Source organism: Solanum verrucosum, unplaced genomic scaffold (assembly GCF_900185275.1).
Source record: "Solanum verrucosum unplaced genomic scaffold, falcon-dt-bn FXZP01000094.1, whole genome shotgun sequence".
In the NCBI taxonomy this organism is placed as follows: domain Eukaryota; kingdom Viridiplantae; phylum Streptophyta; class Magnoliopsida; order Solanales; family Solanaceae; genus Solanum; species Solanum verrucosum.
Genome location: NW_026019970.1, coordinates 965,200 through 1,084,138, shown reverse-complemented (window position 1 = coordinate 1,084,138; position 118,939 = coordinate 965,200). Strand labels below are relative to the sequence as shown.

The 118,939-nt window shown below is 34.2% G+C and overlaps 3 protein-coding genes and 2 pseudogenes across 3 annotated transcripts; 1 reads left to right on the top strand and 4 right to left on the bottom strand.

The window, feature by feature from the left end:
- Window positions 1-8,300: 8,300 nt before the first annotated feature.
- LOC125817073 (probable L-gulonolactone oxidase 6) lies at window positions 8,301-25,096 on the top strand. Its single transcript, XM_049496652.1, has 7 exons — window positions 8,301-8,372; window positions 8,679-8,741; window positions 8,895-9,188; window positions 17,980-18,726; window positions 23,276-23,531; window positions 23,636-23,737; window positions 24,381-25,096. The coding sequence occupies exons 1-7, from the start codon at window positions 8,301-8,303 to the stop codon at window positions 25,094-25,096; spliced, it is 2,250 nt and encodes a 749-aa protein (XP_049352609.1).
- A 1,033-nt stretch (window positions 25,097-26,129) lies between these two features.
- Window positions 26,130-64,094, bottom strand: LOC125817072 (wall-associated receptor kinase 2-like; annotated as a pseudogene).
- Window positions 64,095-75,676: 11,582 nt separating this feature from the next.
- On the bottom strand, window positions 75,677-83,148 carry LOC125817071 (wall-associated receptor kinase 2-like; annotated as a pseudogene).
- Window positions 83,149-88,148: 5,000 nt separating this feature from the next.
- On the bottom strand, window positions 88,149-90,322 carry LOC125817070 (uncharacterized). Its single transcript, XM_049496651.1, has 5 exons — window positions 90,144-90,322; window positions 89,499-89,591; window positions 89,312-89,419; window positions 88,944-89,217; window positions 88,149-88,195 (listed from the first exon to the last, which is right to left on the bottom strand). The coding sequence occupies exons 2-5, from the start codon at window positions 89,550-89,552 to the stop codon at window positions 88,149-88,151; spliced, it is 483 nt and encodes a 160-aa protein (XP_049352608.1). The 5' UTR covers window positions 89,553-89,591; window positions 90,144-90,322.
- Window positions 90,323-98,446: 8,124 nt separating this feature from the next.
- LOC125817151 (wall-associated receptor kinase 2-like) lies at window positions 98,447-103,074 on the bottom strand. Its single transcript, XM_049496712.1, has 3 exons — window positions 102,162-103,074; window positions 99,773-99,937; window positions 98,447-99,690 (listed from the first exon to the last, which is right to left on the bottom strand). The coding sequence occupies exons 1-3, from the start codon at window positions 103,072-103,074 to the stop codon at window positions 98,447-98,449; spliced, it is 2,322 nt and encodes a 773-aa protein (XP_049352669.1).
- Between the last annotated feature and the right edge of the window lie 15,865 nt (window positions 103,075-118,939).

The window sequence follows — 118,939 nt, the reverse complement described above, 5'->3', positions numbered from 1 at the left end:
TGGAGCTACGGAAGGGATTGACGGACCGTAGGTCGATCTACGGTCCGTGCTGCTGGTTCATCGTTTGCTTCAGAGAAGCTGATTGTTGGATGCTAAAATATTTTCTAAGTCCCGAGTGACGGAAGGGACTTACGGACCGTAGATCCATCGACGGTCCGTAAGTCAGTCTCGTGGATCGAAGACGCGTACCTGAACAAAACTTTCCTTAATTTGTTTCCTTTTTTATTTAGGATTTGTTTTCTATAAATAGGGCATGTAAACCTCATTTTTGGGGGTTAGACACTATTATTCTATTTTTGCTTTGTAACTTTGGAGATTAATTTGCAACCCTAGCAATTATTGATTTCCCAAGTTCGTTTTGAAGATTTTGGCTTTGCAATTCAAGTTAATTTTCTGGGTTTATTATTCTCTTTACGTAAGTTCATGATTTCTCCATCTACAATTATGAATTGTATTCTTGCTAATATGAGTAACTAAATCCACAACTAGGGTTGTGGGAACCATGATCGATTAACAAAGTATGAATAGTAAAAAAGCAATTCTTGACTAGTATTTTGCATGCATTGATAATTCTTTCGTTTAGAAGTCTTTTTAACGGTGGCCAACGTTAGAACTCGCCTTGTTACTACTTGCCGGACCAAGGAGGTAATTAACAAGAAAAGAATTATCAACATAGATTTAGTGTGATACTATCTAATAGGCTAGTGTCGATTGGTGCGAAGTAATAACTAAGCCAAACATCGATTATGATGTATAATATGAGGTAAAGGTAAGGGTTAGTAAATTATACACACGTAGCCGGACCAAGGTGCGGGGTGAAATTCTCTAGATGCCGGACCAAGGATTTAGAGATACCTAACTTATCACTTTGCATGTAATACACTAAAAAAAAGGATTGTTATTACTAGGATTACTGCGTTATGATATTATGGGGAACACGTGTACCCTAGTTATTTCTCTTATCTTGATAACAACCAAAGTTGAATTTAATTATTGATTACAATATTAAGTCTTACTATTTGTTTCACACAAGCACAACCCCCCTTTTTATTACTTGTTTCTGGAAATAATTTGACTAATCGAATATAGTTGTTGGTTAAAAGTAAAGTCTAAACCATTTTCCTTGTGGGATTGATCCTAACCTACAAGTTGGGTTCTTTACTTGATAACGATCGCTTATGCTTCTGAAAGGAGGTGTAATTTGAGCGTATCAATAAGGAGATTGGTATTAAATATATTAAATTTTACATTTACGATTGAAGTAATAAAAACTGATAAGAATGTTATTGCAAATTATCTATCACGACAAAGCTACTCAGACTGAGACTGAGGAAGAAGATACAATTGAAAAGAATCTCAAAGCCATTACTACACTTTGTACAAAAGTGGATAATATGGATAATGAGATACAAATGCTAAAGACTAATGAAGATAATCTGAAGTCTAAAACTAGTATAAGTCAGCAGCATGACTATAAAAATGCGAAGCTATGTCGATCGGAAGACAGAAAAAATCCAGAACTAAAAGGTGACGTTGGGAAACACCTAAAAACTCATAACATTTGTTTAAATACAGCTGCAGGTACAAGCCAACTAGTTAGTGAAAAACATAAGAATTCAAACTTAAACCAGTTATTCGAAAAACCATTTACCTCGAGGCTAACACCAAAAAACACATTAACTATAGAACTACAAACTTCTACATATGCAGATAGCCTACACCATGACAAAAGAACATATAATCATATTACGTGAACCTATATAGAAAATATATACAAAATCTAAATATTTTTAAACCTTAAACCCAGATCTACTACAATCCGAGAACCCAACCACGATTGTTTAACCCAAAAATTACAAGGTTATAATAAATTGATTGCACAATCAAAAACTAACTCCAACTTAGTAAGGACATGTTATAATTATGGACTATTAAATACAATATATACATATGGCAGAGAGGAACTAAGTGGAATACCGGAACTACATAAAACATTTATCAAATATAAGAGAGTTACTAAGGGAAATTTATTCTATGTAAAATTTTATACGGCAACAGCAGAGATATTATACGAGGAAATAAAACCTCTGATACAAGTGGTAAAGATAGGACTAACAAAAGATATGATAATACCGGAAGATATCGAACAACAACCAGAGATACAAAAAAGTGAGATACCCAGTTTTTATGTCAATAAGAGAATAATTGGTATATCAACCATTATACAAGAGCTAGCAAATAATTATTTAAACGGAAACGCTATATGGAGCTACTATGCAAGAGATCAGTTAATGATTTATTTCAATTCAAGGGAGCTAAGGAAAGCAGATATGGATGAAGTCCAAAGATGGATTTTATCATTACTTAAGCCAGAAGAACGACCTACAACACGAGCACTAAAATCAGGATTTATTTCGGCAGAGTTATTAACCAGATATTGCAAGTTAATTGGACACAAATATCCAGATCACATATGTTCAAAATGCAATGGAGAAGATAATGTGATACCAGATGTCCATCTAGAATAATCCATATGGCAAAAGGAGATAAGCATGGAAAAACATAAAAGAAAAAGAAGTCAAGAAAGCTAAAATCATCTACGTATTATTGCAAAAATGTAAAAGTCATAAAGTTATTTAACTTATTAGAAATAGTAGTAGACATGTGTAAAGTAGGAATAGTAAAAAGATGTAAAGTAGTCATAAAGTAGGTATGGTGTGTCATAAGTAGATGTGTCATAATGTAGATATACTATATTATATTATATATTAGGCACATTATTAAGTAGTAGGTGTACGTGTAGTATTAGGAAGGATTGTAAAGTAAGAACTTCCTTTCTATATAAAGGAATGTATATGTAAATGAAAAGGCAGGCAATGCCTAATATATAAAACTCTCCTTTCAAAAATCTCTCTACAAAAGTTAGTATTTAGATAAATGGAGCAACAATCTAAAATCCAATCAGATATTTCAGATAGCATGAATAAGCAAGAAACAAAGGTATATTGTTCAAAAAATATGCGGAACTAATTTCATATATTCCTGAATATCATATATATGATTGAATAAATTTATGTTAGTTTTTATGTATTAGAATTATTTGAATCATGATTTCTAGTTTATTAGCACACTGGAAACAGGGAGAAAACTTCTATACTATGTCATCTTGATGTTGAAACCGGTAGGCGAGGAAAGTCGTTTAGGGGAGTAAACAAAGTTGAGGCGCTGATAAGAAGGAAGTATCCGCTAAAGTACGATGCTAGTAGTGACAGGAGAACATGATAAACAGATAATCTAGTTCATAATGATCTAATATGAATTTAATCAATTATGGATATGATAAGAAGGAATAATTGAAAATAAAAAATCTGCATAACAACGAACATGACCACATACATGCATGATGAAATGATAAAAAACTACGAAACTTTAATCCTATATATACTTTAAAATATAGAAATAATTGAATTAAGAAGAATAATATGAGAAAAAATATTTGAAGATAACGAATCAGAAGATATATTGAACCAAGAATGGTATGAAATAGACCTACATGATTTAGACCTCGAAAGAATAGAATGATATGATTTAGAAATAAATTCAGATTAAAATGAACTACAAATATTTACAATATTTGATAGAATCTATGGAAGATATAAAACTATTAGAACAATTAATGGAGGAAAATTTATATATGTACCAAAGAACCCAAGATATGTTATATCTATAATATATCATAAATAATATTAATGAAATATTCAGATTAAAACAACTATCGGAAGAATATTACAATAAATATTATTATATTTTACCATGAATTTCGCACCTAATATTAAAGAAATATCAAGATTAAGACACTTAGCAAAATAATATTATAATAAAATCTTTAAAATAAATTACTCACCTACCACACTACCACCTACCACACTACCACTTCCATGAATTCCTCAACTTCCAGTTTCGCACCGAAAAATGGTGTAGTTGAGGAATTCATGGAAGTGGTAGTGTGGTAGGTGAGTAATTTATTTTAAAGATTTTATTATAATACTCTTTTGCTAAGTGTCTTAATCTTGATATTTCTTTAATATTAGGTGCGGAATTCATGGTAAAATGTAATAATATTTATTGTAATATTCTTCTGATAGTCGTTTTAATCTGAATATTTCATTAATATTATTTATGATATATTTTAGATATAACATATCTTGGGTTCTTTGGTACATAGATTATGAATTAGAAAGCAATGATAGCATATATGAATTAAAAAATAAATTTATTTTCCATTTTTATAAAATTAAGTAAACTTATAACGTTGTTTTCATAATTAAAATTAAAAATACATTCTCTCATACTCATTTTAAGTCAAACGTTTAATTTATATTTGATTAAGGAATAATATAATTATAAGTAAGATTAAATAAATAAGAGTAATCATTTAAAATTTATAAATAAATGCAATTGGCCCGATATTTTTCAATCTTGATAATTATTTTCTCGACGCGAATTTTATTGCTACAATATGATTGGATTTAGAAGTATTCCTTAGTTAGTTTCAGAAATTAAATAACGTTTATATACAACAATGGCAAAGACAAGATCCATATAGTTTTAAAAAATACATTCTCTCATACTTATTTTAATGTTATGTCAAACATATACTTACTCGATTTTATTGTTTGTGTTGAGGTAGAGTTGAATTTTTTTTAGTTGCTTATATCTGATCTGATCCATTTATATTTGACCCGCCCCGCCCACCCCGCTTATATGAATACTAATAGTGTGCTTACTTATCTTTTTGAACCCCTCGATGGAAATCCTGCATCCGCCACTGGGTAGTAGTAGGTGAGATGATGTCCAATGAATGAATGATAGTTGTGTATAACTTCACAGTTTCAAATCCCACTCAACTATGCATTGATATATATAATATATGCTTAAGTCATCTACGACCACTTAAAGTTGTCCACATATTTCACTTGGACATCTCAACTTGGGCTTTTAACTATTGAACACCTTATTTATTCAAAAATCATTCTTATTAGACACAAAATGCTGATATGACAAAAAAAGCGTGTTTCACACTCCTTGAGTGTATATAGCAATTAAAAATCATATTTATTTATTTATTTTTCAACTTAATTTTTAAAAAAAATATAAAAAATAAAATGAAAAATCTCTGTCTCACCACCCTCTAAACGTCTGCCTCTCTTTCTCTAACCCATTTTTATTCTTCTTTTGCATTTTTTTTAAAGTTCCATTTTTTTGATAAAATTAATATAAATTTTGATTATTTTTTTCAGCAAAAGTCATTATTCTTTATTAGATAATTATGGTAGTAAGTGATTATAAATCCAAAATGGTGAAAAGCTTTGAAATGGCAGCAAATTTGAAGAAGAAGAGGACCCGGGGGGGGGGGGGGGTTGGGGGCGTGGATTGATTGGAAATAATTTGTTGTTTTTTTTAAATTCTTTTTTTATCTAATTGCCACGTGTCATCATTTTATTGGTCTATTTGCTATGTATTTGTGTTTGAGACACACACACTTCTGTCTTTCACCAGATTTTCATTTTGTGTTTAATAGATATAAATTTGTTAAGATTAAAGTGTTCAATAGGTACTGACCTAAGTTAAGGTGTCTAACTGAAATATGCAGATAACTTTAAGGGCCCGTATATGACTTAAGCCTATAATATACCTACCAAGGTAGTTTGCACATGATTTTAAACTATCATTTAAAATAACGTTGGTTTAAAGTTGATTTTTTTTTATTTACTATTTGAATATTTAAGCAGTATATTTTTTGCTCATAAATATGAAAATTCTGTAATTTGTGAAAAATTATCAAAGTTTTCTCAACTCTTATACAATCTTATCAAATAAGCAAATCATAGTTTATAAGCAAGGTATCTAAATATCTTAACGCGAAGCATTAATAAATCACACATTTCTATGTTTCTATTATAAACAAAAATAATAAATGTTAGTAATTAAATGTTATAAATTTGTATGCACGTAATTTTACAAGTTTCACTGCTTCAAATAATCAACTAAAGTACTAGTAACTAGTTATATCTTTGTAAACTATTTTCACAAAGTACATACAATATTCTATTCACGTCAAGCGTGCATTTTCATTTTTTATAATTTTACAAAATATAAATTCATGAGTTAAGTTTTACATTTAAAATTTGAAATTAGAATTAAAATTTTGTACAAATTTCATAAAATATTGATTTCAAATAAAAAATATCAAATTGAAATTCCAAATCATATGGCCAAATGCCTACTAATTGCTCTGACATTTGCTAAACTAAAAAAATCCCTACATAATTATTGGACATGTAAGCATTCAAGAAATGAATAATTGTAGGTGGATATAAGAATACATAAATGAAATGCCGAACAATGAAAAAATAATTTAATTTGCTCCTAAATTTTATTTTGGCATAACAATTGGATTTTTTTTTCCATTTTAATTCTTTAATTTGTACTATTTAAATATTAAAAACGTTATCCAGTATAAATATTCAGCAAGTATTAGAAAAAAATTATAAAGGTAAATCCATTGTAATTATATCCCCAAACCAACCAAAAAGATACTCACATAATTATTTCTCCAAAACAACCATAAGTTCCTAACCTATTCTTTAACCCAACAATCCCATCACCCTTAAGAGATGAAACCCTCACTTATTTGTTCAATAATAGGTACATGAAATTCTAAATAATCTTACACTTAAACCTAGCTACCTTATTTCACAAATGAAATGTCACCTATATAAACTTGAATTACATCACCAAACACCAAACACAAGGAACTAGCAATGGATGTTCTGTTCCAGTGTTTTAAAAGGCGGAGGTGTGAGACATGACATTTTACTTAGCATAGAGTGAGACGTAAACCTCGAGACATGGGGCGTAAGCCCAATGAATTTTAAAATTTTTAATTTACAATATAGTATAATAAATAATAACATAAAATTATAAAAATAAATCAATAGTTTTAAATAATTACAAGCATGATTAAGGAAACTCATAGTAAATAAAACTTCTAAAATGATTATAGAAGTATAAATAATCTATTATCTTAAATTTTTAATAATAAAAAAATTATTATTTCTAAAAATATATTATTATCATACTATACAATCTATCAATCAATAACACTTACTAGTATTATAATAAAACCATTACTCCATCATGAATAAAAATAAAATTACTTTTAAATAGCTAAATAAAATATTATAATCTTGAGACATATGAAAAAAACATGAAGACTACGGGTAAGTGAAAAAAAGTAAAATTTCGCTATGAAATTTTAAAAGAAATGTTAGGTAATAAATATATAATCACCCTCACAGTGTTACCAAATAGTAAAGATGCAATACTACAACTTGTTATTTGAGTTACTCTCAATCTTCTTATTTCTATAGATTAAAAAACTATTAAATATCATTCATTTATTCAAGAATTATGAGGGTCAACAATGATAACTAAAAAATTTAACACATAAATTGTGTAAGATCTGTTAGGGGAGCGTCAGGCGTGTTTATGACGTACAGCCGGATGCTTAGGGCGTACAGTCAGGTGCTTAGGGCGTAAGTCTTACAGAACTAAGCCTCACACTTGAGTCTCGGGGCATTAATTTGCTAGAGCCCCGCCCCGAGACGAGTCCTAATAGAGTCTTTTAAAAACACTACTGCATTCTTTTGAACTCTAATTCAGTACTTTGATTTGTTAATAATGTGTATTGAATATGTATCAAACTAATTTAATTTGATTCAATTTTTTATTTTGGTTAAATCAATTTTTTTGATATATATGTCTACCCCTACAAGTAAGACCTAGCCAATTCCATAGCATAATCGGAATAAGAAATAAAACAAACTTCTTCCACCTAGCCAATTTTTACATCTTTTTCTGGACCCTGTTTCTCAACTTATAGACAACCGATTTGAAAATCATGCTTTGTTGAGAATATGTCTCAGGATATTGCAGAAATAAAATAGTTAGCTACTTTTAAGGTTTTAAAATTATTTTATTAGAGTCCTATGTGACTTGAATTTAGGAGTTAGTTCTTTGATTTGTTATTTGAATTTCATTGGCATATTTTTCTATTTTTTGTTAGGGATTATATCTATAAATGTATGTCTCTGAATTATTAATAAAATAATTTCCTTTGACAATTCTGCAGTATTTTTTTTCTCAAAGTCTTTCTCTGTTATTTTCTTAATTTCTTTATCAAAAAACCAACAATTGGTATCTAGAGCCTTCTTCTTGAGAGACCTGTGAGTAGAAAAATGGATTCCGAAAATAGTTTTTCACGAATGGATCCTCCTATTTTTGATGGTGAGAATTATCAACTATGGGCTGTAAGAATAGAGACCTACTTGGAGGCTCTTAATCTTTGGGAGGCCATGGAAGAGGATTATGAAATTAATCTGCTGCCAAATAATCCCACCGTGGCCCAAATCAAGAATCACAAGGAAAAAAAACCATTAAGTCGAAAGCAAAAGCAACTTTGTTAATTTGCTGCTGTTTCGACAACTATTTTCATGAAAATCATGACTCTCACATCACCAAAAGAAATTTGAAATTATCTGAAGAAAGAATATGATGGAGATTAAAGAATACGAGGAATGAAGGTATTAAATTTAATGAGGGAATTTGAATTGCAGAGAATAAAAGAGTTAGAAACAGTCAAGGAATACTCTGACAGATTGCTTGGAATTGTCAACAAAGTAAGATTACTAGGCACTGAATTTAAAGATACAAGAATTGTTGAAAAAGTTCTTGTTACAATGCCCGAAAGATATGAAGCATGTATTAAAACCTTGGAAAACACACAAGATCTGTCCAAAATTACCTTGGTAGAATTGTTAAATTCTTTGCAGGCACAGGAGCAAAGGAGGCTTATGAGGCAAGATGGCATGGTTGAAGGAGCATTAATAGCCAGCCACAAAACTCAAAGCAAGGGTAAATTCTTGAAGAATTACCCACCTTGTCAGCATTGTGGCAAAAATGGACATCCTCCATATAAATGTTGGAAGAGACCAGATGCACAATGCAAGATCTGCAAACAACTTGGTCATGAAGTTGTGATTTGCAAAAGCAAATTTCAAAAGGATGAAACAGTTGTCCAAGTCACTACTGAAGAAGAAGAAGAAGAAGAAGACCATTTATTTGTGGCAACTTGTTTTTCAACCAAAAAATCTGATTTTTGGATGATTGATAGTGGTTGTACAAATCACATGACATATGAAGAAATCCTTTTAAAGAGTTTATTCCTATGAAAAATAAGAAAGTCAGAATTGAGAATGATGATTGTATTCCTGCAAAAGGAAAATAGTCTGTTGCAATTAAAACAAATTCAGGTACAAAAATAATGTCAGATGTTCTTTATGTGCCTGATATTGATAAAAGTTTGTTTAGTGTTGGCCAGTTATTAGAAAAAAGATTTAAGTTATTATTTGGAGACAAATATTGTCGAATATTTGATTCTACTAAGCAAGAGATTTTATAAGTTGAAATGAGAGGTAAGAGCTTCTCATTTAATCAAACAGAAGATGCACACAAGCCTTGTAAGACAAAAGATGAATTGATAGATTTGTTCACAAAATCAATTTTAGATGAGACTACAATCTACAATTCCTGATCCAAGTAGGAGTGTTGAGAATATGTCTTTGGATATTGCAGAAATAAAATAGTTAGCTACTTTTAAGGTTTTTAAATTATTTTATTAAAATCCTATGTGACTTGAATTTAAGAGTTAGTTCTTTGATTTGTTATTTGAATTTTATTGGCATATTTTTCTATTTTTTGTTAGAGATAATATCTATAAATGTATGTCTCTGAATTATTAATAAAATAATTTCCTTTGACCATTCTGCAGTATTTTTTTTTCTCAAAGTCTTTCTCTGTTATTTTCTTAATTGCTTTATCAAAAAACCAACTGTCACGACCCGAGTCTACACCTTGGACGTGGCCGGCACTTAAGAACCATTGATGGTCCCCAAGCGAACCCTCATCTGGGTTGACTACAAGCGGAAGACTAACTTAAGCATGCAAAAGCTTAAAACTGAATAAAATTCAATAAAATCAAATACAAAGCTTTAACTCAAAAGAAAACTGAATAAAATATATTATTCAACTCGCCATAAAATAGGCAACTTAAGTCATTAAAACATTTAATAAAATAAATAAATAATACAGACTTCTCAACTATACTGACTATCTATGAAGCCTCTAATTGATAAAGATGAAAGTAGGGACAAGACCCACGGCATTCTGACTAAACTGAAAGGTAAATGAAATTCTGCGGAAACAAGAAGGCTCACTATAGCTAACTCAAACTCCCGGATGTATCAACAAAGCTCTTGTTGATGATCCTGGGCTGGGCCACCTCGAATGGCGTGAGCCGCATGCGGGGAGACCCGCACGTATGGTTTTTAGGGGGATCTGGTCGAAAAACCGGCCGGCCGATGCTCTAGAGGAAGGCAATGAAATTGTTTAGGCGAAAGAAAGGAGAGAACGAGTGGAGTTTCGAGAATGAGAAACATATATTTTCTCATTTCTTTTTCGTAGTAAGAAGACACTAAGACGCACCCACTACACACCACACACTCAGACGACTAGCGTGGGCAGATTCCAGTATCCGACCCATCTCTTTCTGCCGATTCCCCGGGTTGTCGGAATCTCTGGTTCGATCAGGACCAGGAGCCCCATTCATTCGTTTATGGGAGCGACTCTCTGTTCCCATTCTCCACCGGGTCATCAAGTGATTAGCCAGCCTACTAGTCCGGGTTACCTCAGAGATAGAGCCATTAGTTTAGATAAAGCACCCCTTATCGCCCCACGGCATCTGGTTAGGACACAAAGCTTATTCTATTCCAAAAATAGCGGATTCTATAACAGCATTCTGCTCTACAATAAGCCTACGAGATGAATTGGACCTCAGCCCGAAGAGCGCTTCCCTGGCGCGCCAACTATTTGGCAAAGCAAAGGGAGATATGGATCCAGCGCACTTTGATGAAGATTTATAGCATCATTCAAGTAAATACAGATTAAGATCGTAGAAACATGAGCTTGTGATATAGCTACACCTAATTCCAGACCGGGTCTCCAAATAAGTTTTTTTAATAGTCAAAAGGCTTTTTTCGCGGTAAGAGCAGTGTTGTAGCATCAACTAATTGGCGCTGAGGAGTCTTCATCTTGGCATCGCCTTTGAAAAAAAATAAAAAAGGAACTCGCTAGGCCTTCAGAACAAAGGCGATTCTGTTCATGCTTCATAGCCGTATACTATACAAAGGGAAAGGCGTCGGTACGGAGTCACGGTCAAAAGAAAGGGGCACGAACAACCTTAAAGTACTGTTCCATGTCCCAGAGGTCTTCGAGCCTTGGCACCTATGTCTGCATCATGAAAAGATGCGGGTCAAATGGCTCAGTATGTGGAATGTACGAGCATGTAAGGGGAATTCTAAAACATAAACATAAGCTTGAAACTTGATAAAAAAGAAACATAATTACCTCTTCTCAAACTTACTCAACTCAAGGAATACTCAATGATACTCAAAACTACTCAAACTTACTCAACTCAGAAGTACTCAAGGATAAGATACTCAACTCAGAGATTAGATACTCAACTCAAAGATTAGATACTCAACTCAAAGATTAGATACTCAACTTGTCACGCCCCGAGCCTACACCCTGGGCGGGACCGGCACCTGGAGACCATTGCTGGCCCCAGGCGAACCCTTGGCCTGACTTTCTTAACTCAGCGGAAACCTAACTCAACAGAACGACTCAACGTCATGCAAAGATATAAACAACTTAACTAATAAAAATATGGCCCAAAGGGTAATTCGAGTCTCAAAATAGAATATTTACACATATATATACATGTACATGGATGAGAGACTCAAAACTAACTGACTGACTGTCTGACTGTCTATTGAAGCCTCTAATATACTGAGATGGATGTGGGGACAGACCCCGCAACATCCTAATAGAACAAAACTAAGTACACAAAATAATTGAGTCCTCCGGAATGCAAGGAGGCTCACCACAGACTCTGGAGTGCTCAGCTGGATCAACGACGCGCAGGATGCTGATCCGGGGTACCTGTATCTGCATCATAAGACGATGCAGGCCAACTGGCATCAGTACATGGAATGTACGAATATGTGAGCTGGAAAAGCTGAACCACAACTTAAGCTTGAAAGAAGAACAAGAGATCACTTACCTTGACTCTGAACAACTCATATAAATAACTGAACTCAAAGTAAAGCAATAAGACACAAGCCATACATAATAAGCTTGTAAAAGAATGTAAACAACTTAGATCGTTAAGGATAAAATGATAACAAACTCAACTTTTCTTTTATAACATAATACAGCTTTTGTGGGAGGTTCTTTAACCGACAACCACCACTACGAGCCTTAGTGATGATACAACGTTTTACCTCACGTTGCCAAAGGACCATCCTATACCTTGCCATCGATATAGGACCTTACTTTTGCTTAGTGGATCCACTAGCCTAATCTTACGTGATCATCTAAAAAGAATGATACGACAAGTCCATGTTGGCGCATGGTTCTTATGGAGAGTTGAGTTAATATGAACTCGTGTCCCCAATTCGGTGCTCAATACTACTCCCAAAAATACTTTGGCTCATGCTTTTAAAATAACTTCTTTCTTTGATTGAGATAATTACTCAAAACTTTATCCCAAAGGCTCCTTTGGGGAAAGAAAACATGATTCCCTTCTTATTCAAATATAATAGCATTTACAACCTCCTTTGGGAATACTTAGTTCCCTAATAGCTTTCTCTTTTCTTTTTTTTTAAGAAGAGAATTCAACTTTAAACTCATGACTTAGCTTGAAACTAAGACTCTTACTCGACTTGAAACTTCACTTGACTTGGAACTATCTTTCCTTGAATCGGAATTTATGAATTCAAGGTGTTCGATCACATGTTATGGAAGGATTCTTGAACGCTTAGACGCACTTTGGAACGTCGAAAACAACTATAAAAACATAGGTGAATTACTTTGGAACATGCATGAGAAAGTGAGAAAAGAAGAGGGGAAACTTGGCTGAGACTTCAGATTTCTGGTGACACAGATGGGACTTACGGACGCCATCGACGGACCGTAGATGGACTTACGGTCCGTAGATTGCGTCAGAGATTTTCCCCAGAATTCATTTAAGAAAAAGACTAAGTGTTGACCTACGGTCCTGACTTACGGTCCGTAGGTCAGGCCATGGACCGTAGGTCGTGACCGTAGATCGATGCCCCAAAAACCAACTTCTGTTTCGATTGACGGTTGACCAGTACGGACCGTTGATCGATCTACGGTCCGTAGGCCAGTCCCGTAGATGGGGATCGACAGCCCAGAAATTTCTGCAAATCGATGGTGGATCGACCTTTAAAGGGTCATAGCTCTTAGAATCATAATCCCCTCAACATAAAATAGGTTTCAACTTAATGCACAACCCAATCAAGCCTCACAACGAACAATAACTTCAACAACCTCAACAACAATATCAACAACAACTAACAACTTCGACACTTCAACAACAATTTCCAATCTTTTCTCAAAGCATAGAATAAACTTGGTGTGTGTGAGGGAAAGGATCAACCCACACGGAAAACTCACATACCTTGATAGGGATCACCCCCGACGAAAATCCACAATGGTCTTGACAAATCTCCTCTTTCTTCTCTTCTTCTTCTTCTCCTTCTTCTCTTCTTCAATCTCAAGAACCCTAACTCTTTCTCTTTCAAAAAAAAATGGGACAAAAATGATCCAAAGATCATCCTAATACAACAATATGAGCTCAAAAGAATTGGCTAGGGAAAAGACTAAAATGCCCTTAATGATTCCCGGACGGATTTCCTTGTCAACTGCCCAGCTTTCAAAGGTCATAACTCCCTCATACGAACTCGGAATCAAGCAAACTCGGTGGCGTTGGAAAGGTCGTTCCACGAACTTTGCAACCATAACTGGAATTCCACCTAACTCATCCTGAGCTAGAATTTATGGCTGTTCAAAGTTGGCCAAAATTTCACATTTTCCATACTTAGCCAAAATTTCCAAAACTTTAAATTCTTTCCAAAAATGAAAATTTCCAATTCTAAGCCTCTTCAATTATTTCATATTGCCGGATGTTACACAACTCAAAGATATGATATTCGACTCTGGGTACTCAACTCAATATAAAGCAACAATACACATGCAATATATGGAAAACTTTATAAAACAGTAAAAACAACTTAGTTCGTTAAAGAAAATGCAATAACAAACTCAACTTTACTTATATAATAAAGTAATATAGTTTCTGTGAGAGTTTCTCTAACCGACAACCATCACTATGAGCCTAAGTGGTGATACATCGTCTTGCCCACGTTGTTAGAATTGTCCTATACTTTGCCGTCATATAGAACGCTTAACTTAGTGGATCCACTAGCTTAACTTACGTAATCATCTAAAAAGTATGACCCATTAATACCAATGATCGCTACATGGATTATGGAGACTTGAGTTAATATGAACTCGTATCCCCATATCGGTGCTCAATACTACTCCCAAAAATATACTTAGCTCATATATTTTTAAAACAAACTTCATTCTTTGATTTGAGATAATTACTCAAAAACTTAGCTTAAAAGCTCTCTTGGAATCGATGTTCCCTTTCTTGCTCAAAACTCTTTTGGAAATCTCAGTTTCCTCTCATCTTAAATGTGAAAACATTCACTCTTGGGAATACTTAGTTCCCATATATCATTTTAAAGAAAATGAATTTTACTCTTACTCTTTACTCAACTTCAAAGCTTAAGTCTTAAAACAAAGTTTAAACATTTGTAAAAGACTTCATAAAAAAATGGTTCACGCCGAATTATGGACTTGAACGACTCAATGCAAGGTTTTTAATAACCATAGATAGAACTCAAATACTTGGAACTCAAGAACCTCAAGATACTACTGATTTCAAGAATGCTCAACTCAGAAGGTTCATGCAGAATTATGAGCATGAACTACTCAACTCAAGGACTCAAAGATACTTCTCGTTTTAAGACTGCTCAACTTATAATGTTCATGCGGAATTATGGGCATGAACAACTCAACTCATGGACTTCATGGGTAATAGCTAATAGTCCCATGATTAGGATTATAATCTCAAAAGGGTTAGGAACTCGATACTCAAGACTTGGGACTTGAAGATACTATTCCTTTCAAAGATACTAAACTGATGGAGTTCATGCGGAAGTTATGGACATGAAACAACTCGACTCGATGATCTACATAACAATATGAAACTCATTTATACGACTCTTCTCATTCTCTGAATTACTTCCTCAAAATATCCGAGAGAACTCTCAAGACATAACTTTTAACTCTACCTTGAATTTGAATTATGGATTCAAGGTTGTGATTTGTGATAGGAAAGGTCTTATGATGTTTAGGAATGATTGTTGATAGCTAATTAAACATGAGAAAAGTCACGAAATCACCGTCTTGGAACAAGTCCGCGACGCAGAGATGGTTTAAAATAATACTCACGAAATTAAATTTTAAGACAGAGGAGTCTGCGTCCTAACCCGACGTGAAGCAAATTTTTTGTCACTGGGGAAGCAAGTCCGCGACGCGGACTTGAGTGCCAAAATCTGCTCGACTTTTCCTTCTTCGTTTTCTAACCCCAATTCGCCTAAATTCAATTCTCTTTCTCAATCCCTCTTTAGATTTAGATACCCAGCACATGAACACAAAAACCTACTCATAAACAACTCTAAAATTGACATGATTTCATCAAGAACTCAATAATCTCATCAAAACTCAAGAACTAAAGCCAATTTCAAGAACATAATTCAAGAACCTCATATTTTCAACTTTCTAGAACGAACTTAACGCTGAAATTAACATGACTGGCGTGTGGGTGAACAAACCCAACACTATGGAAGCTTACATACCTGAAAGAACATCTTCTTGAAGAACTTGAAGGAAAAATCTGGAAAGAAGAACCCTAGCCTTAGCTTTTCTTGATTTTCTTGAGCGTAGAATCTTTGGAGTGAATGAGAGGGTTTGATTTGAAACCTTAATTTCTATTCGTTTAGGGCAATTTAGATGACCTTCTAAGGGTTTTTAGGACTAAAATACCCTTAAATAAATAAACAAAATTAGCTGGGAGTCGGAATGATTTTTCACCAAGCAGTGAGGTCCGTATTGGCTCCGCGTCGCGGAGCTGCTGCCAGGTTTGCGCGACGTTAGTAAATCAGTCATAACTTCTTCCTCAGAACTCGGAATTGAGAAAACTCAGTGGCGTTGGAAAGAGGACTCGAAGGGATTTAATTTTCTATCTTGTAGCTCACCTAGCTCATCTTTTACTAGGAGTTATGGTCGTTTGAAGTTGACCCAAAACTTAAGGAAAACTTAGGAATGACTTGAATGCTTTTCTCATAGGTTCTTCTTGGAACTCAAGGAGCAACATCTAGTGACCTTAACACTCAAGAAATTTTAAATTCCTTGCAAAAATCTCACTCACTATGAAGAACGGTTCGAGTCTTAGCTCAAAAAATTTCTGGGGTGTTACACCAACATGCTTCAACCCATTTAATTTAAATATATATCCACACTGCAAAAAAATAAGAAAATTAAAAAGATGAATTTTATTTTGGGAAGATATATACTTAGTCTAGAGAGAGTTAAAATAGAAAATGAGAGGTAGATGAAGAAAATAAATGAATAAGTAAAGTAGAAGAAGGAAAAACGAAATAGAGGAGGACGTTGTTAACGATATAAAATGTTGAATATTAAGTGTCTATTTTGATTAACTTATTCTTAGGTGCTTCTGACTTTTTAAGTATATTTTTAATTTTGAAGGTGTTTGAAATGGTTAAAAAATGTGTTAAGCATTCATTTTTAGGTTAAAAAAGTTTTTTAAAAAAGTCAAAAGTAGGGTATACTCTACTTGTGACTTTTAGCTTTTAACTTATAAGTTACTTTTCATAAGTTCATTCAAATAACCCTTAACTTTAAAAAGAATATCTCACGCACCTTAAAAGATGAATAATATCTCAACAATATGTCCAGTTAGCATTTTGTGTTTAAATGATACATAAAAAAATAAAGTCAAAAACATTAAAATGAAATAAAATTAAATTGGAGTATCAAAATAAAATTTAAGAACAAATTAAAAGGATTGTACATGATGTTGGCCTAAATAAAATTAAAGAAAATATGCTATGTCTAATGTCACTTTACACCTATATGACAGTTGTTTAATATAGTATAGCCCTATCTTTTAGTTATTATTATAATATATATCTTGGCTTCAAAGGTTACTAATGTTTTCAACTTAGTACAGCAACTAATTTTTGCACTTGCAACATGAATAAAAAAAACAAAATGATGGAATGGCATGTCACTATTGCAATACAAGATGGAGTAAGTCTTCTTTTATTTTGACATGTCACAGTATTCATCAATATTAAGAGATTGGGGTAAAAAAATAATAATTTTATTTTGCCTTATTTCTTTTTACTTGTCTGACGTGCAAGACTATTCCCCTACAAGATTGTAGAGAGGTTGGCATGTCATAATCCATGTCTTAAATAGCAAGATGCATGTTTTTGTGGTCCCCCTCATTCTTTTGCCTCCAAAATATAATTTCAAAGTGGGGTTATTAGTATGTCTCCTCCACATCCTCCTATCTAAGGTCATGCCATCGCCTCAACCTGAAGTTACGCCTAAGGTCATGATGCCACATTAGCCTAAAGTTACGCCATGTCAAGTCTCTAATCACCTCTCTCCAATACTTCTTCGACCTACCTCTACCTCTCCTCATACCCACTATAATCAACCTCTTGCACCTTCTCAATGGGGCTTCTACGCATATAGCTAGTATCAATTAAATATAAAAAGTTTTATTTTATATTATGTCCCACACAATTAATACTTGTGTGACCTTTTTCTAATCAGTACATTATTTCTATTTATTTCAGCAACCCTCTATCTATACAAGTTGTACATCTCTCTGATTTACCAGTCATGGTTAACACCAAAATCATAAAACTAACTTTAATCTTCTTTATGATCTACTCAGTTAAATCTAGCCCACCTGAAGATCCCATAAAATGTTCATACAACACAAATTTCAACTGCACCATTACAAACTCCTACGGGGCCTTCCCAGATCGCGCGATTTGCAAGGCATCTCAAGCTATTTATCCATCCACAGAAGAAGAAGTCATTTCTATAGTAGCAAATGCAACAAGAGAAAAGAGAAAAATGAAAATCGCCACTCGATTTTCTCATAGCATACCCAAATTGGTATGTCTAGACAATGATGATCAAGACCGCGGGTTACTTATAAGTACAAAATACCTAAACAAGATCTTGAGAATCGATCAAGAAGACATGAGTATAACTGTTGAAAGTGGGGTGACATTGAAACAACTTATTAGTGAGGCGGGTAAAGCAGGATTAGTCCTGCCTTACGCGCCTTATTGGTGGGGTTTAACTATTGGTGGCTTAATTGGGACCGGAGCTCATGGAAGTTCTCTTTGGGGTATGGGAAGTTCGGTACATGATTATATTATGCGACTTCGAATCGTTACACCAGCTGATGCGTCGTATAATTATGCTAAAGTTCGTATATTGGAAAATGGTAGCTCTGAGCTGAATGCAGTTAGAGTGTCACTAGGTGTTCTTGGAGTTGTTTCACAGGTATGTTCTCGGAGTCGTTTGGTAGAATGTATTCATGTTTTAGTTATATTATATATAATAGTATATGGCATAAAATTAATACAGAGCAAATCATCGTATATATAAGATATTTGAATAAGCATGATTAAAGATAAAAATTATTTTTAATACATCAAACTAAGGGGGTTCGTGATTCAATTAAAAAATAATTGAAACAGAAAATCAAACAAAATTGATTAAAAATAAAGAGATTTTTATTTTTGGTTTGGATTTATATATATATATATATATTACTATTAAAAATTTAAGAAAATTATATATATATATATATATATATATATATATATATATATATATATATATATATATATTACTATTAAAAATTTAAGAAAATTATGTTCGTCACAATAAAAATGTTAATAATGGATTCTAAATTGGAAAAGAATAATAACCTAATGGTAGGAAAAAAAAAAAAGAAATACAATAAGATTTCGTAAAAGTCGAATAAAAAAGAAGAATCAAACAAAAGAAAATCAACAATAACCAAATAGATGAACGTGACCCACATTTGGTATGTTTTGATTTTAATAATTTAAAAATTGATTAAACTGATTTGATTTTTATTTTTATCATAATTGACTCAAATCAAACCATGAATACCCCTACACAAAATTAAATAATGAATCAAAATAATTTCAGAATTACTAATCACAATATTATTAATATACTTTATTTAATATTATCGTTCTTATACACTCAATTAAACTAACAGTATATTTAACGTTTAAATTGTACCACAATAAAGTGTTGATAGTATCATTAAAATATTTATCAAATTTTAGACTGACTTTTTAAAAAAAAAAAAAAAAAAAGATGTATCAATGACATAGTAATTATTTTGACATTTTAGTGGAAGAAAGTCCCCAACCCGCGTAATTATTGGACCTTTAAATTCTCAATAACGAGTGAAAAATCATTTATATATCTTTAACTTTATTTTGAAAGACTCAAATTTTCTTCTCAATTTTGAATAATGAACATTCTTCTCTTACACAAAATTAACATTTTTAAATGCCTAGATTTCATATCATATAATACAACCATTATCTTTAATTTTACTTCCTTAAAATTATTACTATATTTTTTTAATTTTCTAATCTATCTAACAAAATAACTTATAAAAGATAAATATTATTTCATAGACGTAAGAAGAAAAGTGAAAAGTACTAATTGGATATATAAATTAATGAAATTATAATATTCTATAATAATAAAAATAAATGAGTAGAATAAGAAAATTTAGTTTTATTAATAATAATCTAACCCTCTAATATTTATTTATACAAGTAAAAGTAACAAAAAGTGATAACTTTATAAATATATCAATACATGCAACACCAAAATAGTTTACAAAAAAGTATATATATTATAACATATTTCTAAAAGAATAATCTGTTTATATTACAAATAAATTTTAAATTGTAATTTAAACGCTATTTATTTGATTGCAATTACTAAAACTCATTTATTTATACAGACAAACGAAAATAAGAAATAAGTGAAATTAAACATACATACGACGTGCATGCATAACATACGTATATTTAATGCATGTATATTAAAATATTTATCACAAATATAGTGTTAGATTATGTTAATAATTCATAGAAGAATTATTCTACCTATATAATATTATTGAATATAAATAAAAATACATAAATACCAGGTCAAAATATATATATACATATATTATACATTATAAAAAGTATTACATAGATGGAAGATTGAAATCATCAAAGATAAAATATTGTATATCATAACAAGGGGTCTATGTCTATTATTAAAAATTAAAAGTGAATTTTAATTATTAAAGTCAAATTAATGAAAATAAATTATTTTTTCATTAATAATTCAAAGAAAAGACAAAGATAGAAGATAATATTGATTTTTTTTTTATTTAAGCTGAATCTTGTCTATTCCAACCGACAATTAAATTAAAACTAAATGCCAAAATGTTAAGTACAATTAAATGTATCTATTACACTCAAAATGAATTTGCCTAAGAGTTACTTGGGTTAAAATGAATTAAATTGATTCAAACGCATATCATAACTCAACGTGTTTAGCTTTTACTAAATTTTGATTCTTTATTAGTTCTTTTATAACATTTTAATACCTTATAAAATTATATTTTTTTTTATCATTACTTACTACATATAACATTTTAATAACAATTTATTTTTAAAAATATTTTAATAAAAAATTTCTCATAGATAAATTTGTGCTACATATCAGTTCACAATTTGATGGACTAAAATAAAGTAAACTAAAATGAATTTAGCTAATCAATGGGTCATTCAATGATCAATCTAAATGTATATGAATTAAATAAATTATAATTTTATGAGCTAATTTTATCTCTAATCATGATCAATAATGACGGTGGATGAGAAGTTTCCTAAGAGGAAGAAACATTGATTTGATCGTGCTTGTTATATAGTGTAGGTATATATTTATTGCTTAACACTACTATAACGGTGATAGTGATTGGTGTTTATTAATGAAAAAAAAAAGATTGAGGTGGAAGGATTGCACATTTTGTTATGCGCGTATTAATTAGTTATGTGGATATTAGTAATTTATCTTCTATCACGTATAAGATAATATACTAATTCCCTCATAATTTATACATGTATTAATTATGTGAGTTTCTGAATTACAAATCACACGTCACATTTATTATATATATGAATAATTTATTTTCTAACTAACTATCAAAATTCTACAACTTATACAAAAATTAATACATAAATAAGTTGCTACTTTACTGTCTATCAAACAACCCCTTAATGTATAATATATAATCATTATATATTCAATGTAATTAGGGGGTATATAATAATTAAGGATCCATTTGGACATGTGATATGAAACCATAATTTAAAATTAGATTGATTTGAAATTGAAGTTTTGTTTGGACATGTAATTTAAATTTCTTAATTAAGTTGTATTTTTTTTTCCATAAACATGTAACTCCACAAGTTGTGTGAATTTATCAAAAATTCCTCAATTCTTATACAATCTCACCAAAATGAGCAAACCATATATAATTTATAAACAAGATATCGAAATCCTAACATGTCAAATTAATAAATCACATATCTCCATTCTTTTATAAGTAAATGATCGTTGTGATTACAAATTTTCAAATAAACATATTTTTATAAAGATTCACTAGTGAATAATAATAGTAACTAATTATTTTTAATAGAATATTTTTGCATCGAATGTATATATAATCTCTTCACGTCAAATATAAGTTTTAATTACAAAATTTAAAATGATATATTTCTCTTTTGACAAAATACTAACTTATGAGTCAAATTTACATTTAAAATGTTTTGAAATCATGATTAAAATCTCAAATAATGCTTTTTGAAATATTAGAGATTTGAAATAGATCCCAAATCACATATCTAAATGCTGATTTAAAAACATGACTCAACTCATTTTAATTCATTTTAATTCGAACAACTATTGAGCTGATTTTACCCTAATCAATATATTAGCTCAATTCATTTTAACTTATTGATCAATTTCAACTCAACCATCCTATTTGACATTCTTTATCTCAACATATCAATCAAAGGGTTGTGGACTATTGCCATATCTATTAAGAGAAACCAAAAGATATATATATATATATATATATATATATATATATATATATATATATATATATATGGCTTTTTTCCCCATGTCTTGATATTAAAAAAAAGTGGTTATGATGTTTTTCACTCTGCACGGATATGTGCTGTAAATTGGTGTTTCGCTTTCATGGGAGAATGTTATCAATATTTTATAGTTCCACTCATTTGAAAAAAATAAATCATTTTCTAATAATTAACTGACTACATTTTTTCATAATAAAAAATTAAAGAATCGAATTGAAGTTTGATAAAATCAAATTGAAGAATCAAACGTTCACTCCTAGTTCTTTTCTCTTTTTGACGTTCAAATTAAATCCATAATATATAGATAAGTGTTATGAACCAAGTTCGGCCCAATGTGGATACCAAAGTCACACAAGTAGTTATTGGGCTAACAACAACTATTGGGCCGAGAACGAGCAATAGGGCTAGGTTAATTTGGAATCCGGGTTGAGTAGTGGCCATGAGAACGGTTCCGTAAAAAAATATAGTGATATTTGATTCAGGGATTATACAAATACAAATTGTTGAGTAAAAAGTCTGATTCTCTCATCTCCATTATTCTTAGTCGAGCTTCTCTTTCCTTTTATCTATATTTGTATTTTCTGGTCTCAGTTTTGCTTTAAGGATTGTTAGTTATTATTAGCTTGTTTCCATTTCTCAATTTTATTTTTTGTGTTTTCAGTAATGATAATACATATCATTATTGTGTTGGTAACTTGAGTTGTTACCTAAGTCTCAATTAATATAAATTACCTAGATAAGTATGTTTAATTCTCTTTTCAACAATAGTATAAAAATTAAACATAACTTTTGAATGACAAATTCAGTCCTAATATATGTGTGTGAATTAAATTTAGGTGACACTAAAATTAGAACGAGTGTTCAAATGTTCAATTACACTTTCAGAAAGGGATGATTCAAACTTAGGGGAAGATGCATCTACCTTTGGGAGACAACATGAATTTGCTGATTTTACATGGTATCCGAGCCAACGCAAGGTTATTTATAGGATTGATGATCGAGTTTCTGCCAACACTCCTGGCAATGCCTTTAATGACTTTTTTGGATTTCGCGCTACACCTTCGCTCGTTCTCGCCATTTTAAGAACTACGGGTAATTAATTGTTCATAAATTGCTTCAAATGTACTTTCTTTCGACTTTATGATAATATTTTTGAGACTAGGCCATGACTTTAGTCTACTTTCTTGGTTCACTAGAGGAGTATCAAGAATCAACAAATGATGCTGGTGGAAAATGCTCAAGTGCCAAACTAATTACTTCCACATTGAAGATTGGTGCTTATGGGTTGACAAATAATGGTTAGTTAATTCTTTCATCACGTGATCGTACAAGTAATATAGGATGTTAAGTTCAGATATCGTACCTATAGAGACTCATTGGATTGATTATCTAATTTGAATTATTATTTTAACTAATCGATAAGAAACACACACCTATGGAAATTATGTTTTACTATGCTAAATTTAATTGTTATACAATATAGGTTGAAAAAGTTTAACCAAACAAGATACTAATAATATATAAAGCTAGAACATGCATTTTTTCCCTAATGCACTCTACTAAGCGACCCCTAATTAAATATGAAAACTTTACGGTGCTTTGCATATTCTCTATCCAAGTAGCATTTAACATGTAAAGGATTGTTATTTTATATTTTCATTACATTACATTATAAGTAATTAATTAGTTCAAGTTTTTATTTAATAGTAACATTATCTTCTTAATTGTATTTTGAAAGGAAGAGATCTTTAAATATTTGTCCTTCTCAATATTGAAGACTTTAATAATCTAAGTTGCATCGACTCTTCACTTTTGATGCTACACCTGTATCAGATTCATCAAAAATACACTAGTTCTGAAGAGTCAGGCATGTACCTGTTGATGTTTTTTAAAGAGTCAAAGCAACATAGTTACGTTAATAATTCGGTTGCATTCTCTCAGGTTTTACCTTTACTGGCTACCCAGTGGTTGGCTTACACAATCGAGTTCAAGCATCAGGAACATGCCTAGACAGTCTAGAAGATGCAACAATCACAACATGCCCTTGGGACCATAGAGTTAAAGGTCTATTTTTTCACCAAACAACATTTAGCATTAGCTTATCCAAAGTCAAAGGCTTTATTGAAGATGTTCAAAAACTTGTTGTTTTAGAGCCTAAATCACTATGTGTCCTTGACTTATACAATGGAATCCTCATGAGGTATGTTACAACTTCAAATGCTTACTTAGGTAAACAAGAAGATGGTTTGGATTTTGACATCACATATTATAGAAGCAAAGACCCAATGTCCCCTAGACTTTTTGAAGATATTATTGAAGAGGTAGAACAACTTGCATATTTCAAATATGGGGCATTGCCACATTGGGGTAAAAATAGGAATGTAGCATTTATTGGTGCAATCAACAAGTACAAAAATGTTGATAAATTCTTGAAAGTGAAACAAAGTTATGATCAATTAGGATTATTTTCAAGTGAGTGGACAAATCAAGTTTTAGGGTTAAAAGATGGGTTGACCATAGTCAAAGAAGGGTGTGCACTAGAAGGACTATGCATTTGCTCTGAAGATATTCATTGTGCCCCAAAGAAGGGTTACTTTTGTCGACCAGGCAGAATTTACAAAGATGCCAGGGTGTGTACTCGTTTATCGTCACGATAAAATATTTATTCTAATAAGTTATATCAATGGTGTGTGCAGAATTTTATGTAAGCAGTGTCGAATTTAAAGAAAGAAAAAAATAAATAAACACATCAATGTAACAAATAAATCCAATTTAATACACTTAAATATATTAATACAATTATGTTCTCAATGAGTGTTTTTTATTACTTCTTTAAATACTAAATATGATCTATGGTTTTTCACTTCAATTGATTAATGTACAATTTTCTTATTGCATCATGGTCATTTAGATTAACTTGTTCATTGAGTTTCAAGTGGATCTGTGTGTGCTGATTGATAGGCTTTCAATTCCATTCCATGTTAAGTGATGTTTTAGAGGTTAAATATGAATTTGAAAGCCTGTATATACACACACAAAAATTTGAGGGGAATATCTTCTTCTTTTTTTGAATATTAACTAGATTACAAATTAATATTTTGATCTTACGTTCACATTCATTCAAAGCAAAGTAGTAAACTACTTTTGTGCATTGCGAAGTAATAGCGTACTTGATAGTTGGTTAAAGATATACATTAATTTGAATTTTGAATTATCAAGATTTGGTATACAGTTCGTATCATATAGGACTCTTCTAGGTATAGAGTTTGTGTTCTCGTAGTAGTTAACTACATCGGTTGTTGGATACTCTGTTTTATCACTTTTATCACGAAGTTTATAATCATAGACGATAAACAGTAATCTTAACTGTGAATATTCAATTTTATTTTGGAAAATATCGCTAAAGTATGGACCAAGAATAAACATTGGGATCATTAAGCAATATAGGTTAAAGTTTTGAGACATAGTTCATTTCATTGTAATACATGGAAGATACTACTCACTCCTAGAGATCATCACATTTTTTGTTTTGGTTTGAACATTACATATGCAGAAAGTGTGATGGCTTCAACTTGTAAACGAAGGAGTAATCTTATAGGAATGAGCAATAAATTGATGATTAAATTCAAAAGAAAATATAGTACATAAGAACATCCAATATGAAATTAATTAAAGATAGCCAGAAATGAAACTTACAATACACAGAAAAATATATCCCCACTAATTATCATATTGACATTTTATTTTGGATCACCGCGGGATATTTGTATTGGGTACTAATGAAGATTAATCCAAACTTAAACTTCATTCTGATCTTCATGTCCGTGTGCATTAGTCCAAGGGCTAGTGAACTTTCTTAAACTCTCAAGTTCCATAGCCACTTCCTTCATCGTAGGCCTATCTTCCCCGTGCAAGTGAAGGCAACTCTTGATGAGCTCACCGATCTCTTGAAGTTGCTCAATACCTCCTTCTCTTACAACTCTATCATCAAGAATTTGAAATAAGCTATTATTTTTCATCGACGATACAAAATATTCCACCAAACATTTATCCTCGTCACTTGTTCCCCTCAAAATAGGTTTCATCCCTGTTAAAAGTTCCGCAAGAACTACTCCAAAACTATAAACGTCACTTCTGTCTGTCAATTGACCTGTGTGGAGATATTCAGGATCTAAGTACCCTAACGTTCCTTGAACCAATGTAGCAACATGTGTTTGTTCAAGAGGGACTAATCTTGAAGCTCCGAAATCTGCAACTTTTGCTGTGTAAACATCATCCAATAATATATTGGTAGATTTGACGTCTCTATGAATTATTGGCATGGATGCAGATGAATGAAGGTAAGCAAGTGAACTTGCAGTCTCTGAAGCAATTCTCAACCGATTTTGCAAAGATAACCAAGGCGCTCCATTTTGGTTGTGGATATGCTCAAAAAGAGTTCTATGAGAAACATATTCGTAAACCAGTAAAGGAACTTCAGCTTCCAAACAACATCCAAAGAGTCTAACGACGTTTCTATGGTTTACTTGAGTAAGAATAATTACCTCATTGATGAATTGTTCAACTTGATTCTCATCCACATACTTAGATTTCTTAATAGCAACTATGCTTTTATCAGGTAGTATACCTTTGTATACGATTCCATTTCCGCCATGACCAAGAATTCTATCACTGGCATAGTTATTCGTAGCCTTCTTCAACTCGTCAACTGTAAATATTTTGGTCGCTTCCACACCACCCTTGATAGAGGAGATTTGTTGTTTCAAGAGTAAACCACCATTTTGTTGGAAGAACTTCTCCCTACTTTTAATGAGTTTTCGTTTCTTGATACAGAAATAGAGCAAAATTGCCCCAACCACTAGGGATATAAAGCCAACTCCCATACCTGTGTTTACAACAACAAAATATATACCCTCAGTTATCACTATTGTGTATACATATAGATATAAGTAAAAAAAATTTCAATAAGAAGTACATGATAGGTCAATTTATTGTAATAATCGACAGAGTGCTATTCTTCTAAACATACTATATATCCGATAGACTTATCGTGTATGACTTGATACGAGCTTAGGGCTGTTCATGGTTATGGTTAAAAAACTAAATCGAACTACAATCTGAACCAAACCGATTAAAAAAACCAATACTATTTGGTTTGATTTTGGTTTTACTAAAAAACAACTGCAAAAATAACAAAATCGAACTGATAAATTAGATATATAAATTTTATAATTATTTAAATATTATTCGTAAAAAATATAAATATTTTGTTAAATATTAATTAACTTAAGTCTTTAACTTTACCATTTTCTCAAGTCCAATAGTTAAATTTTAGCCTAACTATTACAATCCTAAGTCCAAGTCCATCAAAATTCATTACTTTAATCTTACCTACCCTACCTCACATACGATAGTCACACTTTCTTTTAATTGAATCACTTTGTTCATGTAATAATAATGTAACATCCGACAATTTGAAATAGCTTGGAAGAGGCTTAGAATCGGAAATAGTCAATTTTGGAAAGAATTTGAAAATTTGGAAAATTTGGCTGTGGAAAAAATGAATTTTTGGCCAACTTTGAGCAGTCATAACTTCCAGCTCAGGATGAGTTAGGAGTAATTCCAGTTATGGTTGTGAAGCTTGTGAAATGATCTTCCCAACGCCGCCGAGTTTGTATGAGAGAGTTATGCCTTTTAGAAGTTGGGCAGTTGGCAGGGAAATCTGTCCGGAAAATTAAGGGCATTTTGGTCTTTTCCCTAGCTATTTCTTTTGAGGTTATAATGTTGAGTTAGGCTGATACTTGGATCATTTTGTTCCATTTTAAAAGAGAGAAAGCTAGGGCTTGAGTGAAGAGAAGAAGAGAAGAAGGAGAATAAGAGAAGAAGAGAAGAAGAGGAGATTAACAAGATTCATCGAGATCATCGTGGATTTTCGTCGGGGGTGATCCCTATCAAGGTATGTGACTTCTTTGTGTGGGTTGATCCTTTCCCCCACACACCAAGCTCATTTTATGATTTGAGAAAAGATTGGAATTGTTGTTGAAGTTGTTAGTTGTTGTTGATGTTGTTAGTTGTGTTGTTGAAGTTATTGTTGGTTGTGGGACATGATTTGGTTGTGTGTTTGAAGTTAAATCTCTTGTATGTTGAGGGAATTTATGATCCTTAGTGGTTGGGATTGGAACCCTTGAAGTTGGGGTGGTTTAGAGTTGAAGAAAAAGGGAGAAAATTCGAGTTTTCTGGGCAAGGGTTCGGCGCGTTGCGCTTGCCAGCGCGCCCCAAAAGGGGCTCTGAGGTTTTCCCCTTGGGGCGGTGCGCCTCTCAGTATGCCAGCAGGTCTGACGTTTTGGGTCTGGCGCTCCGCGCCTCTAAGAGCGCCAAGTTTTCCCATTCTTTCCATGCTTTCTCACCCATGTTCTTAGGTGTTATACCTATGTTCCCTAGTTGTTTCCAACACCCCAAAGTGTTTATAAACATCCCGAACTCACCTAAATACATGTTATCATACACCTTGAATCCATAATCCAATTCAAGGCGAGTTAGGATCAAAGTTAAGGGAAGTTAGAGTCAAGTCAAGCAAAGTCAAGGAGTTAGTTCAAGTAAGTTTTCAAAGTTGTTCGAGAGTCTTTATTGAACGTTTTCACTTCATTCTATGGCTCAAGTTGCAAGTCAAGTAAAGAGTAAAGAGTCAAGAGTTCCAAGTTGAGTCATTTCTCAAAGATTATTAGGGAACTATGTATTCCCAAAGAAGTTTTAAAGAAATGTTTCTACATTTAAACAAGGTTGGAAACTGAGATTTCCAAAGGAGCCTTCGGGCTAGTTTTTGAGTAATTATCTCATATCAGCAGGAAGAAATATGTTTTAAAAACATAAGAGCCAGTACATTTTTGGGAGTAGTACCGAGCACCGAATTGGGGGAGCGTTCAAAGAACTCACAGCCCCCATAGAACCATGTTAGCCACCATGGGTAGAAAATGATCATACTTTTTAGATGAATCCTTTTCCAGATAGACTAGTGGATCCATTAGGCAGTTCAGGTCTTATACCTTTGGCCGGGTATAAGATGCTCTGGCAGCGTGAGGTCGATCGCTGTATCATTACTATAGCTCTCATGTGATGGTTGTCGGTTAGAGAAACTCCCACAACAGTTATTGTATTTCCATACACAGAAAGTATTGTATTTTATATACATCAGTTCATTTGTATTTCTATATACATTTCAGGCTTATTGTATCTTTGTATACACACAGAGTTTATAGCATATTTTAAACAGTCTTTCTTTATATCACACTTGTTTTAAATTGCCTTATATTGAAAAAAGTCAGTCAGGTTGAGTTGAGTTGAGCCAGGTAAGTTATTTCAGTTTCTTCCAGATCTCCTTCTAGCCTTTGTTGCTTAGTTTCCAGCTCACATACTCGTACATTCCATGTACTGTTGCCAGTTGGCCTGCATCTTATGACGATGCAGATACAGGTACCCCGGATCAGCATCCTGCTCGTCGTTGATCTAGCTGAGCACTCCAGAGTCAGTGGTGAGCCTCATTGCTTTCCGGAGGACTCGGTTATTTTGTGTTCTTAGTTTTGTCATAGTAGGATGTTGTGGGGTCTGTCCCAACATCCATCTCAGTATTGTAGAGGCTTCATAGACAGTCAGTCAGTTAGTTTTGAGCCTCTTATATATGTAAATATTCTATTTTGAGACCCGAGGTGCCTTGTTGGCCAGATTTGTATCAGTTAAGTTGTCTTATGACTTTGTTGTGCATGAAGTTATTCTGTTGAGTTAGGTTTCCGCTGAGTTAAGAAAGCCAGACCAAGGGTTCGCTTGGGGCCAGCAATGGTCTCCGAGTGTCGGTCCCGCCCAGGGTGTAGACTCGGGGCGTGACAAACTTGGTATCAGAGCACAGAGTTCAAGAGTCCTAGGGAGTCTATGAAGCCGTGTCTGTAGAGTCCTAGTTATTGGTGTGAAGCGCGCCACATCTATAATTGGGAGGCTACAACATTTAGGAAGATTTCTCATTTTTTTCACACTCATCTCGTGCGTTAGAGTTTATCTCTAAAAAGTTTCTTTCTAATCTGTGCTTGCGCGTATTTCAGATAGCCATGCCTCCACGAAGAGTTGGTAGAGGGCGTCTTCCTAGACGTTATGCTGATGAGCAGGAATTACCCTATGCACCGGGAGTGCAAGATCAAGGGGAAGTTTCTAATGCCGAGTTCAGAGAGGCAATTAGAATGTTGAGTCAAGTTGTAGCTAATCAGATTGGTCAGCAAAGGGGATCTTGACAGGAAGGAGCTGACACTTCTAGGATCCGTGAGTTCTTGGGGATGAATCCTCCGAGTTTGATGGGTTCGAGTACTAGTGAGGATCCAGAGGACTTCATTGAGGAGTTGAAGAAATTTTTTGATGTGACGCATGTGGCAGATACTGAACGGGTTGAACTAGCTACGTATCAATTGAAGGATGTTGCTAGAACTTGGTTCGACCAGTGGAAAGAGGGTAGAGCTGAGAATGCACCACCTGAGAGTTGGGCCTCTTTTGAGGAAGCTTTCTTGGGGCATTTCTTTCCTCGAGAATTGAGAGAGGCCAAGGTACGTGAGTTCCTCACACTTAAGCAGGAGTCTTTGAGTGTTCATGAGTACAGTCTGAAGTTCACCCAACTATCCCGCTATGCTCCGGAGATGGTTGCAGACATGAGGAATATAATGAGTTTGCTTGTTGCTGGGTTGTCTCGGTTGTCAAGTAAGGAAGGTAGGGTTGCAATGCTTATCGGGGACATGGACATATCCAGGTTGATGGTCTATGTGCAACAGGTTGAGGAAGAGAAACTGAGGGACAAAGAAGAGTTCAGAAATAAGAGAGCGAAGTTCGGTAATGAGTCCGGGCAGGAGAAAGGTAATTCAAACCGTTCCTCCTTTCAGCAAAGGCAAAAGGGACCTACTCCATCATCTGCTAGAACACCTGCACCCAGATATAAAGGTGAATTTTATGGCCAGAATTCGAAGGACTTCAGGGCTAGACCAACACAATCTTTGGGTAGTGTGGCGCAAGGGAGTAGTAAGCCTCCTGCCTGCGCCAAGTGTGGTAGGAACCACTCAGGTATTTGTCGAGAGGGCTCCATTGGTTGTTTCAGGTGTGGTCAGAATGGACATTTCATGCGAGAGTGTCCAAAGAATAGGCAGGGTAATGGGAGCAATAAAGCACAGTCTTCTTCAGTTGTTCCACTAGACAGGACGGCACCTAGGGGAGCTACTTTTAGTACCGGCGGAGGAGCAAACCGCCTTTATGCAATCACCAGTCGCCATGAGCAAGAGAATTCTCCGAATGTTGTCAATGGTATGATTAAAGTCTTTGCTTTTGATGTATATGCTTTGCTAGACCCAGGAGAAAGTTTATCTTTTGTAACTCCTTATGTTGCAAATAAGTTTGATATTCTTCCTGAAAGACTTTGCGAACCCTTTTGTGTTTCTACACTTGTTGGGGAGTCTATTCTAGCGGAAAGAGTTTATCGTGATTGTCCTGTTTCTATCAATCACAAGAGCACCATGGATGATTTGGTTGAGTTAGACATGGTAGATTTCGATGTCATTCTAGGTATGGATTGGCTTCATGCTAGTTATGCATTGATAGATTGTAGAACTCGAGTGGTCAAGTTTCAGTTTCCGAATGAGCCAGTCTTAGAGTGGAGTAGTAGTTCAGCAGTGCCTAAGGGTCGTTTCATTTCGTACCTTAAGGCAAGAAAGTTAGTTTCAAAGGGTTGTATCTATCACTTAGTCCGAGTTCATGACTCTAGTGTTGAGATACCTCCTTTTCAGTCAGTTCCTGTAGTAAGAGAGTTTCCAGAAATGTTTCCTGATGATCTACCCGGAATTCCTCCTGAGAGAGAAATAGATTTCGGCATAGATCTCATTCCAGATACTCGTCCTATCTCTATTCCGCCATATAGAATGGCACCAACAGAGTTGAAAGAGCAGTTGAAAGATCTCCTAGAAAAGGGTTTCATTCGATCGAGTGTCTTACTTTGGGGTGCTCCGGTCTTGTTTGTGAGAAAGAAAGATGGTTCCCTTAGGATGTGTATAGATTACCGCCAGTTGAATAAGGTTACCATCAAGAACAAGTACCCTCTTTCGAGGATTGATGATCTTTTCGATTAGCTTCAGGGTGCCACCTGCTTTTCAAAAATTGACCTCAGATCAGGCTATCATCAGTTAAGAGTAAGGGAATGTGATATTCCAAAGACAGCTTTCAGGACCCGATACGGTCATTATGAGTTTTTAGTCATGTCATTTGGTTTGACCAATGCACCGGCAGCTTTCATGGACTTGATGAATCGAGTCTTCAAACCTTATTTAGATACGTTTGTTATCGTCTTCATTGATGACATACTAGTCTATTCAAGGAACGAAGAAGATCATGCTAGTCACCTCAGAACAGTTCTTCAGACTTTGAAGGACAAGGAGTTGTATGCCAAGTTCTCTAAATGTGAGTTTTGGCTTAAGTCTGTGGCATTCCTAGGCCATATTGTATCCGGTGACGGAATTAGAGTTGATATTCGAAAAATTGAGGTAGTGCAGAATTGGCCTAGACCCACATCTCTAACTGAAATTAGGTGTTTCTTGGGTTTAGCTGGCTATTATAGAAGGTTTGTTGAGGGGTTCTCGTCTATTGCATCTCCTTTGACAAAGTTGACTCAGAAAGCAATGAAATTTCAATGGTCTGAGGCTTGTGAGAAAAGCTTTCAGGAATTGAAAAAGAGATTGATTACAGCTCCAGTTTTGACGCTACCAGAAGGTACTCAAGGTCTTGTGGTGTATTGTGATGCATCTAGAATTGGTTTGGGTTGTGTCATAATGCAGAATGGCAAGGTTATAGCTTATGCCTCCAGACAGTTGAAAGTTCATGAGAAGAACTACCCGACCCATGACTTAGAGTTAGCGGATGTAGTGTTCGCTTTGAAGATATGGCGTTATTACTTGTATGGTGTGCATGTCAACGTATTCACTGATCACAAGAGCCTGCAATATGTGCTTACTCAGAAAGAGCTTAATCTCAAACAGAGAAGGTGGTTAGAATTACTCAAGGACTATGACCTGAGTATTCTTTACCACCCAAGTAAGGCTAATATTGTTGTTGATTCCTTGAGCAAGTTGTCTATGGGTAGCACCGCCCATATTGAAGAAGGAGGGAGAGAGCTAGCAAAAGATGTGCACAGACTGGCATGCCTGGGAGTCAGACTTACAGATTCCGCAGAAGGAGGAATAGCAGTGGAAAATGGGGCCGAGTCATCACTAGTGTCAGAAGTGAAAGAGAAACAAGATCAAGATCCCATTTTGCTTGAATTGAAGGAAAATGTTCAAAAGCAAAGAGTATTAGCTTTTGAAGGGGAGATGGTATTTTGAGATTTCAAGGCAGATTGTATGTACCTATGGTAGATGGACTCCAAGAGAGGATTATGGAAGAAGCTCATAGCTCCAGATATTCCATTCATCCGGGTTCCACGAAGATGTATCGTGACTTGAGAGAAGTGTATTGGTGGAATGGCATGAAAAAGGGCATTGCAGAGTTTGTTGTTAAGTGTCCAAATTGCCAACAAGTGAAAGTTGAACACCAAAGGCCCGGTGGTTTAGCTCAGAGGATAGAACTTCTGGAATGAAAGTGGGAGATGATCAATATGGATTTCATCACAGGGTTGCCAAGGTCTCGCAGACAGCATGATTCTATTTGGGTGATTGTCGACAGAATGACAAAGTCAGCCCATTTTCTACCGGTAAAGACTACCAATACAGCAGAAGATTATGCCAAGTTGTATGTTCAAGAGATGGTGAGACTTCATGGAGTCCCAATCTCCATTATTTCAGATAGAGGTGCACAGTTCACTGCACAATTCTGGAAATCTTTTCAGAAAGGCTTGGGTTCGAAGGTAAACTTAAGTACTGCCGTTCATCCTCAGACTGATGGGCAAGCAGAGCGTACTATTCAGACTTTAAAAGATATATTGAGGGCTTGTGTGATCGATTTCAAAGGTAATTGGGATGATCACCTACCTCTCATTGAGTTTGCCTACAATAACAATTATCACTCTAGCATCCAGATGGCTCCTTATGAAGCTCTTTATGGGAGAAGATGTAGATCTCCTATTGGATGGTTTGAAGTTGGTGAAGCACAATTGATAGGACTAGATTTAGTTCACCAAGCTATGGATAAGGTGAAAGTGATTCAAGGAAGGTTGAAAACGGCACAGAGTCGCCAGAAATCCTACACTGATGTTAGGAGAAAGGGCATTAGAGTTTGAAGTCATCGTGGATTTTCGTCAGGGGTGATCCCTATCAAGGTATGTGACTTGTTTGTGTGGGTTGATCCTTTGCCCCACACACCAAGATCATTTTGTGATTTGAGAAAAGATTGGAATTGTTGTTGAAGTTGTTGAAGTTGTTAATTGTTGTTGATGTTGTTAGTTGTGTTGTTGAAGTTATTGTTGGTTGTGGGACATGATTTGGTTGTGTGTTTAAAGTTAAATCTCTTGTATGTTGAGGGAATTTATGATCCTTAGTGGTTGGGATTGGAACCCTTGAAGTTAGGGTGGTTTAGAGATGAAGCAAAATGGGAGAAAAGTCGAGTTTTCAGGGCAAGGGGTCGGCGCGTCGCGCCTGCCAGTACGCTCTAAAAGGGGCTCTGAGGTTTTCCCCTTGGGGCGGCACGCCTCTCAGTACGCCAGCAGGCCTTCTCTGACGTATTGGGTCTGGCGCTCCGTGCCTCTCAGAGCGCCAAGTTTTCACATTCTTTCCATGTTTTCTCATGCATGTTCCTAGGTGTTATACCTATGTTCCCTAGTTGTTTTCAACACCCCAAAGTGTTTCTAAACATCCCGAACTCACCTAAATACGTGTGATCATACACCTTGAATCCATAATCCAATTCAAGGCGAGTTAGGATCAAAGTTAAGGGAAGTTAGAGTCAAGTCAAGCAAAGTCAAAGAGTTAGTTCAAGTAAGTTTTCAAAGTTGTTCGAGAGTCTTTATTGAACGTTTTCACTTCATTCTAAGGCTCAAGTTGCAAGTCAAGTAAAGAGTAAAGAGTCAAGAGTTCCAAGTTGAGTCATTTCTCAAAGATTATTAGGTAACTATGTATTCCCAAAGAAGTTTTAAAGAAATGTTTCTACATTTAAACAAGGTTGGAAACTGAGATTTCCAAAGGAGCCTTCGGGCTAGTTTTTGAGTAATTATCTCATATCAGCAGGAAGAAATATGTTTTAAAAACATAAGAGCCAGTACATTTTTGGGAGTAGTATCGAGCACCGAATTGGGGGAGCGTTCAAAGAACCCATAGAACCATGTTAGCCACCATGGGTAGAAAAAGATCATACTTTTTAGATGAATCCTTTTCCAGATAAACTAGTGGATCCATTAGGCAGTTCAGGTCTTATACCTTTGGCCGGGTATAAGATGCTCTGGCAGCGTGAGGTCGATCGCTGTATCATTACTATAGCTCTCATGTGATGGTTGTCGGTTAGAGAAACTCCCACAACAGTTATTGTATTTTCATACACAGAAAGTATTGTATTTTATATACATCAGTTCATTTGTATTTCTATATACATTTCAGGCTTATTGTATCTTTGTATACACACAGAGTTTATACCATGTTTTAAACTGTCTTTCTTTATATCACACTTGTTTTAAATTGCCTTATATTGAAAGAAGTCAGTCAGGTTGAGTTGGGTTGAGCCAGATAAGTTATTTCAGTTTCTTCCAGATCTCCTTCTAGCCTTTGTTGCTTAGTTTCCAGCTCACATACTCGTACATTCCATGTACTGTTGCCAGTTGGCCTGCATCTTATGACGATGCAGATATAGGTACCCCAGATCAGCATCCTGCACGTCGTTGATCTAGCTGAGCACTCCAGAATCAGTGGTGAGCCTCCTTGCTTTCTGGAGGACTCGGTTATTTTGTGTTCTTAGTTTTGTCATAGTAAGATGTTGTGGGGTCTGTCCCAACATCCATCTCAATATTGTAGAGGCTTCATAGACAGTCAGTCAGTTAGTTTTGAGTCTCTTATATATGTAAATATTCTATTTTTAGACCCGAGGTGCCTTGTTGGCCAGATTTTTATCAGTTAAGTTGTCTTATGACTTTGCTTTGCATGAAGTTATTCTGTTGAGTTAGGTTTCTGCTGAGTTAAGAAAGCCAGGCCAAAGGTTCGCTTGGGGCCAGCAATGGTCTCCGAGTGCCAGTCCCGCCCAGGGTGTAGACTCGGGGCGTGACAAATAACTCTAATATTGCTTAATTGAACCGACAGTAGCTTTCCTATGGATTGTTTATGTACTCGATATTTGTGTCTATCGAGATACGTATGTCCTCAAAAAAATTATTACTTTTAAACCATAAAAATTGAACCAAACCGAACCACGAGCACCCCTAGATACGGCTAATACTTTTGTGAGGTACAAGCCTAGGGAAGCAAAATGCAAGTAGAAACAAGTTGAATTTCTGAGAAACTTACCAATAGAAAACTTGATCCATGGAAACTCAAAGTTCGAGTTTGGTGCAATACAACCAAGTCCATTCTTTTTGCCATCGCCAGTGTAGCCTTTTAAGCAGGAACAAGTTAAGTTTCCGTGCGTGTTTATGCAATTGTGTTCACACATATTAGTACTTGAATCAGTACATTCATCAATATCTGACATGCAAAACAGAGAAATATACCACATTAATCCCTCGCTCTTTGCCTTTATATCTTATCTTTTAACATATTTATTTGTAGAAGTTGTTAATGGTAACTAGCAAAGAGTATTTAATTAAGCATTATAACTACTACATCATTAGACTTACGAATCACGATCGATCATATAATTCATCACTAGCCATATTCCTCTGTTTTAACTTATCTTAGTTAACATTATTACGAAAAGGCTAAAGTAGTAGAATTTATGTTTATTGTTTATTGGCATAGAAATATTTAATAGAGCTAAGATCTGCGGGGCACTTAAAACTTATCCCGAAATTATTTTTTCTTATCCATAACACCAAACGACCTCTTAAATTAAACAAACGAGTGTTGAATGATAGAGTTGTACCAAGGAAGTGAGACGTCTAACTAATGGAGGAATCCAACTTGAATCAGAACTCAAATAAGACAAGAGAATTGAATGAAAGAGGGTTCATTGTGAATAACAACTCAACGAAAGAGTTATGCTTAAATAGACGAGAACTGATTTAGAATACTCACACACTTATATAGCAAAAAGGCAATTGACATATTGGCTTTCATTGTGCTACTCAATATTGAAGAAACACTTTGAAGAACTAGGTCCTATTACAGAGTTTATGTTCTATGAGTTCTTCTTTATGTTTGAGTGTTGGTGTAACTGAAGTAGGATTATAATTTTCAATTTGGGGGTAACTCGAAGACTTGGAAACACATACCTTGGAAGGTTTGTGTGGAGTTTATGAACTCTACATGTCATAGTTTTTACACCTTTTGTGAGTCGAGTGTTTCCACATAAAATAGTGTGTTCTCAATTTACTGGTTTTACTGCTTCGTTGAAAAATATTAGGCAACCCAGTTTACTTAGGCGAAAAAGTTCAATTAAGCAACATGATTCAAGGTAGTGTAGAATATCAATTGGTATCAGAGCGAGGTAGATAAGATCATGATGAATTCAACACCACCATCAATCGGGCATAGTGAAGGACAATCAACAACCTGTTTTTCAACGGATCTCACTTTACCTGTTGGAAGGAACGCATTGCATGGAGGATTTCATCCAAGCTGAAGATTACGAGCTACATGATCGGATAACTAAAAGACCAACCATTCCGATGAAAATTGTGCAATGAGAGCAAGTTTAAAAAATAAAGCGAGATTTCACTGCTAAAAATCTTATAACTCTCATAAAGAATGCGAAGGCAAAAAATATTCCATTGTGTGGTTTAGGGGTAGATGATTGTACTTCAACTAAACATATATGAGATGCGCACTGATCAATGCCCATGAAGAAACTAGTCAGGTCAGTAGTTTGGGGTGTCCATATTGTTCACTCAATATGAAACTTTCAAAATGAAGAAGAGTGAGTGCATGCTAGAAATAATCACTCGACTCACCACTTAAATCAATGAGTTATCATTGCCATGAAAGATTCTTACTATTGAGAAACAAGTTGATATAGTTCTGAGAGTCCTTTCCAAAACTAAGTGGGATGTAAAAGCCACTACCATTAACAAAAGAAGAAGCTAAGGACATCTCTATCATGACGCTTGATGAACTAGTAGAAAACCTTAGGATTTATAAGATGAATATGGAAGATCATAGCATTATCATCCACATGATCAACAAGGAACCCAACCCCTCTTGGCAAGTGATGAAAATTCTTCTACAAACATGGAACTTCACTTCTAGTGGGAACTATATATTCCAACATTGCCATAAAGAAGGCAATATGGTGGTTGACAAGTTAGCTAATTGGGGTGAACTCACTGGGAGAAACATGTTCTTCACTAAAGTTAAAGTCCTTTTGAAGAAGAGAGAAGTATTGAAAACACCTTCAAACTTAGCGAGAATTATTAATTTTGTCACTAAACTATTGATAGCCTTAGAAACTTTCTTCCACTTGACCAACTGGATTTTAAAACACCCCTCGCTTGCCACATATCATAGTAAGTGATCTCAATTCTTTTAGATGAGTGATAGGTTAAAAGACATCACGTCAACCTTAAACTTAGATAATCTTTTTTTAAAAAAAAATTACTTTCCCTTCAATTTTTACCAATAGATAATCTTAAACGTTAGCTTTCTTCTTCCATTTTAAATGGGTTGGTTATTTAATCATTTAAAAATTGGTCAAATATGGATCAACATACTATCCACGTAAAATATGAATAAATTATGAGTATCTATCAATCGCACTCTCCTTAAAGTACGTAAGGGTGTAACATCCTCTAAAAAAAGTAACTTATTAAGGATGTGTTTGGTGTGAAGAAAAATGTTTTTGAAAAAATAGTTTCCAGTTAATTTAAATATTTTGAAAACATATTTTTTGAATGGACTTATTTTCCTCTAATTTAAGAAAAAATGACTTCCACATATAAAGTAAGTAATATTTCTTATCAAAACTTTACTTTAATTAGATAAATATTTAATTTCTTGGAAAACGTGAAAATATTTTTCTTCATACCAAACACATCCCAAAAGGAGAAAAAAAAAATTGGGTTGGTCGGATAATTTATGGATAATATGAATATCTATATTATCTTTTGGGTTTATCCATTTTTACTTGCCTTAAATATAGATCGGGTCAGATAATTTATCCATTTTTGATCAACCAATATGTAATTTGATCCGCCTGTTTAGCACCCCTAGTGATGAGTAAACTTCACCTCAAGTGTTAGGGTCCACGTTCCAATAAGGCAGATAAAGCACTACGCATTATTGAGTTAATTTCTAGTGATAGTGTCCCCATGATGTTTATATATTTTGATTCCTACCAATTATTGTGACCCTACCTATTAAAGCATTTGTTTTTTAGTATTAAAAGGAGAGGTTCACTTTCAAGCTAGTAGTAAAAGCAAGAAGATCAGTGTCCCAGAAGATTAAGCAATATAAACTGGGACAGAGGAAATAGTGTTTTTAATTTTACATTCAATTATATAGTGTTTTTAGCTTTACATTCAATCCAAAATAAATAATTCCATAAATAGTGAAAAAATATCAATTTTTTCTTTTCAAATTTATCCTTATTTAGATCAATGAACTTTTACATAACCAAAAAACTATATTAAATTGATACTAATATTAAACTAACGGTAATTTAATTAGTGAAAACATTTCTTACTTTATAAAGTTGAGTAATTTCTTAAAGAGTATGTTTAAACTAGGAATACTATTGGACGGAGGGAGTATAGTATCATCTTGGGAAAAGTTAAACTTGACAATTGAAAACTATACCCTTAGCGTTAAAAAGTATTTTCTTTTTTAATAAACTCAATTTTCAAAAAATATCTAAATAATTTAATAAACTATACCTTTTATTTATTTATTTATTTTTCTTAATGAACATGAAATGAGCTAAAGAAAAAAATTAAAATGAGACAGAGGGAGTATTAATTTTGGTCAGAGCGAATAATCAATGTATTAGTGATGAATAAGGGTGGCAAAGTGGGTTAAAATTATGGTTATCCGCCAATTCAATCCATTTTAAATAGTTTGGTTATATAATCATTAAAAAGTGAGTCAAATATGAATCAACTGAGATTATCCCTCATAAATTATGAATAATGCACTAATTGTACTCTCTTTGAAGTATGTAAATGTAAGGACATCAAGTTAATTACCTTGGCAACCCGGACTGATGTATGGATTGCCTTCATATCCCGGGTTACACTTGCATCGATATCCACCAATGTCAGTGTGGGAATCCACACACTGGCTATTAACTAGACAAGCATAATTTTTGCGTTTCTTTGCTTCAACACAAGTAAGATTTCCGATGGTCCAATCTAGCACAATAGGGACATTGTCGATAATCCTCTCTACAAAATCCGTATCATTTAGATCCTTCAATCCCCGGAAATGAAAACGACTGGCCTCACCAAGGAACGCGTAGCCACATGGATTGAAAGACCAAACTTTTGTGTGGTTGCTTGGTGATACCATTTTCATTTCGAAGGATTTCATGCCCTTTGGTATTTCTATTTGACAACAACCATCTGCCTTGCATTTTCCTTCAACAACAGGATTTAAACAGATAGAGAAACAACCATTAGAGAAGTTAAGTCCAGCTGCATTAATTATAGAAAGTTCATCACAACCAACGACTGTTAATTTGTTAAGGTCTGAGAAACTGTAAGGGTCTGTTGGTTCTAAATTGAACTACGACGCGGGATCATTTGGGAGTAAAAATGTTCCTTCGGATGAGTAACAACTCTGGCCTACAAAATTAGATATGCGCATTTCTGAGTCAGAGATGTCGTAGACTTCACTGTCACCTATGAAGGGTCTTGTGACGTTGCATTTGATCTCAAACACGGGGTCTGTCACGACCCAAGCCTAGGGCCTAGACGTGACCGGCGAATGGGGAACCCGAAGGAACCCCAAACAAGCCTCATAGCGTATCATTACACATCCTTGGTCGCGGAAGCAATTAAAATGACCATAAGCAATAAGCATAATCAAAGGGGGGAAATCGGGACTAAGGGAGCAAGAGAAAAAAAGAAGAAATGATACATAAATACCATAGATGAGTCAAGCTCAAGCATAATACACAACTTGTCCAATACCACCTCTAAACATGAGTACTTAGCGGGGGCCAAGACAAACTACCGGGCTCACCCTCATAGTCAAAACATAACTAAAAAGAAAAGTCTTATACATAGCAAAAGATCATGAGCAACGTCCCCGGAATGGAGGACTCACCAATAACCTTGATAGGAAATCGTATTAGCCACGCGGAGGAGGATGGTCAAGCGGTGCTCCGGTCCCTACATGGTGACATCATGTAGGCATAGAGTATGCGTTAGTACGTTTGAATGTACTAAGTATATAGGATGCAATGCAATTCTACAATAGATGGACATCATAGGAAAAATGCATAATCATACCCGATAGATAGCACATTAATGAAATGATATATATAATGACGCTTACATAAAAATCATATTTAGTGGGACGTAGTACATGTGTGGCGAGTGACCATCAATATAGTATTTCCAAGGCCTACCACCCCCTTGGAGAGGCGAAAGAGGTACAAACCCCTCAATGTGGTTACTCGGGCCTACCACCCCCCGAGCTAGGGACCAAGGTACAAACCCCTCGATATGGTTATACGGGCCTACTACCCCCCGTACTAGGCAACCAAGGTACCAACCCCTCGATACGGTTATACGGGCCTACTACCCCCCGTACTAGGCTTGGTCGACTCACAACACTATATAGAGAAATCATATACATGTATCCCTTTCATCATCATTTCAATAATTATATAATCATCCAACTCCTAGGATGTACATTGGACCTTCTATTTCCTAAGAATTCTATAAATGACATTTTATCAAACACATGGTGGGCTATTGTTCATGTAGATAAAATTATGTCTTTCAAGAGTACTAAGTCCAACCAATTCCGAAATACATATAAATCAGCCCACCAACAACATACATATATATATCAACCTTCATAATTTGATCATGGAAGCATGAAAACCATAAACATCACATAATAATTCTATTTCATGATAATATGCAAAAATAGACCATAATAGAATGTGTAGTAGTAATTCCATAATTCAAGAGTTCATAAATGATCATAAGGACCCATAAACTTGAAGTAAAATAGAGGATAAATGGTTGGACTTGTGGAAAGGAAGGTTTCCACAATCAACCCACATACCTCAACTTTGGAGAATCCTTGATGAAGATTGGAATGGAGAATTGAAGCTTGAGATTGAGTCTTGAACCCGGAATTAGAGCTTGAGATCTTTGAATTTGGTTGAAGATCTTGGTGAAATTTTGAAGAGGGCTTAGAGAGTGTTTTTGAGTGTTTTGGAGCTAGAAAAATTTATAACTAAGTATGGGACATATCCTCTTTTTATAAAAGAAAAACGTCTCCAGCCGCTACAGTAACTTTGCTCACTGGAATTTGCAATTCTGCCGAGATAGGTTTTACGAAAATAGTCATAACTCCCTCATCCTAACTCGGAATGAGGTGAAACCAAGTGCATTGGAAAGCTAACTCAAAGGGCTTTACTTTAATAGGTGGTGGCCCTTCCAGTTCCTTGTGTGCTAAGAGATATGCCCCTTTAAAGTTGACCCTCCAAATCGCATTTTTTGCGATTTTCGAATTTTGATACGGTTGCTCTAAAATTCGGGTTAGACCCATTTCCCACTCAATTTGACCCCTTGAATAAGAATATGAAGTCAAATTTCTGAAATCATGCACGAATTTTGAGATATATGGAAATTACAATTATAGGTGTTTCCGAAGCACATTTTCGGGCATTTTTTTTTTTGGGTCGTTTCAATATCTCCCCCTTGGGAACATTCGTCCCCGAATGTTAAAGAAACGTACATGAGGGACACAAACATGGCAATATCAACCCACATAAGGATGCAACAATGCACTTACACCTTATTTCGAAAACCTCAACATAGTTGTAAAACCACAATGAACTTGTCAACTTAAACATGAGTGTATGCAATGACATAGGGGCTGAACTTAAGACATGAGATTTTATAAAGGGCTTAGATCAATACCTTAGGCTTGAGTGGAGTGGAAAAGATAAGGATATCGTCTTTGCATGTCCGCTTCGGCCTCCCAAGTAGCACTTTCAACTTGTTGATTTCTCCAAAGGACTTTAACGGAAGCCACATCTTTGTTTCTCAACCTCTTCACTTGTCTATCTAAAATCTGGACCGGAACCTCTTCATAGGTCAAATTATCTTCAACAACACCCACAACATCAAGAGACACAATGGCATTCGGATCACCCACACACTTCCTCAACATAGACACATGAAATATCGGATGAACCAAATCCATTTCGCTAGGCAATTCCAACTCATAAGCTACCTTGCCAATTCTCCTCATCACCTTATAAGGACCCACGTATCTTGGGCTCAACTTGCCCTTCTTACCAAAACGAACCACACCCTTCATGGGTGACACCTTCAAATAGACCCAATCACCAACTCGGAATTCAAGAGCCCTTCTCCTCACATCGGCATAGGACTTTTGGCGACTTTGGGATGTCTTCAACCTTTCTCTAATCATTCTAACCTTCTCAAGAGCCTCCATAACTAGGTCTGGTCCTAACAAGACCACCTCACCAACCTCAAACCACCCAACCGGTGATCTACAACGCCTCCCATAAAGAGCCTCAAAAGGAGCCATACCGATGCTAGAATGATAGCTATCGTTATAGGCAAACTCAATCAATGGAAGATGATCATCCCAACTACCCCTAAGCTCCAATACACAAGCCCTAAGCATATCCTCAAGTGTTTGGATAGTCCTTTCGGCTTGTCCATCCGTTTGCGGGTGAAAGGCCGTAGTAAGCTTAACTCTCGTACCTAGACCCCTTTGAAAGGACTTCCAAAAGTGTGAAGTAAATTGAGTACCACGGTCCGATATGATGGATAGAGGAATCCCATGCAACCTTACCAAGTCATGAATATATAACCTTGCATAATCTTCCGCCCCATATGTTGTCTTTACCGGTAGAAAATGAGCCGATTTTGTCATCCTATCAACCACCACCCAAATAGAATCAAAACCTTTTCTAGTCTTGGGTAAACCAACTACAAAATCCATATTAATTTCTTCCCACTTCCAAGTAGGAATCTCTATGTCTTGGGTTAGACCACCCGGCCTTTGATGTTCGGCCTTGACTTGTTGACAACTATGACAACCGGAGACGAATTTGGCAATGTCCTTCTTCATGCCTCCCCACCAATACACATCCCTCAAATCTCTATACATTTTGGTGGAACCGGGGTGAATGGAGTAGGAAGAATTATGAGCCTCCTCAAGAATTTTCTCCCTCAAACTATCAACACAAGGTACACACAACCTACTTTGGTACCTAAGGGCACCATCTCCCCCTTGGGAGAAATCTTCCACTTTGCCCTCTTTCACCAAGGCCTTCAATTCTAACAAGGAAGAGTCAAGATCTTGTTTTGCTATCACCTCATCAACCAAGGAAGACCTAGCACCATCAACAACGACCACACCACCATTACCAACCTCTTCCAACCTAGCCAACCGATGCACCCCCCTAGTCATTTCCCTATCACCAATATCAACATGAGCTAGGCTACCCATAGACACCCTACTCAAAGCATCCGCCACCACATTAGCTTTACCGGGATGATAATGCACACTCATATCATAATCTTTAAGAAATTCTAGCCACCTTCTTTGTCTCAAGTTGAGATCTTTTTGGGTGAAGACATATTGGAGGCTCTTATGATCGATGAACACATCAACATGTACCCCATACAAGTAATGACGCCAAATCTTTAAAGCAAACACCACCGCGGCTAATTCAAGATCATGCGTAGGATAGTTCTTTTCATGCACTTTGAGTTGTCTAGAAGCATAGGCTATCACCTTACCATTTTGCATTATGACACAACCCAAGCCAACTCTAGAAGCATCACAATACACAACAAATCCCTCAAGCCCATCCGGTAGTGACAATATAGGAGCGGACACAAGTTTATCTTTCAAGGTTTGAAAACTCCTTTCGCACTCGTCGGTCCACTCAAACTTAGCCTTCTTTTGTGTCAACTTAGTCATGGGAGAAGCAATAGAAGAAAACCCATTCACAAATCTCCGGTAGTAACCCGCTAAGCCCAAGAAGCTTCTAATATTCGACGGGGTCAATGGTCTAGGCCAATTTCTAATCACATCGGTCTTCTTAGGGTCTACCTTAATACCATCCCCCGACACCACATGACCTAGGAAGGAAACCTCCTTCAACCAAAATTCACACTTTTCATACTTGGCATACAACTTCTCCTCTCTCAATCTTTGCAACACAACCCTCAAGTGACCCATATGTTCTTCCTCGCTATGCGAATAGATTAAAATATCATCAATGAAGACCACAACAAAGGAATCAAGGTAGGGTTTAAAGACCCTATTCATTAGGTCCATGAAGATAGCCAGTGCATTGGTCAACCCAAAGGACATGACCACAAATTCATAATGCCCATACCTAGTCCGGAAGGCTGTCTTGGGAATGTCACACTCCCTCACCTTCACTTGATGATACCCGGACCGAAGATCAATCTTAGAGAAGTGGCTAGCCCCTTGCAATTGGTCGAACAAGTCATCAATCCTAGGAAGAGGATATTTATTCTTGACGGTGACCCTATTGAGTTGCCGGTAATCAATACACATCCTAAGGGACCCATCTTTCTTCTTCACAAACAACACCGGAGCGTCCCATGGTGATTGGCTAGGCCTAATAAAACCCTTCTCCAACAAGTCCCTCAATTGTTCCTTCAACTCCTTTAACTCCGCCGGGGCCATACGGTAAGGGGGAATAGAAATGGGTTGAGTATCGGGGAGGAGGTCTATGCCAAAATCTATTTCCCTTTCGGGAGGAACACCGGGAAGGTCATTAGGAAAGACATCAAGGAATTCATTTACGATCGGAATCGACTCCATAATAAGGGTTTTGGACTCCACATCTCTAACCCTCACAAGGTGATAGAGACACCCCTTAGAGATCAACTTATGGGCTTTAATGTAAGAGATGAACCTACCCTTGACTACAACATTTTGGCTTTCCCATTCAAGAATGGGTTCACTAGGGAATTGGAATTTGACCCTACGGGTTCTACAATCAATGGAAGTATAGTATGCATGCAACCAATCCATCCTAAGAACAACATCAAAATCGACCATGTTCAACTCAACAAGATCACAAGGCAATATTTTATGCAAGATGGAAATAGGACAATTTCTATAGACCTTCCTAGCAACAATATATGTACCAATAGGAGTAGACACCTTATATGACTCACGCAAGAAGTCGGGCTCAACATGAAACTTTTTGGCAACAAAGGGGGTGACAAAAGAAAGAGAGGCACCCGGATCAATTAATGCATATACATCAAAGTCAAAGATTTTCAACATACCAGTAACGACATCAGGGACTTCATCGACCCATTTCCTCCCATGCAAAGCATAAAATCGATTGTGCCTTGAAGCACCATCTTGTCGACCCCCTCTCCCCAAAGAAACCGCATTGGCACCTTGTGGACGGACCTCCTTACCCTTGTTGCGATTTCGAGGACAATCCATTGCCTTGTGCCCCATTTCCCCACAATTGTAGCAAGCACCGGTATTTCTCAAGCACGGGCCACCATGGCCCTTACCACACTTCGGACATACATCAATAGGACCCATACCACCAACACCTTGGGCCCTTGGAACATCATTGGAAAACCCCTTATGGGGTGCATGAGAAGACCCTTGGCTTTGATGAAACCGGCCTCCCCTTCGACTTTGGAACTTGCCCTCAAAACGGGCCCTCTTGGCCTCATGACCCCTCATCTTCCTTAACTTCTCCTCCTCCATTTGTTCGGCATAGACCATCAAGCGGGACAAGTCCATGTCACTAATCAACATTGCGGACCGGCATTCTTCACTCACTAGGTCGGACACACCCATCACGAATTTGTTCATTCTAGATCGTGAGTCGGCAACCAAGTGTGGAGCATATCTTGAAAGTTGGTTAAACTTGAGGGCATACTCCCTCACACTCATAGACCCTTGTTTTAAATTCATGAACTCCACCAATTTGGCTTCCCTAAGTTCAAGAGGAAAGAATCGATTAAGGAAAGCCGTTTTGAACTCTTCCCAAGGCACCACATAGTTTGCCCCCTTCTCTTCCTTCCATTGGTTGTACCATATTTGGGCCACCCCTTTTAGTTGGTAGGCCGCCAACTCTGCCTTATGTTCTGACCTCATGCCCATGATAGCTAATATCTTGTGCACTTCATCAATGAACTCTTGAGGGTCTTCATCTAACTTAGACCCATAGAATTCCGGGGGATTCATCCGCATGAAGTCTCTCACCCGAGATGCCGGGGTAGGAGCCTGAGGGGCTTGGACCCCGTGGTTGGCTTGATTAGCCATAGCTTGAGCAAATAAAGTAAGGGCATCCCGAAGATCCCCATTGGTCGGTTGTTCCTCGGGTGCGCGGGCTCGTCTTTCTCTTGTATTAGGCATGATCTAGCATAGCAAAGAACAACCGTTAGGGAAGAACTTAATTCAACTCTATAGCACGACTTAGAACAAGGAGAAAGGAAACATTTCCTAAAACGTTTCATAGCCTCCTACTCATAGTTGTGGTGCACAACACAACCATGAATCGGACTCTAATCAACACGGTGTGTTGGACTCCAAGGATCTATCAACCTAGTGCTCTGATACCAAGTTTGTCACGACCCAAGCCTAGGGCCTAGACGTGATCGGCAAATGGGGAACCCGAAGGAACCCCAAACAAGCCTCATAGCGTATCATTACACATCCTTGGTCGCGGAAGCAATTAAAATGACCATAAGCAATAAGCATAATCAAAGGGGGAAATCGGGACTAAGGGAGCAAGAGAAAAAAAGAAGAAATGATACATAAATACCATAGATGAGTCAAGCTCAAGCATAATACACAACTTGTCCAACACCACCTCTAAACATGAGTACTTAGCGGGGGCCAAGACAAACTACCGGGCTCACCCTCATAGTCAAAACATAACTAAAAAGAAAAGTCTTATACATAGCAAAAGATCATGAGCAACGTCCCCGGAATGGAGGACTCACCAATAACCTTGATAGGAAATCGTATTAGCCACGCGGAGGAGGATGGTCAAGCGGTGCTCCGGTCCCTACATGGTGACATCATGTAGGCATAGAGTATGCGTTAGTACGTTTGAATGTACTAAGTATATAGGATGCAATGCAATTCTACAATAGATGGACATCATAGGAAAAATGCATAATCATACCCGATAGATAGCACATTAATGAAATGATATATATAATGACGCTTACATAAAAATCATATTTAGTGGGACGTAGTACATGTGTGGCGAGTGACCATCAATATAGTATTTCCAAGGCCTACCACCCCCTTGGAGAGGCGAAAGAGGTACAAACCCCTCAATGTGGTTACTCGGGCCTACCACCCCCCGAGCTAGGGACCAAGGTACAAACCCCTCGATATGGTTATACGGGCCTACTACCCCCCGTACTAGGCAACCAAGGTACCAACCCCTCGATACGGTTATACGGGCCTACTACCCCCCGTACTAGGCTTGGTCGACTCACAACACTATATAGAGAAATCATATACATGTATCCCTTTCATCATCATTTCAATAATTATATAATCATCCGACTCCTAGGATGTACATTGGACCTTCCATTTCCTAAGAATTCTATAAATGACATTTTATCAAACACATGATGGGCTATTGTTCATGTAGATAAAATTATGTCTTTCAAGAGTACTAAGTCCAACCAATTCCGAAATACATATAAATCAGCCCACCAACAACATACATATATATATCAACCTTCATAATTTGATCATGGAAGCATGAAAACCATAAACATCACATAATAATTCCATTTCATGATAATATGCAAAAATAGACCATAATAGAATGTGTAGTAGTAATTCCATAATTCAAGAGTTCATAAATGATCATAAGGACCCATAAACTTGAAGTAAAATAGAGGATAAATGGTTGGACTTGTGGAAAGGAAGGTTTCCACAATCAACCCACATACCTCAACTTTGGAGAATCCTTGATGAAGATTGGAATGGAGAATTGAAGCTTGAGATTGAGTCTTGAATCCGGAATTAGAGCTTGAGATCTTTGAATTTGGTTGAAGATCTTGGTGAAATTTTGAAGAGGGCTTAGAGAGTATTTTTGAGTGTTTTGGAGCTAGAAAAATTTATAACTAAGTATGGGACATATTCTCTTTTTATAAAAGAAAAACGTCTCCAGCCGCTACAGTAACTTTGCTCACTGGAATTTGCAATTCTGCCGAGACAGGTTTTACGAAAATGGTCATAACTCCCTCATCCTAACTCGGAATGAGGTGAAACCAAGTGCATTGGAAAGCTAACTCAAAGGGATTTAATTTAATAGTTGGTGGCCCTTCCAGTTCCTTGTGTGCTAAGAGATATGCCCCTTTAAAGTTGACCCTCCAAATCGCATTTTTTGCGATTTTCGAATTTTGATACGGTTGCTCTAAAATTCGGGTTAGACCCATTTCCCACTCAATTTGACCCCCTGAATAAGAATATGAAGTCGAATTTCCGAAATCATGCACGGATTTTGAGATATATGGAAATTACAATTATAGGTGTTTTCGAAGCACATTTTCGGGCTTCTTTTTTTTTTGGGGACGTTTCAGGGTCTAAGGCACAACCTGACCCAATTCCAAATGGATTTGGAACTGTTAGATTTCCACATTTTCTTGGACATCCTGGTTTTGTGATGTTAGCAGCTTTGGTGATTGTTGTGGTGGTGGTGGTGTTGGAAGGAGAATTACCAGTGATTTGGGCTGTGGCTAATCTCAAGATTAGCGCACACATTGAAAAGGACAAAAGTAAAGAAATTTGCTTAGGATGCATGATTTTGGAGGATATGTAATTGAGTAAAACTTTTTTCATACATATAAAGGAGAGTTAATTGGAAAGACGTGAGAAGAGGGATTACATTCTAAAGGCAAAGACTTTGATAATGTCTAATACTTTGTTTGGATGGTTGTTACCTATTGTTTCACAGTGTATTGTATTGTATCACGCCATATTATTTTAATAAATACAATATTTGGATATATTGTTACGTTCCTTATCATTACATAATGTCACACAATCATAATTTGAATAATAAATGTTGTGAACACGGCTAGCCAAGTTGTTGGGCCTGAGGCTAAACCAAAAAGAGGCCCAAGAATTAGACAACCCAATATTGATTTTGCTTGAGATGCAGGTTGAGTAGAGTTTAAATGGTTGTCATCTGCGATTTTGGAGAATTATTCATATCGTGAAGAAACTGTCGATTTCTCTCATCTCCTTTCTACGATCTAAGCTTCTCATCCTATTCTTATCTCTATCTGTACTTACTTTTTATTTCAGTATTTTCCATGGTAATTCCATAGCTTAAGTATTGTTGTTGTAATTTGGCTAAAAATGATTATATAATAATTTGAAAATTTGGTTTGTTTCATTGATGCTTTCATCTAGAGGTCTTCAATGGAGGACCAAATATCTCGAAAAATCAAAGATTCAATTAAGGTCTTGAAGGATACTTGATCAAAGGATCTCACTGAAATTAATTCAATGTTACATGAGTTGGTTGGAAAACCTCCAATGAGTGAACCTACCATGGTGGAATTTCAACAATTTTGTGGCGAGAATCAAGAGTTATGGATTTCTTAGGCTGAACGCTACTTTGAGTTCTATGAGATTACAGAAAACCACAAGTTATCTCTCGCGTTGTGCTATCTCAATGGGAAAGGTTTGCGGTGATATCAATGGTTTTTCCTGTAACACTCCAAATAATTCTAAGCTAAGATTCAAATCATTCTTCATTTCCGTATAAGATTGTATTGGGTGATTCTTAAATTGTTCTTAGGTATTAAGGTCAATTCTTTAGTGTCATAATGGATTTGGATATGAATTAAGGTCACAAGAATCCCAAGAGCACAAAGTTGAGTTGGAATCTCCTTTACCAATTAAGTTTTGAAATAAAATTCTACTTAAGTCTGATTTCTTTCACCACTAGTCTTTAATACAATTCCAGGATCAAACCTAGCAATGCATTGACAAGAACTCAACATCACATTATTTAAAAACTAGTTATTAAACTCTATAAGAAAACCTTTCATAACAACAAATCTCGCTATTATGCAATAATAACTTATTTTTCCCCATTGTTCCCTACCAAATCCTGGATATCCTGAAACGGGAGTTTCTCCACAATCATAAATCATTAAGTTCTCCTACCATTCTTACCAACGGTAAGACCATGCAGTTTTAAAATAATCCCAAGATCATACCTAGACATGTATAATACAAACATTTCCTCATGGCCATTAAATTTAAGACTGGACACATAATTCATGACACATTACACAAACATTAATTCATGACACATAACCGAGTCACGACTTTTTCTTATCCACAACATCATAGAAATACAAGTAATCACACTTCCTACATATGCAAACATTCAGGCAAGTATAATTCACACATAGACAGTTATTCAAACAATACAATAAACATCATAACAACCATTAAACATTCATCACTCATTTAATAAAGTCCATGACAACCTACTTGCATTATGGATGACCATTAACTGACAACCATGAGCAATCACAACACTTAACCATACAACAAACCCCCGGTCATCTGTCTAACTTAACAACCACCATTTCATTAAACCAACCCCATCATGACAATTAGAAACAGAGTTTAGAAACCATTAAAGAATTAAATCCGTATAAACTCAACCCAATAGTTAAAACAATTATGCAGGATAACCCTAAAGACTTAATTGTCAATAAACACTTAGTAGGCGTTTGGCCATGCGATACCATATCACGCTATGGTATCGTGAGATGGAATCAGCGTTTCGACATACGATTTTATGCTGAGTCCATCTCATGATTCCATATCATGAGAGGTGATACCATATTCTCCAAAAATCATAATATGGAATTATATGGTGATTCCATATCATGATTTGAGATATTTTAATACAATAATTGATCCATGAGTTTATATTTTGTTAAAACAACCCCACATTTATATCTACTAACCATTTGTTTCCTATGTAAATAAATTTATAATCACATCATTGCTTTTTAAAATTTATTATTCTCACCGACATAAAATTTATTATTCTCACCAACATATAGTCACTTTAACTCACACCTCACGATTGTGAAACTTTTCAACATTCACTTGAAACAATTAACCGGCATGTTAAAATAGTGGCCGAGGCAATTAGCAAGATGGCACCAACATTTATACAACCAAAAAATATGACTGGTGTACATTCCAAAATTCGACATAATACTCAATTTTGGCCTTGGTTTAAGGTAAAATTTCAATCACATTAATAAATTTATTTTATGGCCTTAATAAGTGAACATTTATATTTTATGTGTAAGTTATTAGTATTTAGTTACACAGTTCCTATCAACTTTGTTTAAAGAGATAATATTTATTTTATGACTTTGCATTGTCTTGGAAGCGCTATTTTTATTACTCTTACAAACATTATTTTTATGAAGTGCATTCTATTTAATGCTTCCAATTTATATTATGTTCACTAAACTAATATTGATGTATTTTTTTATTTGGTAGGATTGTGTTGGTGCGATTGATGGAACATATATAGAAAGGGAGGTTCCTAAAGAGGTGCAACAAGCATATCGTAATCGCAAAGGAAGAACATCACAAAATGTCTTATGTGCTTGTGATTTTGATATGAGATTTACCTTTTTTGTTGCTCGTTGGGAAGGTACTGTACATGATAGTAAAGTACTTTAGAATGCACTTGTTGAACCAACGTCACAATTTCCATTTCCGCCACATGGTAACTTTAAATTACATCCTTAGAATAAATATTATTTATTTACACAAAGTTGTCTCATTTACGTCACCTATGCTTTTAGTAATTCTTTATAAAATATTTTTTGGTAGATAATTATTATGTTGTTGATGCTGGTTTCTGAAACACAAAAGGATTTTTAGCTCCATACAAGGGACTACGCTATCATTTGCAAGATTACCGAGGAAGTGAAAGAGAGCCTCAAAATGCCAAAGAACTATTTAATTATAGGCATTCATCTCTGCGCAATGTGATTGAACGGACTTTTGGAGCTTGGAAAAATAGATTTAGAATACTGAAACAAGGCATGAACCATTATGATACTGATACACAAGTGAAAATTGTCATAGCTTGTGCAGTGTTACATAATTATTTGCAAGAATACCAAAGTAGTGATAAAATATTTATGGTCTATGAACATGAAGATATAGTTGCGGAGGATATTGACCAACAAATGGCTCAAAGTAACAATGTTGGTTCGTCTTCTCGGTCACATGATCGAGAAATGCAAGTTTAACGTGAGGAAATTGTTCGTACTATGTGGGAGGATTATATTAAAGACTAGTACACTACAATTTATGTTCATTTTTTTTTATTAAATTAAAGTTAGATGAAATTATTACTTAAGTGGAGAACAAATAACTTTGTAATAATTTATTATGCGATTTTATAATTTTTTGTTTATTTGATAACATTGAATAAACAATTGGGACTATTTTAATAGTTTTACAACTTATGGGATTTTTATGTTTATGAGAAAATATGCAACACAAAAATTACATATCGCATGTCCAAACAAACCTTCAATTACACATGTACCGATATCCACCAATGTCAGTGTGGGAATCCACACACTGGCTATTAACTAGACAAGCATACTCTTTTCGTTTCTGTGCTTGAACACAAGTAAGATTTCCGATGGTCCAATCTAGCACGATAGGGACATTGTCCTTAATCCTCTCTACAAAATCCGTATCATTTAGATCCCCGGAAATGAAAACGACTGGCCTCACCAAGGAACACATAGCCACATGGATTGAAAGACGAAACTCCTGTATGATTATTTCTGGATTCCATTGTTGTTTCGAAATATTTAATCCCCTTTCGTATTTCTAATTGACAACAACCAACTCCATCCTTACATGTTCCTTCAGTAACAGTCTGACAAGAATTATCAGTACAGAAAGAGCCAAATCATCACAACCAGCGACGGTGAATTTGTTAAGATCTGAGAAACTGTAAGGGTATGTGTCTCCTAAATCCATCAATGGAGAATCATCTAGGAGTAAAAGTGTTCCTTCGGATGAGTAACAACTCCGGCCTACATAATTACATATATGTATTTCTGAGTCAGAGATGTCGTAGACTTCACTGTCATGTATGAAGGGTGTTGTGACGTTGCATTCGATCTCAAACATGGGGTCTAAGTCACAACCTGACCCAATTCCAAATGGATATGGAACTGTTAGGTTTCCACCTTTTCTTGGACATCCTGGTTTTGTGATGTTAGCTGCTTTGGTGATTGTATTGGAGGTGTTGACACCCAATTTTGGACCTCCACAATATAAATTAATCATCGAATTTCCTAAATTCTAAATGATTTGAAATAATTGGTTTTATAAAATTCAAAATAATTTTCAAATCATTTTAAGTAGTTCTTTCATTTTTATAAATTTCAAAATAATAAATATGATAGTTTCTATTATTACGTGTCTAATTAGTATATTTTGTGAATGGTCGAAAATTGTGTCAAAAGAATTTTAGTTTTATATAAATATTTGGTTATTTAGTTTAAATTAATTAATAGCTTATATTTTAAGTTAATTAGTTTATAATTAAGTTCATTATTATATAATTATGTATAATTAGTATATATTATGAATATTGGAAAATCATCTCAAAGATTTTATTTCTTACTTAAATATTTTTATTAAATTAGTTTAGTTTAAATTATGGTTTTAGCTTTGAGTAATTTAGTTTAGCTAAATTTATTATCTTATTCAATTGAAATTAGGAAGTTCGTTAATTGATTATATTAGTTCATCTCATTTAAATTTCAGCCAAATTCTTTACATAACGTTCTTAATACACATGACTATTGTATTTATAAATATACCCATTTCTATAATCCTAATTTCAACTCTTAAAATGTCAAATTTTGGGGCCCATTTACAAATTGCAGCAGTTTTTTTTTTTTCCCTTTTATTCAATTCAAACAACACCCCACCCTTTTAATTCCCCAAACTCACAATACATATAACAACAAAACAACGTACACCAACCGGCCCCACCCCCTTTTTCCCCTTCTAATTTCAACAATAGCAGCAGGAGTCCAAAATGTCAACAACAGTTGTACGTAGCAACCCTGCTACCTCGGATTTTCTGGGATTTTGGAGAAATTTTATGCCAAACTCAGTTGCTCCCTGTTGGCCTTGAAAAGGAGCAAGAAATTTGAATTTTGAAATGAGAAATTTCACCCGATTTCCCCCTAATTTCCATCTATATATTCATCTCTTTTGATCACTAAAAAAGGGGATTTTTTTTGGGGCAAGAATTTATAGAGAAAAAAAAAAGTTTTTCTTTCCTAGTTTGAGTTCTTTGGCAATAATGATTTTACACTTAAAATTTTATATTTAGCTCTCTTGTTCTAAGTTTCCGAGAAGGTCGCCGCTCAGATTTTCTTGGTTTGCTATTCGTATTTGGCTTTTGTGGTGGAAGAATCGTTGCCCTCTAAAGCTCGTTGTCTCCGGTCGCTGCTCCGGAAGAGGTAATATTCTGTCGTTTTGTTATTTGTGTATATGATGTTTTGATTCATTTATGATATTATGCTCGTTTAATATTATAGTTTGTTTAGTTTTTTTTTTTTTTTTCTTTAGTTCATTTTAAATTGAATCAATTTTTTTATTTTTTTTGTTTTAGTTAATTTGCTAGGTGATTTGAAATTATGTAGTCAGTGCTTGTCTATTTAATTTATCTCTGTTAGCTTAAGTATTGACTAACTCAAGAAGCTCTCATTTTTGGCCCTATGTTTGTCCTACTATTCTTGAAAATGAAGTATTCAATGTTAGCCCAATCTCATGCAATATATATATATATATATATATATATATATTAAACCTCATATATTGTTTTCTTCATGTATTTGGGTTGTGGGACAACATAAATGACTATTTTCCTCCATAGTCTTTCTTGCCAGAATATAGTTTGTGGCCATAATTTATTTTTTTTATTAGTTCACCTTTAATCTTGCTTTGCCTCACTTAGTCAATGTTATATCTTCCTACTTAGTTAAGAAGCTCATTTGATTAATTGGCTTGTTTTAATCTTAATTAACTGCTGCAATTATCTTATTTATTTGGATATAAGCCCTTCGTCTTTTGTTTAGAAGTGCTTTTATTTTGCAATTATGTTTGTATCTCCTAAAGTGATTTATGTGTTTACTTCTATCTTGAATTGATTACTTGATTGCCGTTCGTTGGAATTTTATCTCTATTCTAATTCTTGGTTATTTTTTTTTGTTGCATAAAATCTGCCCAAGTCCTCACGGACTCAATCTTTGCATTTCGGATGAGCCATAAAGGCCCAAATTTCTTTTATCGAGTCAGCCCCTATATATTCGAAAGCTGTTACAGGTCCTGAAGACCCAACATGTTGCTGAAAATTAGTTCAAAAACTCGAAATGGGTTGTATACATACTGTATACAGCGTTTATACACTGATATATCGGTTCAGGACAGAAAATATGTGTCCAAAAATAAAGTTACAGGTCGGAGACGTCATAGCAGGCTGTATATAGTTGATATACGGTTCAATATACAAGAAAATGACTTAGAAACGACCTGTATACAAAAATATACGTTTGACGTATACACAAGGTCTCTAAGGGCAGACATTAAACTGAGGCCCAAATCAGTTGCAGCAGGCCCAAGAAGGGCCCAAATTCATTTCTCCTTTACTCTTAACTTATTCAATTGTGTGATTATATTTTTATTATTATTATTTAACTCTAACTTTTAAATAACTTAATTAAATTCCCCAAAAGATGAACCATATTGTTTATGTTAAGTTTATTTTTAATTAAGTTTTCCCCTTTTTTGTCAACCCTCGTACTTTTATTGAAAACTTTTACTTAATCTTCAGTTAATTAAAAAATGATTTTCATGCTTTATATGGGTTTAAATTATTGTTTCAAAAAATGAATAAAATAAATTCCAATTAATTTCTAATCACTTGTATTTCGAGTCAAATGTTTCATTTTTGGGTCCCTTTCTCTAAAAAATAAAAAAATAAAAATGCATCCTTTATTTAATTTTTTTTCTCAAAGTTAATCAAATATATTGTAAGTTATTATTTTATTTTATTTTTATGCTAAATCTTTATTTTTTCTAAAAAAGAGTCAAATATATTTTAGTCAAGTCGCAGGTCAACCGCATGTTAGCGGACACTTCGAATGCTTAAACCCTTCTCGAAGTGTAAATTGAACCCCGAACCCTCTTTGGTATTTTCAAATGATTTTTTCTGTTTAAGTCTTTGAAAATTATAAGTTTTCTTAATTTCTTTAAAAAATTAAGTGGCGACTCTTTTCTAAGTATTTTTCTCAAATTGTTTTATACTTAGAACATTTCAAAAGTGATTTTTCTAAAGGTTAGGAAAATTGCGGCACGACAGGAGGTGTTTTGGGCTGTGGCTAATCTCAAGATTAGCACACACATTGAAAAATAAAAAAGTAAAGAAATTTGCTTATGCTGCATGGTAATGGATGATATGGCATTGAGTAAAGCTTTCCTCCATACATATAAAGAAGAGTTGACTACATTCCAAAGGCAAAGACTTTGACAATGTCTAATACTTTGTTTGGATGCATGATTGTATTGTATTGTATCGTATCGTACTGTATTGTTTTAATGAATATAATATTTGGATAGATTGTTACATGCATTCTATGTCGTTACATAATGTCACACATCATAGTTTGAATGATAAACCTACGAAAAGAGTAGAGTACGGGGTAGAGCTACTATGAACATGTAGGATAAAAGATGAAATCTTGATTATTTAATAATAAATAAAAATAAAATGAGAATAACATATTATGATATGACACAATCATACCAAATCGGTTGTTACATAAAATGAGTCTGTTCATTGTTACCTAGCGATGAATTTAACGATAAGATACAATAAAATTTAAGTAACAGCCAAAACAAACATTGTATTTAAACTAACAATGAAATAAAGAGAAAGGGGACAAATGTACCCCGAACTATCGTAAACAATTTGTTGGGTATTTGCCTTGAGTTTCTTATCATAATTGAGTTTTCTTTTTCCTAAAAGGAAAACACAAAGTTTCCATATTTGGATAGTTCTTTTTTTAATGAAAAAGTTTATGACTCTATAAATAGAGGTTCTTTCCTTCTAACTTAGTGTAACATCCGACGATTTCAAATAACTATGGAGAAGCTGGAAATCGGAATTAGTCATTTTTTGAAGGAATTTTAAAAATCTGGAAATTTGGTTGTGTGGGAAAAAAAATGAGATTTTGGCCAACTTTGAGCAGTTATAACTCCTAGCTCAGGACGATTTAGGTGTAGTTCCAGTTATTTTTGGAAATCCCTTGGAGTGATCTTTCCAACGCCGCCGAGTTTGCTCGATTCCGAGTTCGTATGAGTGAGTTGTGCCCTTTGGAAGTTGGCAGGGAAATCCGTCCGAAAATTTTAAGGGTATTTTGGTCTTTTCCCTAACCAATTCGTTTGGTTATATTGTTGTGTTAGACTGATTTTTAGATCAGTTTTGTCCCATTTTAAAAGAGTAAGAGTGAGAGTGAGAGTGAGAGTTAGGGCTTTTGAGAGAAGAGGAGAAGAAAAGGAGAAAGAGAAGATCAAGCAAGGTTTCGTCAAAGATCGTCGTGGATATCGTCGGGGGTGATCCCTATTAGGTATGTGAGTTCATAGTGTTGGGGTTGGTCCTTTCCCCCACACTCCAAACTCGTTTTATTTTCAAGAAAAGATTTGGTTGTGTTGTTGAAGTTGTTGGTTGTGTTGATGATTGTATTGTTGAAGTTCTTGTTGATTTGGGACATGATTTGGTTGTGTTTTTGAGTTGAATCTCTTGTATGTTGAGGGATTTTATGATCCTTAGTGTTTGGGGTTGACACCTTTGAAGTTAGGGTGGTTTAGAGTTGGGAAAAAGAGGAAGAAAAGTAGAGTTTTCTGGGGAAAGGGGTGGAGCGTCACGCCTGCCAGCGCGCCCCAAAGGAGCTTCTGAGCTTTCTCCCTTGGGGCGCCGCACCTAGCAGTGCGCCCCAGCAGTCCCTCTGAGCTTCGAGGGCTGGCACTCCGCGCCTTGCAAAGCGCCAAGGATACCAAGTTTCCCCATTCTTTTCATACTTTCTCGTGCATGTTCCTTGGTATTGTACCTATGTTTCATAGTTGTTTCCAACAGTCCAAAGTACGTCTAAACGTCAAGAACTCATCCATAAACGTATGATCTTATACCTTGAATCCACAATCCAATTCAAGGCGAGTTAGGATCAATTCAAGGTGAAGTTAAGGGTCAAGTCTAGAAGTTAAAGAAGTAAGTCAAAGTAAGTTTTCAAAGTTGTCCAAGAGTCTTTATTGAACGTTTTAACTTCGTTTTAAGGTTCAAGTTTCAAGTTAAGTAAAGAGTATTGAGTTTCAAGTTAAGTCAACAGTTTAAAGTTGAGTTCATTTCTCAAAAGCTATTAGGGAACTAAGTATTCCCAAAGAAGTTTATAAATGTTTTTACATTTAAGTAAGAGGGGAACCATGTTTTCCAAAAGAGTCTTTGGGCTAAGTTCTGAGTAATTACCTCAACTAAAGCAAGATGTAAGACACTTATGAGCCAAAGTATTTTTGGGAGTAGTATTGAGCACCGAATTGGGGACAAAAGTTCATATTAACTCAACTCTCCATAAGAACCATGCGCCAACGTGGGACTTGACGGGTCATTCTTTTTAGATGACCACGTAAGATTAAGCTAGTGGATCCACTAAGTAAAGTAAGGTCCTATATCACGGCAAGGTATAGGATGGTCCTTGGGCAACGTGAGGTAAACCGTTGTATCATCATTAGGGCTTATAGTGGTGGTTGTCAGTTAAAGAATCTCCCACAATATATATATATATATATATATTACTTTTATATGAGCAAAGTTAAGTTGTTATTGTTTTATCATTAACGAGCTAAGTTGTTTACACTGTTATACAAGCTATTTATATATTGCATATGTCTTATTGTTGTATATATATTGAGTTCAGTTATTCATGAGTCGAACAGAGCCAAGGTAAGTGTTCTCTTGTACTCCTTTCAAGCTTGAGTTGTGGTTTAGCTTTCCAGCTTACATGCTTGTACATTCCATGTACTGATGCCAGTTGGCTTGCATCTTATTATGATGCAGACGCAGGTTCCCAGGATCAGCCTCCAGCACGCCGTTGCTCCAGCTGAGCACTTCAGAGTCTGTGGTGAGCCTCATTGCTTTCCGGAGGACTCGGTTATTTATGTTTCTTAAGTTTGGATTTATTAGGATGTTGCGGGTCTGTCCCAACATCCATCTCAGTATTATAGAGGCTTCATAGACAGTCAATCAGTTGGTTAGTTTTGAGTCTCTCATTTATGTATATATGTAAATATTCTATTTTGGGACTCAAGTTGCCTTTTTGTCCAGATTTTATCAATTAAGTTGTTGTATGTCCTTGCATTGCATTGAGTTATGTTGTTGAGTTAAGTTTCCGCTGAGTTAAGAAAGCCAGGCCAAGGGTTCGCTTGGGGGCCAACAATGGTCTTCGAGTGTCGGCCACGTTCAAGGTGTAAGCTCGGGGCGTGACACTTAGGTCTCATATCTTTGCACTTAATGAAGGTTTGAATCTTAATTATTCAGATTCAATCCATTAAGTCCATTTGTTTCTTTTTTTAAAAAGCCTCTGAATGGATCTGAAAAGATCTGAATGAATCAGATATGTAAGAGAGTCTTAAGACTTAATTAATATGCTAGAAAAAAAATCACGTTGCCTTTCTGTCTCATTGTGCGATTCGCTCTCTTACAAACTTTCTTCCTCTCTTTTCTCAACTAAACACCAATTTTTTCCTCTTGAACTGGTAAGTTTTCATAATCTTTACAAGTATTTTCTTATATTAACAATTTTTTGGGGTTGTATTGATTTTTGCCAAGAACTCTTGTTGTAATAATATTTTTGGGTGTATTGATGTTTATTAAGAATTCAAGATTTTGAGTAAAAATAAATAGTAGTCATGATTAAAAACAACAACTATATATACATATTTGAGGTCTCTTATGAAAATTTAATTTGTTTAGGCTAAAGACATTGAAGATTTCAGCTCTAACTTTCCAAATTTACATATCTGAGGTCTCCTATCAAAATTTAATTTGTCAAAATGTACATATCTGATGTCTCTTATGAAAATTTAATTTGTTTAGGTTAAAGACATTGAAGATTTCAGCTCTACCTTTCCAAATTTACATATCTGAGGTCTCTTATCAAAATTTAATTTGTCAAAATGTACATATCTGATGTATCTTATGAAAATTTATTTTGTTTAGGCCAAAAACCTTGAAGATTTCAACTTTACCCTTTCCAAATGTGTGTACAATTTGTTTTGAAGGTTGTGCTGCAACAAGAGTCGTGATTGGAGTCCAATTATACCTATATCTAGTTGGTGACAAAAATGATGGAGTTCTTAATAATTCTTCATCACAATCTTCAGTTTCGGTTGAAAGAAAAGTTTTGAGGAAGAAATTGATGAGAAGATGAGTACTGCTTTGGAGTTATTGATTAAAAAAATTACAACACCTAGCTTGAAGAATGCAAAAAAAAAAAAAAATTAGATGGACTTGGATGGGAAGAACCATTATACAGTACAACTGTTAGTATATTTTGTGAAGGTGAGAGCTACAAAACCAAGCATGATGATACTAGATGTTCACAAGTTAGAGAATTGGATTAAGGTCATTCGAAAAAAATAAATAGGAATTCTTTAATTTTTCGAATTAGCTAGAATATATGTTAGGCTTTGATGATGTGAAACCAATTTATTATTTTTAGACTAGTATCTATCATACTTATTGAACTTTTTAATATTATATTATGCCAATGAAATATATATTTTTTTGTTATATATTTCTTATAAAAAGATGTTTATGTTTACATTCTTAAATCACGTTACAATAATTTTTAAATCGATATATAATTTTTATTTGCATATCATGTAATTTTTTAATCAAAATATTATTTTTTATTAAAAAGTAAATATTTTTTGTTGAAATGAAATTTTTATAATATTTAATTGTGTTTAATTTCATATGCACATTCAAATATTGAAAACAAACAATCTTAATCATTCAGTGTTCAAATCTAGAGACCACATCTTAATATTCAGATGTGCATTCAAATCTAGACATCTAGATCTTAATGCACATCTTAATATCCAGATGCTTATTCAGATTCAAACGTCTTAATCTTAATGAAAACAAATGAGGCCTTAGTAGCATTCACAATGTAGTCCAAAGGGCTTTGAGAGTTTTGTTTAGGGGAAAATTTGTGAGACGCAAGTGATACTTTATCACTTGTGTGAACCTCTTTGTATTCCGAGTGAATTGGGTGAGGTTATTTCTCTCTATATTTTGTACTATCATATTTATATTGTGGAGTGTTCATCTCCTTTATTGATGTAGGTCGGTTGACCAAACAACGTTAAATCTTTGTGTCTTTTGGTATATTTCTCGTTTGTTTTCTTACTCATGGTCTTTCGAGGTTTGCTTTGCTAGCTTACTCATGACACCTGATTATTTTCGGATCTAACAAGTGGTATTAGAGTCAGTTTCAATGGTTGAACTAGGTTAAAAATGGGTGTTCATCTTTGTGTGTTCAGCTCTAGCTGCAACCTATTTGACAGTAATGAAGATTTTTGTTGAAGAAATAATTTTAGAGATATTCTCTGTGTCAAGACATAGATTTTGCAGAAGAGATCCAATCTGTTGAAGATTATGTGATAAAGGTGGATTAAATTTATTTTGTCAGAAATTCAGGCCAAGGGGGAGATTTGTTAGGTATACACTTACAAAAGTTTTTGAAGTACCAGAGAAGGTGTTCCACGGACTATAAAGTTAGGGAAATGGTCATGATGAAGTTTAATCCAAGACAATTCAAGGCAGTACTATGATCGATGCATGCTCATTTGGGAGTAAAAGTGTTCCTTCGGATGAGTAACGATTCCGGCCTACAGAATTATATATGCGCATTTCTGAGTCAGAGATGTGGTAGACTTGAAAGTTACCTATGAAGGGTGTTATGACGTTGCATTCGATCTCAAACACGGGGTCTAAGGCACAACCTGATCCAATTCCAAATGGATATGGAACTGTTAGGTTGCCACACTGTTTTGGACATCCTAGTTTTGTGATGTTAGCAGCTCTGGTGATTGTTGTGGTTGTGTTGGAAGGAGAATTACTAATGATTTGGGCGGTGGCTAATCTCAAGATTAGCGCACACATTGAAAAGGGAAAACGTAAAGAAATTTGCTTAGGCTGCATGATTTTGGAGGATATGTAATTGAGTAAAACTTTTTCATACATATAAAGGAAAGTTAATTGGAAAGACTTGAGAAGAGGGAATACATTCTAAAGGCAAAGACTTTGACAATGTATAACACTTAGTTTGGATGGTTGTTACCTATTGTTTCATAGTGTACTGTATTGTATTATATTATATTGATTGTATTATACCATATTATTTTAATAAATACAATATTTGGATATATTGTTACGTTCTTTGTCGTTACATAATGTCACACATCCATAATTTGAATGATAAATATTGTGAACACGGCTAGCCAAGTTATTGGGCCTGAGGCTAAACCACAAAGAGGCCCAAGAATTAGACAATCCAATATTGATTTTGCTTGGGATCCAGGTTGAGTAGAGTTAAATGGTTGTCATTTGCGATTTTGGAGAATTCTTCATATCGTGAAGAAACTGTCGGTTTCTCTCATCTTCTTTCTATGATCTAAGCTTCTCATCCTATTCTTATCTCTATATGTACTTACTTTTTATTTCAGTATTTCCCATTGTAATTTCATAGCTTAAGTGTTGTCGTTGTAATTTGGCTATAAATAATTATATAATAATTTGAGTATTGTGTTGAGAATTTGGTTTGTTTCATTGGTGCTTTCATCCAGAGGTCTTCAATGGAGGACCAAATATCTCGAACAATAAAGATTCAATTAGGGTCTTAAAGGATACTTGATCGAAGGATCTCGCTGAAATTCATTCAATGTTACACAAGTTGGTTGGAAAACTTCCAACGAGTGAACCTACCATGGTGGAATTTCAACGATTTTGTGGCGAGAATCAAGAGTTATGGATTTCTCAGGCTGAACACTATATGAGATTACTAAAAACCATAAGTTATCTCTCGCGTTGTGCTATCTTGATGGGAAAGCTTTGCGGTGATATCAATGTTTTTTCCTGTAACACTCCAAATAATTCTAAGTTAAGATCCGAATCATTCTTCATTTGTGTATAAGGTTGTATCGGCTGATTCTTAAATTGTTCTTAGGTATTAAGGTCAATTCTTTAGTGTGATAATGGATTTGGATATGAATTAAGGTCACAACAATCCTGTAGAGCATAAAGTTGAGTTGAAATCTTCCTTACCGATTAAGTTTTGATATAAAATTCTACTTAGGTCTGATTTCTTTCACCACTAGTCTTCAATATAATTCTAGGATCAAACCTAGCAATGCATAACAAGAACTCAACATCACATTATTTAAAATCTAGTTTTAAAACACTAGAAGAAAACATTTCATAACGACAAATCTCGCTATTATGCAACAATAACTTCTTTTGCCCTACAGTTTCCTACCAAAACCCGAATATCCTTGAACGGGAGTTTCTCCACAATCATAAATCATTAAGTTCTCCTACCATTCTTACCAACGGTAAGACCATGCAGTTTTAAAACAATCCCAAGATCATACCTAGACATGTATAATATAAACATAGCCTCGTGGTCATAAAATTTTAAGACTGGACACATAATTCATGACACATTACACAAATATTAATTCATGACACATAATCAAGTCAAGACTTTTTCTTATCAACAACATCATAGAAATACAAGTAATCACACTTCCTACATATGCAAACATTCAGGCAAGTATAATTCACACATAGGCAGTTATTTAAACAATGCAATAAATATCATAACAACCATTAAACATTCATCACTCATTTAATAAAGTCCATGACAATCTACTTGCATTATGGATGACCACTAACTGACCATCAATGGATTCACATAACCTCTAATGTCATATACCAATTCAAACCTTCCTGGTTCCAATCTTTCCTTGCTTATGTCCCTTCAGCCGCAACAACGATATTCAAATTACTTTGTTATGATACCGATTGAAATTCAGATATACCAATTGGGATCAACCCATATCACAAGTGATAGACCGCACGAAAAGAGTAAAAAAGTGAGACAGATTCCTAGAATGCTTCATAGCTGCTTAAAGATTTAATGTGGACGTCAACACACCAATCCTCAAGAATCTATTTGACATTAACTCTTGTATTGGGAGACCGATAACCTAGGCTTTGATACCAAATTTGTCATAATCCAACCCATCGGGTCGTACCAACACTTACTCTACCATTATCACACTCGACCCTTGTTTCCACTCTAAGGCTTTACAAGCCTACCTTTTATCTCACCCTAAAGCCTACCTAATATGTCACCCTAAGGCTTTCCGGGCCTACTTGTGATGTCACTTTAATATCAGATCATAACCTAACCCTGCAATCACATAGAGATTCTTGAATACAACTCCACCACTAATGTCAAAATGTAGTCTAACCCTTTTATATATCACCTTAAGATTCCTGAATAAAATTCCACCCTTAATTTGATTAACCAACCTACTATCTTAGCCCTTTATGAAAAAATACATGAAACTGGTGCCTTAGGCCAACTCGATCATCTTAACTTAATGCCCTTATCATATAAATTCTAAAAACACTAGACAACCATGAGCCATCACAACACTTAACCATATACCAAACCCCCGGTCATCTGTCTAACTTAACAACCACCATTTCATTAAACCAACCCCATCATGACAATTAGAAACAGAGTTTAGAAACCGTTAAAGAATTAAGTCTCTATAAACTCAACCCAATAGTTAAAACAATTATGCATAATAACCCTAAAGACTTAATTGCCAATTGTAACATCTAGCAATTTGAAATAACTATGAAAAGGCTTGAAACTGGAAATAGTCATTTTTGGAGAAAAATTCAAGATCTGGAAAATTGACCAAGTATGGGAAAAAGTGAGTTTTTGGCCAACTTTGAACAGACATAACTCCTAGATCAGGATGATTTAGGTGTATTTCCAGTGATGATTTCGAAGCTTGTGAAATGATCTTTCCAACGCCACCGAGTTTGCTCGATTCCGAGTTCGTAGGAGTGAGTTATGCCCTTTGGAAGTTGGGCAGTTGGCAGGGAATCCGTCCGGAAATTTTAAGGGCATTTTGGTCCTTTCCATAGCCATTTCTTTTGGGGTTATATTGAGGTGTTAGAATGATTTTTGGATCATTTTTGTCCCATTTTAAAGAGTGAGAGTAAGAGTGAGAGTTAGGGCTTGGGAGATAACAGAGAAAGAAGAGGAGAAGAAGAGGAGAAAAGGAAGATCAAGCAAGGAGATCATCGTGGATTTCGTCAGGGGTGATCCCTATTAAGGTATGTGAGTTCTTAGTTTTGGGTTTATCCTTTCCCCCACACACCAAACTCATTTTTATTATTGAGAAAAGATTGGTTATGTTGTTGAAGTTGTTTGGTTGTGTTGTTGATGTTGTTGATTGTGTTGTTGAAGTCTCTTGTTGATTTGGGACTTGTTTCCGGTTGTGTTTTGAGTTGAAATCTATTGTATCTTGAGGGGTTTATGATTCTAAGTGTTTGGGGCTGGATCCATTGAAGTTAAGGAGGTTTAGAGTTGGAAAAATGAAGGAGAAGAGTTGGATTTTTGGGGGAAAAGGCTGGGGCGTCGCGCCAGCCAGCGCGCCCCAATAGGGGTTCTGATGTTTTACCCCTGGCGTGGCGTGCCCATCAAAGCGCCAGCAGGCCTCCTCTGAAGTTTTTGGTCTGGCGCTCCACGCCTCTCAAAGCGCCAAGAACACCAAGTTTTCCCATTCCTTCCCCACTTTCTCATGCATGTTCCTAAGTATTATACCTATGTTTCATAGTTGTTTCCGACACTCCAAAGTACATCTAAACATCAAGAATCCCTCCATAACATGTGATCAAACACCTTAAATTTATAATTCCAATTCAAGGAAAGTTAGATTCCAAGTCAAGTGAAGTTAGTTTCCAAGTCAAGTGAAATTAGTTTCCAAGTCAAGTGAAGTCAAGCTTAAAAGTAAGTAAGTCAAAGCAAGTATTTAAGGTTTTCCAAGAGTCTTCATTGAACGTTTTAACTTCTTTTTAAGGCTCGAGTTCCAAGTTAAGTATAGAGTTTCAAGTCAAGCAAAGAGTCTCAAGTTTCAAGTCAAGTAAAGAGTATCGAGTTTCACGTTAAGTCAAGAGTTTCGAGATACGTCAAGAGTCAAGAGTTTCGAGATAAGTCAAGAGTCAAGAGTTGAGTTCATTTCTCAAAATTTATTAGGGAACTAAGTATTTCCCAAAGAAGTTTATAAATGTTTTCACATTTAAGATGAGAGGAAACTGAGATTTCCAAAAGAGTTTTGAGTAGTTGAGTACTATCTCTTTTTGATAAAAGATGAGTTTTGCGAAAGAGTTTCTAAAACATGATTAGTATGACAAATCGAGTATATCATCACTGTTTAAACAATATGGTCTCTAGATATACCATCAATGTTTGAGCAGTATGAATATCCCGAGTCATCAATGATCATATTAAAAATATGGTTTTGATTTGTTGTTCTTAGAAAGAGTTTTCAAGAGCCTTTGGGCTAAGTTTTGAGTAATTATCTCAACTAAAGAAAGATGTGTTTAAAACACTAATGAGCTAAAGTATTTTTGGGAGTAGTCTTGAGCACCGAATTGGGGACACGAGATCATATTAACTCAACTCTCCATAAGAGCCATGTATCCAAACATGAGATTTCTCGGATCATACTTTTTAGATGATTACGAAAGTTAAGCTAGTGGATCCATTAAGCAAAAGTTAAAGTAAAGTTAGCATTCTATATCACGGCAAGGTATAGGATGGTCCTTGGGCAACGTGAGGTAAAACGTTGTATCACTACTTAAGCATGTAGTGGTGGTTATCGGTTAGAGAACTCCCACAGTAGAAAGAGCTTGGTTCCTCAAGAAGTTCTTCTTAGTGTGGATGGGGGTATGGGACTTCATTCATGCATTGCACAAGTAGACTTCGAAAGGAAGCATGGTATTTTCATGATATTATAAATATGATTTTTACGTTATGTTTTGACAGTTTTACAAGCTTTATATATTGCATGTGTCTTATTGCTTTATTTATTGAGTTCAGTTATTCTTGAGTTGAACAGAGCCAAGGTAAGTTCTCTTTTGTATCCCTTTCAAGCTTAAGTTGTTATTTAGCGGTCCAACTCGCATACTCGTACATTCCATGTACTGATGCTAGTTGGCCTTCATCTTGTTATGATGCAGACGCAGGTACCCAGGATCAGCATCCAGCACGCCGTTGATCCAGCTGAGCACTCTAGAGTCAGTGGTGAGCCTCCTTGTTTTCTGGAGGACTCGATTATGTTGATTCTCTTAGTTTTGTTTTATTAGGATGTTGTGGGGTCTGTCCCAACATCCATCTCAGTATTATAGAGGCTTCATAGACAGTCAGTCAGTTAGTATTGAGTCTCTCATCTATATATTTATGTAAATATTCTATTTTGAGACTCGAGTTGCCTTTTTGGCCAGATTTGTATCATTTAAGTTGTCTTATGACCTTTCATTGTATTGAGTTATTCGGTTGAGTTAGGTTTCCGCTGAGTTAAGAAAGCCAGGCCAAGGGTTCGCTTGGGGCCAGCAATGGTCTCCGAGTGCCGGTCCCGCCCAGGGTGTAGGCTCGGGGCGTGACAATAAACACTTAATTACCTCAACCATCACAAGTAAATATAGCCTAGACTCTCAGTCCTCACCTTTTATTTATAAGCACAACCTACAATACCATAACCATATGTCACGCCTACACCCTGGGCGGGACCGGCACTCGGAGACCATTGCTGGCCCTAAGCGAACCATTGGCCTGGCTCTCTTAACTCAGCGGAAACCTAACTCAACAGAATAACTTAATGCAATGGAAGGTCATAAGACAACTTAAATGATACAAATCTGGCCAAAAAGGCAACTCGAGTCTCAAAATAGAATATTTACATATATACATAGATGAGAGACTCAAAACTAATTGACTGACTTTCTATGAAGCCTCTAAAATACTGAGATGGATGTTGGGACAGACCCCGCAACATCCTAATAAAATAAAACAAAACTTAAGAACACAAATAACCGAGTCCTCCGGAAAGCAAGGAGGCTCACCACTTACTCTGGAGTGCTCAACTGGATCAACGGTGTGCTGGATGCTGATCCTGGGTACCTGCGTCTGCATCGTCAAAAGATGCAGGCCAACTGGCATCAGTACATGGAATGTACGAGTATGCGAGCTGGACCGCTAAACAACAACTTAAGCTTGAAAGGGATACAAAAGAGAACTTACCTTGGTTCTGTTCAACTCATGAATAAATGAACTCAATATAAAGCAATAAGACACATGCAATATATATAAAGCTTTGTAAAACTATTTAAAACATGATGTAAAAATCATATTTATAATATCATGAAAATACCATGCTTCCTCTCCAAGTGTACTTGTGCAATGCATAAATGAAGTCCCATACCCCCATCCATACTAAGCAGAACTTATCGAGGAACCAAACTTTTTCTACTGTTGTGGGAGTTTCTCTAACCGATAACCACCACTATGAAACTAAGTGGTGATACAACGTTTTACCTCACGTTGTCCAAAGACCATCTTATACCTTGCCGTGATATAGGACCTTACTTTTGCTTAGTGGATCTGCTAGCTTAACTTTCGTGGTCATCTAAAAAGTATGACTTGAGAAATCCCATGTTGGCTACATGGTTCTAAGGGGGCTGTGAGTTCTTTGAACGCTCCCCCAATTCGGTACACAAGACTACTCCCAAAAATACTTTAGCTCATAAGTGTTTTAAACACATCTTTCTTTAGTTGAGATAATTACTCAAAACTTAGCCCGAAGGCACTTGAAAACTCTTTCTAAAAAGAACAAATCAAAACCATATTTTTAATATGATCATTGATGACTCAGGATATTCATACTGCTTAAACATTGATGGTATATCTAGAGACCATACTGTTTAAACATTGATGACATACTCGATTTGTCATACTAATCATATTTTAGAAACTCTTTTGCAAAACTCATCTTTTCTTTTTAAAAGAGATAGTGCTCAAACTTCTCAAAACTCTTTTGGAAATCTCAGTTTCCTCTCAACTTGAATGTGAAAACACTTATAAATTTTTTTGGGAAATACTTAGTTCCCTAATTACTTTGAGAAATGAACTCAACTCTTGACTCTTGACTCTTGACTTAACTCGAAATTCTTGACTTGATTGGAAACTCGATACTTTTTACTTAACTTGAAACTTGAGACTCTTTACTTAGCTTAAAACTCTATACTCGTTGCTTGACTTGAAACTCTATACTTAACTTGGAACTCTATACTTAGCTTGGAACTTGAGCCTTAGAATAAAGTTAAAACGTTAAATGAAGACTCTTGAAAAACTTTGAAGACTTGCTTGGACTTACTTAACTTCTAAGCTTGACTTCTAATTTCACTTGGCTTCTAACTTCACTTGAATTGGAAACTAACTTCACTGGACTTGGAAACTAACTTCACTTGACTTGGAAACTAACTTCACTTGAATTGGAAACTAACTTCACTTGAATTGGAAACTAACTTCACCTGAATTGGAATTATGAATTCAAGGTGTTTGATCACATGTTATGGAGGGATTCTTGATGTTTAGACGTACTTTGGAGTGTCGAAAACAATTATGAAACATAGGTATGATACCTAGGAACATGCATGAAAGAGTGGGGAATGAAAGGGGTAGGTTGGGGTCCTTGGTGCTCTGCAAGGCGTGGAGCGCCAGCCCTTGAAGTTCAAAAGGACCCTGCTGGCGCTCTGGCTGGCGCGCCGCCCCAAGGGCTGGGCTTCAGAGCTCCTCTTGGGGCGTGCTGGCTGGCGCGACACCCCAACACTTTTCCCCAAAAACTTGGCTTTTCTCCTTCATTTTTCCAACTCTAATCCTCCCTTACCTTCAATGGTTTCAAACCCAAACACTAAGGATCATAAAATCCCTCAACCTACTAGAGATTCAACTCAAAAACACAACCCAAATCATGTCCCACAACCAACAAGAACTTCAACAACACAACTAACAACATCAACAACAACTAACAACTCCAACAACTTCAACAACAAATCCAATCTTTTCTCAAATAATGAAATGAGTTTGGTGTGTGGGGGAAAGGATCAACCCACACTAAGAACTCACATACCTTGATAGGGATCACCCCCGACGATATCCACGACGGAAACTTGCTTGATCTCCTCTTTCTCCTCTTCTTCTCTTCTTCTTCTCTTAAAACCCTCACTCTCACTCTTTTAAAATGGGACAAAATGATCCAAAATCAGCCTAACACCACAATATAACCCAAAAAGAAATAGCTAGGGAAAAGATCAAAATGCCCTTAAAATTCCGGACGGATTCCCTGCCAACTGCCCAACTTTCAAAGGGCATAACTCGCTCATACGAACTCGGAATCGAGCAAAATCGGTGGCGTTGGAAAGATCATTCCACAAGCTTTGCAATTATAACTGGAACTACTCTTAAATCATCCTGATCTAGGAGTTATAACTGCTCAAAGTTGGCCAAAACTCACTTTTTCCCATACTTAGCCAATTTTCCAGATTTTTAAAATTCTTTCCAAAAATGAAAATTTCCAATTCTAAGCCTCTTCAATTATTTCACATTGCCGGATGTTACACCGTATGTCAACCACATGTAACAACAATCACAAACACATAGATTCCTAGTCACAATATCATGAAATCAACTAATACCTGAAATCAACCAATGCATGCAACATGTTCTCTATGCTCACAAAGCAAATATAGGGTCCTCTCATGGAACCTCAATCTCATACATGGTCTTCTCATGAAACCCAAACCAAAGCTTTAAATGTCATATTAAGCATGATATCTGAGCCAACTATATATAATCATATCAGGCGTGGTATTTGAACTAACCATGTATATTTATACCAGGTACGATAGCCGAGTCAACCGTATAATCATATTACGCATGGTATCTGAGCTAACCATATATAATCATACCAAGCGTGGTATTCGAGCCAACTATATATCTTGTACCAGCATGGTACTTGATCCAACAAATAGTCACAAACAATCATGCACAATCACATAGCAAAATGAGCAAGACCACTTGAAAACCACAAGTCAGAATCACAAGTTTAATACATGAGATTAACTACATGATATCATTTCATATGTTTCTCTCCCATGCATTGCACAAATAATACTACTAGGCAGTATACATGCATATATGTGTGTGTGTGTGCACGCGCGCGCGTGTGTGTGTGTGCACGCGCGCGCGTGTGCGTGTGCGTATGCGTGTGTCTACATATGTTTCTGTGTCTATGCGTGTGTACGTGTGTGCGCGTGTGTGTTGGATAACACAAACCATCATATATGTATCAATGGCTCAATACTAAGTCCCATTATGAGTACACACATGATTTTCTGTTGATTACCTACTGTAAGGAAGGGGTACAATCTATATTGATACAACAAGACCCATAATTGAGGTATGTTAAGCCTAAGCATTGTACTTCCTTTGAGCACGAATTTTGGAATCCTAAATCGTCAAATACTGCTAGAAAGACCTTTTGTGAAAGGCATTGAGATTGCAGCTGGCGTATTTTTGTTACTCCATTATGTTGATATTCCACTCGTTCAGTTAGATAGGGTATTCGGCATCTTTATGTCATTTTGTTGATTCTTTTGACTATAGGTACATGTGTACAAATTCTTATTCTTCTTTAGATGTAGTCACTTAAAAAGATTAGGGATGAACAATATGAATTTGAAATCAATCCTCCTTCCTCGCTAATTTATATTTTTGAAAAAAACTTTAAAATAATACATCGATCTCCAGAACTCTTAAATGTAAATTGTATGTTTAAACTATTAAAGGACGTCTTATTCTGAAATACATTCTTTTACAAACTACTAAGGATAATATATAAATACTTAGTGAAGAACTTTAAGTTCAAAGGATTAAGTTACCTTTCTAATTCCAAGTTAAGTGTTCTAGTTTAATCTACAAGTATATGAGGTTCTACGAGACATTTACATGTGATACAAAAGTGATTACGAGATTATGAGAACAAGAGTCTTAATGGGCCAAGATTGGCAACATGATTCGGGTAACACAAATGCATTACAAATCCATGATATGACATACTATGCATTCTACTCCCGAGCTATAATTGGAAGGTATGGGTCTTATTGCCTATATTTATACGTATGAGACACAGATTGCCACAAGTTGGCAAATATGATGTTGGTTCGCTACCGGAAGGCACCACCATTGCTAGCACTTGGTTGGGTATGACATGCATTTACATCTATATATATATATATATATATATATATATATATATATATGTATGTATTCACAACATACGATTATGCGAGCATACCATGCATGTTTAATTTATATAAGGTTGGATGTCAGCCATGGAGGCTATCAGAGTTTCTGTTTCAGGTGTATCTTTATTACCCTTTTTACAACAACTATTTATGATTTTACTTTCTGCCTTACATACCAGTACATTTTTATTCGTACTGGCGTCCCATTGCCTGGGGACGCTGCATTTTTGATTCGTGCGTGCAGGTCCAGGTAAGGATTCTGATTTACCCTCTGATAGGATTCACGGTTCAGTTGCGAGTTGGTAAGCTCCACCTCTTACTGGAGCTTTCATAGGATGTTACTTTTATTGTGCAGTTTGGGTATAATCGGTGCCCTGTCCCGACTAGAGCTTATGACACTCTTAGAGGCTATTGTGGACACGATATTCTATGTTTCTCTGCAGCTTCTAGTCTCCAGCCCCATAGGCTTGGCATGTATACATATATATGTATGTACATATGTATATCTTCATTTGCAGCCTTGTCGGCTAGCTAGTACTTTATTATCTTTGGCTTGTCTACCTTCGTCTATGTGACTTGTTGATATTCAGGTTATGACCTTGATGGTCCAGTCGTTGTATTTTAGATGTTATGTTGCCCAACCTTCTAGGCCCATAGTTGAGTCAGTTGGTATGTTTCAATGGCTAACTCGATCTCATAAGGAATCGAGTGCCAGTCACGCCTCCCCTAGTTTGGGGGCGTGACATTAGAAGACTAATTGGAAATGGAAAACGAAATCCGATGACTCCGACTATTAAGTGACAATGGTTGGAGGTATGTCGATCTAATTATTTCCTCTCCACTCTTGCTTTGTAATATCTTACAGTCATAATGATACACCCCCTTCCTGTGATTGTTCATCCAAAATATGCAAAATAAATTGAATCCTAAACTTGCTATATACTAATACAGAATATGAGGCAACTGGAAGTTATATAAGATAAACCATTTTTTTGTTTTGGTTTGAACATTACATATGCAACAAGTGTGATGGCTTCAACTTGTAAAGTGTATACTAAGGATTAATCTTATAGGAATGAGCAATATATTGATGATTAAATTCAAATGAAAATAAAGTAGTACATAAGAACATCCAATATGAAAGAAATTAAAGATATCCAAAAATGAAACTTACAAAACACACAAAAATATATCCTCACTAATGAAGATTTATCCCAACTTAAACTTCATTCTGATCTTCATGTCCGTGCAAGTGAAGACAATTCTTAAACTCTCAAGTTCCATAGCCACTTCCTTCATCGTAGGCCTATCTTCCCCGTGCAAGTGAAGACAATTCTTGATGAGCTCACCGATACCTCATTGATGAACTGTTCAACTTGATTCTCATCCACATACTTAGATTTCTTAATAGCAACTATGCTTTTATAAAGTAGTATACCGTTGTATACGATTCCATTTCCACCGTGACCAAGAATTCTATCACTAGCATAGTTATTCGTAGCCTTCTTCAACTCATCAAGTGTAAAAAATTTGGTCTCTTCCACACCACCCTTGATAGAGGAGATTTGTTGTTTCAAGAGTAAACTACCATTTTGTTGGAAGAACTTCTCCCTATTTTTAATGAGTTTTCGTTTCTTGATACAGAAATAGAGCAAAATTGCCCCAACCACTAGGGATATAAAGCCAACTCCCATACATGTGTTTATAACGACGAAAAATATATACTCATTTATCACTACTGTGTATACATATAGATATAAGTAAAAACTTTTTCAATAAGAAGTAAATGGTATGTCAGTTTATTGTAATAATCAAAAGAGTGCTATCCGATAGTACTTCTGTGAAGTACCGGCCTAGGGAAGAAGAATGCAAGTAGAAACAAGTTGAATTTCTGAGAAACTTACCAACAGAAAACTTGATCCATGGGAACTCATAGTTCGAGTTTGGTGCAATACAACCACGACCATTCTTTTTACCATTGCCAGTGTAGCCTTTTAAGCAAGAACAAGTGAAATTTCCGGGCGTGTTTATGCAATTGTGTTCACACATATTGGAACTTGAATCAGCACATTCATCAATATCTGACATGCAAAACAGAGAAATATACCACATTAATCCCTCGCGCGTTGCCTTTATATCTTTTCTTTTAACATATTTATTTGTAGAAGTTGTTAATGGAAACTAGCAAAGAGTATTTAATTAAGCATTATAACTACTAAATCATTAGACTTACGAATCACGATCGGTCATATGAATCATCAGTAGCAATATTTCTCAGTTTTAACTCACTAGTTGACATTATTACCAAAAGTTTTAAGTACTAGAATTTATGTATATTGTTTATTGGCATATAAATCGATCTTGGATAGAGCTAAGATTTGAAGGGTACTAAAAACTTATCCCATGATTATATTTTCTTATCGATCACACCAAACGACCTCTTAAAGTAAACAAACAAGTGCTGAATGACAACACCAATGAAGTGAGAAGTTTGACTAAAGTCGGAGTCCAACTTGAATCATAACTCAAAGACAAGAGAAATTGAATGAAAGAGGAGTTCGTTGTGAATAACAACTCTATGAAAGAGTTATGCTTAAATAGACGAGAATTGATTTAGAATACTCACGCACTTATTACAGAGCAAAAAGGCAATTGGCAAATTGGCTTTCATTGTACTGCTCAATATCGAAGAAACACTTTGAAGAACCAGGTCCTATTACAGAGTTTATGTCCTAGGAGTTCTTCTTTATGTTTGAGTGTTGATGTAACTGAAGTAGGATTATAGTTTTCAATTTGGTAGCAACTCTAAGACTTGGAAACACATACCTTGGAAGGTTTGTGCATGTGTGGAGTTTATGAACTCTACAGGTTGTGGTTTTTACATCTTTTGTGAGCCAGGTGTTTCCACGTAAAATAGTTTGTTCTCAATTTACTGCTTTTACTACTTTGTTGAAACATGCTAGGCAACCCATTTTACTTAACTGAAAAAGTTCAGTTAAGCAACATGATTCAAGGTAGTGTAGAATATCAATTGGTATCAGAGAAAGACTATCTTGTGAAGGAAAAATACCTAAGATAAGATCATGATGAATTCAACACCACCAATTGGGCATAGTGAAGGACAAAAAACAATCTATTTCACTTTACTTGCCGGAAGGCACACATTGCATGGAGGATTTCATGGAAGCTGAAGATTACGAACTACATGATCGGATAACTAAAAGACCAACCATTCCGATGAAAATTGTGCAAGGAGAACAAGTTTCAAAAATAAGGAGAGATTTCACTGCTGAAAATCTTGTAACTCTCATAAAGAATGTGAAGGCCAAAAATGTTCTAGTGTGCGGTTTAGGACCAGATGAGCACAATAGGGTCTCAAATTGTACTTCAACTAAACAGTTATGAGATGCACTGATCAATGCCCACGAAGGAACAAGTCGGGTCAAGAAGTTTAGGGTGTCCATGTTGTTCACTCAATATGTAACTTTCAAAATGAAGAAGCGTGAGTGCCTGCTAGAAATGATTACTCGACTCGCCACTTTAATCAATGAGTTATCATCACTAGGAAAGATTCTTACTACTGAGGAACGGATTGATAAATTTCTGAGAGTCCTTTCCAAAACTAAATGGGATGTAAAAGCCACTACCATTTAAAAAGGAAGAAGAAGCTAAGGACGTCTCTATCATGACGATTGATGAACTAGTAGAAAACCTTAGGATTTATAAGATGAATATGGAAGATCTTAGCATCATCATCCACATAATCAACAAGGAACTCAACCCCTCTTGGCAAGTGATGAAAATTCTTCTACAAACATGGAACTTCACTTCTAGTGGGAACTATATATTCCTACATCGCCATAAAGAAGGAAATATGGTGGTTGACAAGTTAGCTAATTGGGGTGAACTCACTGGGAGAAACATGTTCTTCACTAAAGTTAGTCCTTTTGAAGAAGAGAAGTATTGAAAACACCTTCAAACTTAGCGAGAATTATTAATTTTGTCCATAAACTATTGATATTCTTAAAAACATTTTTCTACTTGACTAACTGAATTTTAAAACACCCCTCGCTTGCCATATATCATAGCAAGTGATCTCAGTTCTTTTAGATGAGTGATAGGTTAAAAAAACACCACATCAGCCTTAAACTTAGATAATCTTTTTTTTAATTTACTTTCCCTTCAATTTTTACCAACAAATAATCTTAAACGTCAACTTTCTTCTTTCATTTTAAATGGCTTGGTTATTTAATCATTTAAAAATTTGTCAAATATGGATCAACATACTATCCACGTAAAATATGAATAAATTATGAGTATCTATCAATTGCACTCCCCTTAAAGTACGTAAGGGTGTAACATCCTATAAAAAAAAGTAACTTATTAAGGATGTGTTTGGTGTGAAGAAAAATGTTTTTAAAAAATAGTTGCCAGTTGATTTAAATATTTTGAAAAAATATTTTTTAAATGGACTTATTTTCCTCTAATTCAAGAAAAAATGATTTTCTCATAAAAAGTGTCACGCCCCGAGCCTACACCCTGGACATGGCCGACACCCGAAGACCATTGCTGGCCCCCAAGCGAACCCTTGGCCTGGCTTTCTTAACTCTGCGAAAACTTAACTCAACAACATAACTCAAAGCAATGAAAGGTTATAAAACAACCAACTGATAAAATCTGGCCAAAAAGGCAACTCGAATCTCAAAATAAAATATTTACATATATACATAGATGAGAGACTCAAAACTATCTGACTGACTGTCTATGAAGCCTCTATAATACTGAGATGGATGTTGGGACAGACCCCGCAACATCCTAATAAAACAAAACTAAGAGAGCAAAACAACCGAGTCCTCCGGAAAGCAAGGAGGCTCACTACTGACTCTGGAGTGCTCAAATGGATCAACGGCGTGCTGGGTGCTGATCCTGGGAACCTGCGTCTGCATCATAATAAGATGCAGGCCAACTGGTATCAGTACATTAAATGTACGAGCATGCGAGCTAGAAAGCTAAACCACAACTCAAGCTTGAAAGAAGTACAGGAGAACACTTACCTTGGCTCTGTTCGACTCATGAATAACTGAACTCAATATATGAAGAAATAAGACACATGCAATATATATATATCTTGTAAAACAATGTAAACAACTCAACTCGTTAATGATAAAACAATAACAAACTCAACTTTACTTATATAAAAGTAATATAACTTTAGTGGGAGATTCTTTAACCGACAACCACCACTATGAGCACTAGTGATGATACAACGTTTTACCTCACGTTGGCCAAGGACCATCCTATACCTTGCCGTGATATAGGACCTTACTTTAACTTAGTGGATCCACTAGCTTAATCTTACGTGATCATCTAAAAAGAATGACCCGTCAAGTCCCATGTTGGCGCATGGTTCTTATGGAGAGTTGAGTTAATATGAACTCGTGTCCCCAATTCGGTGCTCAATACTACTCCCAAAAATACTTTGGCTCATAAGTGTTTTTAAACACATCTTGCTTTAGTTGAGGTAATTACTCGAAACTTAACCCAAAGGCTCTTTTGGAAAACATGATTCCCCTCTTAATCAAATGTGAAAACATTTATAAACTTCTTTGGGAATACTTAGTTCCCTAGTAGCTTTTGAGAAATGAACTCAACTTTAAACTCTTGACTTAACTTGAAACTCGATACTCTTTACTTGACTTGAAACTTGAACCTTAAAACGAAGTTAGAACGTTCAATAAAGACTCTTTAACGACTTTGTAAACTTTCTTTGACTCACTTCTTTAACTTCTAGACTTGACCCTTAACCTCACTTTGACTTGATCCTAACTTGCCTTGAATTGGATTACGGATTGAAGGTATATGATCCCACGTTTATGGATGAGTTCTTGACATTTAAACATACCTTGGAGTGTTGGAAACAACTAGGAAACATAGGTACAATACCAAGGAACATGCATGAGAAAGGGTGAAATGAATGGGGAAACGTAGCGTCCTTGGCGCTCTGCAAGGCGCAGAGCGCCAGCCCTCGAAGCTCAGAAGGGGCCTGCTGGTGCTCTGCTAGGCACGCCGCCCCAAAGGCTGGACTTCAAAGTCTCTTTTGGGGCGCGCTGGCAGGCGCGACGCGCCAGCCCCTTCCCCAGAAAACCCGACTTTTTTCCCTCTTTTTCCCAATTCTAAACCACCCTAACTTCAAAGGTTTCAACCCCAAACACTAAGGATCATAAAATCCCTTGACATACAAGAGATTCAACTCAAACACACAACCAAATCATGTCCCACAACCAACAAGAACTTCAACAACATCAACAACACAACCAACTACTTCAACAACACAACCAACTACTTCAACAACACAACCCATCTTTTCTTGAAAATAAAACGAGTTTGGCGTGTGGGGGAAAGGACCAATCCTAACACTATGAACTCACATACCTAGTAGGGATCACCCCCGACGATATCCACGACGATCCTTGACGAAACTTTGCTTCTTCTTCTCATTTCTCCTCTTCTTCTCCTCTTCTCTCAAGAACCCTAACTCTCACTCTCACTCTCATTCTCTTAAAATGGGACAAACTGATATAAAAATCAGTCTAACACCAAAAGAATTGGTTAGGGAAAAGACCAAAATACCCTTAAAATTTCCGGACGGATTTCCCTGCCAATTGCCCAACTTCCAAAGGGCATAACTCCCTCATACGAACTCGGAATCGAGCAAACTCGGTGGCGTTGGAAAGTTAATTCCAAGGGCTTTCCAAAAATAACTGGAACTACATCTAAATCACCCTGATCTAGGAGTTATGACTGCTCAAAGTTGGCCATAAACTCACTTTTTTCCCACACTTAACCAAATTTCCAGATTTTTGAATTCCTTTCCAAAATGACTATTTCCAATTCTAAGCCTCTTCATAATTATTTCAAATTGCCGGATGTTACAAAAAGTAAGTAATATTTCTTTTCAAAACTTTACTTTAATTAGATAAATATTTTCTCGGAAAACGTGAAAATATTTTTTTCATACCAAACACATCCTAAAAGAAGAAAAAATAATAATTTGGTTGGTCAGATAATTTATGGATAATATGAATATCTATATTATCTTTTGGATTTATTCATTTTTACTTGTCTTAAATATAGATTGAGTCAAATATTTTATTCATTTTCATCTGATTTATTTTCGACCAATCCATATCTAACTCGATCCGCTGTTTAGGTGATGAGTCAACTTCACCTCGAGTGTTAGGGTCCATGCTCCAATAAGGCAAATAAAGCACTACGCACTATTGAGTTAATTTCTAGTTATTAGTGTCCCAATGATGTTTATCACTATTTTGATTCCTACCAATTATTGTGACCCTACCTATTAAAGCATTTGTTTTTTACTATTAAAACAAAAAAGAAGGATCACTTTCAAGCTAGTAGTAAAAGCAAGAAGATCAAGTGTCCCAGAAGATCAAGCAATATAAACTGGGACAGAGGGAATAGTATTTTTAGCTTTACATTCAATTATGTAGTGTTTTTAGTTTTACATTCAATTATATAGTATTTTTAGCTTTACATTCAATCCAAAGTAAATAATTCCATAAATAGTGAAGAAAATATTAATTTTTTTCTTTTCAAATTTATTGTTATTTAGATCAATGAAATTTTACATAACCAAAAAAACTATATTAAATTGATACTAATATTAAACTAACAGTAATTAGTTAATTAGTGAAAACATTTCTTACTTTTTAAAGGTGAGTAATTTCTTAAAGAGTATATGCTCAAACTAAGAATACTATTGGACAGAGGGAGTATAGTATCATTTTGGGAATTCAAGGTTAAACTTGACAATTGAAAACTATACCCTTAGCATTAAAAAGTATTTTCTTTTTTAATAAACTCAATTTTCAAAAAATATCTAACAAATAGAAATAATTTAATAAAGTATTTATTTATTTTTCTTAATGAACATGAAAAAAAATTAAAATGAAACGAAGGGAGTAGTAATAGTTTTGGTCAGAGCGAATGACCGATGTATTAGTGATGAATAAGCTAAGTGTGGCAAAATGAGTTAAAATTATGGTTATCCGCCAATTCAATCTATTTTAAATAGGTTAGTTATATAATCATTTAAAAGTGAGTCAACTCAGATTATCCCTCATAAAATATGGAGTATGCACTAATTAATTACACTCTCTTTGAAGTATATAATGACATAGAAACCTATGACTTACTTAAGAAGAGAGGAGTGACACATCACTTTCTAGCTAGTAGTAAAAGCAAGGACATGAAGTTAATTACCTTGGCAGCCCGGCCTGATGTATGGATTGCCTTCATATCCCGGGTTACACCTGCATCGATATATATCCACCAATACTGTCAGTGTGGGAATCCATTAACTAGACAAGCATACTCTTTGCTTCAACACAAGTAAGATTTCCGATCGATGGTCCAATCTAGCACGATAGGGACATTGTCGTCTACAAAATCCGTATCATTTCAATCCCCGGAAATGAAAACGACTGGCCGAACGCATAGCCACATGGATTAAAAGACCAAATTCCTGTGTGGTTCTCGTCATTGTTATGAAGTATTTCATGCCCTTTCGTATTTCTATTTGACAACAACCAACTCCGTCCTTACATGATCCTCCGCATCACTAGAATTACCACAGTTAGACAATACAACCACTAGCGAAGTTAGATCCAATTATAAAAGAAATGTCATCACAACCAACTACGGTGAATTTGTCAAGGTCTGAGAAACTGTAAACTGTTTTGGACATCCTGGTTTTGTGATGTTAGCAGCTTTGGTGATTGCTGTGGTGGTGTTGGAAGGAGAATTACTAGTGATTTGGGCTGTGGCTAATCTCAAGATTACCGCAGACATTGAAAAGGAAAAAAGTAAAGAAATTTGCTTGAGCAGCATGATTTTGGAGTATATGTAATTGAGTAAAACTTTTTCATACATATAAAGGAGAGTTAATTGGAAAGACCTGAGAAGAGGGACTAGCTACATTCTAAAGGCAAAGACTTCATGATAATGTCTAACACTTTGTTTGGATTGCTGTTACCTATTGTTTCATAGCGGTTTGTATTGTATCGTGCTATATTATTTTAATAAATACAATATTTGGATATATTGTTATGTTCTTTGTCGTTACATAATGTCACACAATCATAATTGGAATAATAAATGTTGTGAACACGGCTAGCCAAGTTGTTGGGCCTGAGGCTAAACCACAAAGAGGCCCAAGAATTAGACAACCCAATATTGATTTTGCTTGATGCAAGTTGAGTAGAGTTTAAATGGTTGTCGTCTGCGGTTTTGGAGAATTATTCATATCGTGAAGAAACTATCGGATTCTCTCATCTCTTTTCTACGATCTAAGCTTCTCATCCTATTTTTATCTCTATCTGTACTTACTTTTTATTTCAGTATTTTCCATGGTAATTCCATAGCTTAAGTGTTGTCGTTGTAATTTGGCTAAAAATGATTATATAATAATTTGAGAATTTGGTTTGTTTCATTGATGCTTTCATTCAGAGGTCTTCAATGGAGGACCAAATATCTCGAAAAATCAAAGATTCAATTAAGGTCTTGAAGGATACTTGATCGAAGGATCTCACTGAAATTAATTCAATGTTACATGAGTTGGTTGGAAAACTTCCAACGAGTGAACCTACCATGGTGGAATTTCAACAATTTTGTGGCGAGAATCAAGAGTTATGGATTTCTCAGGCTGAACGCTACTTTGAGTTCTATGAGATTACAGAAAACCACAAGTTATCTCTCGCGTTGTGCTATCTCGATGGGAAAGCTTTGCGGTGATATCAATGGTTTTTCCTGTAACACTCCAAATAATTCTAAGCTAAGATTCAAATCATTCTTCATTTCCGTATAAGATTGTATCGGGTGATTCTTAAATTGTTCTTAGGTATTAAGGTCAATTCTTTAGTGTCATAATGGATTTGGATATGAATTAAGGTCACAAGAATCCCTAGAGCACAAAGTTGAGTTGGAATCTCCTTTACCAATTAAGTTTTGATATAAAATTCTACTTAAGTCTGATTTCTTTCACCACTAGTCTTTAATACAATTCCAGGATCAAACCTAGCAATGCATAGACAAGAACTCAACATCACATTATTTAAAAACTAGTTATTAAACACTATAAGAAAACCTTTCATAACAACAAATCTCGCTATTATGCAACAATAACTTATTTTTCCCCATTGTTCCTTACCAAATCCCGGATATCCTGAAACGGGAGTTTCTCCACAATCATAAATCATTAAGTTCTCCTACCATTCTTACCAACGGTAAGACCATGCAGTTTTAAAATAATCCCAAGATCATACCTAGACATTATAATACAAACATTTCCTCATGGCCATTAAATTTAAGACTGGACACATAATTCATGACACATTACACAAACATTAATTCATGACACATAACCGAGTCACGACTTTTTCTTATCTACAACATCATAGAAATACAAGTAATCACACTTCCTACATATGCAAACATTCAGGCAAAGTATAATTCACACATAGACAGTTATTCAAACAATACAATAAACATCATAACAACCATTAAACATTCATCACTCATTTAATAAAGTCCATGACAACCTACTTGCATTATGGATGACCATTAACTGACAACCATGAGCAATCACAACACTTAACCATACACCAAACCCCCGGTCATCTGTCTAACTTAACAACCACCATTTCATTAAACCAACCCCATCATGACAATTAGAAACAGAGTTTAGAAACCATTAAAGAATTAAGTCCTTATAAACTCAACCCAATAGTTAAAACAATTATGCAGAATAACCCTAAAGACTTAATTGTCAATAAACACTTAGTAGGCGTTTGGCCATGCGATACCATATCACGATATGGTATCGTGAGATGGAATCAGCTTTTGGACATGCGATTTTATGCTGATTCCATCTCATGATTCCATATCATGAGAGGTGATACCATATTCTCCAAAAATCATGATATGGAATTATATGGTGATTCCATATCATGATTTGAGATATTTTAATACAATAATTGATCCATGAGTTTATATTTTGTTAAAAGAACCCCACATTTATATCTACTAACCATTTGTTTCCTATGTAAATAAATTTATAATCACATCATTGCATTTTAAAATTTATTATTCTCACCAACATAAAATTTATTATTCTCACCAACATATAGTCACTTTAACTCACACCTCACGATTGTGAAACTTTTCAACATTCACTTGAAACAATTAACCGGCATGTTAAAATAGTTGCCGAGGCAATTAGCAAGATGGCACCAACATTTATACAACCAAAAAATATGACTGGTGTACATTCCAAAATTCGACATAATACTCAATTTTGGCCTTGGTTTAAGGTAAAATTTCAATCACATTAATAATTTTATTTTATGGCCTTAATAAGTGAACATTTATATTTTATGTGTAAGTTATTAGTATTTAGTTACATATTTCCTATCAACTTTGTTTAAAGAGATAATATTTTTTTTATGACTTTGCATTGTCTTGGAAGCACTATTTTTATTACTCTTACAAACATTATTTTTATGAAGTGCATTCTATAATGCTTCCAATTTATTTTATGTTCACTAAACTAATATTGATGTATTTTTTTATTTGGTAGGATTGTGTTGGTGCGGTTGATGGAACATATATAGAAGGGGAGGTTCCTAAAGCGGTGCAACAAGCATATCGTAATCGCAAAGGAAGAACATCACAAAATGTCTTTTGTGCTTGTGATTTTGATATGCGATTTACCTTTGTTGTTGCTGGTTGGGAAGCTACTGCACATGATAGTAAAGTACTTGAGAATGCACTTGTTGAACCAACGTCACAATTTCCATTTCCGCCACATGGTAACTTTAAATTACATCCTTAGAATAAATATTATTTATTTACACAAAGTTGTCTCATTTACGTCACATATGCTTTTAGTAATTCTTTATAAAATGTTTTTTGGTAGATAAATATTATGTTGTTGATGCTGGTTTCCGAAACACAAAAGGATTTTTAGCTCCATACAAAGGACTACGCTATCATTTGCAAGATTACCGAGGAAGTGAAAGAGAGCCTCAAAATGCCAAAGAACTATTTAATTATAGGCATTCATCTCTGCGCAATGTGATTGAACGGACTTTTGGAGCTTGGAAAAATAGATTTAGAATACTGAAACAACGCATGAACCATTATGATATTGATACACAAGTGAAAATTGTCATAGCTTGTGCAGTGTTACATAATTATTTGCGAGAATACCAAAGTAGTGATAAAATATTTATGGTCTATGAACATGAAGATATAGTTGCAGAGGATATTGACCAACAAATGGCTCAAAGTAAAAATGTCGGTTCGTCTTCTCGGTCACATGATCGAGAAATGCAAGTTTAACGTGAGGAAATTGTTCATACTATGTGGGAGGATTATATTAAAGACTAGTACACTACAATTTATGTTCAATTTTTTTATTAAATTAAAGTTAGATGAAACAATTACTTAAGTGGAAAACAAATAACTTTGCAATAATTTATTGTGCAATTTTATAATTTTTTGTTTATTTGATAAGATTGAATAAACAATTGGGGCTATTTTAATAGTTTTACAACTTATGGGATTTTTATGTTTATGAGAAAATATACAACACAAAAATTACATATCGCATGTCCAAACAAACCTTCAATTTCATCTCATGATTCCATATCATGATACCATATCATAATTCCATATCATGATATCATATCACATGGCCAAACGGGCCCTTAGTATACCTCAGCCATCACAAGTAAATATAACCCAGACTCTCAGTCCTCACCTTTTATTTATATGCACAACCCGCAATACCATAACCATATGTCAACCACATGTAACAACAATCACGAATACATAGACTCCTAGTCACAATATCATGAAATCAACTAATACCTGAAATCAACCAATGCCTGTAACATGTTCTCTATGCTCACAAAGCAATTACAGGGTCCTCTCATGGAACCACTACTAGAAATTTGATCTAGTGCAACAGTTCAGTTACCGTGGCAATAGGCTGCTACACCGTTGCAGTACCTCTAACACCACGGTTTAGGCAACCGCTACAACAGATCGCGTAGCAATAGGTCTGCTGCAACGATTAATTCCGACAGTTCAAATAATCGTAGCAATAGCAGCCCCTATTCCGTCGGTTTACACTTTAAGTATTTGTCGACGGTCAATAATCTATTGGGACGGTGTTTAACCTTTGCAATAAATGTTTATGCAACAATTATTTTCATGTTATGGCTACAATTTTCTCACCATTTTAGTCAATTGCAACAGTTTTTATATTATAATGCCACAGTTCTAAACTACTACGACTATTATTCTAGGGCTATTGCTACGGTTATTATAGGATAATGCAATCATTATTTGGCTATTGCCACAATTAATATTAGGCTATTGCTACATTTATTATTAGGCTTTTCCTACAGATACTATTGATCTACTGCCACTAATATTATAAAGCTATTACAATAATAAAATAGGACATAAAATCCACAATTCGATCATGAGAAGAAACTATTCATTACCAAGATTTCAATCAGAGATCAAAGAGGTTAGTAATATCAATAATAGCAAAATATACAAATAATTTTTGTCTGTTCAAAAAGGGTGAAACACACCACAGTTTTCAATCTTCATCAAAATCAAAATATTTATAGAACATAGATGATTAAAGTTAATTAACATCAATCCAGTCAATTCCTAGGTCAATTCTTTAGTACTCCTGTCATCTCCTTCTATTTCATCACCTACAATAAAACACAAAGCAGTTTAGCAATGCTTACATTAAGTTATGATAGTGGAAGATGTGAAAGTTGATAGTCATGCATTCACAATGGTTGTTCCTTTGCAGATTGTCATTTGAACAGTAAACTTGTACTCAATGAATTTAACTATTTCTTGAAGGAAATAATATGCTAAATAGGTTCTACAAGGTGCAGCACATACAATAGTTAACTACAAGAAGACATTCTACCATCTTCGTAGACCACTCCAAGGTGAATAAGTAGTAACATCGAATAAGGTAACCATTAAATCACTCAAAGAATCACTAATATCATGAAGTACTTAACCAACAAGAGCCTAGATATAGGGATGTCAAACGTAAGATCAACATCACAAATATAAAAAAAAATGACCATTACACTCAAGTCATTATTGCATAGATCTCAACTTTCTTCCATCAAGTTTCACAAAAATAAAATTCATAAAATTAGTTAATTATTTCCTTATATCCTACCAAGTAGCAATAAATTTCACACCATTTTGTGGTAACTTGACATTGTAAAACTTAAAGAAAATAGAGTATTTAAACTCACTTGTAATGAATGATGAAGACAAACAAGAAGAAGATGAAGAAGTTGAAAAAGAAAATTAGTTAATCTAACCTTGATCAGCCGCTTGTGCAGAAGTACTAGCTTCTCTTGGAGGAGGAACGAACAATGCAGCTAGTATGTTATGATCAATTAATCCTGCATTCTGAAGTTGTGCAATTACATCTGTTAGAGCTTCTTGTCGCATAGTTTAATTTCTTTTGTTCCTCCATTTGTTTCTCCATTTTTTGCATTCTTTCTTGCATTTGTTGCACTACATCATCTGTGGCATTTAAAAAATGGTCAGAATTTCCAGCTTTTCTTTTCAATATAGTCTTTGTAACCCCCACTCCATATAGTCTTAGACGTCCCAGATGTTCAGGACCCATGACGGCTGAAAATGCATCAACAGATTGATCATTTGTGTCCATTTGTGTTTCAATCGCTTCCATTTCAACCTAACAAAGCATATCCAACAATTACCCATGTAAATTAAAATTTAGAACACATAATTGATCTCAATAAATACTCTTAAATAGACAACATTGATACAATTTTACTAGTTGTGTTTTTATTCGAGGTCTTGTACAAACACCCAGGTTTCCTTGTTCTTGTGACCACAAAGATCTCCTTAGCTGATACAATTTCCTTTTCTTTTTCCTAGTCACACAAAAATAATTAAATTCCAAAAACTGCTTAAATAACAAGTCAAGAATCAATAATAAATAAGAGAACACACCAATTTGTTATGCACTAAAGCAAAACTCTTTTTGCCAGCGGTGTGTGGGTTCATCAGCTTTTTTCAATTCTTAGTATTTGTCTCAGACATTTTCTGCAAAAAATAAATAAATGAATAATGTAAACTCAGAGCTTATGGTGCTACCGAATATTCTAGACAAGGACAATGTTCCTTATTTTCTAAGTAATACCAAAAGGTAAAATTTGAATGTTATACTAGTGTTTAGACTCTAGCTAAAAGTCTGCACAAATGCATTTCTGGCAATCCTCCATTCAAGTTGCTTCTTGTTTATAGAATGTATCTTATTGGAAGACTCAAAATTCAGTCTTAGTAATTGATAAAGTACAAGAAATTTACTTAGGTGATACAATTGATTATTCTTCTCGACTTAACAATGAGCTAGACATAACAATCCCACTCAATGAACATCAGTGGAGGATACATATTGATCCATACACATCATCTCTCTACTTCTATGTGAATCGCATATGGCTTCAACGAAAGATAATAGAAAAATTAGGTTACTTTAGAGTCGCACGCTCAAATATCACCTTGAAAAAATCAAGCTACAACAACACTATCACAGAAGAGAATAGAAAAATAAAAAAGTTGTCAGCTTCAGACTCTGAAATACATTTTAATTACCTTGAATTTCTCAGACTTCCAATATTTGAGGAGCTCTCTAAACTGACATTCTGGAATATGACCGGGCTTTTTTGCCATTCGAACTTCATCATTGTCATACGGGTCATAATAATTGATCTTCAAATCACTTCTATGCCTTCTCCAAGCTTCCTGAATTGTTACCAAAGTCCATTTTTTCGCAACTTCAGGAATAATATATTTCTCCTATACTTTCATGTCATTCAATTAACCAACAGATGCAAAATACTTTGACATATATTTAATTATTGAAAATTTCAGACCTTGGCGTAATCCCATAAATCCTTTTTAGTGTCCATATTCCTCCAATCAAATATATCAAATGGGCAATTTCATACCTTGTTCTTCAATTAATTTTAGAAGATGTCCTTTCTCTGACTCTATAGCTTGAACAATTTCATTTGTTGTCAATAATCGTCGTTTTTTATTTGCTAAGAATGATAATGATCCAGGTCTAGAGAAGTTCTTTTTTTGCTCTTTTGTTTCTTTTCGAAGGCTCTTGTTGACCTATTCAAATCTGAACAAATAATCACCAAGAACTTAAAAGGCACATTTTTTATCAGTAGAACTGCATAAATCTAACTTTCTGATGGAACAACAACAACAATAAAAGTGACTAGGGCTGGACATTCGGTATTTCGGTTCGGTTTCGGTTTTTTTTTTCGGTTTTTTCGGTTTTCGGTTCTTGTATCATGTGTACCGAACACCGAACCGAAATAATTCGGTTCGGTTCGGTTTTTATTATTTCGGTTTATATTATTTCGATTCGGTTTTTGTTAGTTCGGTGGCTGGTTGTTGCTGGTCGGTCGCTGGTGGTCGCCGGTGGCTGCTGCGTGCTGCTGGTCGGCTGCTGCAGTGCTGCGTGCTGCCTGCCTACTGGGTGTCGCTTGCGTGTTGGCCTGCTGCGTGCTGGTCGGTCGGTCGTCGTTGGCTTTTTGCTGATCGGCCAGTCGCCGGAAGTGGGAAGTGGAACTGGAAAGTGGGAAAATAAAGTGACTGATGTGCGGCTAACTGCTAAGAAAAGATTGAAAACAAAAATCTGAAAAAAAAGTTTGGAAAGTAAAAGGCTAAAAGCTGAAAAGTGAAGTTTGACCTAATTTTGTCTATATTTTTATTATTTAATATTACTAATTAATATAATATTAATAATATTATAAATATAATATAATATATTTCGGTAAACCGAAATACCGAAAAATACAAAAATTCATACCGAAAACCGAACCGAAATACCGAAAAATACAAAAACTCATATCGAATACCGAACCAAAAACCGAAATACCGAAACCGAAATACCAAAATTCTTCGGTTCGGTTCAGTATTTCGGTTTTTCGGTGTTTATGCCCAGCCCTAAAAGTGACAATAGCAAATGAGCATAAAGCAAGAAAGTGCAATTATACATAAACAGAGATTCTTTTTAGAAGAAAATCATGTGGATCTACTCCAAGTTTTTTGAAACTTCATACTATCTAAATGGCTACGTGCACTAAACATAGGTTATCCCTCGCTTTGGTTTCAGTAGTCTTGCCATTTGCAGCAGATGGTATTAATAGAAAAATAGAAAAATTAATTCTTAGAGCTGATAAATTAGAAGTTGAAGTGATCAGTCTTGAAGCATTAAACAAGAATGAGGCAGTAAATGGAGATGGAACATTAGTTCTGAACAAGCATCCTAACTTAACTGTAAGGGTAGTACATCTAATGCTTCTAATAATGTCAGCAAGTGATGGACTAGCAGAAGAAGAAATGCAAGCCTTTAGCTACATCTAATGCTACTTTGAAGTAAATCAAGCACCTAGCACCAGTAAATGAGAAAGATTCCAGAATATGAGATCAGATAGTTTCAACTAGCACACAATCTGACTTTTTCATCTTGAATAACTTAGTGTTAGCCTTAGTGAAAGAATTTTCTACAGGAAACATAAACAATAGATATTTAGTGTAGTTAAATGATTCATGAATGCAAGTTTTCTAGTATTTTGCTGAAAAACCAGAATGCTGATTGATTTTCTTAAAATTAGAGCAAGTTCATCAGTCATTTCTTAACAAATTCACAGTGGGTAACATGCTGAAAATTTAATGGAACATGGGAATCAATATTTTTTTGCATTTAGTAAATCAAATAAGGCTATTTGTACGGTCCAGACCTAGCATTTTTTTTGTCAATGCTTGTACATAACCTTACCTAATGCTTAATTTCAAGAGCTCGTCCTTGATTTCATTTTCATAAGCTGATCTTACATCAACTACAAAACTCAGTCCATTATCTTTATACAACAAAATTTACAGGTAAAGAGTTTTTAATGCATGTAAATGGACAACCAAATGATATGAGTCACTTGTAGCTGAATAAGGTAAATCAGAATCTACAAGCTAAATATTAATACATCATGAGGACTTGCAAGTGCAAGTTAGCATTTCCTAATCAGTTTACCAAAAAAATAGATCTGAAACTCTAAGGTTCAACATCAAATTCTCAAAAGATCCCTAAATATAAAATGTCATTTTTAAGAGAAAAGCCATCAGAAGCTAAACAAAGAAGAGTTTAGCAAATTCAAAACTTTAGAAATCTGTATATGCAATTTCCAAGGACTTTATATAAGGTATAGGGCCGCCACAATATGGAATAAGAAATGAAATCAAACTAATGTTATACAGTTAATCGTCTAGTATGTAAGAAGTGTAGGACTGACCAATTCGAGAGAAAATAATAACAAGATTAATAAACTATCAGATTTCATAATTTGGTAAGCACAAACGACTGAACTCTAACCAAATACATATTAAACCAATCCTTCAAAAATTCAATCAGAAGCAATGACACTTAAATAAATGACCTTAAGCAGAAACAACCCAGAATGCTTGTTGACAAAGAACATAACTCACACTGCTGGAAACATGTAACCAGGCCAACAAATTCAATTGACAAGAGAATAAACTTTAAATTCTACTTATAATAAGCCCCGAACTCGCACATGCGAAAGATATCAAAAACGGATTTAGACGAAGTGCTGACTCTATTCACAACAAACAAAGACACAGAAAATACCAGCCCATGTTATAGCTTAAACGATTTTTAAACAGAATCTTGATTACACTAAAAGAGTTAAAATCAAAAGTCCTCTAGCCTTAAACAAGATCTGGCTTTCACAAATGAGAAAAATGTACAGTCTGAACTTAAAAACAAGATTAACTTGGATATTAAAATGAAGGCCAAATTCGAAAACTAATTCAGAAAAAAGTCAAAATATCCGGTCTTTTAAAATAGTAACTAGTCATAATGGATGTTTATATCCATTGACATACGAACCGTAACATTATAGAGAACAAGACCAACATCTGCAATAATCAAATAAGGAGTATATGATTCAAAACATAAACACATTTAGACACATTAATATAAGAAACACACTTTTTTTTTATAAGATTATAAGAAACACACTTAATATTGAAGGAAATTCAAACAGGAACACAAATCACCTTAAGGAACAGAAATGAGAACTAGAAAAGGCATCAACTAGTAAAGAAAGCAAACTAAATCAGTAAGATTGTAGCATACTAACATATTGAGTCACATAAATCGATCAATTAATCAAAATTTCAACTAAGGAACTAGAACATATAAAAGAGTATTCAGAGTTTAAACTATAATTCCAAAAACTGAAAACGAAATCCAACGAAAAGGAATTTACCTTCTTTGGAGTAGCGACACTGAGCACGAGCTAGCCACAAGCTTCCACGACCATGAGCCGATTTCGATGAGCTTCGAAAGGCAAAAGAGTCTCCAATCTGAGAAAAAACTGAAAATAACCCCTGTTTAAGAGGTTGAATCTTTGTATTTTGGACGAGAAAAATCAATATTTCAAGATGATACTAATAAAATTGAAACAAAGCTTCTTAATGAACTTTCACAGAGAGTTTAGAAATCTTCAACAAATTAGAAATACAAACTCAAAACCACAAATAGATTACATCGCTGACCTAAATTGGAACAAATAACATAAATTGCAAACAAACCCACTTGTTATTCTTTAAGACTTTTGAGAAACCCTTCAATGGAGTTTCAGATTATACAAAATATTATATGCATAACAAATTAGAGACAATGGGAACTTAGAAATAATGGAGTAGACAGAGGAAACTTAAAAATAGTATACCTTTATATGCAAAAGCTTGCGGTCGAAGAAGATTACTGTTGGAGAATAAGACCAATGGAGATGAAGAAGAAGACTTGTCAAACCGAAGAAGAAGACTACCTCACTATGAAGAAGAAGAAGACTGGAGCTTGTTGAAGAAATGTAACGCCACTAACCGGAGCTCACGTTATTCTTTCCATTTTTCAGAAATCGGCCTTTTGGAAGAAGAAGACCAAAATTTTAACCCTAAATGAAATAAATGGCACTTTAGCTAAAGTCTAGTAGTGGAGGGAAATATATTTTTGGGGAATAAAATTCACGGGTCAAGTTAAATAATTTTTTTCACTAAAATAACCGTTGCCACAGAGTCTTTTAGTGCGACGTTTGTAAAGTGTGTTGCCTTAGAAAATCTATACCAACGATTGTAAGAATGATGCCACGGTTATTTTTAATTATTGTTCTATTTGATCCCTTGATATATTGCGACAGTCATAACCGTTGCAATAGATAATATATTGCAACAGTTGTAAATGTGTCGCCAAAAATGTGTGGCAGTAGGTCAAATTTCTAGTAGTGAACCTCAATCGCATACATGGTCTTCTCATGAAACTCAAACCAAAGCTTTAAATGTCATATTATGTATGGTATCCAAGCCAACTATATATAATCATAACAGGCGTGGTATCTGAACTAACCATCTATATTTATATCATGTATAATATCCAAGTCAATCGTATATAATCATATTAGGTGTGGTATCCAAGCTAACCATATATAATCATACCAAGTGTGGTATCCAAGCCAAACTATATATCTTGTACCAGCGTGGTACTTGATCCAACCAATAGTCACAAACAATCATGCATAATCACATAGCAAAATGAGCAAAACCACTTGAAAACCACAAGTCAGAATCACAAGTCTAATACATGAGATTAACTACATGATGTCATTGCATATGTCTCTCTCCCATCCCATGCATTGCACAAATAATACTACTAGGCAGTAAACATGCATATATGTGTGTGTGTGAGTGCACGTGCATGTGTGTGTGTTGGACAACACAAAATATCACCTATGTATCAATGGCTCAATACTAAGTCCCATTATGAGTACACATATTCATTCCCCGGGACATACCTCCCTAGTATCATGAATCCATACTATTTTCGTTTATTTAGTTCCTCTTGATTACCACAAGTTCCAGAAATGGCTATAACCCAACAATTTTATAAACACATAACCTTACAACTAACATCAAAGCATCCCAATAAAGGAAACTCAAGATTAACAATCAAGAACTAAAGAACTACCCATAGTCATTATCTTTTTCCGCCCTAACAACAATAAACAACAATATTTAATTATCCAGACTCCATACCCGAAGGCCTAAGCATAAAACCTCCCATCAATCTACATACCATGCAGTAGAAAACATGTCTAACTACTTAATTAATAAAACCTAGCCTACCTGGGCGCCAAGAAACTGTTGTAGAAGTCTGATCGCGAACCTTGACTCCTTGTGTGAAACTTCAACTTATTCTTGGTCTAAAATAATAGTATAATGCAAAATCAATCACAAATGACTTAAATATATCAAGATTAATTATATGCAAATCCTAGGGTTTGCATATAATGACTTAAATCTCAACTCCTAGGTCAACCTCATGATTTTTCCACCAATTCTAGGGTTTTCCACTAATAATTCACCTAGAACTATAAATTCCATGGTTATACTAGTGAATTATGATAAATATATCAAGAATAAACATTCTTAAGATTAGCTCAAGGTCTACACCCTAAAATCCTCATAAACATGGATTTTCTACACCTTAGAACAAATTGAAACCATTCTTTAGGCCCACAACCTCATACATCATAACAAAAAGGTATAGCCAAACGAAATAATCACATAGTTGTCAAGAAGAGCAAAAGAATGATGGAACTTGGAGATGTACTGGAGTGTTTTTGCGATGAAGTTGTTTCTACTGGTGTCTATTTGCTGAATATTTTGCCCACCAAAACAGTTTTAAACCAAAAACCAAATGAAGCTTGGAGAGGTATAACAATTAACAAGTTCCAAGATAAACTACTTATATGTGTGTAATTTATGCTTTGATAAATTTACAAGGTCGACATAAGCTTGATGAAAAATGGATCTTTATTGAATATATCACACAATTCAAGATTTATAAGCTATACAATCCAGTGAATGACAAAATTATAGCCAGTAAAAATATTGTGTTTAATGAAAACGAAAGCTGGAACTTTATTCCTGAGAGTGAAAGTTCAACTATTCAGTTATTGCCTTATGATGCTATTATTAATCAAGAGCATATATATAACAGATCCTTTTCTGAAAGGTCCATCAATTCATGCACCAGAAACGTTTCCACTACTGAAAGAATTTTCAACTGAGCCAATTCTATTAAGAAGATTAACAAAGGATAAAAAATCAAATTCCAAATATGTTGATAATATGTACTTTTGCTTTACTTGTTTCGGATTCTATTTTCTTTGAAATTTCTAAGAAAGAGGATAAATGATGCAAAGCTATGAAAGATGACTGGTTAATTTTCTAGAAGGAAAGAAAGATATTGGGTTCAAATGGGTGCTCAGAACAAAGTATCATGCAGATGGCAACATCCAAAAACACAAGGCAAAGGCTCACCGCAAAAGTTTATTCCCAACAACAAGGTATATATCAACTTCAATGAAACTTTTTCTCCTTTTGCTAGCTTTGAAACTGTGAAACCTTTATTAGCCTTGCCTGCTAATTTAAATTGACCAGTGTACCAATTTGATATTAAATTTGTCGTTTTGAAATGGTGATTTGGAAGAGAAAGTTTATGTATCACAGCCTGAAGGTTTTGTAGTTCATATCAAAGAAGATAAGATTTACAAGTTAAAAAGGCACTCTATGGCTTAAATAAAGCCTTGTAGGCATGATACTTCAAGATTGACTCTTATTTCCACGAAGATGATTTTGAAAGAAGTAAGAATGAACCTAATCTTGATGATGTAAAACGAGAAGTTAAAATGATTTTTTTGCGGGTATGTCTTTACGTTGACAATATGATAAAATATGGGTTTGAGTGAATCTATCGTCATTGAATTTAAAGGCTGCATGATAAAGAATTTTGAAATGTATGATTCTAGTCGCTACATTATTTCCTTTTGTCTTGAGGTGAAACAGGGAGGTGATGGCATATTTTTTTCACAAAGAAACTATGCAACAAATCTTTTGAAAAAAAATTAATATGGTTAATTATAAAACTGATTCTACTCCGATGAATATTAATGAGAAGTTGTGTCGTGATGATGGTTAAATACAACTTAGTTTAGAAGTATGGTTAGTGGTTTGAACTACTTGTATCATACAAGATCATACATTTCTTTCTCAGTTGACGCCGTATCTAGATTTATGCACAATTTAAAAGAGCTTCACCTTGGAGCTGCAAAGAGAATACTGAAATATATCGTTGGGACAACGGAGCTTGAAATTTAATTTGATATTCTAAAATAATAAATTTCACATTAACTGGTTTTACTAATAGTGACTACGCATGCAACATTGATGACAAAAAGAGACGCTTGGTTTCTTGTTTGCTTTTGGATTTGGAGCAATTTCAAAGAGGCAGGAAGTGGTGGCCTTATCAACTTCATAGGCTTAACATATATGGTGTAGTGGTGTAGCAACTTCTACAACTTGTCAAGCAATTTGGTTAAGAAGGCTTGTTGCACAAAAATATTTGTAACAATACATCTTGACGAAGAACCCAATATTTCATAGTAGAACAAATTAAAGCACATGAAAAATAAACTTAACCCTAAACTGAAAGTTAAATAACCATTTTTTATTTTTGGTTTGAGCATTGGATATGAACCAAGTGTGTTGGTTTCAACTTGTCAACTAAGGAATAATCTTATAGGAATTATGTGACAATTTAGAATCACAACAAACATCTAGCTACTAACTTCAACTCTTGTCACTAATACAATGAACAATATATTGATGATTAAATTCAAAAGCAAATAAAATACATAACAACATACATTCAATATGAAAGAAAGATAGCCAGAAAAGAAACTTACAAAACATAGAAAATTATATCATCACTAATTATCATATTGACATTTTATTTTGGATCACCGCGGGATATTTGTATTGAGTAGTAATGAAGATTTATCTGAACTATATTGTCCCAAGAAGAGGCTATTATTTGTGTAGGAGCTGGGATATTGTCCAGAGAAGTTGTCGATACCTGTATTAGAATCAATTGGAATTATAAACAGATCGTTTAATTCAACTTCATTATGATCTTCATGTACGTGTTCATTAGTCCAAGGGCTAGTGAACTTTCTTAAACTCTCAAGTTCCATAGCCACTTCCTTCATCGTAGGCCTATCTTCCCCGTGCAACTGAAGGCAACTCTTAATGAGCTCAACAATCTTTTGAAGTTGCTCAACACCTCCTTCTCTTACAACTCTATCATCAAGAATTTCAAATATGTTATTCTTGTTCATCGACGAGATAAAATGCTCCACCAAACATTTGTACTTGTCACTTGTATCCCTCAAAATAGGTTTCAATCCTGTTAAAAGTTCGGCAAGAACTACTCCAAAACTATAAACGTCACTTTTATTTGTCAATTCACCTGTGTGGAAATATTCAGGATCTAAGTACCCTAATGTTCCTTGAACCAATGTAGCAACATGTGTTTGGTCAAGAGGGACTAATCTTGAAGCTCCAAAATCCGCCACTTTTGCTGTGTAAACATCATCCAATAATATATTAGTGGATTTGACGTCTCTATGAATTATTGGCATGGATGCAGATGAATGAAGGTAAGCAAGTGAACTTGCTGTCTCTGAAGCAATTCTCAATCGATTTTGCAAAGATAACCATGGGACTCCATTTTGGTTGTGGATATGCTCGTAAAGAGTTCCATGAGAAACGTATTCATAAACCAGTAAAGGCACTTCATCTTCCAAACAACACCCGAAGAGTCTCACTACATTTCTATGGTTAACTTGAGTAAGAATAAGTACCTCATTGATGAACTGTTCAACTTGATTCTCATCCACAAACTTAGATTTTTTAATTGCAACTATGCGATTATCAGGTAGAATACCTTTATAGACAATTCCATTTCCACCACGACCAAGAATTCTATCACTGGCATAGTTATTCGTAGCCTTCTTCAACTCGTCAGCTGTAAAAATTTTGGTTGCTTCGATGCCACCCTTTTTAGAGGAGATTTGTTGTTTCAAGAGTAAACCACCGTTTTGTTGGAAGAATTTCTCCCTACTTTTAATGAGTTTTCGTTTCTTGATACAAAAATAGAGAAAAATTGTCCCAACCACGAGGGATATAAAGACGACTCCCATACCTGTGTTTATAACAACAAAATTTAAAGGAGATGAATTCCTTTAATCATTTTAATAAACAAGTTCAATTTTTGAGAAACTTACCAATAGAAAACTTGATCCATGGGAACTCATAGTTCGAGTTTGGTGCAATACAACCACGACCATCACCACTGAATCCTTCTGGACAAGAACAACTGTAATTCCCTGGCGTGTTTGTGCATTTGTGTTCACACATATTGGTACTCGAATGAAGACATTCATCAATATCTAACATGCAAAACAGAGAAATATACCACATTAATCCCTCGCGCTTTGCCTTTATATCTTATCTTTTTACATAGGTTCACTAGCTAACAAGTTAGCTAATTGGGGTGAACTCACTGAGTAACATGTTTTTCACTGAAGTTGTTTCTTTGCCTAATCAAAGTTAGAGCTCTTTTGAAAAATGATCTAAGATGACTTTCATGTCTTAAAGTTATCTTTGAGAAATATTTTCACCGTTTCAATCTATATGACTTAGTTTAACTCAACACGAAGTTTAAGAAAAAAAATGATAATTTTTGAAACTTGTGATTTAAAATAAGTGTAAAATGAACATTTTAAAGTTAAATTCTTACTAAATGTAGAATTATGTCGTTCTTTTTTAGACTGACTAAAAAAGAAAGTGAGTGATATAAACTGGGACTGGGACGGAGGAAGTTGTGTTTTTAGATTCACATTCAATTATAGTGTTTTTAGCTTTGCATTCAATCTAAAGTAAATAGTTCCATAAATAATAAAAAAAATTATTTTTTCTTCTTTTCAAATTTATCTTTATTTAGATCGATGAGCTTTTACATAGCCAAAAAATACTACATTAAATTGATACTAATAATAAACTAATGGTAATTTAGTGAAAACATTTCTTACTTTATAAAGGTGAGTAATTTCTTAAAGATCATGGTCAAACTATGAATACTATCGGACAGAGGGAGTAATCTAAAAACAATTGACATTTTAGGAATTCAAGGTTAAACTTGACAATAGACCCAACTATACCCTTTAATTTGCATTCAAAAGTATTTTCTTTTTAATAAACTCAATTTTCAAAAAATATCTAACAAATATAAATAATTTAATAAAGTATACCTTATATATATTATTATTCATAATGAGCATGAAAAGAGCTAAAAGGGAAAATTTAAAATGAGACGGAGGGAGTACTAATTTTGGAGAGAGTGAATGATCAATGCGTTAGTGATGAATAGGGGTGACAAAATGGGTAAATTTTATGGTTATCCGCTCGACCCAATGTATTCTTAATGGTTGACTATCCAATCATTTAAAGTGGTCAAATATGGATGAACACGTATATTAGCTCTTATAAAATATATAAAACAGATACTCATAGTCATGGGCATCCACCAATTGCACTGCTCGTTTAGTAGAGTGTATAAGAATAGTAGTGTTTGTATTAGTTATGCTTGTATTAATTATACATAGATTATTTTAATGTGTTGTTTGATTTGATGCATTAAAAATAGTATGTATTGCATTAAACAAATTATTTACAAAAACACCCTTCACTTTTTACGGTGGAAAAGATGTAAAAAAGGTTTTGAGAGGCAATTGAGTCTTTTATCATATTAATGCATGCATTAAAACCATTGCATTGCTAATACCTAGAAATCCATGGTATTAGCTAGGTACTAGTAACATGCATTTTAATTAAGTGTGTGTTTATGAAGAAAATGTTTTTTATTTTTTTTTCTTTCAATTTTCTCATTTTGATTGATTTAAGTGTTTTTAAAAATGGACTTATATTCCTCTAATTTTAAGAAAAATGACTTTCATACCTAAAGTGAAAAAATATTTCTCAAAACTTCTTTTACATCAGAAAAATGTTTTTCAGAAAAATATGAAAATATTTTCTTTCATACCAAACATACCCTAAAAGGGAAAAATAGTAAGGAGTTTACCCATTTTTATCCTTATCAATTACTGCTTGATTCAAATATATTATTCATTCTCATTTAATTCATTTTACATCAGCTCAAATCTGACTCGATTGGTCCATTGAATAAATTCACGTCCAATGTGTTAGGTCCACACTTCAATCAGGCAGAAAAGGTACTACTTTTTTATTTCTAGTGATAGTGGAGTAAGAAATAGGGAAAACCCTATTGTCGTATGTAGAGGTGGTAAAATCAAATTCAACTCGTCCAATTCGTTTAGGTTTGGGCGGGTCATCGATCCGCTCATTCATTACTTCAACTCATTTCAATCCATTAAAAATTGGATTGATATGTAACTTGAATTGACTAATGAGAATTCTTGTCTTTAAAAAACTTTTAATTTTAATGACCTAGGAATTTCAGTTTCTCTCCTACCACCCAACTTAACCTATTAAATCACTTCTTCTTATACTTTGTTTCTCTTTAATAAAAAAAAAAAAAAAAAAAAATCACTTTCTAGCTAGTAATAAAAGTAATTAGGATATCAACTCAATTACCTTGGCAGCCCGGACCTATGTATGGATTGCCTTCATATCCCAGGTTACACCTGCACCGATATTCACCAATACTGTCAGTGGAATTAACACAGTGGCTATTATCGAGGCAAGCATAATCTATGCGTTTCTCTGCTTGAACACAAGTAAGATTTCCGATGGTCCAATCTAGCACGATAGGGACATTATGGTTAATCCTCTCTACAAAATTCGTATCATTTAGATCCATCAATCCCTGAAATTTAAAACGACTAGCCTCACCAAGGAACGCATAGCCACATTGATTAAAAGACCAAACACCTGTGTGATTGTTAATGGTTCTCATCATTGTTTCGAAGGATCTCATGCCCTTTCGTATTTCTACTTGACAACAACCATCTCCATGATTACATGTTCCTTCAATAACCGCATCACTAGAATTACGACAGTAAGAGATACAAGCACTAGCGAAGTTAAGTGCACCTATAACAGAAAAGTCATCACAACCAACGACGGTGAATTTGTTAAGGTCGGAGAAACTATAAGGGTGTGTTTCTCCTAAATTCAACGATGCAGGATTATCTGGGAGTAAAAGTGTTCCATCGGATGAGTAACAACTCCAGCCTACAGAGTTAGATATGCGCATTTCTGAGTCAGAGATGTCGTAGACTTGAAAGTTATTACCTATGAAGGGTGTTGTGACGTTACATTCGATCTCAAACACGGGGTCTAAGGCACAATCAGAACCAATTCCAAATGGATATGGAACTATAAGGTTTCCACATTGTTTTTGACATCCTGGTTTTGTGATGATAGCAGCTTTTGTGATTGTAGTAGGATTTGTATTGCTGTTGGTGCTTTGTGCGTTGGCTGATCTCAAGATTAAAAGCATACACATGAAAAAAGAAAAAAACATAACAATTTTCTTATCCTGCATGGTTTTGGAGAATATGTGTCATAGGTTATTGAGTAACTAAAGCTTTCCATATATATATATATATATAAGTAGAAAGACCTAAACGATTTTTTGGTACTAAGGATAAGGAACCGGAGAGATTGGAGTTATTTGATTTTTCTAATTTTGTAAATACCCGAGAAGAGGGACTATACTAAAATTTCCACGTACGACGTTGACCCTTTGGACTTTTATCACCAACTAATATTCCAAAGGCAAAGACTATAGCAATGTTTTAAGTCTACACGGAATCATTGATTGTTTATCTTTTGTCTTGAATCACTCTTTTCTCTATGCAATAAGTACACAAGCAATTAGGGGTCGTTGGGTAGCTGGTCAAAGTTACGTAGTATTAATAATATAGGAATTACTTATTAATGAATTTATATATATTATTTTATGTATGTGTTAGTTATTTATGTATCGTCGATCTATTCGGTTTGATTTATTGATTTTCAATTTTTAAATATGCTAAACTAGTAACCAAATCAATAAGATATTTTTTAATTGATTTTGGTTCTTAAAGATTTGATTTTCGATTTAACCAATAAGAAATTACTTATAAAATAAATGTACGACTTCTCCAATAATTTGACGCGACAAGGCAATAATGTAATTTTACAGAACACTCATAAAATAGAAACAGTAATAACTAACATGAAAAGAACTATACAAGTGCAACAAAAAAAGAAATTAGGAGGAATAAGGTTCTTAAGGGGTCGTTTGGTAGGGAGTGTTAGGAGAAATAGTCCTTGTATTATGTGTAGTATTATGTAGTACTATGTTTGGTAGGAATTTTGGGCCCATGTATAAATAATCCATGGATTAGTTATACACCCTCCATGGTATTATAGGGTGTCTAACTAATACCTTTCATTTGGTGGTATTAGTAATACATGAATCTAATACCATGGGATTAATATATGTAAAGACAAAAATACCCACTCAAATCCTTTCATTTTGTTTATTTTCTTGGTTTTATGTTTTATATTTGTACTAATAAATGTATTTAAATCTATTAGCTTACAAACTTTATTATTTAAATAGAGTTATTTGTAGCTAAAATATGAGTTATTTAATCTAATTATTATTAATATTAAATATTATAATCGTACTAATTTCCTAATGTTGATGCACGAATTTAAGAGCTATTTTTGCTATTTAAAAACATCTTGAGTATAAAAAATAGTTTAATTTATTTTGCTATTTTTTTATTTTATGATAAAAATGATTTTGTATGATAAAAGTCCTAAGTTGAATGATTTTATTGATGTAATACAATGTTCAATACCTTTTTTCTATAAATTCTTATAGTTGTGTGACCTTTTGAGATATTAACTTCAATTTATTAAGATGACAATTTTTTACCCTTAAATAATTTAAGTGATAAAATAGTGAACATGGTGATAATTAAAGGCTATAAAAAAAAAATTGTTCGTCAATTATCTACCTTGACTCAATTACATGAAATAAAAAATCTCATAATAACTCAAGGGTATAATTGGAAAGAAGTTTTTTTTGTAGACTTTTAAACCCCACACAAAATTAGGTAGGAAGCAACAAACCAAACACGGGGTTAGATATGCGCATTTCTGAGTCGGAGATGTGGTAGACTTGAAACTTATTACCTATGAAGGGTGTTGTGACGTTGCATTCGATCTCAAACACGGGGTCTAAGGCACAATTAGAACCAATTCCAAATGGATATGGAACTATAAGGTTTCCACATTGTTTTGGACATCCTGGTTTTGTGATGATAGCAGCTTTTGTGATTGTAGTAGAATTATCTGTATTGTTGTTGGTGTTTTGGGCGTTGACTGATCTCAAGATTAAAAGCAAACACATGAAAAAAGAAAAAAACATAACAATTTTCTTATGCTGCATGGTTTTGGAGAATATGTCATAGGTTATTGAGTAACTAAAGCTTTCCATATATATATAAGTAGAAAGACCTAAACGATTGTTTGGTACGAAGGATAAGAAATAACTAATATCATAATTAATTTTAGGATGAATTTATCTCATATGTATTAAGATAAATCACAGGATAACTTATTTAGGAAATAGTTATCTTGGGATTGTAAATATTATTTTTATTTTACATTGAAGGTGAGATAACAGTCCTGAAATAACTGATTCTGAAATAATTTGTTCTCCGACCAAACGAGCCCATTTGAAGTTTTTAGTTAACTAAATAAATCTTGTTCGTCAAGTTTAAAAAGGGACACGAGTAAAAAATTTAAGACCGCCTTAGAGGACCCGGAGAGATTGGAATTATTTGATTTTTCTAATTTTGTAAATACCCTAGAAGAGTATACTAAAATTTCCACGTACGACGTTGACCCTTTGGACTTTTATCACCAACTAATATTCCAAAGGCAAAGACTATAGCAATGTTTTAAGTCTACAAGGAATCATTCATTGTTTATCTTTTGTCTTGAATCACTCTTTTCTCTATGCAATGTGTACACAAACAATTAGGGGTTGCTAGTAGCTGGTTAAAGACTTAAAGTCACGTAGGTATTAATAATATAGGGATTAGTTATTAATGAATTTATATATTATTTTTTTATGTATGTGTTAGTTATTTATGTATCATCAATCGATTTGATTTGATTTATCACAAATATAAAGCTAATCGATACACTGTATCACAAATTCTATTAAGTAAATTATTACTATATTTGATAATTTGCAAAACTTCCATTGTGATTGATAATTAAAGTTCAAAACATCATTATTTTTGAAAGTTCCTCTATGTCATATGGATGTTGGACTTTAAGGTGTTAGGATTTGCTTGATGTTTTAATAATATATTTGATTTGTTTTATTAAAGAAGGGAAAAAGGTTATCATAATTGATTTATAACGAGTAATATATTATCTAAAAATCACAAAGTAAAAGATATATTCATATAAAGAATACAGAGCTTTAGAGGTATGCAGATCTCCAATATAATAAGAAATGTGTGATTAAGCCTTAAAATGGGTCGTTAGGTAGCTGATTAGAAGTTACTTTTATTTAATTATATATGTATTAAATTTTGTATAAGTAATATTATATTTGGTACCTTTTATTTACAATGTATAATATATAATACACCGATTACAATATAGTAGCAATTCAAAAACTCACATAACTAATACATGTACAAAATAACAAAAGAATCTATATATTATACATAAATTTCTCATAATTAATTCTTATATTATTAATATTTTATGTTGGATTTTCTTAAATTATTTTTATATATTATGTTGGTAGATCCTGAGCTTGACATGACCTTCAAACAATTTGGAAGCACAGAATGACTTGTCTACTTTCCTCAGAGATTGCTTACCAACCACATACTTCTATTGAAAGAAAATAAATTAATTATAGTTGAAAATTCTCCTGCACACTTTTCTAAAGCTAATTTTTTTTTATGAGTAATACAATTTTACTAATATAATTCGATATAACATTAGTGCAAATATTTGTCCAGACGTCTAAATTAAAATTTTCATATTTGCCTTGGAGATATCAACTTTATCTATGAAATAGAAGATGATTCACTCTCTTAATTATATATCCAATACTTAAATATATTAGTCAGGTTAACTAATTTAAAATATTAAATAATTTACATTAAAGATATGAGTTCATTTAGCTACAATGAGAAAAAAATTATATAAAAGAGACATATACAAAAAGTCTTAAAATATAAAATCGATATTTTACAAATTTATTAGAACTCTTGGCGATAAGCACTATAATGGTACTTTAATTCTATTGTATAACTCCTAAATATTTCAAATAAAAAATATGTGTAGTGAAACAATTGTTATTTTTAGATAGCAAAATATAATATTAAACAGGGCTATAAGAAGAAAATAATATTAAAAATATACTAACCGCGGTCAAAGAAAAAGTAAATTAATCAATTTACGAAGAAAAAGATATGAAGTTTTTATTCTTTGATGAAATACTAAAAAATGTTTGGCGTTTGGTTAATTTTCGAAATTCAATTTTATTTCTAAATTTTTTTATTTTTTATTTTAAAAAATATTGAGTCAAGAATTTATTGAAAACAACATTTTTGTATATTATGAAGGTAGAGATAAAATTGTGTACGTTCTACTCTATTTAAACGTCACTTGTGGAACTACCTGAATAAGTTATTATTGTTGTTTTTTTAAAATAAAGTACTTTTGATGAGAAAAAAAATTAGGGAAAAAGGTATGAAATATATCCGAATTTTGACCGAAATTATTGTAATAATACCAAACTTTGGAAATGACTTTTTACCCCCTACACTATTTAATAATGTATTTTAAAAGTATATATGTGCCCACAAACATCATAAATATTGCATCATTATAAATAGTAATGTGTCCATGTGGACACGTATATATCTTTAAAATACACTATTAAATAGTGCAGGGGGTAAAAGGTCCTCCATAAAGTTTGATATCGTAACAACAATTTTGGCCAAAATTAAAATATTTTTCAGACCTTTTTCTCAAAAAATTATTTTTCATCAATTAATTTTGAAAATAAGTTTTGTGTGGTTGGTAGTGTTTCACCGAGCTTTTAAAAATTGTTTCTAAGTTAACTTTCTTAAAATAGTTTATGAGAAAAACTATTTTTTAAGCTTATGCTACTCCATAAAAACAATCATTTTCCTTCAAAAACTTGACCAAATACTTTATTTTTAAAAAATTTAAAGATAAATAAACACTTTTAATCTTCTAAAAAATTTATCAAACAAACTATAAGATATTAAAGAGTCCGTGTTTACCAAAAAAAAAATTCATCATAAATACAATTCATATGCAAAATAGCCTATATATTTTTGATAAATTAATGGGGAAAAAAAATATTTATAAATTCTATCAAACAAATAGCAAATAAATTAGAATTTGATTAGTCTTTAAAGTTTGAAGTCCATCTAGAAGTCACATTACGTGTTAAATTTATCAATTAATGACTCTTTAAATTAAAATGAATGGAAAGAAATCCTAAATATTAGGGAATTAAAATTAAATGTTTAGTTTTAAATTTTACGAAAATAATAAATGATAATTTTGTTTATAGTAGAAAAAATTTAATCAATATTTCTAACGATATTAATGCATGCTTTAAAATTGTGTTAGTTAATAATAAACTCTTGGCTTAAGTCATCTACAACCCCTTCAAGTTGTCCGTATATTTCACTTAGACACCTCAACTAGGGCTAGTACCTATTGAACACCTAAATTGTTCAAAATGTATACCTATGAAACACAAAATGCTGATATGACAGAAAAAGTATTTTTTACTTTTCTTTGGCGCGTGAAGATTTCTAAAATCATATTTTTTAAATATATTTTTTCAAGAAAACTTCCCTTTTTCTTCTTCCATTGATTCTTATTATCGTAAATGACTTAAACGATTTTTTTTTGAAATTTTTTTAAACCAATAATTTTTTTAATCGCAAAAAGAGAAAGCCCCCCACCCCCTCTTTCAGTCGTCTTCTTCACCTCAACTAGGTTTTTAAAGACAAATGCATTGGATCTTCAAAAGCGAAAGAAGAAAGAATATTTTTGGACATTGGAGTAAAAAATTTAGCCGGTAGCTCCATTTTCGGCCATCTTCAAACAAACATCACCACTCAAAATTAAAATGTAAACCCATTTAACTTATAAAAAATAATATCAAAGAATTCGATAAAATTAATTTGAGTCCTCTTGATTTCTCTTTTGCAATCGATTTTGAAATGATTATCCGTCAACAAACTTCGTTTCTTCATCACTCTTGTATGTGTCTCTCTCTATATATTTCTTTCACATATTAGGTATGAATTATTTTATTTTTTAAAAAATGAATCGATAAATAATTTGTTAAGATATTGAATTTTATTATGGTTTAGAAATGAAATGTTGCAGAGATTAGGGAAGAAGATGAAGAAGAAAGGGGGTGGGGTAGCATGGGGCTGGGTAGTATGTGTTATTATTTTCAATATTTTTATATAGAGAAAATGGCCAAATAACCCTTCAATCTATTAGTCAATTCTCAACTACAGTAGAATTATTTGCTTCCTAATGCTGAGTTGACAAAGAAAGTGTAATTCACTTTCTCAAAGAGAGTGAGAGGCAAACTTTCTCACTTTTCTTTTTCATATTAATTTTCTGATCTTTTAATCTTATTTATGCTACAATTTACTTTTACTCTATTTATCTTTTTCATTTTACTTTCTTCCTCTTCTTTCTCTATTTCTTCAACACTCCACCAGACATAAGTTGCCTAACACTCCACAAGATTTAAGTTGCCTGAAAAAAAAAGTATGAAATCATCATACTATTAATAATTATTACTAGTGACGCTACCTCCTTATTTTTCTCAAAAGAAATCGACTTTTTGAAAATTAGAATAACACAAGATCAAATTAAAAATCAACACTTTTCCGTAGCTAAGTGCTCAAAAGTTCAAGGACAAGAACATGAAATTGAACAATATAGAGAAAACCCAATTGAGCAAATAAAACTAACAAAGCATCAAGGTCAAAATTAGTATCTTCTGCAGCTAAATTTTTACTACTTCAACTACAACAAGACACAAATTGAAGAAACCCAGATTCGAATCAGATCCAAAAATTGATTACTATACAAGTATATCAACACAAATTCATTAACATGAACAACCCAAATGAAATTTCTCTTTTTAGATTATTGTAAGCCAAATCAATATGCTCAAGACTTCAAGGATTTCACCAATTAAATTTAGATTTCATTCAAATATTCTTTTTTTTTAATCTTTCCAAACTCCGACAATATTCTCACCAGAGAAAACCCATTAAATACCAAACCAAGATATTCAAGATTGACTATGTTCTTGTTTTTACCGGAAAAATAAATTCATATGCATATATAAGATCTACAGCTCCGTCAAATTTTCGATTGGCGACGGATATCTCTGATAAAATTGTTTCTCCAAATCAAGATATTAAAGTTTTTGAAGCCGATGAATATCCAATGGTATGATATCCACAAATTAATTTTAAAAAAGGTCTAAATATTGCATGTTGAAATAGTTATATAAGAAAATTGGGAACTTAGATTAAGAAACTACATTTTTTGAGGTTACAAATGGAACTTAGAATTTCAACTTCAATGGCAGAAAAATTTTAGTAGAAGAAAAGGAAAGAAAAAGGAAAAAGAAAAGAAGAAACTGGCTGGGAAAGAAAAGAAAAAACATAGAAGGGAAATAGAATAAATAAAAAGAATAATAATATTTTTATATAATAAAAGTACCATATATGTTACATGGCACCACGCGTGCAACACACCACTCACCATAAATTTGAATATGACCTTTTAAAGGGCATATAATCCACTTTTAAAATGTCTAGGGAGGTAATAGGACTCCCCGTAAATTATAAGTGTGTAGTTGAGAATTGACTAATAGATTAGGGGGTCATTTAGCCATTTTCTCTTTTTATATATAAGAAAAAAAGATTGAAATGTATTTGAAATAAATTTTATTTTTTAAAGTTTGAAAATCATTTTCTATAATTTTTGGGGCCCACTTGCCACATGTCGTATTTTCTTTAAGCATTTTGTCATGTCATCGAGAGTGTGTCACACGCACTTTACATTTTTTGCTGATTATTGAAAAGTGTTTAATAGAAACAAAGTTTAAATAGATAAAAATGTTCAATAGGTACTAGCCTCAATTGAGGTGTCTAAGTGAATTATACGGTCAATTTTAAGGGGTCACACATGACTTAAGCCTAAACTCTTTCTCTCAATAAAATTATGGTAAATGAGAAGATGATAACCTTAAAGTCCTATAGAAATAAAACTAAAAGTCATCTAATAAAAGGCTAACAACACAATAATTTTGCCTCTGAATTATTATCATATCATCAATATTTAATATTTATTTTGCAATCTAAAAAAAAAATTCTTATTTTTTTCTATAAGTTGGATCTCTAATTTTCTTCCTTTTATGTACTCCTTTTTTCGTTCAAACCAAGCTCTGAGAATTATTTTTTTTCTTAATTTAATTTGTTTTATATGTTTAACTTTTAATTTTCTTCCTTTTATGCATTGTTGCTTTCTCTTGTTCAAATCAAACTTTGAGAATTGTTTTTTCTTAATTTTTTTTCTTTATGTTCAATTTTAAATTTCTTTATTTTATGTATAAAAAAAATTCATTTAAACCAAGCTATGAAAAAGTATATTAATTTTATCAGGATTCTTTTCATATATTTTAGAAATCTTTAATTTAAATGTATTCCATATATTTTAGAAGTTAATATTAACAATGTAATTATGAAATAAATGGTAATTATATATATTATAAAGTCTTTATATATTTTTGATTTTTTTTATGGATAATATGGTTATCAACTGTGAACATATTTTCAACGAAGAGAAAGTTAATGGAGAAGTTAATATTTTTAACAAAAATTTATACAAGTACCCTTTTAATTAAGATCTGTTTTTAGACGCAATAATCATTTATCATTATATAAGTTTATTCCTTTTATGTACTTTGCTTTTTTCGGTTCAAACCAAGTTTTGAGAATTTTTTTTTCTTAATTTTGTTTTATATGTTAAACTTTTAATTTTCTCCCTTTAATGCATTGTTGCTTTCTCATGTTCAATCAAACTTCGAAAAATAAATTTCTTAATTTTGATCTTTATGTTCAACTTTTAGTTTTCTTCCTTTTATTCTTTTGTTTTTCTTGTTTTCATTCAAAACCAAGTTGTTATGAAATATATTTATTTTAGGGCAAATCACATAAATCCACTAGTTTAGGTCTTAATTATTAAGATTCTCAATAGTTTCAAATATTACTTCCTCTACCATATTTTATGATTAGGATACATGAGTCTGAATCCATGAGATACATGTATCTGTCGAATTTTAAAATTGAGATACAAAATTTATTTATTTAAATTAATTAGTTGTAACTTATTTCCTTAATTAGAGGAGTAATTGAGGATTTTCAAAATACATAGATAATTAATTTCATTTTATTATTCTTTGAAATAGTAAATTCATTAAAATTATTAATATAAGATAAAAACATGTATATCTTGGTAATGTAATTTGATTAATTTCAAATTATTACTCTTAAAATAATAAATTCATTAATTTGATGTATCTATTATCAATATATGATGTATCCAACAAACTAAACATTTAGATACATGAGTGCCATACAAGTACATTCATATGTATCATAGAAGTATCTAGCATTAATTTCATGTATTTGTTATACGTATCTAGTATTAATTTTATGTATCTCTCTCTCTCTCTCTCTCTCTCTCTCTATATATATATATATATATATATATATATATATATATTAATTTCATGTATCTTTTATATGTATCTAGTATGAATTTGATGTATCAAGTATCAATTGCATATGTTATATCCAAAAACATGTATCTCGAATACATAGTGAACATATACATCAATTATGTGTATCTAAATATGGAATATACAAAAAGAAGAAGCATATACATCTAATTATGTGTATCTAAATTTCATACGTTATCTCCAAAAATATGTATCTCGAATACATAATAAGCATATACATTTAATTATGTGTATCTAAATATGAGATGTAATTGAAACACATGAATCTATGAACAAATCACGACTGTAGAGTATCTGTCGTATCATTAATATCATTGTGTTGTTAAAAATCATGTATCCGAAATTTAATAAATAGTAGATACATATACATGTTCAGATACCCCATTACTAAAAATACAACTTGGATCTTAATTAAGATTACTACTTATTGGATACACATGTTTCAAGGGCTATATCAAAGTAATATTGGTACTACCACATCCATATCACAGTAACCAAAGAAAGTCTTAGAAGAACACCAGCAAACAAAAACTCTCTATACTATTCCCTTTGATCCTTTTGCACTGTGGCATAACATAATCAAAACTAAGATCCATTTCTTTCGGAGACAAACAATCAAGACCCACTATGAATTGAAAGTTTTCTCTGTAGCAGTTACTGTGATTGGAACTCGTGATAAATGAACAATACAAAATGATATTTGGGTTCAGGAGAATTTGTGGGGATGATATCTTGAGAAGAAGAGAGTAGATTAACTATTGTTGAAATGAAATTGTAAGGTGAAATTCTTGAATCAGAAATGAGGAGACATAATTGAGTGATAAACATGGGAGGGGAAAATTAAGAGATAGTGATTGATTTGGAGTGAAAGAGTTATTTAAGCAGATAATTAATCAATAATAGTTTTAAGGAATGTGGGTATCTAATAGTATTTTCAAATAATATATTAATATATGATATAAAATACTAAAAGTGATAATATATGTAATTGTTTAAAAGTAAAGATAATATTAGTATATATAGTAGTGATGTATGTCTAATAAGGTAGTTTCAGAGTTTTTTAAATATATTTTAGGAGTTTTTGATTTACACATATTTCATATAGTTTAGGAGTTAATATTTTTTTTTTATGACAAGGGAAACCCGCAGCCGCTACCCTTTGGGTGCGCACAGGGTAAAACCCCCGCTCCTATGCAATAGCTCACAAACCACATAGGAGAGGTAACCCGCACTAGGCAAGCCTGGTGCGACGAGCTCGACCTAGAAGGCAAACTCCTTGCTTTTGCTGGCAAGGGGTTTCGAACTTGAGACCTCCAATATGGAAGTCCCAAGCCCAAACCACTGGGCCATCCCGAAGGGTATTTAAGAGTTAATATTATAAAGATAATTAAATAATAAATTATAGTAAATGACAATTTTTTGTATTGTAGAGTCCGTTAACATTTATAAAGACCTTCATGCTTTTAATATAGTACTATTAATTAAGTGTATGTGTTTTTCATGTGCATATCGCGTTTACTAATAATATATAAAAAGAATAAATTATTATGTGAATGTTAAATAATTAAATACAATACTTTAAAAAATAACGTATTAAAAATGTGTTACTCAATCTGTATTCTAAATAATACTACTGACAACAAGGAACTTTGCAGATACAATAAATTTGCAAAATTTAAATCACGTAGTAAAGAATAGAAATTAACTTACACAAAAAAACTAATTGCTGTAAAACGTACCAGAATATGTAACACACGAACAAAACATAATGGAAAGAAAATCGAGCCCACTAAATGCACAGTGTCCCTTAAGGAAATTATTCCTCTCTAGTATTCGAGGTTTGAATTGAAATATATCCTCCCAAGATAGAACGATCTTAATCACCAGTGTATTGATACGCAAAACCCTGGTGTCAGCGAGCCACTCAACGGTAGTAAAGTACACAAATAAAATTTGTGCAGAAGAAGAAGAAGAAGTCATAAATTTTGTAAGTGAAAATTTTGAAGAATCACTGGTATTTATAGCCAAGAAGCACTGATTCCAAAAGGTTGCAACGTTTCAGAAATCACACGACCATTCATGAAAGTTTGAAACCTTTCAAACGGTCATGGCTGTTCCTGAAAGTTGCGACCTTTCAGAACAGTCATCTCCAATGACGGGAAATTCAAATAAAACAAGAAAGTGTTTTAAATAAAACGGGTCGCGCGGATCCGAGACAGGTCGAGACGTTTCGGCTAATTATTTAAATAATTAAAACGTTTTGTCCATTTAATTTAATTTATTAAATAAATAATTAAAACAAACTTTACCCAAAAAATAATCTCTCTCGATCATTTTCCAAAGCCGAAGCCGAAGTCGAAGTCGAAGTCGAAGTCGAAGCTGAGCGAGCAACGATAACAACGACGCGAGGGGGGTCCCTCTTTCCAACCCTTGTAATAACTAATAGAAGTATTTCTCTATTTAAATACTTCTATTTTTCTTTCCACCACTAATGAGGGAGAAATGCCTTTTTACTAAAGCATAAGAGAACTTTTCAAGTTCCCTTCTTTTCATCTTCCCTCCATTTCTCATTAACTTTTGTTATATACCCAACAATCCCCCACATGAATGGGGAATGATTATAACATGAAGGAATGCACGGACGAGTGTGTACTTTACAAGCAAGGATCAATTGCATCTGGATAAGTAGGTTTCCCGTTGAATTTTTTGTAGTGAACATATGTCGAATATACTCGGTCAATCGATAAATGTGACATCTTTAAACCATCGAGCTTTGGTGTATACCTAAACAACCATATGCCACACAATTAACCCTTTACCCTTTATGGTTCTTATAGTTGTGTTCGTTTCAGCCATGAACACCTCCTAGTTTAATGAGTGTATAGAGAATAGACTTTTGACAATAATTCTTTTTGAACCGGCTTACACTTCATACTCACATAGGTGATTTCTAACCGTATCATCGCGTAGATACACTATTTGGTCAAGTCTGCCAAACTTAGCAAATTATTAAAAACTTTAAGCTTTGTTAACTCATTAACAAGCCTTACTATTTTAACCTCGTTCCTGAACATTTTCTTCATCATGAGAATGGATTGAGTTGATTGACAATGTCGAACCGTCAGTCACAACTTTTTTTTTCTCCATGAATTAAGTTGATTGACAATCTCGCTTTTAGCCTATTGGATTGTTAGTGTTGCCATTGGGTCTATTGTGGTTAGCTGTAGGAATGTGACATATGCCTAGAAGAGCTATGTTTTGCCTATGATGCTATATTGATGCCTAGAAGGGCTATGAGTTTTCTATGGGGCTATGAGTTGCCTACGGGGCAATATTGATGTCTAGAAGGGCTATGAGTAGCCTATAGGGCTATATTGACGCCTAAGAAGGCTATGTATTGCCTACAGGGCCATGTTGTTGCCTAAAAGGGCTATGAGTTGTCTATAAGTTATATTGATGCCTAAGAGAGTTATGTGTTGCCTATGAGGCTATATTATTGCCTAAGAGGGCTATGTGATTGCCTACGGGGCTTGGGGACTACAGATAGGAGTATATATAGTAATTGTCTCTTTCTGGGCTAATGGGGGCCTGGGTAGGTGGTCTTGTGTATTGTTGTACCTGCCGAGCTTATGGGGGCCTGGGTAGGTGGTTTTGTGTGTTGTTTGTACCTGCCAAGCTTATGGGGGCTTGGTTAGGTTGCTGTTTTATTATTTTTGATATTTTTAGATTTAGGAGCAGGTCAGTACACTTATCTTATCCTTGATTTAATTATCGAATTACTCCCTGTATATTAGGATACCTGCTCATGGTATATTGCCTTTCATACTTGGTATATTATTTCGTACTGATGCCCCATTGCCTGGGGGTATTGCATTCATACCAGCAGGTCCCGACAGACGACCCAGTAGACCTCCTCAGCAGCAGGATTGACTTCTATCCATTGGCTAGCCCCTTTCCTCCGGAGCTGCCAGAGTTGGGAGGTTTGTTAGCTTTTGTTGTATATATATTTATGGGTAGGCTGGGGCCCTGTCCCGCCAATCTTGACTACTTTTAGAGTCTTGCAGACTAGTGTGTGGGGTTTATAGCTACGTTATGGCCATCCTGGCCTGGTTTGTTGGTTTGCTGAAGCTTGTTAGTTGTTTGATGTATTGTCTTGATATATACCTGCTTTCAATTTTGGTATAGAGATCATGGTGGCCTCGACGGCCCATTGGGAGTAATTGTTTCTTTTATGGATCTATTTACGGGGGCTTGGCGGCCTATGGCTTAATTTTAAGCCGATATATACTTGTTTATTTTCTTGATTGCGTGTAGCTGCCATACGCCAGTAGCAAATGGTTCAGCAAGGTCGGCTCGAGCCTGAGTTTTGTCATTAGGAGCCAGTTGTGCCCCTTGAATCTGGGGCATGACACTTATCTCTTCCTCTAAAGCAGTCAGCCCTTCATCATCTTCCTAATATCCTATCACTTCTAGTGTTTTCTTTAATCAAGTCCTGACTTTTAGTGATCTAGTGTAAAGGTCTCTTACCAAACAAAATAGAAAAAAGGGAAAGTAATGAAGATAACACAATTTCTAAACCCATAAAAACATAAATTATATAAACAAAGCCGGAAAAGAATGGCCATTGGGAAAATATGAGTTGGAGAAGCTGGAGGAATAATCCAATTGATTATTCGCTAACCTGAAATATAGAAACTAAGATGTTAAAATTTCATTAGCACTATTCTAGTGACACAACTTAAATATAAAATAGTTCTTTCCATAGACCAGATAGAAATAAAAAGCTAAAATAAACCATTGACTGGAACATGATGCTGTTAAATACAATTATTTGACAAATTACTGCATTGCGATGAATGTGTGACAGCTTTATCGAAATTGACATATAATAAAAATGAGTGCCAGTTTTATTCTTATAGTACTTGAAAGAAGTTACTGGTAAGAGGCATCAAAATATCTCCACTAAAATTGTTATTGTTGAGCCTCCTTCAATTAAGCAACAAAATAAAAATATCAATATAAGAATAAATTTAGAGCAATCTTAAACAGATAGAGTTAGTTAAATGATCAGTACATGTGTCTCATGTAGTAAATACTTGACTAATGAAGAAAAAATATAATATTAAAAGATGTTACGAAATTCATATATATCCAATATTCCAGAAAGCTTCTTGACAATGCTATAAGTTAAGATTTATGTTTATATATACAATCTTCATGAATTTTCTTATTTTCAAAGTGTCGGATAGTAAGAAGAATATAATATGTAAATATTTTATCCCGTCGAACAACACACAAATAAGCCTTTATAAAGAGTAGCAACCATAATTTCATCGATCATTCACATTCACCTAGGCCCTTGCTAGCCTATATAATAAAAATAAGAACAAAGCTTGTCAATGATATTGGATAATTACTAACAATGTATGTTGTACAAATACAAACTTTATTGTCAAGTACTGGTTTCGTCGCACATCGAGAAAGTGTGAGTCTTACTTCTTGTATTTTTTTAAATTTTCGGACACACATGTCTGTCACGACCCGAGTCTGGACATGGTCGGCACTCAAGAACCATTGCTGGTCCCCAAGCGAACCCTCATCCTGGCTGACTACAAGCGGAAGACAAACTTAAGCATACAAAAACTTAAAACTGAATAAAATTCAATAAACTCAACTTTTTGAAACTTTAACTCAAATGAACAACTTAGAATAAAAATAATATATTCAACTTGCCATAAAATAGGCAACTTAAGTCTTTAAAACATTTAATAAAATAAATGAATAATACAGACTTCTCAACTATACTGACTATCTATGAAGCCTCTAACTGGTAAAGATGGAAATCGGACAAGACCCACGACATCATGACTAAACTGAAAAGTAAATGAAATCCTCCAGAAACAAGGAGGCTCACCATAGCTAACTCGAACTTCCGGATGTATCAACAAATCTCCTGTTGATGATCCCGAATACCTGTGTCTGCATCATGAAAAGATGCAGGCCAAATGGCTCAGTACGTGGAATGTACGAGCATGTAAGAGGACATGAAATTTCTTGATGCTTTTGCTTGTTCTCCTATTAACCACTAGTAAGCAAATACAATATACTGGATATAACAATTTACCTCAAAGTAGCATACAAGATGATGTGGAGAATAAGCATTGCTGGTGGAGAAATAACTATTCGACAGAACAACACAACATATAGTTTGCTATAATTTAATTCGCTTCGGTCACAATTTTAAATAGCAGAAAGAGGAAAAAATTAAATCACCATCAAGTTGATACGATACTACAATTTTTTAGCTCACACATAGAGAATCTCTCTGATGATTGATTTATGATAGTGTTTGATACACATATAAGCTAATATTGTAAAATTTTAGAAATCAACTTCCTTTTCCAATGGCAATATAATTGGAGAGGAAACACAAAATCTTGAAGAAGCTAACCTAAATATTTTCCTGTTAAAAGGAATCAGTGAGATTCAAATT

Excerpts from the sequence above, each read along its gene's own strand:
- LOC125817073 (XM_049496652.1), top strand. The coding sequence starts at position 8,301 with ATGGATTCCGAAAATAGTTTTTCACGAATGGATCCTCCTATTTTTGAT. Across the intron at positions 8,373-8,678 it reads AGAATTATCAACTATGGGCT|AGAATAAAAGAGTTAGAAAC; the intron begins GTAAGAATAGAG and ends TTTGAATTGCAG. Across the intron at positions 8,742-8,894 it reads TGCTTGGAATTGTCAACAAA|GCACAGGAGCAAAGGAGGCT; the intron begins GTAAGATTACTA and ends AATTCTTTGCAG.
- LOC125817070 (XM_049496651.1), bottom strand. The coding sequence starts at position 89,552 with ATGAACCCACACACCGCTGGCAAAAAGAGTTTTGCTTTAGTGCATAAC. Across the intron at positions 89,420-89,498 it reads CTTTAGTGCATAACAAATTG|GAAAAAGAAAAGGAAATTGT; the intron begins GTGTGTTCTCTT and ends TTGTGTGACTAG. Across the intron at positions 89,218-89,311 it reads AAAACACAACTAGTAAAATT|GTTGAAATGGAAGCGATTGA; the intron begins GTATCAATGTTG and ends ATGCTTTGTTAG.
- LOC125817151 (XM_049496712.1), bottom strand. The coding sequence starts at position 103,074 with ATGCAGGATAAGAAAATTGTTATGTTTTTTTCTTTTTTCATGTGTATG. Across the intron at positions 99,938-102,161 it reads CATAGGTCCGGGCTGCCAAG|ATATTGATGAATGTCTTCAT; the intron begins GTAATTGAGTTG and ends TTTGCATGTTAG. Across the intron at positions 99,691-99,772 it reads ATGGATCAAGTTTTCTATTG|GTATGGGAGTCGTCTTTATA; the intron begins GTAAGTTTCTCA and ends TTATAAACACAG.